This window comes from Coregonus clupeaformis, chromosome 4, assembly GCF_020615455.1.
Source record: "Coregonus clupeaformis isolate EN_2021a chromosome 4, ASM2061545v1, whole genome shotgun sequence".
NCBI lineage: Eukaryota > Metazoa > Chordata > Actinopteri > Salmoniformes > Salmonidae > Coregonus > Coregonus clupeaformis.
The window spans coordinates 20,582,730-20,726,908 of record NC_059195.1 but is presented as its reverse complement, the minus strand read 5'-3'; the positions used below and the strand labels follow the sequence as shown (position 1 = coordinate 20,726,908).

General features: G+C 46.8%; 2 protein-coding genes across 3 annotated transcripts; both read right to left on the bottom strand.

Moving 5' to 3' along the window:
* Window positions 1-40,929: 40,929 nt before the first annotated feature.
* cand1 (cullin-associated and neddylation-dissociated 1) lies at window positions 40,930-124,033 on the bottom strand. 2 transcript variants are annotated; one of them, XM_045210599.1, is made up of 23 exons: window positions 123,700-124,033; window positions 120,970-121,113; window positions 115,023-115,177; window positions 114,011-114,134; window positions 108,131-108,387; window positions 105,790-105,895; window positions 105,152-105,297; window positions 69,992-70,143; window positions 69,612-69,752; window positions 65,521-65,665; window positions 62,596-62,714; window positions 62,340-62,437; window positions 61,777-62,039; window positions 61,214-61,587; window positions 60,498-60,653; window positions 58,247-58,342; window positions 56,531-56,751; window positions 55,743-55,918; window positions 55,467-55,562; window positions 52,630-52,799; window positions 48,858-49,022; window positions 47,558-47,665; window positions 40,930-42,272 (listed from the first exon to the last, which is right to left on the bottom strand). In XM_045210599.1, exons 1-23 carry the CDS (start codon window positions 123,765-123,767, stop codon window positions 42,048-42,050), a joined length of 3,705 nt encoding a protein of 1,234 aa, XP_045066534.1. In that variant the 5' UTR covers window positions 123,768-124,033; the 3' UTR covers window positions 40,930-42,047. The 2 variants fall into 2 exon arrangements, with proteins under 2 accessions (XP_045066534.1, XP_045066535.1); XM_045210600.1 differs by having other exon boundaries at window positions 65,521-65,662.
* Window positions 58,349-60,438, bottom strand: LOC123482500. The gene is made up of 2 exons (XM_045210601.1): window positions 60,195-60,438; window positions 58,349-59,808 (listed from the first exon to the last, which is right to left on the bottom strand). The coding sequence occupies exons 1-2, from the start codon at window positions 60,412-60,414 to the stop codon at window positions 58,643-58,645; spliced, it is 1,386 nt and encodes a 461-aa protein (XP_045066536.1). The 5' UTR covers window positions 60,415-60,438; the 3' UTR covers window positions 58,349-58,642.
* Window positions 124,034-144,179: the final 20,146 nt, after the last annotated feature.

Here is a 144,179-nt window from a genome sequence, read left to right as displayed (position 1 = left end):
CTGTTATAGGGGTCCACCCTACACCTCCCACCCTAGCCCTGTTATAGGGGTCCACCCTACACCTCCCACCCCTAGCCCTGTTATAGGGGTCCACCCTACACCTCCCACCCTAGCCCTGTTATAGGGGTCCACCCTACACCTCCCACCCCTAGCCCTGTTATAGGGGTCCACCCTACACCTCCCACCCTAGCCCTGTTATAGGGGTCCACCCTGCACCTCCCACCCTAGCCCTGTTATAGGGGTCCACCCTACACCTCCCACCCCTAGCCCTGTTATAGGGGTCCACCCTACACCTCCCACCCTAGCCCTGTTATAGGGGTCCACCCACACCTCCCACCCTAGCCTGTTATGGGTCCACCCTACACCTCCCACCCTAGCCCTGTTATAGGGGTCCACCCCACCTACACCTCCCACTCCTAGCCCTGTTATAGGGGCTCCACCCTACACCTCCCACCCTAGCCCTGTTATAGGGGTCCACCCTCACCCTACACCTCCCACCCTAGCCCTGTTATAGGGGTCCACCCTGACCTACACCTCCCACCCTAGCCCTGTTATAGGGGTCCACCCTACACCTCCCACCCTAGCCCTGTTATAGGGGTCCACCCTACACCTCCCACCCCTAGCCCTGTTATAGGGGTCCACCCTGCACCCTACACCTCCCACCCCTAGCCCTGTTATAGGGGTCCACCCCTACACCTCCCACCCTAGCCCTGTTATAGGGGTCCACCCTACACCTCCCACCCTAGCCCTGTTATAGGGGTCCACCCACACCTCCCACCCTAGCCCTGTTATAGGGGTCCACCCTACACCTCCCACCCTAGCCCTGTTATAGGGGTCCACCCTACACCTCCCACCCTAGCCCTGTTATAGGGGTCCACCTCCACACCTCCCACCCTAGCCCTGTTATAGGGGTCCACCCTGCACCCTACACCTCCCACCCTAGCCCTGTTATAGGGGTCCACCCTACACCTCCCACCCTAGCCCTGTTATAGGGGTCCACCCTACACCTCCCACCCTAGCCCTGTTATAGGGGTCCACTGCACCTACACCTCCCACCCTAGCCCTGTTATAGGGGTCCACCCTACACCTCCCACCCTAGCCCTGTTATAGGGGTCCACCCTACACCTCCCACCCCTAGCCCTGTTATAGGGGTCCACCCTACACCTCCCACCCCTAGCCCTGTTATAGGGGTCCACCCTACACCTCCCACCCTAGCCCTGTTATAGGGGTCCACCCACACCTCCCACCCTAGCCCTGTTATAGGGGTCCACCCTACACCTCCCACCCTAGCCCTGTTATAGGGGTCCACCCTGCACCCACCTCCCACCCTAGCCCTGTTATAGGGGTCCTCCTGCACCCTACACCTCCCACCCTAGCCCTGTTATAGGGGTCCACCCTACACCTCCCACCCTAGCCCTGTTATAGGGGTCCACCCTACACCTCCCACCCTAGCCCTGTTATAGGACGTCCACCCTACACCTCCCACCCTAGCCCTGTTATAGGGGTCCACCCTACACCTCCCACCCTAGCCCTGTTATAGGGGTCCACCCTACACCTCCCACCCTAGCCCTGTTATAGGGGTCCACCCTACACCTCCCACCCCTAGCCCTGTTATAGGGTCCACCCTACACCTCCCACCCTAGCCCTGTTATAGGGGTCCACCCTACACCTCCCACCCTAGCCCTGTTATAGGGGTCCACCCTCCACCCTACACCTCCCACCCTAGCCCTGTTATAGGGGTCCACCCTACACCCCCCCCCCTAGCCCCTGTTATAGGGGTCCACCCTACACCTCCCACCCTAGCCCTGTTATAGGGGTCCACTCCACCCTACACCTCCCACCTAGCCCTGTTATAGGGGTCCACCCTACACCTCCCACCCTAGCCCTGTTATAGGGGTCCACCCTACACCTCCCACCCTAGCCCTGTTATAGGGGTCCACCCTACACCTCCCACCTAGCCCTGTTATAGGGGTCCACCCCACCCTACACCTCCCACCCTAGCCCTGTTATAGGGGTCCACCCTACACCTCCCACCCTAGCCCTGTTATAGGGGTCCACCCGCACCCTACACCTCCCACCCTAGCCCTGTTATAGGGGTCCACCCTACCACCTCCCACCCTAGCCCTGTTATAGGGGTCCACCCTACACCTCCCACCCTAGCCCTGTTATAGGGGTCCACCCTACACCTCCCACCCTAGCCCTGTTATAGGGGTCACCCTGCACCCTACACCTCCCACCCCTAGCCCTGTTATAGGGTCCACCCTACACCTCCCACCCTAGCCCTGTTATAGGGGTCCACCCTACACCTCCCACCTAGCCCTGTTATAGGGGTCCACCCTGCACCCTACACCTCCCACCCTAGCCCTGTTATAGGGGTCACCCTACACCTCCCACCCTAGCCCTGTTATAGGGGTCCACCCTACACCTCCCACCCTAGCCCTGTTATAGGGGTCCACCCTACACCTCCCACCCTAGCCCTGTTATAGGGGTCCACCTCACCCTACACCTCCCACCCTAGCCCTGTTATAGGGGTCCACCCTACACCTCCCACCCTAGCCCTGTTATAGGGTCCACCCTACACCTCCCACCTAGCCTGTTATGGGGTCACACCCTACACCTCCCACCCTAGCCCTGTTATAGGGGTCACCCACCCTACACCTCCCACCCCTAGCCCTGTTACAGGGGTCCACCCTACACCTCCCACCCTAGCCCTGTTATAGGGGTCCACCCTACACCTCCCACCCTAGCCCTGTTATAGGGGTCACACCCTACACCTCCCACCCTAGCCCTGTTATAGGGGTCCACCCTACACCTCCCACCCTAGCCCTGTTATAGGGTCCACCCTACACCTCCCACCCTAGCCCTGTTATAGGGGTCCACCCTACACCTCCCACCCTAGCCCTGTTATAGGGGTCCACCCTGCACCCTACACCTCCCACCCTAGCCCTGTTATAGGGTCCACCCTACACCTCCCACCCTAGCCCTGTTATAGGGGTCCACCCTACACCTCCCACCCTAGCCCTGTTATAGGGGTCCACCCTACACCTCCCACCCTAGCCCTGTTATAGGGGTCCACCCTACACCTCCCACCCTAGCCCTGTTATAGGGGTCCACCCTACACCTCCCACCCCTAGCCCTGTTATAGGGACGTCCACCCTACACCTCCCACCCTAGCCCTGTTATAGGGGTCCACCCTACACCTCCCACCCTAGCCCTGTTATAGGGGTCCACCCTAACCTCCCACCCTAGCCCTGTTATAGGGGTCCACCCTACACCTCCCACCCTAGCCCTGTTATAGGGGTCCACCTCACCCTACACCTCCCACCCTAGCCCTGTTATAGGGTCACCTGCACCCTACACCTCCCACCCTAGCCCTGTTATAGGGGTCCACCCTACACCCTCCCACCCTAGCCCTGTTATAGGGGTCCACCCTACACCTCCCACCCTAGCCCTGTTATAGGGGTCCACCCTACACCTCCCACCCTAGCCCTGTTATAGGGGTCCCCACCCTACACCTCCCACCCTAGCCCTGTTATAGGGGTCACCACCCACACCTCCCACCCTAGCCCTGTTATAGGGTCCTCACCCTACACCTCCCACCCTAGCCCTGTTATAGGGGTCCACCCTACACCTCCCACCCCTAGCCCTGTTATAGGGGTCCACCCTACACCTCCCACCCTAGCCCTGTTATAGGGTCCACCCACCCTACACCTCCCACCCTAGCCCTGTTATAGGGGTCCACCCTACACCTCCCACCCTAGCCCTGTTATAGGGGTCCACACCCTACCTCCCACCCTAGCCCTGTTATAGGGGTCCACCCTACACCTCCCACCCTAGCCCTGTTATAGGGGACCACCCTACACCTCCCACCCTAGCCCTGTTATAGGGGTCCACCCTACACCTCCCACCCTAGCCCTGTTATAGGGGTCCACCCTACACCTCCTCACCCTAGCCCTGTTATAGGGGTCCACCCTACACCTCCCACCCTAGCCCTGTTATAGGGGTCCACCCTACACCTCCCACCCTAGCCCTGTTATAGGGGTCCACCCTACACCTCCCACCCTAGCCCTGTTATAGGGGTCACCTCACCCTACACCTCCCACCCTAGCCCTGTTATAGGGGTCACGCACCCTACACCTCCCACCCTAGCCCTGTTATAGGGGTCCACCCTGCACCCTACACCTCCCACCCTAGCCCTGTTATAGGGGTCCACCCTACACCTCCCACCCTAGCCCTGTTATAGGGGTCCACCCTACACCTCCCACCTAGCCCTGTTATAGGGGTCCACCCTACACCTCCCACCCTAGCCCTGTTATAGGGGTCCACCCTACACCTCCCACCCTAGCCCTGTTATAGGGGTCACTCCGCACCCTACACCTCCCACCCTAGCCCTGTTATAGGGGTCCACCCTACACCCACCTCCCACCCTAGCCCTGTTATAGGGGTCGCACCCTACACCTCCCACCTAGCCCTGTTATAGGGGTCCACTCACCCTACACCTCCCACCCCTAGCCCTGTTATAGGGGTCCACCCTACACCTCCCACCCTAGCCCTGTTATAGGGGTCCACCCTGCACTAACCTCCCACCCTAGCCCTGTTATAGGGTCCACCCTGCACCCTACCTCCCACCCTAGCCCTGTTATAGGGGTCCACCCTACACCTCCCACCCTAGCCCTGTTATAGGGGTCCACCCTACACCTCCCACCCCTAGCCCTGTTATAGGGGTCCACCCTACACCTCCCACCCTAGCCCTGTTATAGGGGTCCACCCTGCACCCACCTCCCACCCTAGCCCTGTTATAGGGGTCCACCCTACACCTCCCACCCTAGCCCTGTTATAGGGGTCCACCCCCCTACACCTCCCACCCTAGCCCTGTTATAGGGGTCCACCCTACACCTCCCACCCTAGCCCTGTTATAGGGGTCACACCCTACACCTCCCACCCTAGCCCTGTTATAGGGGTCCACCCTACACCTCCCACCCTAGCCCTGTTATAGGGGTCCCCTCACCCTACACCTCCCACCCTAGCCCTGTTATAGGGGTCCACCCTACACCTCCCACCCTAGCCCTGTTATAGGGGTCCACCCTACACCTCCCACCCCTAGCCCTGTTATAGGGGTCCACCCTACACCTCCCACCCTAGCCCTGTTATAGGGTCCACCCTGCACCTCCCACCCTAGCCCTGTTATAGGGGTCCACCTACCTCCCACCCTAGCCTGTTATAGGGGTCCACCCTACACCTCCCACCCTAGCCCTGTTATAGGGGTCCACCCTCCACCCTACACCTCCCACCCTAGCCCTGTTATAGGGGTCCACCCTACACCTCCCACCCTAGCCCTGTTATAGGGGTCCACCCCTACACCTCCCACCCTAGCCCTGTTATAGGGGTCCACCCTACACCTCCCACCCTAGCCCTGTTATAGGGGTCCACCCTGGCCCACCCTACACCTCCCACCCTAGCCCTGTTATAGGGGTCCACCCTACACCTCCCACCCTAGCCCTGTTATAGGGGTCCACCCTACACCTCCCACCCTAGCCCTGTTATAGGGGTCCACCCTACACCTCCCACCCTAGCCCTGTTATAGGGGTCCACCCTACACCTCCCACCCTAGCCCTGTTATAGGGGTCCACCCTACACCTCCCACCCTAGCCCTGTTATAGGGGTCCACCCTACACCTCCCACCCTAGCCCTGTTATAGGGGTCCACCCCTACACCTCCCACCCTAGCCCTGTTATAGGGGTCCACCCTACACCTCCCACTCCTAGCCCTGTTATAGGGGTCCACCCTACACCTCCCACCCTAGCCCTGTTATAGGGGTCCACCCTACACCTCCCACCCTAGCCCTGTTATAGGGGTCCACCCTACACCTCCCACCCTAGCCCTGTTATAGGGTCATCACCCTACACCTCCCACCCTAGCCCTGTTATAGGGGTCCACCCTGCACCTCCCACCCTAGCCCTGTTATAGGGGTCCACCCTACACCTCCCACCCTAGCCCTGTTATAGGGGTCCACCCTACACCTCCCACCCCTAGCCCTGTTATAGGGGTCCACCCTACACCTCCCACCCTAGCCCTGTTATAGGGGTCCACCCTACACCTCCCACCCTAGCCCTGTTATAGGGGTCCACCCTACACCTCCCACCCTAGCCCTGTTATAGGGGTCCACCCTACACCTCCCACCCTAGCCCTGTTATAGGGGTCCACCCTACACCTCCCACCCTAGCCCTGTTATAGGGGTCACCCGCACCCTACACCTCCCACCCCTAGCCCTGTTATAGGGGTCCACCACCCTACACCTCCCACCCTAGCCCTGTTATAGGGGTCCACCCTACACCTCCCACCCTAGCCCTGTTATAGGGGTCCACCCTACACCTCCCACCCTAGCCCTGTTATAGGGGTCCACCCTACACCTCCCACCCCTAGCCCTGTTATAGGGGTCACCCTCACCCTACACCTCCCACCCTAGCCCTGTTATAGGGGTCCACCCTACACCTCCCACCCTAGCCCTGTTATAGGGGTCCACCCTACACCTCCCACCCTAGCCCTGTTATAGGGGTCCACCCTCCACCTCCCACCCTAGCCCTGTTATAGGGGTCCACCCTACACCTCCCACCCTAGCCCTGTTATAGGGGTCCACCCTACACCTCCCACCCTAGCCCTGTTATAGGGGTCCACCCTACACCTCCCACCCTAGCCCTGTTATAGGGGTCCACACCCTACACCTCCCACCCCTAGCCCTGTTATAGGGGTCCACCCTACACCTCCCACCCTAGCCCTGTTATAGGGGTCCACCCTACACCTCCCACCCTAGCCCTGTTATAGGGGTCCACCCACACCTCCCACCCTAGCCCTGTTATAGGGGTCCACCCTACACCTCCCACCCTAGCCCTGTTATAGGGTCCACCCTACACCTCCCACCCTAGCCCTGTTATAGGGGTCCACCCTACACCTCCCACCCTAGCCCTGTTATAGGGGTCCACCCTACACCTCCCACCCTAGCCCTGTTATAGGGGTCCACCCTGCACCCACACCTCCCACCCTAGCCCTGTTATAGGGGTCCACCTACACCTCCCACCCTAGCCCTGTTATAGGGGTCCACCCTACACCTCCCACCCCTAGCCCTGTTATGGGGTCCACCCTACACCTCCCACCCTAGCCCTGTTATAGGGGTCCACCCTACACCTCCCACCCTAGCCCCTGTTATAGGGGTCCACCCTACACCTCCCACCCTAGCCCTGTTATAGGGGTCCACCCTACACCTCCCACCCTAGCCCTGTTATGGGGTCCACCCTACACCTCCCACCCCTAGCCCTGTTATAGGGGTCCACCCTACACCTCCCACCCTAGCCCTGTTATAGGGGTCCACCCTACACCTCCCACCCTAGCCCTGTTATAGGGTCCACCCTACACCTCCCACCCTAGCCCTGTTATAGGGGTCCACCCTACACCTCCCACCCTAGCCCTGTTATAGGGGTCCACCCTACACCTCCCACCCTAGCCCTGTTATAGGGGTCCACCCTACACCTCCCACCCTAGCCCTGTTATGGGGTCCACCCTACACCTCCCACCCTAGCCCTGTTATAGGGGTCCACCCTACACCTCCCACCCTAGCCCTGTTATAGGGGTCCACCCTACACCTCCCACCCTAGCCCTGTTATAGGGGTCCACCCTACACCTCCCACCCTAGCCCTGTTATAGGGGTCATCACCCTACACCTCCCACCCCTAGCCCTGTTATAGGGGTCCACCCTACACCTCCCACCCTAGCCCTGTTATAGGGGTCCACCCTACCACCTCCCACCCCTAGCCCTGTTATAGGGGTCCACCCTACACCTCCCACCCTAGCCCTGTTATGGGGGTCCACCCTACACCTCCCACCCTAGCCCTGTTATAGGGGTCCACCCTACACCTCCCACCCTAGCCCTGTTATAGGGGTCCACCCTACACCTCCCACCCTAGCCCTGTTATAGGGGTCCACCCTACACCTCCCACCCCTAGCCCTGTTATAGGGGTCCACCCTGCACCCTACACCTCCCACCCTAGCCCTGTTATAGGGGTCCACCCTACACCTCCCACCCTAGCCCTGTTATAGGGGTCCACCCTACACCTCCCACCCTAGCCCTGTTATAGGGGTCCACCCTACACCTCCCACCCTAGCCCTGTTATAGGGGTCCACCCTACACCTCCCACCCTAGCCCTGTTATGGGGTCCACCCTACACCTCCCACCCTAGCCCTGTTATAGGGGTCCACCCTACACCTCCCACCCTAGCCCTGTTATAGGGGTCCACCCTACACCTCCCACCCTAGCCCTGTTATAGGGGTCCACCCTACACCTCCCACCCTAGCCCTGTTATAGGGGTCCACCCGCACCCTACACCTCCCACCCTAGCCCTGTTATAGGGGTCCACCCTGACACCTCCCACCCCTAGCCCTGTTATAGGGGTCACCCACCCTACACCTCCCACCCTAGCCCTGTTATAGGGGTCCACCCTACAACCTCCCACCCCTAGCCCTGTTATAGGGGTCCACCCTGCACCTCCCACCCTAGCCCTGTTATAGGGGTCCACCCTGCACCTCCCACCCCTAGCCCTGTTATAGGGGTCACTGCACCCTACACCTCCCACCCTAGCCCTGTTATAGGGGTCCACCCTGCACTCCCACCCTAGCCCTGTAGGGGTCCACCACCTCCCACCCTAGCCCTGTTATAGGGGTCCACCCTACACCTCCCACCCCTAGCCCTGTTATAGGGGTCCACCCTACACCTCCCACCCTAGCCCTGTTATAGGGGTCCACCCTGCACCTCCCACCCTAGCCCTGTTATAGGGGTCCACCCTACACCTCCCACCCTAGCCCTGTTATAGGGGTCCACCCTGCACCCTACACCTCCCACCCTAGCCCTGTTATAGGGGTCACACCCTACACCTCCCACCCTAGCCCTGTTATAGGGGTCCACCCTACACCTCCCACCCTAGCCCTGTTATAGGGGTCACACCCTACACCTCCCACCCTAGCCCTGTTATAGGGGTCCACCCTGCACCTCCCACCCTAGCCCTGTTATAGGGGTCCACCTCACCTACACCTCCCACCCCTAGCCCTGTTATAGGGGTCCACCCTACACCTCCCACCCTAGCCCTGTTATAGGGGTCCACCCTGCACCCTACACCTCCCACCCTAGCCCTGTTATAGGGGTCCACCTGCACCCTACACCCCCCCCCCCTAGCCCTGTTATAGGGGTCCACCCTACACCTCCCACCCTAGCCCTGTTATAGGGGGTCCACCCTACACCTCCCACCCTAGCCCTGTTATAGGGGTCCACCCTACACCTCCCACCCTAGCCCTGTTATAGGGGTCCACCCTGCACCTCCCACCCTAGCCCTGTTATAGGGTCCACCCTACACCTCCCACCCTAGCCCTGTTATAGGGGTCCACCCTACACCTCCCACCCTAGCCCTGTTATAGGGGTCCACCCTACACCTCCCACCCTAGCCCTGTTATAGGGGTCCACCCTGCACCTCCCACCCTAGCCCTGTTATAGGGGTCCACACCCTACACCTCCCACCCTAGCCCTGTTATAGGGGTCCACCCTACACCTCCCACCCTAGCCCTGTTATAGGGGTCCACCCTACACCTCCCACCCTAGCCCTGTTATAGGGGTCCCACCCTACACCTCCCACCCTAGCCCTGTTATAGGGGTCCACCCTACACCTCCCACCCTAGCCCTGTTATAGGGGTCCACCCTACACCTCCCACCCTAGCCCTGTTATAGGGGTCCACCCTACACCTCCCACCCTAGCCCTGTTATAGGGGTCCACCCTGCACCCTACACCTCCCACCCTAGCCCTGTTATAGGGGTCCACCCTACACCTCCCACCCTAGCCCTGTTATAGGGGTCCACCCTACACCTCCCACCCTAGCCCTGTTATAGGGGTCCACCCTACACCTCCCACCCTAGCCCTGTTATAGGGGTCCACCCTACACCTCCCACCCCTAGCCCTGTTATAGGGGTCCACCCTGCACCCTACACCTCCCACCCTAGCCCTGTTATAGGGGTCCACCCTACACCTCCCACCCCTAGCCCTGTTATAGGGGTCACACCCTACACCTCCCACCCTAGCCCTGTTATAGGGGTCCACCCTACACCTCCCACCCTAGCCCTGTTATAGGGGTCCACCCTACACCTCCCACCCTAGCCCTGTTATAGGGGTCCACCCTACACCTCCCACCCTAGCCCTGTTATAGGGGTCCACCCTGCACCCTACACCTCCCACCCTAGCCCTGTTATAGGGGTCCACCCTACACCTCCCACCCTAGCCCTGTTATAGGGGTCCACCCTACACCTCCCACCCTAGCCCTGTTATAGGGGTCCACCCTACACCTCCCACCCTAGCCCTGTTATAGGGGTCCACCCTACACCTCCCACCCCTAGCCCTGTTATAGGGGTCCACCACCCTACACCTCCCACCCTAGCCCTGTTATAGGGGTCCACCCTACACCCTACACCTCCCACCCTAGCCCTGTTATAGGGGTCCACCCTACACCTCCCACCCTAGCCCTGTTATAGGGGTCCACCCTACACCCTACACCTCCCACCCTAGCCCTGTTATAGGGGTCCACCCTACACCTCCCACCCTAGCCCTGTTATAGGGGTCACACCCTACACCTCCCACCCTAGCCCTGTTATAGGGGTCCACCCTGCACCCTACACCTCCCACCCTAGCCCTGTTATAGGGGTCCACCCTACACCTCCCACCCTAGCCCTGTTATAGGGGTCCACCCTACACCTCCCACCCTAGCCCTGTTATAGGGGTCCCCCACCCTACACCTCCCACCCTAGCCCTGTTATAGGGGTCCACCCTACACCTCCCACCCCTAGCCCTGTTATAGGGGTCCACCCTACACCTCCCACCCCTAGCCCTGTTATAGGGGTCCACCCTACACCCTACACCTCCCACCCTAGCCCTGTTATAGGGGTCCACCCACCCTACACCTCCCACCCTAGCCCTGTTATAGGGGTCCACCCCTACACCTCCCACCCTAGCCCTGTTATAGGGGTCCACCCTACACCTCCCACCCTAGCCCTGTTATAGGGGTCCACCCTACACCTCCCACCCTAGCCCTGTTATAGGGGTCCACCCTACACCTCCCACCCTAGCCCTGTTATAGGGGTCCACCCTACACCTCCCACCCTAGCCCTGTTATAGGGGTCCACCCTACACCTCCCACCCTAGCCCTGTTATAGGGGTCCACCCTACACCTCCCACCCTAGCCCTGTTATGGGGTCCACCCTGCACCCTACACCTCCCACCCCTAGCCCTGTTATAGGGGTCCACCCTCCACCCTACACCTCCCACCCTAGCCCTGTTATAGGGGTCCACCCTGCACCCTACACCTCCCACCCTAGCCCTGTTATAGGGGTCCACCCTACACCCTACACCTCCCACCCTAGCCCTGTTATAGGGGTCCACCCTGCACCTCCCACCCTAGCCCTGTTATAGGGGTCCACCCTACACCTCCCACCCTAGCCCTGTTATAGGGGTCCACCCTACACCTCCCACCCTAGCCCTGTTATAGGGGTCCACCCTACACCTCCCACCCTAGCTAGGGCTGGGCAATATGGCCTAAAAGTAATATCTCAATTTTTTCAAACTTATGGGCGATTCACAATCTATATCTCAATTTCTTTTATGTTTTCTCTAAATAAGCTTTGTTGTACAGTTAAAGGTCAAATACACTGCATTTCAAACAGTCATCAATAATCTAATGAATTCAGGGCATGTGAAGTTATACCTCGGCTAAATATATACCTTCCACAACCATAAGACCCACTCATAATTTAATTATTTTATCAAAATAAAACCATATTAACTTGCATACAGTGGGGGAAAAAAGTATTTAGTCAGCCACCAATTGTGCAAGTTCTCCCACTTAAAAAGATGAGAGAGGCCTGTAATTTTCATCATAGGTAGACGTCAACTATGACAGACAAATTGAGGAAAAAAAATCCTAGTGAATGACCTGCAGAGAGCTGGGACCAAAGTAACAAAGCCTACCATCAGTAACACACTACGCCGCCAGGGACTCAAATCCTGCAGTGCCAGACGTGTCCCCCTGCTTAAGCCAGTACGTGTCCAGGCCCGTCTGAAGTTTGCTAGAGTGCATTTGGATGATCCAGAAGAGGATTGGGAGAATGTCATATGGTCAGATGAAACCAAAATAGAACTTTTTGGTAAAAACTAAACTCGTCGTGTTTGGAGGACAAAGAATGCTGAGTTGCATCCAAAGAACACATTTACATTTTACATTTTAGTCATTTAGCAGACGCTCTTATCCAGAGCGACTTACAGTTAGTGAATACATATATATATATATTTTTTATACTGGCCCCCCGTGGGAACACCATACCTACTGTGAAGCATGGGGGTGGAAACATCATGCTTTGGGGCTGTTTTTCTGCAAAGGGACCAGGACGACTGATCTGTGTAAAGGAAAGAATGAATGGGGCCATGTATCGTGAGATTTTGAGTGAAAACCTCCTTCCATCAGCAAGGGCATTGAAGATGAAACGTGGCTGGGTCTTTCAGCATGACAATAATCCCAAACACACCGCCCGGGCAACGAAGGAGTGGCTTCGTAAGAAGCATTTCAAGGTCCTGGAGTGGCCTAGCCAGTCTCAAGATCTCAACCCCATAGAACATCTTTGGAGGGAGTTGAAAGTCTGTGTTGCCCAGCGACAGCCCCAAAACATCACTGCTCTAGAGGAGATCTGCATGGAGGAATGGGCCAAAATACCAGCAACAGTGTGTGAAAACCTTGTGAAGACTTACAGAAAACGTTTGACCTGTGTCATTGCCAACAAAGGGTATATAAGAAAGTATTGAGAAACTTTTGTTATTGACCAAATACTTATTTTCCACCATAATTTGCAAATAAATTCATTAAAAATCCTACAATGTGATTTTCTGGAATTTCTTTTCTCATTTTGTCTGTCATAGTTGACGTGTACCTATGATGAAAATGACAGGCCTCTCTCATCTTTTTAAGTGGGAGAACTTGCACAATTGGTGGCTGACTAAATACTTTTTTCCCCCACTGTATTTGCTTTCAATAATCACTGATCTGGCTTTCAAGTCTGTCTATGAAAATGCACTTTTTTGTTATAATTTAACCAGAACCATGCATAATGCACATTCACTAATAATGACTAACTTCTTGTAACAGGCATTAGGCTATAGGAAATTAACACAGATCTCATCAACAATCTCTCAAGCCCACGTGCTAGTGATTAGCGAGCTAATCTTTATTATTTCAAGTTTAGCCAACTTGGATCTATTTGGTAGCTAACAAGGTTGAACAGTTGAATTGTTATGAACACACCCTTCTGTCCGTCTCCAACTGTTTGAAAAGCGTGTTAGCCTGTCCACTTTGTTCAGATGTTGAAATCGAGTGGCCTACCTTATTTCTCAGAATGAGTTGCCAATTCCTTATATAATTGTGTTTTATGCATATGGCACATTTATAAAACATTTATAAAACAGCTAGTATAAGTCTTTGGCTAAAATGATGCTAGTGGTACGTGGCACTCCAATGCCGAGCGCGACAAACTGAGTTCATTGTCGAGAAAGAATATTCATTGATACTCTCGTTTTAGTAGTGTCTGTTCTGCGCGCAATTTGACTAGTTGAGACATTAAAAAGGGTATCGTTAGAAAAGTTACCTTCTCCGAATTACAGTCAAATAATGGTTCAATGTGTTTTGGTGTCCATATGACCTATTATGTTGGACCAAACCTCAAATGCAAATAGCGAGTTGAAACCGCTATTCAGAGATGAAGATGTGATCTGTCAACTTTGTTGGCGTGAGAGGCAGGGGAGAGGATTGGTGTGTGTGTTAACCATAGAGGAAGAGGCGAAGCAAGAGGTTTTACTCTCGCTAAAATCGGTCAAAAATAAGGCCAATGCATTTCTATGGGCTTATTTTTGGACCTAAGCTTGTCGCCTGCCTTTCCGCCTTTGGCACAACGACTCCCATTGTTAGGGCGGAGACGCGCATCTCGTCATTATATACAGATCTCTGGTGTAAATGGGGCGGTGCACGCAGCGCAGAGGAGGGAAAGAGACCAAAAAGACAATAGGAGAACAAGCAGACAAACGCTCATAAAAACCACAAATAACAAAACCTTGATTCTTGCGATACAGGCATTTGGAATATCGCGCAAAAAACACACATTCGAATTAATCGAATGAATTCTATATATCGGCCGGTCCGAACTCTAGCCCAGTTGTAGGGGCCCATCCTGCTCCCTACACCTCACACCCTAGCCCTGTTATAGGGGCCCATCCTGCACCCTGCTCCCTACACCTCCCACCCAGGACATGTTGCAGGGGCCCACACCCTGTCCCTGTTCCAGTCAGGAATGTGGAGAATGTTGTGTCCACAGTAGGGGCCCTTTCTCCCAGGCCCCGGGAGACCAGTCTGCTGGCTAATGACTAACCAGATGACTGACCAGACCACCAGAGTGTTAAACCAGGGAGGGAGCCATTATGTTACTGACCCAATCCGTTTCTCTCTCTCTCTCTCTCTCTCTCTCTCTCTCTCTCTCTCTCTCTCTCTCTCTCTCTCTCTCTCTCTCTCTCTCTCTCTCCTTCTCTCTCTCTCTCTTTCCCTCCCCCTCCCTCCCCCTCTCTCTCTCCCCCTCCCTCCCTCCCCTCTCTCTCTCCCTCCACCCCTCTCTCTCTCTCTCTCTCTCTCTCTCTCTCCCTTCTCTCTCTCTCTTTCCCTCCCCCTCCCTCCCCTCTCTCTCTCCCCTCCCTCCCTCCCCCTCTCTCTCTCCCTCCCCCCCTCTCTCTCTCTCTCTCTCTCTCTCTCTCTCTCTCTCTCTCTCTCTCTCTCTCTCTCTCTCTCTCTCTCTCTCTCTCTCTCTCTCTCTCTCCTCTTCCCTCCTTCCCTCTCTCTCTCCCTCCCCCCTCCCTCTCTCTCTCCCTCCACCCCCTCTCTCTCTCTCTCTCTCTCTCTCTCTCTCTCTCTCTCTCTCTCTCCCTCCACCCCCCTCTCCCTCTCTCTCTCTCTCTCTCTCTCTCTCTCTCTCTCTCTCCCTCCCCCCTCTCCCTCCCTCCTGAATTATTGTCCCATTGGTGTATAATGCTACATATGATGTCCATTATAGCCCATTGAAGTCAATGTTTATTTCTTCAATAGAGAAAAACACCATTTAAAGAAACATTTGAAGTGAATGCTGGTTAAGAAACCGTTGTCTCAATTCAACACATGTAAATGTAAGGGGGGGATACATATTACTTTGGTAATATAACAATCAGCATACAGAATAAAACGGTGCTCTCCAAAACAGAGGATTTGTCAGGATAACAACAACTACAAAAACGTCATGCATTGACAGAGTGATCTTCACAAGCCAACTTGTCACGGAGTACAGAATGTTCCAGCTAGCTACACAGGACGTAGATTTGACAGACTTTACAGTCTCGTCACAGCTAACAAACAACTCTCTCTCACACCACTACAACCCACAGCATCGTCAGTCCGGACACCACCAGAGACTAGGCAAGCGTCCCAAATGGTACCCTATCCATATACAGGGCCCACAGGGCTCTGGTCAAAAGTAGTGCACGCTATAGGAAATAGGGTACCGTTTGGGACGCACCCGAGGCCTGATCTATAGTCATTGATGTTGGGATTGTGCTTGTCTCAGCAGACCAGGCTGTATCGATCCTGTATGGCTAAAACAATGATCCTCCTTATTAGCAGTGCTGAAGGCGGAGTCCCCCAGGGCTGTGTCTCAGCGCCCCTAAAGATTGACGGTTCAGTGTAGAACAGGCCTGTATATAGATGGTTCCATGTTAGAACAGGCCTGTATATAGATGGTTCCATGTTAGAACAGGCCTGTATATAGATGGTTCCATGTTAGAACAGGCCTGTATATAGATGGTTCCATGTTAGAACAGGCCTGTATATAGATGGTTCCATGTTAGAACAGGCCTGTATATAGATGGTTCCATGTTAGAACAGGCCTGTATATAGATGGTTCCATGTTAGAACAGGCCTGTATATAGATGGTTCCATGTTAGAACAGGCCTGTATATAGATGGTTCCATGTTAGAACAGGCCTGTAAATAGATGGTTCCATGTTAGAACAGGCCTGTATATAGATGGTTCCATGTTAGAACAGGCCTGTATATAGATGGTTCCATGTTAGAACAGGCCTGTATATAGATGGTTCCATGTTAGAACAGGCCTGTATATAGAGACCATGGACCCCTGGGACTCAGGATATCCTTCAGACCTGCTGCCTGTGACGGGCTGGTGTTCAGTGGATTAGTTGTGTGAGCTAGCTAACTAGCTATCCTAGTGAGAATAGATTCACAGCTTGTGTAGTCCTTTGGTCAACGGGCATATATTGAGGGAATAGGGTTCACTACAGAATGTTAATGTTAAGAGAACGGTGGCACATAATACAGAATCTATGAAGCTTGCTTCCAATTATCTACCAGTAAATACAAGCTTGTGTTCCCTCTGTTCCCATAACTAGGAGCAGTAGGGGAATCTATCTATGATGTTGTTGTTAAGAGTATTGTTGTTATCTATCTATCTATCTATCTATCTATCTATCTATCTATCTATCTATCTATCTATCTATCTATCTATCTATCTATCTATCTATCTATCTATCTATCTATCTATCTACGCCTGTTCTGAAGGTGGTGGAGTTGGTCTGGTCATGGTGATTCTGGACCCTGAGATCCAGACAGCTGCACGGTACGGGCTAGCAGAGTACTGCAGGGGGTCTGGAGGGTATGCACCTGAGGAACCTGGGAGATCACCTGTCTGTCTGTCTGTCTGGAGGGTATGCACCTGAGGAACCTGGGAGATCACCTGTCTATCTACCTGTCTGTCTGCCTGTCTGTCTACCTGTCTGTCTACCTGTCTGTCTGGCTGTCTGTCTACCTGTCTGTCTGCCTGTCTGTCTACCTGCCTGTCTGGCTGTCTGTCTATACTCTCTGTCTACCTGTCTGTCTACCTGTCTGTCTACCTGCCTGTCTGGCTGTCTGTCTGCCTGTCTGTCTACCTGCCTGTCTGGCTGTCTGTCTACCTGTCTGTCTGCCTGCCTGTCTGGCTGTCTGTCTGCCTGTCTGTCTGCCTGTCTGTCTACCTGTCTGTCTACCTGTCTGTCTGCCTGTCTGTTTACCTGTCTATCTACCTGTCTGTCTACCTGTCTGTCTACCTGTCTGTCTGCCTGTCTGTCTACCTGTCTGTCTACCTGTCTGTCTACCTGTCTGTCTACCTGTCTGTCTACCTGTCTGTCTATACTCTCTGTCTACCTGTCTGTCTACCTGTCTGTCTGCCTGTCTGTCTACCTGTCTGTCTACCTGTCTGTCTACCTGTCTGTCTATACTCTCTGTCTGCCTGTCTGTCTGCCTGTCTGTCTGCCTTTCTGTCTGCCTGTCTGTCTACCTGTCTGTCTACCTGTCTGTCTACCTGTCTGTCTACCTGTCTGTCTATACTCTCTGTCTACCTGTCTGTCTACCTGTCTGTCTGCCTGTCTGTCTACCTGTCTGTCTGCCTGTCTGTCTACCTGTCTGTCTGCCTGTCTGTCTACCTGTCTGTCTACCTGTCTGTCTACCTGTCTGTCTACCTGTCTGTCTACCTGTCTGTCTATACTCTCTGTCTACCTGTCTGTCTACCTGTCTGTCTGCCTGTCTGTCTACCTGTCTGTCTACCTGTCTGTCTACCTGTCTGTCTACCTGTCTGTCTATACTCTCTGTCTGCCTGTCTGTCTGCCTGTCTGTCTGCCTTTCTGTCTGCCTATCTGTCTACCTGTCTGTCTACCTGTCTGTCTACCTGTCTGTCTACCTGTCTGTCTACCTGTCTGTCTATACTCTCTGTCTACCTGTCTGTCTACCTGTCTGTCTGCCTGTCTGTCTGCCTGTCTGTCTACCTGTCTGTCTACCTGTCTGTCTACCTGTCTGTCTGCCTGTCTGTCTGCCTGTCTGTCTACCTGTCTGTCTACCTGTCTGTCTACCTGTCTGTCTACCTGTCTGTCTGCCTGTCTGTCTGCCTGTCTGTCTGCCTGTCTGTCTACCTGTCTGTCTACCTGTCTGTCTATACTCTCTGTCTGCCTGTCTGTCTGCCTGTCTGTCTGCCTTTCTGTCTGCCTGTCTGTCTACCTGTCTGTCTACCTGTCTGTCTACCTGTCCTCTGTAGCTCAGCTGGTAGAGCACGGCGCTTGTAACGCCAAGGTAGTGGGTTCGATCCCCGGGACCACCCATACACAAAAAAATGTATGCACGCATGACTGTAAGTCGCTTTGGATAAAAGCGTCTGCTAAATGGCATATTATTATTTATTATTATTATTATTATATTACCTGTCTATCTACCTGTCTGTCTACCTGTCTGTCTACCTGTCTGTCTACCTGTCTGTCTATACTCTCTGTCTGCCTGTCTGTCTGCCTGTCTGTCTGCCTGTCTGTCTACCTGTCTGTCTACCTGTCTATCTACCTATCTGTCTACCTGTCTGTCTGCCTGTCTGTCTGCCTGTCTGTCTACCTGTCTGTCTACCTGTCTGTCTACCTGTCTGTCTGCCTGTCTGTCTACCTGTCTGTCTACCTGTCTGTCTACCTGTCTGTCTGCCTGTCTGTCTGCCTGTCTGTCTACCTCTCTGTCTACCTGTCTGTCTACCTGTCTGTCTACCTGTCTATCTACCTGTCTGTCTGCCTGTCTGTCTGCCTGTCTGTCTGCCTATCTCTCTATACTCTCTGTCTACCTGTCTGTCTGCCTGTCTGTCTGCCTGTCTGTCTACCTGTCTGTCTGCCTGTCTGTCTACCTGTCTGTCTGCCTGTCTGTCTACCTGTCTGTCTGCCTGTCTGTCTACCTGTCTGTCTACCTGTCTGTCTATACGGTCTCCCTCTGAGGCCTTCTCCAGAAGCTGAGCCAGGGGGGTAGGGGAGTGGAGGAGCTGGCGACAGAGGTGCTCTTCGCACCCCGTGAAGGGCTCCAGTAACACGGGGTGGACTGGGACCGGGGGTGGGAGACACCCCTCCTCCTCCCACAGACACCCCAACGTCGTCCCCTGTCTCCCCCAGTCCCTCAGCCTCCTTGTGTTGGGGATGGGTAGTCTTCTCAGAGCTGGTTTCAGGGGACGGATGGGGCAACGCTGGAGCTGGGACTGGGACTGTGGCTGTCTCAGGTTGCTGCTGCTCTCAGCCTTGGACCAAGTGATGCCCAGTCTGATCAACAGCACCTCTCTCCTCCCCTGGGTTGGAGCCCTTGGTTCAGTCCACTCAGTCCTTCCTTGGGTTAAAGCCTTTGGATCGGTCCACTCAGAGGAGTATGGAGGGGGGTTATCTCTCAGAAGGTGTGGCTCGAATATGTATACTTTCTGAGGACCGATGGTGTTAGATATAGCGCAGGTGGATGTAGAAGAGAGGACTCTGGGATACGGTGGTTTTCTATCTTCCTCTGGCTTCCTGGTTTGTGTGTCGTTGTCAGGGGTGATGGGGTACACGGCCTGCACGACGGGGCTGTGGAACGTGATGCGTTGGGTCTTGGGCGGAGGTGGATCAGAGATGATCTTGGACGTGGTCACAACAGGTACTTTGAGGAGGTCCTCCTTATTATTAAAACTCTTCTTCAGACCAACAGCCTCCTTCTCTGGAGGTCCAGGGGGAACATCTCCCTGCTTCTTCAGACCAACAGCCTCCTTCTCTGGAGGTCCAGGGGGAACATCTCCCTGCTTCTCAGGCCTACAGCAACAGGTGATAGACAAAATGTGAATGGAGACTGAGAATTCAGTCTTACCATTATGCAAAGCAGAGAGATGCAGAGACAACAGCTCCTCTCCCCCTGCCTCCCACTCTCCCCCTGCCTCCCTCTCCCCCTGCCTCCCTCCTGCCTCCCCTCTTTCCCCCCTGCCTCCCCTCTCCCGCCTCCCTCCTGCCTCCCTCTCCCCCCTGCCTCCCAACTGCCTCCCCCTCTCCCCCTGCCTCCCCCTCCTCCCAGCTGCCTCCTCCTCTCCCCCCTGCCTCCCCCTCTCCCCCTGCCTCCCCTCTCCCCCTGCCTCCCCCTCCTCCCAACTACCTCCCCCTCTCCCCCCTGCCTCCCCCTCCTCCCAACTGCCTCCCCCTCTCCCCCTGCCTCCCCCTCCTCCCAACTGCCTCCCCCTCTCCCCCTGCCTCCCCCTCCTCCCAACTGCCTCCCCCTCTCCCCCCTGCCTCCCCCTCCTCCACCCTGCCTCCCCCTCTCCCCCCTTCCTCCCCCTCCTCCCACATGCCTCCCCCTGCTTCCCCCTTCCCCCTCCTCCCCCCTGCCTCCCCTCTTTCCACCCTGCCTCCCCCTCCTCCCCCCTGCCTCCCCTTTCCACCTGCCTCCCCCTCCTCCCCCCTCTCCCCCTGCCTCCCCTCTTTCCACCCTGCCTCCCCCTCCTCCCCCCTGCCTCCCCTCTTTCCACCCTGCCTCCCCCTCCTCCCCCCTGCCTCCCCTCTTTCCACCCTGCTTCCCCCCTCTCCCCCCTCTCCCCCTGCCTCCCCTCTTTCCACCCTGCCTCCCCCTCCTCCCCCTGCCTCCCCTCTTTCCACCCTGCTTCCCCCTCTCCCCCTCTCCCCCCTGCCTCCCCTCTTTCCACCCTGCTTCCCCCTCTCCCCCTCTCCCCCTGCCTCCCCTCTTTCCACCCTGCCTCCCCCCTCCTCCCCCCTTCCTCCCCCTCCTCCCACATGCCTCCCCCTGCTTCCCCCCTCCTCCCCCTGCCTCCCCTCTTTCCACCCTGCCTCCCCCTCCTCCCCCCTTCCTCCCCCCTCCTCCCACATGCCTCCCCCTGCTTCCCCCTCCTCCCCCTGCCTCCCCTCTTTCCCCCCTTCCTCCCCCCTCTCCCCCCTGCCTCTCCTCTTTCCACCCTGCTTCCCCCTCCTCCCCCCTGCCTCTCATGCCTCCCCCTCCTCCCCCTTCCTCCCCCTCCTCCCACATGCCTCCCCCTGCTTCCCCCTCCTCCCCCTGCCTCCCCTCTTTCCCCCCTTCCTCCCCCCTCTCCCCCTGCCTCCCCTCTTTCCACCCCTGCTTCCCCCTCCTCCCCCCTGCCTCCCCTCTTTCCACCCTGCCTCCCCTCTTTCCACCCTGCCTCCCCCTCCTCCCCCCTTCCTCCCCCTCCTCCCACATGCCTCCCCCTGCTTCCCCCTCCTCCCCCCTGCCTCCCCTCTTTCCCCCCTTCCTCCCCCCTCTCCCCCCTGCCTCCCCTCTTTCCACCCTGCTTCCCCCTCCTCCCCCCTGCCTCCCCTCTTTCCACCCTGCCTCCCCCTCCTCCCCCCTTCCTCCCCCCTCCTCCCACATGCCTCCCCCTGCTTCCCCCTCCTCCCCTGCCTCCCCTCTTTCCCCCTTCCTCCCCCTCTCCCCCCTGCCTCCCCTCTTTCCACCCTGCTTCCCCCTCCTCCCCCCCTTCCTCCCCCTCCTCCCACATGCCTCCCCCTGCTTCCCCCCTCCTCCCCCTGCCTCCCTCTTTCCCCCCTTCCTCCCCCTCTCCCCCTGCCTCCCCTCTTTCCACCCTGCTTCCCCCTCCTCCCCCTGCCTCCCCTCTTTCCACCCCTGCCTCCCCCTCCTCCCCCCTTCCTCCCCCTCCTCCCACATGCCTCCCCCTGCTTCCCCCTCCTCCCCCTGCCTCCCCTCTTTCCCCCCTTCCTCCCCCCTCCTCCCCCCTGCCTCCCCTCTTTCCACCCTGCTTCCCCCTTCTCCTCCTGCCTCAGGCAGCAGACTAACCAGCCTTTAAATCATTAATAAGCAGGAAATGAGACCTCCTGTGTCTGCTGCCGGAGATATTGACTAGGCACTTCTTTCTCCTCTTCACCTCTCTTTTCATTTCTTCATGAATTTAATGAACAAGACACTCATATTTAGAGGAGCTAAAGCTGTGAAAAACCAATTGCTGTATGTAGACTATAGCTGGGGAGGGATGATTGCTGTATGTAGACTATACCTGGGGAGGGATGATTTCAGTATGTAGACTATACCTGGGGAGGGATGATTTCTGTATGTAGACTATACCTGGGGAGGGATGATTTCTGTATGTAGACTATACCTGGGGAGGGATGATTTCTGTATGTAGACTATACCTGGGGAGGGATGATTTCTGTATGTAGACTATACCTGGGGAGGGATGATTTCTGTATGTAGACTATACCTGGGGAGGGATGATTTCTGTATGTAGACTATACCTGGGGAGGGATGATTGCTGTATGTAGACTATACCAGGGGAGGGATGATTTCTGTATGTAGACTATACCTGGGGAGGGATGATTTCTGTATGTACACTATACCTGGGGAGGGATGATTGCTGTATGTAGACTATACCTGGGGAGGGATGATTTCTGTATGTAGACTATACCAGGGGAGGGATGATTTCTGTATGTAGACTATACCTGGGGAGGGATGATTTCTGTATGTAAACTATACCTGAGGAGGGATGATTTCTGTATGTAGACTATACCTGGGGAGGGATGATGTATGTATGTAGACTATACCAGGGGAGGGATGATTTCTGTATGTAGACTATACCTGGGGAGGGATGATTTCTGTATGTAGACTATACCTGGGGAGGGATGATTGCTGTATGTAGACTATACCTGGGGAGGGATGATTGCTGTATGTAGACTATACCAGGGGAGGGATGATTGCTGTATGTAGACTATACCTGGGGAGGGATGATTTCTGTATGTAGACTATACCAGGGAAGGGATGATTTCTGTATGTAGACTATACCTGGGGAGGGATGATTGCTGTATGTAGACTATACCTGAGGAGGGATGATTGCTGTATGTAGACTATACCTGAGGAGGGATGATTTCTGTATGTAGACTATACCTGAGGAGGGATGATTTCTGTATGTAAACTATACCTGGGGAGGGATGATTTCTGTATGTAGACTATACCAGGGGAGGGATGATTGCTGTATGTAGACTATACCTGAGGAGGGATGATTTCTGTATGTAGACTATACCTGAGGAGGGATGATTGCTGTATGTAGACTATACCTGGGGAGGGATGATTTATGTATGTAGACTATACCTGGGGAGGGATGATTTCTGTATGTAAACTCTACCTGGGGAGGGATGATTTCTGTACGTAGACTATACCAGGGGAGGGATGATTGCTGTATGTAGACTATACCTGGGGAGGGATGATTTCTGTATGTAGACTATACCTGGGGAGGGATGATTTCTGTATGTAGACTATACCTGGGGAGGGATGATTTCTGTATGTAGACTATACCTGGGGAGGGATGATTTCTGTATGTAGACTATACCAGGGGAGGGATGATTGCTGTATGTAGACTATACCTGAGGAGGGATGATTTCTGTATGTAGACTATACCTGGGGAGGGATGATTTCTGTATGTAGACTATACCTGGGGAGGGATGATTTCTGTATGTAGACTATACCTGAGGAGGGATGATTGCTGTATGTAGACTATACCTGGGGAGGGATGATTGCTGTATGTAGACTATACCTGGGGAGGGATGATTGCTGTATGTAGACTATACCAGGGGAGGGATGATTGCTGTATGTAGACTATACCTGGGGAGGGATGATTGCTGTATGTAGACTATACCAGGGGAGGGATGATTTCTGTATGTAGACTATACCTGGGGAGGGATGATTTCTGTATGTAGACTATACCAGGGAAGGGATGATTTCTGTATGTAGACTATACCTGGGGAGGGATGATTGCTGTATGTAGACTATACCTGAGGAGGGATGATTGCTGTATGTAGACTATACCTGAGGAGGGATGATTTCTGTATGTAGACTATACCTGGGGAGGGATGATTTCTGTATGTAGACTATACCAGGGAAGGGATGATTTCTGTATGTAGACTATACCTGGGGAGGGATGATTGCTGTATGTAGACTATACCTGAGGAGGGATGATTGCTGTATGTAGACTATACCTGAGGAGGGATGATTTCTGTATGTAGACTATACCTGAGGAGGGATGATTTCTGTATGTAAACTATACCTGGGGAGGGATGATTTCTGTATGTAGACTATACCAGGGGAGGGATGATTGCTGTATGTAGACTATACCTGAGGAGGGATGATTTCTGTATGTAGACTATACCTGAGGAGGGATGATTGCTGTATGTAGACTATACCTGGGGAGGGATGATTTATGTATGTAGACTATACCTGGGGAGGGATGATTTCTGTATGTAAACTCTACCTGGGGAGGGATGATTTCTGTACGTAGACTATACCAGGGGAGGGATGATTGCTGTATGTAGACTATACCTGGGGAGGGATGATTTCTGTATGTAGACTATACCTGGGGAGGGATGATTTCTGTATGTAGACTATACCTGGGGAGGGATGATTTCTGTATGTAGACTATACCTGGGGAGGGATGATTTCTGTATGTAGACTATACCAGGGAGGGATGATTGCTGTATGTAGACTATACCTGAGGAGGGATGATTTCTGTATGTAGACTATACCTGGGGAGGGATGATTTCTGTATGTAGACTATACCTGGGGAGGGATGATTTCTGTATGTAGACTATACCTGAGGAGGGATGATTGCTGTATGTAGACTATACCTGGGGAGGGATGATTTCTGTATGTAGACTATACCAGGGGAGGGATGATTGCTGTATGTAGACTATACCAGGGGAGGGATGATTTCTGTATGTAGACTATACCTGGGGAGGGATGATTGCTGTATGTAGACTATACCTGGGGAGGGATGATTTCAGTATGTAGACTATACCTGGGGAGGGATGATTTCTGTATGTAGACTATACCTGGGGAGGGATGATTTCTGTATGTAGACTATACCTGGGGAGGGATGATTTCTGTATGTAGACTATACCTGGGGAGGGATGATTTCTGTATGTAGACTATACCTGGGGAGTGATGATTTCTGTATGTAGACTATACCTGGGGAGGGATGATTGCTGTATGTAGACTATACCAGGGGAGGGATGATTTCTGTATGTAGACTATACCTGGGGAGGGATGATTTCTGTATGTAGACTATACCTGGGGAGGGATGATTTCTGTATGTAAACTATACCTGAGGAGGGATGATTTCTGTATGTAGACTATACCTGGGGAGGGATGATTTATGTATGTAGACTATACCAGGGGAGGGATGATTTCTGTATGTAGACTATACCTGGGGAGGGATGATTTCTGTATGTAGACTATACCTGGGGAGGGATGATTGCTGTATGTAGACTATACCTGGGGAGGGATGATTGCTGTATGTAGACTATACCAGGGGAGGGATGATTTCTGTATGTAGACTATACCTGGGGAGGGATGATTTCTGTATGTAGACTATACCAGGGAAGGGATGATTTCTGTATGTAGACTATACCTGGGGAGGGATGATTGCTGTATGTAGACTATACCTGAGGAGGGATGATTGCTGTATGTAGACTATACCTGAGGAGGGATGATTTCTGTATGTAGACTATACCTGAGGAGGGATGATTTCTGTATGTAAACTATACCTGGGGAGGGATGATTTCTGTATGTAGACTATACCAGGGGAGGGATGATTGCTGTATGTAGACTATACCTGAGGAGGGATGATTTCTGTATGTAGACTATCCCTGAGGAGGGATGATTGCTGTAAGTAGACTATACCTGGGGAGGGATGATTTCTGTATGTAGACTATACCTGGGGAGGGATGATTTCTGTATGTAAACTCTACCTGGGGAGGGATGATTTCTGTACGTAGACTATACCAGGGGAGGGATGATTGCTGTATGTAGACTATACCTGGGGAGGGATGATTTCTGTATGTAGACTATACCTGGGGAGGGATGATTTCTGTATGTAGACTATACCTGGGGAGGGATGATTTCTGTATGTAGACTATACCTGGGGAGGGATGATTTCTGTATGTAGACTATACCAGGGGAGGGATGATTGCTGTATGTAGACTATACCTGAGGAGGGATGATTTCTGTATGTAGACTATACCTTGGGAGGGATGATTTCTGTATGTAGACTATACCTGGGGAGGGATGATTTCTGTATGTAGACTATACCTGAGGAGGGATGATTGCTGTATGTAGACTATACCTGGGGAGGGATGATTTCTGTATGTAGACTATACCAGGGGAGGGATGATTGCTGTATGTAGACTATACCAGGGGAGGGATGATTTCTGTATGTAGACTATACCTGGGGAGGGATGATTTCTGTATGTAGACTATACCAGGGGAGGGATGATTTCTGTATGTAGACTATACCAGGGAAGGGATGATTGCTCTATGTAGACTATACCTGGGGAGGGATGATTTCTGTATGTAGACTATACCTGGGGAGGGATGATTTCTGTATGTAGACTATACCTGGGGAGGGATGATTGCTGTATGTAGACTATACCAGGGGAGGGATGATTTCTGTATGTAGACTATACCAGGGGAGGGATGATTTCTGTATGTAGACTATACCTGGGGAGGGATGATTTCTGTATGTAGACTATACCTGGGGAGGGATGATTTCTGTATGTAGACTATACCTGGGGAGGGATGATTTCTGTATGTAGACTATACCAGGGGAGGGATGATTTCTGTATGTAGACTATACCTGGGGAGGGATGATTTCTGTATGTAGACTATACCTGGGGAGGGATGATTTCTGTATGTAGACTATACCTGGGGAGGGATGATTTCTGTATGTAGACTATACCTGGGGAGGGAGAAGTATGAGACTCCATTATTAGCGCTGCTGAGGCAGGGTCCCCTAGGGGTGTGTCCTGACGCCCCTGTAGATTTACTCTGTGACTAGCTGCTCTTCTTCTCATTGGGTTTTATGAGTCATTAGTTAGAATCTACATTGAGAAAAGTATCTAACCTGTACCCAGTTCGACCTGGGGGTCTCTCCTGGCGCAGAGGCTCATGGGTTCTGGTAGATTTGATGATGGGTGGAAATGCGGAACATCTCAGGTAGCCAGTACCCCTCAATTCCAGATTGCCTCTGTGACAAACATAAAGACACATACACTGAGTACACAAAACATTAAGGACACCTGCTCTTACCATTACACACTGTAGACTGACCAGGTGAATCCAGGTGAAAGCTATGATCCCTTACTGATGTCACTTGTTAAATCCACCTCAATCAGTGTAGATGAAGGGGAGGAGACAGGTGGTTAAAGAAGGATTTTTAAGCCTTGAAACAATTGAGACATGGATTGTGTATGTGTGCCATTCAGAGGGTGAATGGGCAAGATAAAATATTTAAGTGCCTTTGAACGGGGTATGGTAGTAGGTGCCAGGCGCATCGGTTTGTGTCAAGAACTGCAAAGCTGCTGGGTTTTTCACACTCAACAGTTTCCCGTGTGTATCAAGAATGGGCCACCACCCAAAGGACATCCAGCCAACTTGACACAAGTGTGGGAAGCATTGGAGTCAACATGGGCCAGCATCCCTGTGGAACGCGTTCGACACCTTGTAGAGTCCACGCCCTGACGAATTGAGGCTGTTCTGAGGACAAAAGGGCGTGCAACCCAATATTAAGAAGGTGTTCCTAATGTTTGGTAAGCTCAGTGTATACACATGGTGTTATATTGACTCCATATGCTAATGTAAATTCAATCCAAAGCGTTTTTTCCTCAGGGACAGGAAGTGATGCGTGTCGAGGAGTGCTCTTGATAGAAACACGTCAATAAAAGGAGGAGTAGAAAACAAGCGAGGAAGTACCTGGGGTCAGGATGAATCTTAGTGACAGGGGGCAGTCTGAGCTCGGGGACGACGTGTCTCTTGGGGAACCCCCATGACCTTTTGACCTTCGAGGCGTGACTCAGGGAGCTTCTCATACCGGGCATGCTCCGTAGGCTCAGCGTCTCTTCCTCGTCTTCGTCATCCAGGCCTCGTCGTCTCATTCCACCAGGCAGCGGGGGCAGATCTCTGGTCACGTCCTGAACAAAATTAAAACACAGGGCTTTACATTCACGTGACCCTCTGCCTGAACCCCAAATCCACCTCTAGCCCGTATTGCTTACACCAATCCGATCTTTTCAGATCTACGGGATGGCATAGACGATATAACACAGGGGTCAATTTGGGATCTAACGATCAACCGCTGTGCATTGATCATTTCAAGAAGTCTGTGCTTTTCCCCAAACCCTTACTCCAGAGTGTTCTTGAAGAGAGAATATCAACCGTGTGAAGACGACGTGCTGGCTGCCGTTCCTGTACTTTACCTTGCGGTGCTGCAGGTAGACTGGCTCTGAGTAGTAGGAGGGGGCAGGGGAGACGGTCTCTCTGTGGGGTGACTGGGTTCTCTTCTTGATCCTGGGGAGGTGCATCTTAAGGAAGTGCTACTGATCAGAGGGCCTGTCCACAAGATAAATGGACAAGGAAGCAGGGTTATATATATATAGTTGGTACCTATGAAGCTAACTTTTTAAACCTATTGTACAATTTTTCTCACAGCTTGAAACTGTCTGCATCATCAACTTATATCCAATCCTGATATTGTACAGTATGTGTACAACTTCCCTAGAGACGTGTTTATCGTCAACGTTCAGTACCAGTCAAAAGTTGACACACCTGCTCATTCAAGGGTTTCTTTATTTTTACTATTTTCAAAGGCAAAGGGTGGCTACTTTGAAGAATGTAAAATCTATTTTGATTTGTTTAACACTTTTTTGGTTACTACATGATTCCATATGTGTTATTTCATAGTTTTGATGTCTTCACTATTATTCTACAATGTAGAAAATAGTAAAAATAAAGAAAAACCCTTGAATGAGTATGGTGTGTCCAAACTTTTGACTGGTACTGTACGTCCAAATCCTGATATTCTACAGTATGTGTACAACTTCCCTAGAGACGTGTATATTGTGAACGTCCTGATATTGGATAGCTTCTTTAGAGACATACAAACTCATAACTTTAGACTTTTTTTGCATCAATTTATATCAATATATTGTAAACACACTCACCAGCCTCTTGTTCCTTCCAATGAAGTGTTTCTTTGTCAGCTCAGGGTGCTGCTGTTGTCCTCATATCTACTGTCGAAGAGCCGGGAGACAGAAAATTGCTTATAACCTTTAAATTATGTTTCCAAACTGAGAATTAATCTAAACATTCTTATTCATCAGAATGAGTATTTTGTTGTTGTTGTTGTAATGATTCATTCTTTCAACCCAAGCCAGCAGGACCGGTTAGATTATATTAGTGCGGAAAGCTATTTACATATAAATAGCATTTTGTTGCATTAATTCCAGCTCTGGGTAGAGGAAAACACGTTTAATGATTGCTTGGGTGGTAATCTGACTAAAACTGGTTCAAGAGACGTCTTTTAAATTAACCCAGTTTGTGTTTTTAAGGTCAATTGTTGATTAAGTGTACATTTGCCATGAAATAGCTTGTTGCATCTGATCCACTCCTGTCTCTCTGCCCAAAACACAACCTCTTCAATTCTCAGTCAAGTAATTTCAAGTGGTCCTTTACCCTCACACGAACTGGGGAATGCTGCCTACAACCTCATGATAATTGTGAGTGTTCCGAGAAAATCAGATAGCTTTGTCACACGCCAGACCATTCTTGAGTTGAAGAACAAACTCACATTTGCTTAGCATTTCTGTAGAATAAAGCTACATCTACCATAAAGATACAGAGTTAAGTTACTGTGTAAAGTTCAGCAGTGAGTCTTACCCGAGTGCTGGTCATGTCAGCGTTGAGCATGGTGGTTAGTGGGAGGTGAAGCGTTGAGGGGGCTCCTGCTGTCTGCCTGTGTCCCCTCCTACCTCTGCAGAGAACACCGTGAACTAACACCGAGGGGGATATGTCAACTCTAAAGTCACGGTTAAGCCAGCCCACCGCTGATGATGGGTTCTTCTATGGGGACAGCCAAATAACCCTTTTGGAACCTATTTTTTCTAAGAGTGTAGCTGTCTAAGAAACTATAAGCTAAACATATCAGGGCTATGGGCTGGTCATACTCCTTCAATAAGACCCCACACAAAGCAGGGACTACTCAGTCTAAAGGAACGGGGACTACTCAGTCTAATGGAACAGGGACTACTCAGTCTAAAGGAACGGGGACTACTCAGTCTAAAGGAACAGGGACTACTCAGTCTAATGGAACAGGGACTACTCAGTCTAAAGGAACAGGGACTACTCAGTCTAAAAGAACAGGGACTACTCAGTCTAAAGGAACAAGGACTACTCAGTCTAATGGAACAGGGACTACTCAGTCTAAAGGAACGGGGACTACTCAGTCTAAAGGAACAGGGACTACTCAGTCTAATGGAACAGGGACTACTCAGTCTAATGGAACAGGGACTACTCAGTCTAAAGGAACAGGGACTACTCAGTCTAAAGGAACAGGGACTACTCAGTCTAAAGGAACGGGGACTACTCAGTCTAAAGGAACGGGGACTACTCAGTCTAAAGGAACGGGGACTACTCAGTCTAAAGGAACAGGGACTGCTCAGTCTAAAGGAACAGGGACTACTCAGTCTAAAGGAACAGGGACTACTCAGTCTAAAGGAACGGGGACTACTCAGTCTAAAGGAACGGGGACTACTCAGTCTAAAGGAACAGGGACTACTCAGTCTAATGGAACAGGGACTACTCAGTCTAAAGGAACAGGGACTACTCAGTCTAAAGGAACAGGGACTACTCAGTCTAAAGGAACAGGGACTACTCAGTCTAAAGGAACGGGGACTACTCCGTCTAAAGGAACGGGGACTACTCAGTCTAAAGGAACAGGGACTACTCAGTCTAAAGGAACGGGGACTACTCAGTCTAAAGGAACAGGGACTACTCAGTCTAATGGAACAGGGACTACTCAGTCTAAAGGAACAGGGACTATTCAGTCTAAAGGAACAGGGACTACTCAGTCTAAAGGAACAGGGACTACTCAGTCTAAAGGAACAGGGACTACTCAGTCTAATGGAACAGGGACTACTCAGTCTAAAGGAACAGGGACTACTCAGTCTAAAGGAACAGGGACTACTCAGTCTAAAGGAACAGGGACTACTCAGTCTAAAGGAACGGGGACTACTCAGTCTAAAGGAACAGGGACTACTCAGTCTAATGGAACAGGGACTACTCAGTCTAAAGGAACAGGGACTACTCAGTCTAAAGGAACAGGGACTACTCAGTCTAAAGGAACAGGGACTACTCAGTCTAAAGGAACAGGGACTACTCAGTCTAAAGGAACAGGGACTACTCAGTCTAAAGGAACAGGGACTACTCAGTCTAATGGAACAGGGACTACTCAGTCTAAAGGAACAGGGACTACTCAGTCTAAAGGAACAGGGACTACTCAGTCTAATGGAACAGGGACTACTCAGTCTAAAGGAACAGGGACTACTCAGTCTAAAGGAACAGGGACTACTCAGTCTAAAGGAACAGGGACTACTCAGTCTAAAGGAACAGGGACTACTCAGTCTAAAGGAACAGGGACTACTCAGTCTAAAGGAACAGGGACTACTCAGTCTAAAGGAACGGGGACTACTCAGTCTAAAGGAACAGGGACTGCTCAGTCTAAAGGAACAGGGACTACTCAGTCTAAAGGAACAGGGACTACTCAGTCTAAAGGAACAGGGACTACTCAGTCTAAAGGAACAGGGACTACTCAGTCTAAAGGAACAGGGACTACTCAGTCTAAAGGAACAGGGACTACTCAGTCTAAAGGAACAGGGACTACTCAGTCTAAAGGAACAGGGACTACTCAGTCTAAAGGAACAGGGACTACACAGTCTAAAGGAACAGGGACTACTCAGTCTAAAGGAACAGGGACTACTCAGTCTAAAGGAACAGGGACTACTCAGTCTAAAGGAACAGGGACTACTCAGTCTAAAGGAACAGGGACTACTCCGTCTAAAGGAACAGGGACTACTCAGTCTAAAGTCCATTCAAAAGGACTCTCTATTCTAATTATTAATGAGTGAGTTTCTGAGTCATACAGGGAGTAGTCAGTACTGTAACACTGTGAGGTGAAGCTGATATAACTGAGACGTAATGTGACCTATTAGACATGTTACTCTAAGACATTACCACAGTTGGTTGGAACTGCATCATAATAGATTTAGGATCATCTAGATTTATAAGATGTTAGCTTGAGGTTTGAAAATATTTTTCCCTTACAGTATGTGCTGCTTTTCAGGTACACCATTATCACTGATTAACAGACAAGGCATTACATTGATCTATGGACTTATTTTCCCTGACTGGTATCCAAAGCCAACCTGAGTTTACCCCCTGTGTTTGAGAGATCTGTGAGTTGAGCCCTGTGTTTGTGAGATCTGTGAGTTAAGCCCTGTGTTTGAGAGATCTGTGAGTTTAGCTCTGTGTTTGAGAGATATGTGATTTGAGCCATCTGTTTGTGAGATCTGTGAGTTAAGCCCTGTGTTTGAGAGATCTGTGAGTTGAGCCCTGTGTTTGAGAGATCTGTGAGTTGAGCCCTGTGTTTGAGAGATCTGTGAGTTGAGCCCTGTGTTTGAGATCTGTGAGTTGAGCCCTGTATTTGTGAGATCTGTATTTGAGCCCTGTGTTTCAGCGATATGTGAGTTGAGCCCTGTGTTTGAGCTAAATGTGAGATGAGCCCTGCGTTTGAGCGATATGTGAGTTGAGCCCAGTGTTTGAGAGATGTGTGAGTTGAGCCAAGTGTTTGAGCAATATGTGAGTTGAGCCCTGTCTTTGAGCGATGTGTGAGTTGAGCCCTGTGTTTGAGAGATATGTGAGTTGAGCCCTGTGTTTGAGAGATGTGTGAGTTGAGCCAAGTGTTTGAGCAATATGTGAGTTGAGCCCTGTCTTTGAGCGATGTGTGAGTTGAGCCCTGTGTTTGAGAGATATATGAGTTGAGCCCTGTGTTTGAGAGATCTGTGAGTTGAGCCCTGTGTTTGAGAGATATGTGATTTGAGCCCTGTGTTTGAGAGATCTGTGAGTTGAGCCCTGTGTTTGAGAGATCTGTGAGTTGAGCCCTGTGTTTGAGAGATCTGTGAGTTGAGCGCTGTGTTTGAGAGATCTGTGAGTTGAGCCCTGTGTTTGAGCAATATGTGAGTTGAGCCCTGTGTTTGAGAGATTTGTGAGTTGAGCCCTGTGTTTGAGCGATATGTGAGTTGAGCCCTGTGTTTGAGAGATCTGTGAGTTTAGCTCTGTGTTTGAGAGATATGTGATTTGAGCCCTGTGTTTGAGAGATCTGTGAGTTGAGCCCTGTGTTTGAGAGATCTGTGAGTTGAGTCCTGTGTTTGAGAGATCTGTGAGTTGAGCCCTGTGTTTGAGAGATCTGTGAGTTGAGCCCTGTGTTTGAAATCTGTGAGTTGAGCCCTGTATTTGTGAGATCTGTATTTGAGCCCTGTGTTTCAGCGATATGTGAGTTGAGCCCTGTGTTTGAGCGATATGTGAGTTGAGCCCTGTGTTTGAGAGATCTGTGAGTTGAGCCCTGTGTTTGAGAGATCTGTGAGTTGAGCCCTGTGTTTGAGAGATCTGTGAGTTGAGCGCTGTGTTTGAGAGATCTGTGAGTTGAGCCCTGTGTTTGAGCAATATGTGAGTTGAGCCCTGTGTTTGAGAGATTTGTGAGTTGAGCCCTGTGTTTGAGCGATATGTGAGTTGAGCCCTGTGTTTGAGAGATCTGTATTTGAGCCCTGTGTTTCAGCGATATGTGAGTTGAGCCCTGTGTTTGAGCGATATGTGAGTTGAGCCCTGTGTTTGAGAGATCTGTGAGTTGAGCCCTGTGTTTGAGAGATCTGTGAGTTGAGCCCTGTGTTTGAGAGATCTGTGAGTTGAGCGCTGTGTTTGAGAGATCTGTGAGTTGAGCCCTGTGTTTGAGCGATATGTGAGTTGAGCCCTGTGTTTGAGAGATTTGTGAGTTGAGCCCTGTGTTTGAGCGATATGTGAGTTGAGCCCTGTGTTTGAGAGATCTGTGAGTTTAGCTCTGTGTTTGAGAGATATGTGATTTGAGCCCTGTGTTTGAGAGATCTGTGAGTTGAGCCCTGTGTTTGAGAGATCTGTGAGTTGAGCCCTGTGTTTGAGAGATCTGTGAGTTGAGCCCTGTGTTTGAGAGATATGTGAGTTGAGCCCTGTGTTTGAGAGATCTGTGAGTTGAGCCCTGTGTTTGAGAGATCTGTGAGTTGAGCCCTGTGTTTCTGAGATCTGTGTTTGAGCCCTGTGTTTGAGAGATCTGTGAGTTGAGCCCTGTGTTTGAGATCTGTGAGTTGAGCCCTGTATTTGTGAGATCTGTATTTGAGCCCTGTGTTTCAGCGATATGTGAGTTGAGCCCTGTGTTTGAGCGATATGTGAGTTGAGCCCTGTGTTTGAGATCTGTGAGTTGAGCCCAGTGTTTGAGATCTGTGAGTTGAGCCCTGTATTTGTGAGATCTGTATTTGAGCCCTGTGTTTCAGCGATATGTGAGTTGAGCCCTGTGTTTGAGCTATATGTGAGATGAGCCCTGTGTTTGAGCGATATGTGAGTTGAGCCCAGTGTTTGAGAGATGTGTGAGTTGAGCCAAGTGTTTGAGCAATATGTGAGTTGAGCCCTGTCTTTGAGCGATGTGTGAGTTGAGCCCTGTGTTTGAGAGATATGTGAGTTGAGCCCTGTGTTTGAGAGATCTGTGAGTTGAGCCCTGTGTTTGAGAGATCTGTGAGTTGAGCCCTGTGTTTGAGTGATATGTGAGTTGAGCCCTGTGTTTGAGCGATCTGTGAGTTGAGCCCTGTGTTTGAGCGATCTGTGAGTTGAGCCCTGTGTTTGAGCGATCTGTGAGTTGAGCCCTGTGTTTGAGAGATCTGTGAGTTGAGCCCTGTGTTTGAGAGATCTGTTAGTTGAGCCCTGTGTTTGAGAGATCTGTGAGTTGAGCCCTGTGTTTGAGAGATCTGTGAGTTGAGCCCTGTGTTTGAGAGATCTGTGAGTTGAGCCCTGTGTTTGAGAGATCTGTGAGTTGAGCCCTGTGTTTGAGAGATCTGTGAGTTGAGCCCTGTGTTTGAGAGATCTGTGAGTTGAGCCCTGTGTTTGTGATGAGATATTAAGCTCTAGCTGTATCCCTTAGCGCATCGGGGGACACCCAGCTGTTCCGTGTATTTGATCTATTCCAGAACTAGCACACCTGATTGAACTTGTCAACTAATCACCAAGCCCTTGACTAGGGGAATCAGTTGAGCTAGTTCAGAGCTACAACATAATTGTGAAACGTCTGGGGGTTCCCGAGGAGAGGTTTGAGAACCACTGTCTTAACGGAGGCTCAGTGGAATGTGAACATTCCTGTCAACACAGCCACAGAGACACAGAGAGGGACTAACCATCTCCTAATGTGTTCTCCCTGAGGAGAGCTCTCCCAACAGGCCACACCAGAGAGACTAACCACCTCCTAATGTGTTCTCCCTGAGGAGAGCTCTCCCAACAGGCCACACCAGAGAGACTAACCACCTCCTAATGTGTTCTCCCTGAGGAGAGCTCTCCCAACAGGCCACACCAGAGAGACTAACCACCTCCTAATGTGTTCTCCCTGAGGAGAGCTCTCCCAACAGGCCACACCAGAGAGACTAACCACCTCCTAATGTGTTCTCCCTGAGGAGAGCTCTCCCAACAGGCCACACCAGAGAGACTAACCACCTCCTAATGTGTTCTCCCTGAGGAGAGCTCTCCCAACAGGCCACACCAGAGAGACTAACCACCTCCTAATGTGTTCTCCCTGAGGAGAGCTCTCCCAACAGGCCACACCAGAGAGACTAACCACCTCCTAATGTGTTCTCCCTGAGGAGAGCTCTCCCAACAGGCCACACCAGAGAGACTGACCACCTCCTAATGTGTTCTCCCTGAGGAGAGCTCTCCCAACAGGCCACACCAGCATTACACACATTCCAGACATTACAATCATTAGCTCACTCACATAATCCACACAGAACACACCCACTCACAAAGCATAGAGTTGTTGTTGCTAGTTCCAGCATATATAGACCATCTACAGGGGACTATCCAATAAAATGGGACCTAAATACCTGATAGTCTTTCTCTGTCATTGTTTGGTTTTATTTGCAGTTTCAGAGATAAGTTAACGTTGTTTGGAGAGAAAAAAACCCAGTTCAGTTAACGTTGTTTGGAGAGAAAAAAACCCAGTTCAGTTAATGTTGTTTGGAGAGAAATAAAACCAGTTCAGTTAATGTTGTTTGGAGAGAAATAAAACCAGTTCAGTTAATGTTGTTTGGAGAGAAATAAAACCAGTTCAGTTAATGTTGTTTGGAGAGAAATAAAACCAGTTCAGTTAATGTTGTTTGGAGAGAAATAAAACCAGTTCAGTTAATGTTGTTTGGAGAGAAATAAAACCTGTTCAGTTAATGTTGTTTGGAGAGAAATAAAACCAGTTCAGTTAATGTTGTTTGGAGAGAAATAAAACCTGTTCAGTTAATGTTGTTTGGAGAGAAATAAAACCAGTTCAGTTAATGTTGTTTGGAGAGAAATACCAGTTCAGTTCTATCATATTTACTGGTGACCACTGCTCCCTACTGGCAAATGGCAGAATGAAGTAACTCCAAGTCCAAGGACCTCAATGGAGTCAAAGGTCACGTCCCAATTGACCACCCTTCCCCTGACGTGTGTATACCAGTGTATACATGCATACGTCTGGAGAATGGGGACACAACCTGAGGTAAAGATGTCCACTCCAGTTCTTCTCCTTAATGAGCTAACCATCTCTCCTCGAAATTAACCTTCAACTTTCCAAAGCTAATTAGCAGCCCTCTAATTGACCCTTCACTTAATTAATTAGCTTAATTGCTAGTGTGGAAAATTAGACCTCCTTTCGTCTGATCAGAAACAAATGGGGACACGTGAGGCAAACGTTGAGTAACTTTACAGAACTACAAAGTGAATTTCTGATTCTGAAGTGGCAGGTCGCCTAGCGGTTAGAGCGTTGGGCCAGTAACCGAAAGGTCGCTGGTTTGAATACTTCAGCAGACTATGTAAAAATCTGTCGATGTGCCCTTGAGCAAGGCACTTAACCCTAATTTGCTCCAGGGGTGCTGTACTAGGGATGTAGCTCAGTTGGTAGAGCATAGCGTTTGCAATGCCAGGGTTGTGGGTTCGATTCCCACGGGGGGCCAGTATGAAAATGTATGCACTCACTTAACTGTAAGTCGCTCTGGATAAGAGCGTCTGCTAAATGACTAAAATGTAAAATGTACTTCTATGGCTGACCCTGTAGAACAACACATTACACTGCTGTGCTACTATGGATGACTTCACTGCACCTATCTGGTGTATGTGACAATAAAACATTTAAATGTATTTTTCCTCCTCTCTTTTGATGATGTGGGGTGTCCCTGCAATCTTTGGCACGTGTACATATAAAACCGAAAAGACACGGACCATTCGTTTAATGTTGAGTAGCTAGTGACCTTTGCGGAGATATATTTTCTATGTGATGAATGTGATCTTTAAAGGGCTGGCATCAACTGAACGTATTATCCATGTTGTGTCATGATGCTCACTGCAGTCATTTAATACTTGGAGGGTAGCATTATGGTACTGGTTGCTACTTGGAGGGTAGCATTATGGTACTGGTCTGCTGCTTGGAGGGTAGCATTATGGTACTGGTCTGCTGCTTGGAGGGTAGCATTATGGTACTGGTCTGCTGCTTGGAGGGTAGCATTATGGTACTGGTCTGCTACTTAGAGGGTAGCATTACGGTACTGGTCTGCTACTTAATATAATAATAATATGCCATTTAGCAGACGCTTTTATCCAAAGCGACTTACAGTCATGTGTGCATACATTTTTGTGTATGGGTGGTCCCAGGGATCGAACCCACTACCCTGGCGTTACAAGCGCCGTGCTCTACCAGCTGAGCTACAGAGGACCACAACTTGGAGGGTAGCATTATGGTACTGGTATGCTACTTGGAGGGTAGCATTATGGTACTGGGCTGCTACTTAGAGGGTAGCATTATGGTACTGGTCTGCTACTTGGAGGGTAGCATTATGGTACTGCTCTGCTACTTGGAGGGTAGCATTATGGTACTGGGTGCTACTTGGAGGGTAGCATTATGGTACTGGTCTGCTACTTGGAGGGTAGCATTATGGTACTGGTCTGCTACTTGGAGGGTAGCATTATGGTACTGGTCTGCTACTTGGAGGGTAGCATTATGGTACTGGTCTGCTACTTGGAGGGTAGCATTATGGTACTGGCCTGCTACTTGGAGGGTAGCATTATGGTACTGGCCTGCTACTTGGAGGGTAGCATTATGGTACTGGTCTGCTACTTGGAGGGTAGCATTATGGTACTGGTCTGCTACTTGGAGGGTAGCATTATGGTACTGGTCTGCTACTTGGAGGGTAGCATTATGGTACTGGTCTGCTACTTGGAGGGTAGCATTATGGTACTGGTCTGCTACTTGGAGGGTAGCATTATGGTACTGGTCTGCTACTTGGAGGGTAGCATTATGGTACTGGTCTGCTACTTGGAGGGTAGCATTATAGCATAACTGACATGTGTTTACACTGGCAGACCAATTATGATTAAATTTTTTTCACTCATTGGTCTTTTGACCAATTAGATCAGCTCTGAAAAAGATCTGTGATCTGGTCAAAAGACCAATCAGTTGTAAACACAGGCATGGTCACACGCTTGTAACTGCAACAAAATGTTGGGGCGGCAGATAGCTTAGTGGGTAAGAGCGTTGTGCCAGTAACTGAAAGGTCGCTGGTTCTAATCCCCGAGCCGACTAGGTGAAATATCTGTTGATGTGCCCTTGAGCAAGGCACTTAACCCTAATTGCTCCTGTAAGTCGCTCTGGATAAGAGCGTCTGCTAAATGACTAAAATGTAAATGTAATGTTGCTTAGGGCCCCCAAAAGGCTAGGGCCGGCTCCGACAGCATGTCTGGGTGTGGGTGCGCAGACCCGCGAGCCGCTGAGGCCCCTCGTGATGAGTTCAGATTTTTTGTGGCCCCCGTCAAAGTCGCCCGTCCCTGCACCAGAGGGATCATGAATGACAACATTAATTCAGGCAGAAATGGACCTCTTTATTTGGGCATTTTTCCCATAGATGGATTATTCACCGTACCTCATCACAGCTTAACGCAACAACTCCCAAGATCATGAAATACTGAGCTTTATATATCTATACACACAAACCTATAGCTTCATCCACCTCTACATATGAACCTATAGCTTCGTACACCTATACATATGAACCTATACAGTCAGTGTATAAGCTATCCTCATACACATTTCTCTGCCGTGCACATGAAGCTCACATCGACAGCAGCCTCCTCAGACTCCATACTGTTGGCTTCCATTTCTCAGTTCCTTCAGGAATGACTGCCTCTCAGTGTGGGGACATCAGACTGATGGTCATTTTGTTGGCACAGATAAGAGGAAGAGAGCGTCCTCAAAGAGAAGATAACCTTTTTTTTCTCCCCTCAAAAGTAGTGCACTATATAAACTCAGCAAAAAAAATAAATGTCCCCTTTTTCAGGACCCTGTCTTTCAAAGATAATTTGTAAAAATCCAAATAACTTCACGGATCTTCATTGTAAAGGGTTTAAACACTGTTCCCCATGCTTGTTCAATGAACCATAAATAATTAATGAACATGCACCTGTGGAACGGTCGTTAAGACACTAACAGCTTACAGACGGTAGGCAATTAAGGTCACAGTTATGAAAACTTAGGACACTAAAGAGGCCTTTCTACTGACTCTGAAAAACACCAAAAGAAAGATGCCCAGGGTCCCTGCTCATCTGCGTGAACGTGCCTTAGGCATGCTGCAAGGAGGCATGAGGACTGCAGATGTGGCCAGGGCAATAAATTGCAATGTCCGTACTGTGAGACGCCTAAGACAGCGCCACAGGGAGACAGGAAGGACAGCTGATCGTCCTCGCAGTGGCAGAACACGTGTGTAACAACACCTGCACAGGATCGGTACTTCCAAACATCACACCTGCGGGACAGGTACAGGATGGCAACAACAACTGCCTGAGTTACTCCAGGAACGCAAAAAGTGCTCTTCACCTGGTTTTGTCTCACCAGGGGTGATGGTCAGATTCGCGTTTATCGTCGAAGGAATGAGCGTTACACCGAGGCCTGCACTCTGGAGCGGGATCGATTTGGAGGTGGAGGGTCCGTCATGGTCTGGGGCGGTGTGTCACAGCATCATCGGACTGAGCTTGTTGTCATTGCAGGCAATCTCAACACTGTGCATTACAGGGAAGACATCCTCCTCCCTCATGTGGTACCCTTCCTGCAGGCTCATCCTGACATGACAATGCCACCAGCCATACTGCTCGTTCTGTGCGTGATTTCCTGCAAGACAGGAATGTCAGTGTTCTGCCATGGCCAGCGAAGAGCCCGGATCTCAATCCCATTGAGCACGTCTGGGACCTGTTGGATCGGAGGGTGAGGGCTAGGGCCATTCCCCCCAGAAATGTCCGGGAACTTGCAGGTGCCTTGGTGGAAGAGTGGGGTAACATCTCACAGCAAGAACTGGCAGATCTGGTGCAGTCCATGAGGAGATGCACTGCAGTACTTAATGCAGCTGGTGGCCACACCAGATACTGACTGTTACTTTTGACCCCCCTTTGTTCAGGGACACATTATTCAATTTCTGTTAGTCACATGTCTGTGGAACTTGTTCAGTTTATGTCTCAGTTGTTGAATCTTGTTATGTTCACACAACTATTTACACGTGTTAAGTTTGCTGAAAAATAAACGCAGTTGACAGTGAGAGGACGTTTTCTTTTTTTGTTTGCTGCGTTTGGGCATTAGGGTGTTATTTGTGACTCATGCTGACTGGAAGAGGAACACAGCAGCAACATCAGCTTCAGATACACTGGTCAATCCAAAGGGGGGTTTGAACCATTGGATTTTTTGCAGTTTTAACTTCTCGTATGAGTTTATGCACACTCTCTATGCCTTGGCTGAGGGTAGAGATTCTATACCAAGGAATACATGATCCTGGATCTGAGGCCATGAGAAAATCAGTTCACCGCTTTTATTCACAAATGTACTGAACTTCTGTCCATATACAGAGAGGCCTGTTCCTAATGCTGGCCATTCACCTTGTAGAAGACATGTCCATTCGGTGTGGCTGACACGCCCTTATTGGTTGTTTTTAAAACATGCTAATGGGAGTCAAAAGGTCAAAATACCTCGGCACAACGCCCGCTAGTCGATGCAGAGACATGTAAAAATGAAAACAGGGCGAAGATATTCAACATATTTATCCACTTACTCAACAGAACACCCTGTCCCAACCCATGTCTCACACACACACCTCTATAATAGAATATCTCTTAACAGTTTTAAACATCACCTCTTCTTCGGATTGTGTGAATCCCACCAACCAAGCTTTGTTCTAACCAACAGCCGACAAGGACACAAAGAAAAACACCAATAATAACAGAGAGATGGACATTCAATTCGTACAAAAACAAAACCACCCCATTCATTTCAACTAAATCGGGCCTGGTAAGAAACATGGTAACAAAAACTCCAAAAGAAAATGATGGTCCGGGAACCGTAAACTCAATATGCTATCATTTTATTGATTTACCCCCTGTAGATCCCATGTTAGTCAAGTGTCCTGTACGTTAGGAGCAGTGTATGAATATCTCCCATCGTTCGTAAGAGTTAAGCTGTAGGGCAGTCAGTCCGTTTCCATTTCAGTCAGTTCATGTCATCATGCCAGCAACAACAGCCACTCTGCAGCTGCATCTGAAATCTGCATGGAGGTACCTGTGTGGAATTCAGGAATTATTATCAAACCCCAACCAAAAAAAAAAAAAAAAGAACGAAGGAACAAATCAAAAACTGATTTATTTTGTTGTTTTTTTTTATAGAAAAAATTAAACGAGAAATGTGGTGATGAGCTTAAAAGCTTTAAAGAGAACATTTCTTTGACTATCTTATTTTACATTTTCCTTTTTTTAAATGTTTTAAATTATTAGTATTTTCTCCTATAACTGTTGCTGATTCAGTGCAATGCATCATGGAACGATTGATAAAAGGGTTCCCCCGGGTATTTTGTTGTTGTTGCGGCATCATGTTTTGGGAATGAACGGGAAGAAGAGGGGCATTGTGGGAGTCGTAGTTTAGCTGGTGTCCATGGACTCCATGTTAGCGGAGGACGAGTCCCTCTGGATGCTTTCAAAGATGGCGGCCAGCTCGGGGTTGGAGGAGATCTGGGACTGGAACTCGCTCATCAGGGGACTCTTCTCTGCCTCGGGGATGGTGAGGAGGGCGACAACCGCCCGCATGGCTGAACGCTTCAACTCATCCTGCTTCTCAAACTCCTGCTTCACTGAGTTGGCCTTCACCTGGTGGGGGGAGAGAGAGGGGTTGACATAGATGGACCAACTGTAGCTGGCTGTTGGAGAGAGATGGGACTCTTATCACGCCACTCAGTGAAAACACAAAGGAGGTCATTGACAGTCAGAGGTCAAATGTCAAATGTCAAATAAACTTGAGACAAAATTTAAAAGAAAGTCAGCATACCACTACTTTCTTTGATCATTAAATATAGCCGTTCTGCATGGGATGTCTGCAACCAGTATATTGACCTATTGGGTCTGTGAATGGTCCCATGTCAGGGACAGTGTGTCTGGGTCTCTGTGAATGGTACCATGTCAGGGACAGTGTTGTGTCTGGGTCTCTGTGAATGGTACCATGTCAGGGACAGTGTGTCTGGGTCTCTGTGAATGGTACCATGTCAGGGACAGTGTGTCTGGGTCTCTGTGAATGGTACCATGTCAGGGAAAGTGTGTCTGGGTCTCTGTGAATGGTCCCATGTCAGGGACAGTGTGTCTGGGTCTCTGTGAATGGTACCATGTCAGGGACAGTGTGTCTGGGTCTCTGTGAATGGTCCCATGTCAGGGACAGTGTGTCTGGGTCTCTGTGAATGGTACCATGTCAGGGACAGTGTGTCTGGGTCTCTGTGAATGGTCCCATGTCAGGGACAGTGTGTCTGGGTCTCTGTGAATGGTACCATGTCAGGGACAGTGTTGTGTCTGGGTCTCTGTGAATGGTACCATGTCAGGGACAGTGTGTCTGGGTCTCTGTGAATGGTACCATGTCAGGGACAGTGTCTCTGGGTCTCTGTGAATGGTACCATGTCATGGACAGTGTTGTGTCTGGGTCTCTGTGAATGGTACCATGTCAGGGACAGTGTGTCTGGGTCTCTGTGAATGGTACCATGTCAGGGACAGTGTGTCTGGGTCTCTGTGAATGGTACCATGTCAGGGAAAGTGTGTCTGGGTCTCTGTGAATGGTCCCATGTCAGGGACAGTGTGTCTGGGTCTCTGTGAATGGTCCCATGTCAGGGACAGTGTGTCTGGGTCTCTGTGAATGGTCCCATGTCAGGGACAGTGTGTCTGGGTCTCTGTGAATGGTACCATGTCAGGGACAGTGTGTCTGGGTCTCTGTGAATGGTACCATGTCAGGGACAGTGTTGTGTCTGGGTCTCTGTGAATGGTCCCATGTCAGGGACAGTGTGTCTGGGTCTCTGTGAATGGTACCATGTCAGGGACAGTGTGTCTGGGTCTCTGTGAATGGTACCATGTCAGGGACAGTGTGTCTGGGTCTCTGTGAATGGTTCCATGTCAGGGACAGTGTGTCTGGGTCTCTGTGAATGGTACCATGTCAGGGACAGTGTGTCAGGGACAGTGTGTCTGGGTCTCTGTGAATGGTACCATGTCAGGGACAGTGTATCTGGGTCTCTGTGAATGGTACCATGTCAGGGACAGTGTGTCTGGGTCTCTGTGAATGGTACCATGTCATGGACAGTGTTGTGTCTGGGTCTCTGTGAATGGTACCATGTCAGGGACAGTGTGTCTGGGTCTCTGTGAATGGTACCATGTCAGGGACAGTGTGTCTGGGTCTCTGTGAATGGTACCATGTCAGGGAAAGTGTGTCTGGGTCTCTGTGAATGGTCCCATGTCAGGGACAGTGTGTCTGGGTCTCTGTGAATGGTCCCATGTCAGGGACAGTGTGTCTGGGTCTCTGTGAATGGTACCATGTCAGGGACAGTGTGTCTGGGTCTCTGTGAATGGTACCATGTCAGGGACAGTGTGTCTGGGTCTCTGTGAATGGTCCCATGTCAGGGACAGTGTGTCTGGGTCTCTGTGAATGGTACCATGTCAGGGACAGTGTGTCTGGGTCTCTGTGAATGGTCCCATGTCAGGGACAGTGTGTCTGGGTCTCTGTGAATGGTACCATGTCAGGGACAGTGTTGTGTCTGGGTCTCTGTGAATGGTACCATGTCAGGGACAGTGTGTCTGGGTCTCTGTGAATGGTACCATGTCAGGGACAGTGTCTCTGGGTCTCTGTGAATGGTACCATGTCATGGACAGTGTTGTGTCTGGGTCTCTGTGAATGGTACCATGTCAGGGACAGTGTGTCTGGGTCTCTGTGAATGGTACCATGTCAGGGACAGTGTGTCTGGGTCTCTGTGAATGGTACCATGTCAGGGAAAGTGTGTCTGGGTCTCTGTGAATGGTCCCATGTCAGGGACAGTGTGTCTGGGTCTCTGTGAATGGTCCCATGTCAGGGACAGTGTGTCTGGGTCTCTGTGAATGGTCCCATGTCAGGGACAGTGTGTCTGGGTCTCTGTGAATGGTACCATGTCAGGGACAGTGTGTCTGGGTCTCTGTGAATGGTACCATGTCAGGGACAGTGTTGTGTCTGGGTCTCTGTGAATGGTCCCATGTCAGGGACAGTGTGTCTGGGTCTCTGTGAATGGTACCATGTCAGGGACAGTGTGTCTGGGTCTCTGTGAATGGTACCATGTCAGGGACAGTGTGTCTGGGTCTCTGTGAATGGTTCCATGTCAGGGACAGTGTGTCTGGGTCTCTGTGAATGGTACCATGTCAGGGACAGTGTGTCAGGGACAGTGTGTCTGGGTCTCTGTGAATGGTACCATGTCAGGGACAGTGTATCTGGGTCTCTGTGAATGGTACCATGTCAGGGACAGTGTGTCTGGGTCTCTGTGAATGGTACCATGTCATGGACAGTGTTGTGTCTGGGTCTCTGTGAATGGTACCATGTCAGGGACAGTGTGTCTGGGTCTCTGTGAATGGTACCATGTCAGGGACAGTGTGTCTGGGTCTCTGTGAATGGTACCATGTCAGGGAAAGTGTGTCTGGGTCTCTGTGAATGGTCCCATGTCAGGGACAGTGTGTCTGGGTCTCTGTGAATGGTCCCATGTCAGGGACAGTGTGTCTGGGTCTCTGTGAATGGTACCATGTCAGGGACAGTGTGTCTGGGTCTCTGTGAATGGTACCATGTCAGGGACAGTGTTGTGTCTGGGTCTCTGTGAATGGTACCATGTCAGGGACAGTGTGTCTGGGTCTCTGTGAATGGTACCATGTCAGGGACAGTGTGTCTGGGTCTCTGTGAATGGTACCATGTCAGGGACAGTGTGTCTGGGTCTCTGTGAATGGTTCCATGTCAGGGACAGTGTGTCTGGGTCTCTGTGAATGGTACCATGTCAGGGACAGTGTGTCAGGGACAGTGTGTCTGGGTCTCTGTGAATGGTACCATGTCAGGGAAAGTGTGTCTGGGTCTCTGTGAATGGTCCCATGTCAGGGACAGTGTGTCTGGGTCTCTGTGAATGGTCCCATGTCAGGGACAGTGTGTCTGGGTCTCTGTGAATGGTCCCATGTCAGGGACAGTGTGTCTGGGTCTCTGTGAATGGTACCATGTCAGGGACAGTGTGTCTGGGTCTCTGTGAATGGTACCATGTCAGGGACAGTGTTGTGTCTGGGTCTCTGTGAATGGTCCCATGTCAGGGACAGTGTGTCTGGGTCTCTGTGAATGGTACCATGTCAGGGACAGTGTGTCTGGGTCTCTGTGAATGGTACCATGTCAGGGACAGTGTGTCTGGGTCTCTGTGAATGGTTCCATGTCAGGGACAGTGTGTCTGGGTCTCTGTGAATGGTACCATGTCAGGGACAGTGTGTCAGGGACAGTGTGTCTGGGTCTCTGTGAATGGTACCATGTCAGGGACAGTGTATCTGGGTCTCTGTGAATGGTACCATGTCAGGGACAGTGTGTCTGGGTCTCTGTGAATGGTACCATGTCATGGACAGTGTTGTGTCTGGGTCTCTGTGAATGGTACCATGTCAGGGACAGTGTGTCTGGGTCTCTGTGAATGGTACCATGTCAGGGACAGTGTGTCTGGGTCTCTGTGAATGGTACCATGTCAGGGAAAGTGTGTCTGGGTCTCTGTGAATGGTCCCATGTCAGGGACAGTGTGTCTGGGTCTCTGTGAATGGTCCCATGTCAGGGACAGTGTGTCTGGGTCTCTGTGAATGGTACCATGTCAGGGACAGTGTGTCTGGGTCTCTGTGAATGGTACCATGTCAGGGACAGTGTTGTGTCTGGGTCTCTGTGAATGGTACCATGTCAGGGACAGTGTGTCTGGGTCTCTGTGAATGGTACCATGTCAGGGACAGTGTGTCTGGGTCTCTGTGAATGGTACCATGTCAGGGACAGTGTGTCTGGGTCTCTGTGAATGGTTCCATGTCAGGGACAGTGTGTCTGGGTCTCTGTGAATGGTACCATGTCAGGGACAGTGTGTCTGGGTCTCTGTGAATGGTACCATGTCAGGGACAGTGTGTCTGGGTCTCTGTGAATGGTCCCATGTCAGGGACAGTGTGTCTGGGTCTCTGTGAATGGTACCATGTCAGGGACAGTGTGTCTGGGTCTCTGTGAATGGTACCATGTCATGGACAGTGTTGTGTCTGGGTCTCTGTGAATGGTACCATGTCAGGGACAGTGTGTCTGGGTCTCTGTGAATGGTACCATGTCAGGGACAGTGTATCTGGGTCTCTGTGAATGGTACCATGTCAGGGACAGTGTGTCTGGGTCTCTGTGAATGGTCCCATGTCAGGGACAGTGTGTCTGGGTCTCTGTGAATGGTACCATGTCAGGGACAGTGTGTCTGGGTCTCTGTGAATGGTCCCATGTCAGGGACAGTGTGTCTGGGTATCTGTGAATGGTACCATGTCAGGGACAGTGTGTCTGGGTCTCTGTGAATGGTCCCATGTCAGGGACAGTGTGTCTGGGTCTCTGTGAATGGTACCATGTCAGGGACAGTGTCTCTGGGTCTCTGTGAATGGTACCATGTCAGGGACAGTGTTGTGTCTGGGTCTCTGTGAATGGTACCATGTCAGGGACAGTGTCTCTGGGTCTCTGTGAATGGTACCATGTCAGTGACAGTGTGTCTGGGTCTCTGTGAATGGTACCATGTCAGGGACAGTGTGTCTGGGTCTCTGTGAATGGTCCCATGTCAGGGACAGTGTGTCTGGGTCTCTGTGAATGGTACCATGTCAGGGACAGTGTGTCTGGGTCTCTGTGAATGGTACCATGTCAGGGACAGTGTTGTGTCTGGGTCTCTGTGAATGGTACCATGTCAGGGACAGTGTGTCTGGGTCTCTGTGAATGGTCCCATGTCAGGGACAGTGTGTCTGGGTCTCTGTGAATGGTACCATGTCAGGGACAGTGTGTCTGGGTCTCTGTGAATGGTCCCATGTCAGGGACAGTGTTGCGTCTGGGTCTCTGTGAATGGTACCATGTCAGGGACAGTGTCTCTGGTCAGTCTCACCTTGGTGGTGCAGGTGGCCCGTAGTGGCTCCACCAGCCTGTCCAGCCTTTGTAGCACAGCACTGGGACACAGAGTGGACAGTCTAGCCAGCATCAGGAACGTCAGCATCTGAGCAGATAACAACAACATCACCATCATACAACATCTCCATTCTCCTCCAGCCCCAGCTACATAAACCAACACACGCCTCATCAATACAGGCCCTATGATGCATTATGCAGTCTGGCCTTTAATCTTACAGACTACCTCTCTCTCTCTCCTGTTCTCTGATTTTCATACAGACTACCCCGCTCTCTCTCCTGTTCTCTGATCTTCATACAGACTACCCCTCTCTCTCTCCTGTTCTCTGATTTTCATACAGACTACCTCTCTCTCTCCTGTTCTCTGATTTTCATACAGACTACCTCTCTCTCTCTCCTGTTCTCTGATTTTCATACAGACTACCTCTCTCTCTCTCCTGTTCTCTGATCTTCATACAGACTACCCCTCTCTCTCTCCTGTTCTCTGATTTTCATACAGACTACCTCTCTCTCTCCTGTTCTCTGATTTTCATACAGACTACCTCTCTCTCTCTCCTGTTCTCTGATTTTCATACAGACTACCTCTCTCTCTCTCCTGTTCTCTGATTTTCATACAGACTACCTCTCTCTCTCTCCTGTTCTCTGATTTTCATACAGACTACCTCTCTCTCTCTCCTGTTCTCTGATTTTCATACAGACTACCTCTCTCTCTCCTGTTCTCTGATTTTCATACAGACTACCTCTCTCTCTCCTGTTCTCTGATTTTCATACAGACTACCCCGCTCTCTCTCCTGTTCTCTGATTTTCATACAGACTACCTCTCTCTCTCTCCTGTTCTCTGATTTTCATACAGACTACCTCTCTCTCTCTCCTGTTCTCTGATTTTCATACAGACTACCTCTCTCTGATTTTCATACAGACTACCTCTCTCTCTGATTTTCATACAGACTACCTCTCTCTCTGATTTTCATACAGACTCCCCCTCTCTCTCTCCTGTTCTCTGATTTTCATACAGACTACCTCTCTCTCTCTCCTGTTCTCTGATTTTCATACAGACTACCTCTCTCTCTCCTGTTCTCTGATTTTCATACAGACTACCTCTCTCTGATTTTCATACAGACTACCTCTCTCTCTGATTTTCATACAGACTACCTCTCTCTCTCTCCTGTTCTCTGATTTTCATACAGACTACCTCTCTCTGATTTTCATACAGACTACCTCTCGCTCTCTCCTGTTCTCTCTCTCTCCAGGCAGGCCTGTCAGGAAGCTGTATAGGATACCTTGATGTCGTAATGGTCTTTGAGTCCGTCTTCTACGTGGTTGAGGAACTCAAAGATGTCTAGTCTGTCTAGACAGCTGTCCAGGAGGGTGTACATGCACTCAAACGCTGCCTTCCTAATGTCCAGACCATCATCCACTGTGTGTTTAAAGGGACCCATCTCAACCTGGGGGGAGAAGACAGAACATTGAGGTCATTTAGAAGACCCTCTTATCCAAAGTAACTCAACGAAGGTAGGTCATTTAGAACACCCTCTTATCCAAAGTAACTCAACGAAGGTAGGTCATTTAGAACACCCTCTTATCCAAAGTAACTCAACGAAGGTAGGTCATTTAGAACACCCTCTTATCCAAAGTAACTCAACGAAGGTAGGTCATTTAGAACGCCCTCTTATCCAAAGTAACTCAACGAAGGTAGGTCATTTAGAACACTCTCTTATCCAAAGTAACTCAACGAAGGTAGGTCATTTAGAACACTCTCTTATCCAAAGTAACTCAACGAAGGTAGGTCATTTAGAACACTCTCTTATCCAAAGTAACTCAACGAAGGTAGGTCATTTAGGAGACCCTCTTATCCAAAGTAACTCAACGAAGGTAGGTCATTTAGGAGACCCTCTTATCCAAAGTAACTCAACGAAGGTAGGTCATTTAGAACACTCTCTTATCCAAAGTAACTCAACGAAGGTAGGTCATTTAGAACACTCTCTTATCCAAAGTAACTCAACGAAGGTAGGTCATTTAGGAGACCCTCTTATCCAAAGTAACTCAACGAAGGTAGGTCATTTAGAACACTCTCTTATCCAAAGTAACTCAACGAAGGTAGGTCATTTAGAACACCCTCTTATCCAAAGTAACTCAACGAAGGTAGGTCATTTAGAACACCCTCTTATCCAAAGTAACTCAACGAAGGTAGGTCATTTAGAACACCCTCTTATCCAAAGTAACTCAACGAAGGTAGGTCATTTAGAACACCCTCTTATCCAAAGTAACTCAACGAAGGTAGGTCATTTAGAACACCCTCTTATCCAAAGTAACTCAACGAAGGTAGGTCATTTAGAACACCCTCTTATCCAAAGTAACTAAACGAAGGTAGGTCATTTAGGAGACCCTCTTATCCAAAGTAACTCAACGAAGGTAGGTCATTTAGAACACCCTCTTATCCAAAGTAACTCAACAAAGGTAGGTCATTTAGGAGACCCTCTTATCCAAAGTAACTCAACGAAGGTAGGTCATTTAGAACACCCTCTTATCCAAAGTAACTCAACGAAGGTAGGTCATTTAGAACACCCTCTTATCCAAAGTAACTCAACGAAGGTAGGTCATTTAGAACACCCTCTTATCCAAAGTAACTCAACGAAGGTAGGTCATTTAGAACACCCTCTTATCCAAAGTAACTCAACGAAGGTAGGTCATTTAGAACACCCTCTTATCCAAAGTAACTCAACGAAGGTAGGTCATTTAGAACACCCTCTTATCCAAAGTAACTCAACGAAGGTAGGTCATTTAGAACACCCTCTTATCCAAAGTAACTCAACGAAGGTAGGTCATTTAGAACACCCTCTTATCCAAAGTAACTCAACGAAGGTAGGTCATTTAGAACACCCTCTTATCCAAAGTAACTCAACGAAGGTAGGTCATTTAGGAGACCCTCTTATCCAAAGTAACTCAACGAAGGTAGGTCATTTAGAACACCCTCTTATCCAAAGTAACTCAACGAAGGTAGGTCATTTAGAACACCCTCTTATCCAAAGTAACTCAACGAAGGTAGGTCATTTAGGAGACCCTCTTATCCAAAGTAACTCAACGAAGGTAGGTCATTTAGAACACCCTCTTATCCAAAGTAACTCAACGAAGGTAGGTCATTTAGAACACCCTCTTATCCAAAGTAACTCAACGAAGGTAGGTCATTTAGGAGACCCTCTTATCCAAAGTAACTCAACCAAGGTAGGTCATTTAGAACACCCTCTTATCCAAAGTAACTCAACGAAGGTAGGTCATTTAGAACACCCTCTTATCCAAAGTAACTCAACGAAGGTAGGTCATTTAGAACACCCTCTTATCCAAAGTAACTCAACGAAGGTAGGTCATTTAGAACACCCTCTTATCCAAAGTAACTCAACGAAGGTAGGTCATTTAGGAGACCCTCTTATCCAAAGTAACTCAACCAAGGTAGGTCATTTAGAACACCCTCTTATCCAAAGTAACTCAACGAAGGTAGGTCATTTAGAACACCCTCTTATCCAAAGTAACTCAACGAAGGTAGGTCATTTAGAACACCCTCTTATCCAAAGTAACTCAACGAAGGTAGGTCATTTAGAACACCCTCTTATCCAAAGTAACTCAACGAAGGTAGGTCATTTAGAACACCCTCTTATCCAAAGTAACTCAACGAAGGTAGGTCATTTAGAACACCCTCTTATCCGAAGTAACTCAACGAAGGTAGGTCATTTAGAACACCCTCTTATCCAAAGTAACTCAACGAAGGTAGGTCATTTAGAACACCCTCTTATCCAAAGTAACTCAACGAAGGTAGGTCATTTAGAACACCCTCTTATCCAAAGTAACTCAACGAAGGTAGGTCATTTAGAACACCCTCTTATCCAAAGTAACTCAACGAAGGTAGGTCATTTAGAACACCCTCTTATCCAAAGTAACTCAACGAAGGTAGGTCATTTAGAACACCCTCTTATCCAAAGTAACTCAACCAAGGTAGGTCATTTAGAACACCCTCTTATCCAAAGTAACTCAACGAAGGTAGGTCATTTAGGAGACCCTCTTATCCAAAGTAACTCAACGAAGGTAGGTCATTTAGAACACCCTCTTATCCAAAGTAACTCAACGAAGGTAGGTCATTTAGAACACCCTCTTATCCAAAGTAACTCAACGAAGGTAGGTCATTTAGAACACCCTCTTATCCAAAGTAACTCAACGAAGGTAGGTCATTTAGAACACCCTCTTATCCAAAGTAACTCAACGAAGGTAGGTCATTTAGAACACCCTCTTATCCAAAGTAACTCAACGAAGGTAGGTCATTTAGAACACCCTCTTATCCAAAGTAACTCAACGAAGGTAGGTCATTTAGAACACCCTCTTATCCAAAGTAACTCAACGAAGGTAGGTCATTTAGAACACCCTCTTATCCAAAGTAACTCAACGAAGGTAGGTCATTTAGAACACCCTCTTATCCAAAGTAACTCAACCAAGGTAGGTCATTTAGAACACCCTCTTATCCAAAGTAACTCAACGAAGGTAGGTCATTTAGAACACCCTCTTATCCAAAGTAACTCAACGAAGGTAGGTCATTTAGAACACTCTCTTATCCAAAGTAACTCAACGAAGGCAGGTCATTTAGAACACCCTCTTATCCAAAGTAACTCAACGAAGGTAGGTCATTTAGAACACCCTCTTATCCAAAGGAACTCAACGAAGGTAGGTCATTTAGGAGACCCTCTTATCCAAAGTAACTCAACGAAGGTAGGTCATTTAGAACACCCTCTTATCCAAAGTAACTCAACCAAGGTAGGTATAACAACTACATAGCACAAGAATTGCAAGTAAATCCTTCGTCAATCAAACTTAAAACCTTCAAAAACCAAGAAAGGAAGATGTGAGTGAATGAAAAATGAAAGAAGGATAAGAGACAGAGGGTAGGAAACAGGAAACAGGAAGTCAAGCACCAAATGAAACCCCATGTCAACCTAGGGGGTAACAGAAAACAAGGGAAGAGTGAAGGAAGAATGACAGAGATGAACAGAAGCTTGGTTCATCCTGTACCTCTCTGATGAGTTCCTTGCGGACTTTGGTCTCGTTGTAGAGGTGTGGCAGGACCGTATCCAGTAAGTCTCTGATGAGAGAGGGCTTATTATGGGCTGCCGAGTTAAAGGTTACCAGGGCAACCCGCCGCACGTTCAGGTCTGGGTCCTCCAACGTCTTCAAGAAGTCACCTGGAATACAGCCCACAGCACAGACATTATGATCCCTTCAGAAATACATGGATTTTAGCATCAACATATGACAAGTCAAATGAAGAGCTTCCTCTAGTCTAACATATGTATATCTAGTTTTAGCTTGGGAAAGTATTCAGACCCCTTGACTTTTTCCACATTTTGTTACGTTACAGCCTTATTCTAAAATGTATTAAATAATCCTCAGCAATCTAGACACAATACCCCATAATGACAAAGAGAAAAAAGGTTTAGACATTTTTGCTAATTTATTTAAAAAACTAAACAGAAATACCTTATTTACATAAGTATTCAGACCCTTTGCAATGAGACTCGAAATTGAGCTCAGTTGCATCCTGTTTCCATTGATCATCCTTGACATGTTTCTACAACTTGATTGGAGTCCATCTGTGGTAAATTCAATTGATTGGACATGATTGGGAAAGGCACACACCTGTCTATATAAGGTCCCACAGTTGACAGTCCATGTCAGAGCAAAAACCAAGCCATGAGGTCGAAGGAATTGTCCGTAGAGCTCCGAGACAGGATTGTGTCGAGGCACAGATCTGGGGAAGGGTACCAAAACATTTCTGCAGCATTGAAGGGCCACAAGAACACAGTGGCCTCCATCATTCTTAAATGGAAGAAGTTTGGAACCACCAACTCTTCCTAGAGCTGGCCGCCCGGCCAAACTGAACAATCGGGGGAGAAGGGCCTTGGTCAGGGAGGTGACCAAGAACCTGATGGTCACTCTGACAGAGTGCTAGAGTTCGTCTGTGGAGATGGGAGAACCTTCCAGAAGGACAACCATCTGTGCAGCACTCCACCAATCAGGCCTTTATGGTAGAGCGGCCAGACAGAAGCCACTCCTCAGTAAAAGGCACATGACAGCTCGCTTGTAGTTTGCCAAAAGGCATCTAAAGACTCTCAAACCATGAGAAACAAGATTCTCTGGTCTGATGAAACCAAGATTGAACTCTTTGGCCTGAATGTCAAGCGTCAAGTCTGGAGGAAAACTGGCACCATCCCTACGGTGAAGCATGGTGGTGGCAGCATCATGCTGTGGGGATGTTTTTCAGCGGCAGGGACTGGGAGACTAGTCAGGATCGAGGGAAAGATGAACAGAGCAAAGTACAGAGAGATCCTTGATGAAAACCTGCTCCAGAGCGCTCAGGACCTCAGACTGGGGCGAAGGTTCACATTCCAAGAGGACAACGACCCTAAGCACACAGCCAAGACAACGCAGGAGTGGCTTCTGCACAAGTCTCTGAATGTCCTTGAGTGGCCCAGCCAGAGCCCAGACTTTAACCCGATCGAACATCTCTGGAGAGACCTGACAATAGCTGTGCAGCAACGCTCCCCATCCAACGTAACAAAATGTGGAAAAAGTCAAGGGGTCTGAATACTTTCCGAAGGCACTGTACATCTAGTCTATATTTCCTCAATCTGTCTCAGTAAAAACACATCACAGTCTCCAGTACCTATGCTGCGATAGTCTATGTGCCGGGGGGCTAGGGTCAGTCTGTTATATCTGGTGTTATTCTCCTGTCTTATCTGGTGTCCTGTGTGAATATAAGTATGCTCCCTCTAATTCTCTCTCTCTCCCTCCCATCCCGGAGGACCTGAGCCCTAGGACCATGCCTCAGGACTACCTGGCCTGATGACTCCTTGCTGTCCCCAGTCCACCAGGGCGTGCTTGCTTTATGGAGGACCTGAGCCCCCAGGACCATGCCTCAGGACTACCTGGCCTGATGACTCCTGGCTGTCCCCAGTCCACCAGGGCGTGCTTGCTTTATGGAGGACCTGAGCCCCCAGGACCATGCCTCAGGACTACCTGGCCTGATGACTCCTGGCTGTCCCCAGTCCACCTGGTCGTGCTTGCTTTATGGAGGACCTGAGCCCCCAGGACCATGCCTCAGGACTACCTGGCCTGATGACTCCTGGCTGTCCCCAGTCCACCTGGTCGTGCTGCTGCTCCAGTTTCAACTCTTCTGCCTGCGGCTATGGAACCCTGACCTGTTCACCGGACGTGCTACCTTGTCCCAGACCTGCTGTTTTCGACTTTCTCTCTAACGCACCTGCTGTCTCGACCTCTAAATGCTCTGCTATTAAAAGCCAACTGACATTTACTCCTGAGGTGCTGACCTGTTGCACCCTCTACAACCACTGTGATTATTATTTGACCCTGCTGGTCATCTATGAATGTTTGAACATCTTGAAGAACAATCTGGCCTTAAATGGCCATGTACTCTTATAATCTCCACCCGGCACAGCCAGAAGAGGACTGGCCACCCCTCAGAGCCTGGTTCCTCTCTAGGTTTCTTCCTAGGTTTCTGCCTTTCTAGGGAGTTTTTCCTAGCCACCGTGCTTCTACATCTGCATTGCTTGCTGTTTGGGGTTTTAGGCTGGGTTTCTGTATATGCATGTTGTGCCATCTACTGATGTAAAAAGGCCTTTATAAATACATTTGATTGATTGATTTGATTGAGATACCATACCAGTCTGTTTGTCTCAGTAAAGACATTCAGATATAGATACCATACCAGTCTGTCTGTCTCAGTAAAAACATTCAGATATAGATAACTATAGGTCCCATATCAGCAGTCACAGAGAAGATAGGTTAGCAGTAGATAGCTATGCATAGATTAGATGGTGAAGGTAAGACACCTATGCAGTTTTTCAGGAGAGGGTCGATTGTCTGTGGGTGGTCGGAGATGGTGAACTTCACTGCTGTCACGACTGAGCTTCTGGCGTAAGATGATCCTGGAGAAGGAAACATGAATATTCACATGACGTACTTGCAATAGCACAGTAAATTAATACCCAGGTCATATTTCTTAACATGAAATGACTCATATCACGCGCAATGAACAAACTGTATTTTTGAATCAAGTCTTGCCAATCAAAAACAGCATAGTGAAACATTGTGTTACCGTTACCCACCTGAGAGCAGGTATCCTTTGAGCCTGGGCAGCAAGGTTTCAGGGTCTATGAGGGTGAGTTTCCCCAGACACTCCGCTACCACGTTCCTGGTGCCCTCCTCTGCACACTCACAGTGCTTCAACAGCAGGGTCCAGACACTCTCTACGTACGGCTTCAGACCCGCCACAGACGCTGAGCTGGAGCGAACAGAACAGATACTATTTGGTTAGAATGTCTTCTGCCTTTCCACCCCCACACCATTTCTGTTCACACATCGTTGTTATGTTCTGTAATGTTGTGGTGTGTTCTGTTTACACATCGTTGTTATGGTCTGTAATGATGTGGTGTGTTCTGTTTACACATCGTTGTTATGGTCTGTAATGATGTGGTGTGTTCTGTTTACACATCGTTGTTATGGTCTGTAATGATGTGGTGTGTTCTGTTTACACATCGTTGTTATGGTCTGTAATGATGTGGTGTGTTTACATGTCGTTGTTATGGTCTGTAATGATGTGGTGTGTTCTGTTTACACGTCGTTGTTATGGTCTGTAATGTGGTTGCCATGTGTTTGATCTGATGGTGTTTTCTTGACTTCTAATGTGCTGCTTTTGATTGGATTCATTTAGCCCTGCACTTGTGCCTCGCCACATGCCAGGCTGTCATTATGAATAACAATTCGTTCATAACCGACCTGTCTGGTAAAATATGGGTTAAAACAGCAACCCTCCATTGGCCAGTTCAGCCGCCCGACCTGGGACTTGAACCAGCGACCTTTCAGCTCCACCTCCCTAACCGCTGGACTATCCTACCTGATGATCTCTTTGAGTGAGTGTAACAGCAGGTACTGCCTCTTGGGCTGCCCCGAGATCTCCCCCAGGACGAAGGGCAGGTATTCAGGCAGGTTGCCCACGGCGATGGATCCTAGGGCGTACGATGCGGCAGACTTGACCTCTTCAGAAGCGGATGAGAAGGCATCCAGGATGACCGTCTTGAGCTCTGGTTGGCCGCTCAGGTCTACGTGGTGTCCCACCTACCACAGAGACAGATATTATTAATGATTCACTTCACTCTACTAATACTAGTCACTACAGCTACTGATACTAGCCTACTACAATTAAACACCACCATTAGTCCTACTACCAGCAGCAGTAAAACCACTATTAGTCCTACTACCAGCAGCAGTAAAACCACTATTAGTCCTACTACCAGCAGAAGCAAAACCACCATTAGTCCTACTACCAGCAGCAGTAAAACCACTATTAGTCCTACTACCAGCAGATGCAAAACCACTATTAGTCCTACTACCAGCAGCAGCAAAACTACTATAAATCTTACTACCAGCAGCAGCAAAACCACTATTAGTCCTACTACCAGCAGCAGTAAAACCACTATTAGTCCTACTACCAGCAGCAGTAAACCACTATTAGTCCTACTACCAGCAGCAGTAAACCACTATTAGTCCTACTAACAGCAGATACAAAACCACTATTAGTCCTACTACCAGCAGCAGTAAAACCACTATTAGTCCTACTACCAGCAGCAGTAAAACCACTATTAGTCCTACTACCAGCAGATGCAAAACCACTATTAGTCCTACTACCAGCAGCAGTAAAACCACTATTAGTCCTACTACCAGCAGCAGTAAAACCACTATTAGTCCTACTACCAGCAGATGCAAAACCACTATTAGTCCTACTACCAGCAGCAGTGAAACCACTATTAGTCCTACTACCAGCAGCAGTAAAACCACTATTAGTCCTACTACCAGCAGCAGTCAAAACCACTATTAGTCCTACTACCAGCAGCAGCAAAACCACTATTAGTCCTACTACCAGCAGCAGCAAAACCACTATTAGTCCTACTACCAGCAGCAGTAAAACTACTATTAGTCCTACTACCAGCAGAAGCAAAACCACCATTAGTCCTACTACCAGCAGCAGTAAAACCACTATTAGTCCTACTACCAGCAGCAGTAAAACCACTATTAGTCCTACTACCAGCAGCAGTAAAACCACTATTAGTCCTACTACCAGCAGCAGCAAAACCACTATTAGTCCTACTACCAGCAGCAGCAAAACCACTATTAGTCCTACTACCAGCAGCAGTAAAACCACTATTAGTCCTACTACCAGCAGAAGCAAAACCAAATTAGTCCTACTACCAGCAGAAGCAAAACCACCATTAGTCCTACTACCAGCAGCAGTAAAACCACTATTAGTCCTACTACCAGCAGCAGTAAAACCACTATTAGTCCTACTACCAGCAGCAGTAAAACCACTATTAGTCCTACTACCAGCAGAAGTAAAACCACTATTAGTCCTACTACCAGCAGCAGTAAAACCACTATTAGTCCTACTACCAGCAGCAGTAAAACCACTATTAGTCCCACTATCAGCAGCAGTAAAACCACTATTAGTCCTACTACCAGCAGCAGTAAAACTACTATTTCTCCCACAACCATAAAATCACTTAGACATGCACACACGTTCTTTTTTTGAATAGTTGTATTTAAAACTGTGGCCCACCTCTCCCAGTGACAGCAGTGCCAGCAGCCTGATGGAGTCTGTGGACCGAGAGTTCTTCACATCCTGGATGAACTGACCTACCACGGCAGGACCCTCCTACAAATACAATCAAACTTTATTTAAAGTGCATTAAAATATTGCAAAAGCCTTTAGGGCACCTCCTAGTGATCATACAACATTATAAAACACAGTGTTAAGATAATGAACAAACAAAGAAATAAACTGGGATATATTCAAACCGTACAAATCTGAGAAGAAAAAAATTTGGATTGAAAATACACAAAACTCCTCCAGGAGAACATAACACAGGAAGAATGTCTAAAAGTCCTCCAGGAGAACATAACACAGGAAGAATGTCTAAAAGCCCTCCAGGAGAACATAACACAGGAAGAATGTCTAAAAGTCCTCCAGGAGAACATAACAGGAAGGATGTCTAAAAGTCCTCCAGGAGAACATAACACAGGAAGAATGTCTAAAAGTCCTCCAGGAGAACATAACACAGGAAGAATGTCTAAAAGTCCTCCAGGAGAACATAACACAGGAAGGATGTCTAAAAGTCCTCCAGGAGAACATAACACAGGAAGGATGTCTAAAAGTCCTCCAGGAGAACATAACACAGGAAGGATGTCTAAAAGCCCTCCAGGAGAACATAACACAGGAAGGATGTCTAAAAGCCCTCCAGGAGAACATAACACAGGAAGGATGTCTAAAAGTCCTCCAGGAGAACATAACACAGGAAGGATGTCTAAAAGTCCTCCAGGAGAACATAACACAGGAAGGATGTCTAAAAGTCCTCCAGGAGAACATAACACAGGAAGGATGTCTAAAAGTCCTCCAGGAGAACATAACACAGGAAGGATGTCTAAAAGTCCTCCAGGAGAACATAACACAGGAAGGATGTCTAAAAGCCCTCCAGGAGAACATAACACAGGAAGGATGTCTAAAAGTCCTCCAGGAGAACATAACACAGGAAGGATGTCTAAAAGTCCTCCAGGAGAACATAACACAGGAAGGATGTCTAAAAGTCCTCCAGGAGAACATAACACAGGAAGGATGTCTAAAAGTCCTCCAGGAGAACATAACACAGGAAGGATGTCTAAAAGTCCTCCAGGAGAACATAACACAGGAAGGATGTCTAAAAGCCCTCCAGGAGAACATAACACAGGAAGAATGTCTAAAAGCCCTCCAGGAGAACATAACACAGGAAGGATGTCTAAAAGTCCTCCAGGAGAACATAACACAGGAAGGATGTCTAAAAGTCCTCCAGGAGAACATAACACAGGAAGGATGTCTAAAAGTCCTCCAGGAGAACATAACACAGGAAGGATGTCTAAAAGTCCTCCAGGAGAACATAACACAGGAAGGATGTCTAAAAGTCCTCCAGGAGAACATAACACAGGAAGGATGTCTAAAAGTCCTCCAGGAGAACATAACACAGGAAGGATGTCTAAAAGTCCTCCAGGAGAACATAACACAGGAAGGATGTCTAAAAGTCCTCCAGGAGAACATAACACAGGAAGGATGTCTAAAAGTCCTCCAGGAGAACATAACACAGGAAGGATGTCTAAAAGCCAGGAGAACATAACACAGGAAGGATGTCTAAAAGTCCTCCAGGAGAACATAACACAGGAAGGATGTCTAAAAGTCCTCCAGGAGAACATAACACAGGAAGGATGTCTAAAAGTCCTCCAGGAGAACATAACACAGGAAGGATGTCTAAAAGTCCTCCAGGAGAACATAACACAGGAAGGATGTCTAAAAGTCCTCCAGGAGAACATAACACAGGAAGGATGTCTAAAAGTCCTCCTGGAGAACATAACACAGGAAGAATGTCTAAAAGTCCTCCAGGAGAACATAACACAGGAAGGATGTCTAAAAGTCCTCCAGGAGAACATAACACAGGAAGGATGTCTAAAAGTCCTCCAGGAGAACATAACACAGGAAGGATGTCTAAAAGTCCTCCAGGAGAACATAACACAGGAAGGATGTCTAAAAGTCCTCCAGGAGAACATAACACAGGAAGGATGTCTAAAAGTCCTCCAGGAGAACATAACACAGGAAGGATGTCTAAAAGTCCTCCAGGAGAATATAACACAGGAAGGATGTCTAAAAGTCCTCCAGGAGAATATAACACAGGAAGGATGTCTAAAAGTCCTCCAGGAGAACATAACACAGGAAGGATGTCTAAAAGCCCTCCAGGAGAACATAACACAGGAAGGATGTCTAAAAGCCAAGAGAACAGTGAACCCACATTAGGACAGGCGCGGGTCAGAGCAGCCACACACTTGGCGATGGAGTAGTAGGACTGTTTGTGTGTCAGAGCAGCACTCTGGGCGTAGACTGGACCGGTCAGCATACGGAGCAGGTCCATGTAACCCAGAGAGGATGTCTCCGTACCCACCAGAGCCTGGGAGAGGAGACACAATAACACCGCTTTTAATATAACATAACCCTAACCCAGAGAGGGTGTCCCCGTACCCACCAGAGCCTGGGAGAGGAGACACAATAACACCGCTTTTAATATAACATAACCCTAACCCAGAGAGGATGTCCCCGTACCCACCAGAGCCTGGGAGAGGAGACACAATAACACCGTTTTTAATATAACATAACCCTAACCCAGAGAGGGTGTCCCCGTACCCACCAGAGCCTGAATATAGAAGAACAGAATATAGTATTTTCTGAGTGCAACAATCCTGCTTGATCAGGGTCAGTGTTTTTATAAATACACAAATTAACATTAAGCAGTGACACTTCTAGATTCGAAGTTGATAGTTTGGGAAACTACAGAGCATCTTCTATCGGGACAAAGTAGGACCTAAATACCTGATCGTTTCTTTTTGCTGATTTTCCAAGCAGTTCACAAACTTTTTTACAACACAGTACGTCAATTGAACTCACCCATCCGCTGTCCTAGACGTTAATAAAGCATTCCCTTATCAAACTGTAACTGGTAACCATCCGTACCTGGAAAAACTCTAACATGGCACCGAGGGCCCCTCCTTGCAGAAGAGGAGACCTGACCAGAGAGATGAGCTCTGAGAGGATGGTCGACCCCCCGATCTTAGCCAGGGAGAGAGGGTGGACACGGGCCAGGGTGGTCAGGAAGCTGATGGCCATCTGGGACACATGCATGTCGCTCTCGCTGATCAGTGGAGGCAGCTCGGCCAGCACCGCGTCGATCATGGCCGGAGTCACGCTGTCGCTGTAGTTCTTCACCAGGATGTCGAGGCCGGCCAGGGTGCTCAGTTTCAGCGCCCGCTGGTTCTTACGCAGGAACGACGCCAGGATGGGCACCGCCTCGTCAAGGATAGGTCGAAGGTCAATCTTCAGCGTGGAGCCTGTGATTAGGGAAGAGAGCAAGTATGAAAAGTAAGTATATACACACACACCTCTTATCGAGCGGGGAAACTGATTTATTAGTTTAAAAAAAACACACTTATCAAGCCATTAAATCAACCGTCATCAACAGACTCTGAAAAACCTACGTATGGATTCTGAAAGACTTCCCGATATCATCCACTCCCTACCTGCGATGAGCGTGAGGGCCTTGACCGTAGTCAGCCTGGTAATCTCATTCTTCAGGCGCTCTAGGAAGATGTGCAGCGTCCCAGGGAGGTCGGCCCCCAGGCTGTCTCCTAGGTTACAGATGATCTGACCCATACAGGAAATGGCCCTCTCTTTCACTTCCTGGTCGATGTCGGCAGCCTTGAGGCGTTTGATGGTGCAGGTGAAGAGGTCAGTGATGTAGGGAGAAGCATCGAAGGTGTCCCTCTCCGGCTGGTCCAGAGGTCTGAGAAGATTCAGATTCACATTGAGAAAGCTTCATTTCCCCCATACTGGGCCATGTGCTTCATTTCCCCCATACTGGGCCATGTGCTTCATTTCCCCCATACTGGGCCATGTGCTTCATTTCCCCCATACTGGGCCATGTGCTTGCATCAGATTAAAAATAAAAATAAAATACTGTACAGACAGAATGAAAAACAGCAACACACGACTCGAGTTACCTCTGGTGAAACATGTAGTTATCCTATTAAAAACAAGAGAACACACCAATACGCATGTATTAGAATAGACTAGATAACCTTACCTGATCACCTTGACCAACTGTTGGGTGACCAGCAGGGCCTCAGAGGTGATCTTATAGAAGGGGTCTCCCACACATGCCACCACGGGCGGCACCAGGGCCTTTGGAGGTTACAGGTTAGAAAAGTTTATTAAAAAGTTTATTCAAGTGTCACTTCACAAAATGACAAGACGTCTTTCAAATAAAGAAATACTTTTTTTTTGTGGATGGACCACTCAGTGAGAGTTCTGAGACTATTTTAAAAGTCCTAATATCCGACCTGAACATGGGGGTGGAAGACTTGGGGCTGGTGGTTACACAGGACCACATACAGACAGGACAGGGCATCGATCTTCAGGTTGGACGAACTGGACTTGTCGTTGAGAGAGAAGATGATTCCTGTTGGGAGGGAGGGAGAGTAGGTTAGTTTAGTCGATATGCACATTGAGAGAGGGTTTCCCGGACACAGATTAAGCCTAGTCCTAGACTAGAAACTCCATTGAAAGTGCTTTTTAGTCTAGGACTAGGTGTGATGTGTGTCTGGGGAAACCGGCCCAATGCATTAGAATATGAAAGGAAAGAAGGGAAACAGATTAGGAAAGTGGTGCCGGTGAGGTCAGAAACCTGACCCATGTTTCAGGGAACACAAAATACAATGAGGAAAACAGAGAGCTTCCTTACTAAACAGGAAGGTTTACAGTAAGACTCAATACAACAACAGGAAGGTTTACAGTAAGAATCAATACAACAACAGGAAGGTTTTACAGTAAGAATCAATACAACAACAGGAAGGTTTTACAGTAAGAATCAATACAACAGGAAGGTTTTACAGTAAGAATCAATACAAACAACAGGAAGGTTTTACAGTAAGAATCAATTCAACAACAGGAAGGTTTTACAATAAGAATCAATACAACAACAGGAAGGTTTTACAATAAGAATCAATACAACAACAGGAAGGTTTTCCAGTAAGAATCAATACAAACAGGAAGGTTTTACAGTAAGAATCAATACAACAACAGGAAGGTTTTACAGTAAGAATCAATACAACAACAGGAAGGTTTTACAGTAAGAATCAATACAACAACAGGAAGGTTTTACAGTAAGAATCAATACAAACAACAGGAAGGTTTTACAGTAAGAATCAATTCAACAACAGGAAGGTTTTACAATAAGAATCAATACAACAACAGGAAGGTTTTCCAGTAAGAATCAATACAAACAACAGGAAGATTTTACAGTAAGAATCAATACAACAACAGGAAGGTTTTACAGTAAGAATCAATACAACAACAGGCAGATAATAGTGATGATCAGCCCCTTTCAGATCCTCCACTCCCCTGGTCCATGCAGGGAAGGAGAAGCTAGCTTCATATTACATTGATCCTATATAATCCCATTGCGGTGGGTTACTGAAGCAGAGCAGTGGCACTGTAGAATAGAGTTCGGAGGAGCATGTTGGGGAAACTACAATGACTGGTTTCTCTCCCAAGGTCATTTAGAAAATGACAGAACATGATATAAAATCTACTCTTGTTGCCTTTGGTGTGTTGCATTTAACTGCGAACAAGTCGTAATAAATCACTTGTAGTGTTCTAAAGGGAAAGAAGACCCTATGGCTGCAAACAGCAATAAACAACACGCAGAACTATCAATCCATCGATTCCTCTAAGGTGACACGTTGACTAGGTAAAATAATACAATGTTCTCCTTCAACATATTTCCTGTCAACTCAACTACTCTCATTCCACTAAGACATGAAAAGGCATTTAATGTCATCATTTCATAAGAACCGAAAATCAGCCTGAGTGTGTCGGTCAGCCAGCCTCCGTCAGACGGAGTGACCTCCAGACCAGAGGGATGAGGCTGAAGAATGTGCCAAGGGCGGGAGCCTCGTTCCTGGGAGCAGCACTGAGATGTTGGGGGTGAGAGACCAGGATAGGCCCCGGGTAAAAGTCTGGCAAGAGTGAGATCAGAATCTCGGGGTGCCAACTACTACCATTGTGCCCTTGAGCAAAGGCTGCTCCAGGGGAAGTGTAGCTCTGCAGCTGATCCAATGCTGCTTTCAGCCTCTCCTTCGTGTGTGCGTGTGTGTGTGTGTGTGTGTGTGTGTGTGTGTGTGTGTGTGTGTGTGTGTGTGTGTGTGGTGTCCGGGGGACAAATTTCAGGTTCACATGAGGTACACCCATCTAGTACCGGGGGTCAGACCCCTCACCTTTGCCTCCAGAACAGCTGGAATTCTTCGGGGCACTGAAACGTTGCTCAAATTGGTATCAAGGGACCGAACGTGTGACAGGAAAACATTCCCCACACCAGTACACCACTGCCACCAGCCTGTAGCGTTGACACCAGGCAGGATGGGACCATGGACTCACGCCAAATCCTGACTCTGCCATCAGCATGACGCAAGAGGAATCGGGATTCGTCAGTCCAGGCAATGTTTTTCTACTACTGAATTGTCCAGTGTTGGTGATGGCGTGCCCACTGGAGCCGCTTCTTCTTGTTTTTAGCTGATAGGAGTGGAACCCGGTGTGGTCGTCTGCTGCAATAGCCCATCCGTGGCAAGGACCGACGAGTTGTGCGTTCCGAGATGCCGTTCTGCACACCACTGTTGTACTGCACCGTTGTTTTCCTGTTTGTGGCCCGCCTGTTAGCTTGCACCATTCTCGCCATTCTCCTTCGACCTTTCTCATCAACGAGCTGTTTTCACCCACAGGACTGTCGCTGACCGGATGTTTTTTGTTTGTCGCACCATTCTCGGTAAACCCTAGACACTGTTGTTTGTAAAAAGCCCAGGAGGCCGGCCGTTTCTCAGAGACTGGAACCGGTGCGTCTGACACAGAGGATCATACCACGCTCAGTCTCTCAGGTCACTCGTTTTGCCCATTCTAACGTTCAATCAAACAGTAACTGAATGCCTCGATGCCTGTCTGCCTGTTTTATATAGCAAGCCAAGGCCACGTGACTCACTGTCTGTAGAAGCTAACCATTTTTCTGAACGGGGTGGTGTACCTAATAAACTGCCCACTCAGTGCAAGTTATGTTGTGTGAGGACTCCAGGGTTAGGGTAGGGTAGTAACCTACCTGGTACGAGGACAGGGATGTGTTGTGTGAGGGCTCCAGGGTTAGGGCAGGGTAGTAACCTACCTGGTACGAGGACAGGGATGTGTTGGGTGAGGGCTCCAGGGTTAGGGTAGTAACCTACCTGGTACGAGGACAGGGATGTGTTGTGTGAGGGCTCCAGGCAGCACGTTGACCAGCTCTGTCAGCATGTTGAAGCAGCACTGGCGAGTCTTGACACTTTTCTCCTTCATCTGCTTATGCAGGGCCTTAACGATCATTGGCACCTGCAGCAGCACCCGGCGGGAGAGAGAAATATCAGACATACTACGCACTAATACACACTAGAACTACCACTAGGAGAAATATCAGACATACTACGGACTAATACACACTAGAACTACCACTAGGAGAAATATCAGAAATACTACTGACTAATACACACTAGAACTACCACTAGGAGAAATATCAGAAATACTACTGACTAATACACACTAGAACTACCACTAGGAGAAATATCAGACATACTACGGACTAATACATACTAGAACTACCACTAGGAGAAATATCAGACATACTACGGACTAATACACACTAGAACTACCACTAGGAGAAATATCAGAAATACTACGGACTAATACACACTAGAACTACCACTAGGATAAATATCAGACATACTACGGACTAATACACACTAGAACTACCACTAGGAGAAATATCAGACATACTACGCACTAATACACACTAGAACTACCACTAGGAGAAATATCAGACATACTACGGACTAATACATACTAGAACTACCACTAGGATAACTATCAGACATACTACGCACTAATACACACTAGAACTACCACTAGGATAAATATCAGACATACTACGGACTAATACACACTAGAACTACCACTAGGATAAATATCAGACATACTACTGACTAATACACACTAGAACTACCACTAGGATAAATATCAGACATACTACTGACTAATACACACTAGAACTACCACTAGGATAAATATCAGACATACTACGGACTACTACACACTAGAACTACCACTAGGATAAATATCAGACATACTACGGACTAATACATACTAGAACTACCACTAGGATAAATATCAGAAATACTACGGACTAATACACACTAGAACTACCACTAGGAGAAATATCAGACATACTACTGATTAATATACACTAGAACTACCACTAGGAGAAATATCAGACATACTACGGACTAATACACACTAGAACTACCACTAGGAGAAATATCAGAAATACTACGGACTAATACACACTAGAACTACCACTAGGAGAAATATCAGACATACTACGGACTAATACACACTAGAACTACCACTAGGAGAAATATCAGACATACTACGGACTAATACACACTAGAACTACCACTAGGAGAAATATCAGACATACTACGGACTAATACACACTAGAACTACCACTAGGAGAAATATCAGACATACTACGGACTAATACACACTAGAACTACCACTAGGAGAAATATCAGAAATACTACTGACTAATACATACTATAACTACCACTAGGATAAATATCAGAAATACTACTGACTAATACACACTAGAACTACCACTAGGATAAATATCAGAAATACTACTGACTAATACATACTAGAACTACCACTAGGATAAATATCAGAAATACTACTGACTAATACATACTAGAACTACCACTAGGATAAATATCAGAAATACTACTGACTAATACATACTAGAACTACCACTAGGATAAATATCAGAAATACTACCAACTAATACATACTAGAACTACCACTAGGATAAATATCAGAAATACTACTGACTAATACATACTAGAACTACCACTAGGATAAATATCAGAAATACTACTGACTACTACATACTAGAACTACCACTAGGATAAATATCAGAAATACTACTGACTAATACATACTAGAACTACCACTAGGATAAATATCAGAAATACTACCGACTAATACATACTAGAACTACCACTAGGATAAATATCAGAAATACTACTGACTAATACACACTAGAACTACCACTAGGATAAATATCAGAAATACTACTGACTAATACATACTAGAACTACCACTAGGATAAATATCAGAAATACTACTGACTAATACATACTAGAACTACCACTAGGATAAATATCAGAAATACTACCGACTAATACACACTAGAACTACCACTAGGAGAAATATCAGACATACTACGGACTAATACACACTAGAACTACCACTAGGAGAAATATCAGAAATACTACCAACTAATACATACTAGAACTACCACTAGGATAAATATCAGAAATACTACCGACTAATACACACTAGAACTACCACTAGGATAAATATCAGAAATACTTCTGACTAATACATACTAGAACTACCACTAGGATAAATATCAGAAATACTACTGACTAATACATACTAGAACTACCACTAGGATAAATATCAGAAATACTACTGACTAATACATACTAGAACTACCACTAGGATAAATATCAGAAATACTACCAACTAATACATACTAGAACTACCACTAGGATAAATATCAGAAATACTACTGACTAATACATACTAGAACTACCACTAGGATAAATATCAGAAATACTACTGACTACTACATACTAGAACTACCACTAGGATAAATATCAGAAATACTACTGACTAATACATACTAGAACTACCACTAGGATAAATATCAGAAATACTACTGACTAATACATACTAGAACTACCACTAGGATAAATATCAGAAATACTACTGACTAATACATACTAGAACTACCACTAGGATAAATATCAGAAATACTACCAACTAATACATACTAGAACTACCACTAGGATAAATATCAGAAATACTACTGACTAATACATACTAGAACTACCACTAGGATAAATATCAGAAATACTACTGACTACTACATACTAGAACTACCACTAGGATAAATATCAGAAATACTACTGACTAATACATACTAGAACTACCACTAGGATAAATATCAGAAATACTACCGACTAATACACACTAGAACTACCACTAGGATAAATATCAGACATACTACTGGACTAATACATACTAGAACTACCACTAGGATAAATATCAGAAATACTACTGCCTAATACACACTAGAACTACCACTAGGATAAATATCAGAAATACTACTCTCTCGACCCTCTGTGTGTGTGTGAGCATTAACATAGGAGCATTACATTGGTGTGATGCATTAATACAGGTAACCAGGTAGTACTGTTTAGACCAGGCTAGTAGGAAACGTGCCAAACTAGCCCGAAAAACGTGTCTTCTGAAATATCGCACAGCACAGATTTTTGGATCCTTGGCTAAAAGAACATCACCCACCATTGGCTAGTAGAACGTATGGTCTACCAGCCAGATTGGGCAGTGCCTCTCTCTGTTTTACCTGGTTCTGCAGCATGGTGAGTGGAGTCTCTCTCTCTGTGTTTTACCTGGTTCTGCAGCATGGTGAGTGGAGTCTCTCTCTGTGTTTTACCTGGTTCTGCAGCATGGTGAGTGGAGTCTCTCTCTGTGTTTTACCTGGTTCTGCAGCATGGTGAGTGGAGTCTCTCTCTGTGTTTTACCTGGTTCTGCAGCATGGTGAGTGGAGTCTCTCTCTCTGTGTTTTACCTGGTTCTGCAGCATGGTGAGTGGAGTCTCTCTCTGTGTTTTACCTGGTTCTGCAGCATGGTGAGTGGAGTCTCTCTCTGTGTTTTACCTGGTTCTGCAGCATGGTGAGTGGAGTCTCTCTCTGTGTTTTACCTGGTTCTGCAGCATGGTGAGTGGAGTCTCTCTCTGTGTTTTACCTGGTTCTGCAGCATGGTGAGTGGAGTCTCTCTCTGTGTTTTACCTGGTTCTGCAGCATGGTGAGTGGAGTCTCTCTCTGTGTTTTACCTGGTTCTGCAGCATGGTGAGTGGAGTCTCTCTCTGTGTTTTACCTGGTTCTGCAGCATGGTGAGTGGAGTCTCTCTCTGTGTTTTACCTGGTTCTGCAGCATGGTGAGTGGAGTCTCTCTGTGTTTTACCTGGTTCTGCAGCATGGTGAGTGGAGTCTCTCTCTCTGTGTTTTACCTGGTTCTGCAGCATGGTGAGTGGAGTCTCTCTCTCTGTGTTTTACCTGGTTCTGCAGCATGGTGAGTGGAGTCTCTCTCTGTGTTTTACCTGGTTCTGCAGCATGGTGAGTGGAGTCTCTCTCTGTGTTTTACCTGGTTCTGCAGCATGGTGAGTGGAGTCTCTCCTTGTTCCATGGCATCGGGGTCACACAGCCAGCTCTGAGCAGGACGTGTCTGTTTCAGCAGCGACAGGTAGGCATGGAACACATCAGCCTTCACGTTCTCCTCCCGCTCCTACAAATCCATCAGTCAATACATCAGCCAATACATTAGTCAATCAATCAATCAAAATGTTTTTATAAAGCCCAACTGTTGATGTCAAAGTGCTTTTACTTTTTAGTAACCCGGCCTAGACTCAGAGTGCAACCACAAACACAAACAGACGCCCAATGGCTAGGTAAAACTCCTTGGAAGATAGAAACCTAGAGGAACACGGGATAGTGGTGTGTGTGTGTGTGTGTGTGTGTGTGTGCCTTGAAGCGGGCGATGAGTGCGGGCGACACGGTGCGGTAGAACTCTGGCAGCATCTCGTGGCGTGTGCTGACCACGGCGTCCAGGCACTTGGCGGCCGCACGGCGAACCTTCCAGCTCATGTCGTCGTCGTCGCTGTACTCATCATCACTTCCTGTAAAAGGTCAGAGGTCAAAGGGTGGTGGGAGTGTGAGGTTAGAGACTTAACAGTCTAGTAGCAGTTATCATTATAGCATATTAAAAGGGTTAAACGCTTCTCTAGGCATCGTGACGACGTCAGATATGTACGTTAGCCACATTAACATCTCAAACAGGGTTACACAAGCAGCACAGAAATTAGCATGTGACATCTAGTAGTCTAGGGTCGACCACCTGACTACCACGAACAACACTGTAATCACATGGTTGTTGCAGGTCAAGAAACTATCGCTGCCTAACCTCAAATCCTTCCAATGAGATTTGACATATGAAGTTTGACAGAGATACACTCATCAATCATCAGAGAGAGACAGACTAGGAGGCTAGTCACAGCACTGTACTGCCCTGGTCCTGACAGACTAGGAGGCTAGTCACAGCACTGTACTGCCCTGGTCCTGACAGACTAGGAGGCTAGTCACAGCACTGTACTGCCCTGGTCCTGACAGACTAGGAGGCTAGTCACAGCACTGTACTGCCCTGGTCCTGACAGACTAGGAGGCTAGTCACAGCACTGTACTGCCCTGGTCCTGACAGACTAGGAGGCTAGTCACAGCACTGTACTGCCCTGGTCCTGACAGACTAGGAGGCTAGTCACAGCACTGTACTGCCCTGGTCCTGACAGACTAGGAGGCTAGTCACAGCACTGTACTGCCCTGGTCCTGACAGACTAGGAGGCTAGTCACAGCACTGTACTGCCCTGGTCCTGACAGACTAGGAGGCTAGTCACAGCACTGTACTGCCCTGGTCCTGACAGACTAGGAGGCTAGTCACAGCACTGTACTGCCCTGGTCCTGACAGACTAGGAGGCTAGTCACAGCACTGTACTGCCCTGGTCCTGTACAGACTAGGAGGCTAGTCACAGCACTGTACTGCCCTGGTCCTGACAGACTATGAGGCTAGTCACAGCACTGTACTGCCCTGGTCCTGACAGACTAGGAGGCTAGTCACAGCACTGTACTGCCCTGGTCCTGACAGACTAGGAGGCTAGTCACAGCACTGTACTGCCCTGGTCCTGACAGACTAGGAGGCTAGTCACAGCACTGTACTGCCCTGGTCCTGACAGACTAGGAGGCTAGTCACAGCACTGTACTGCCCTGGTCCTGACAGACTAGGAGGCTAGTCACAGCACTGTACTGCCCTGGTCCTGTTTACAAGCTAGCTACACACAGTCAGTCAGTCAGCACCATGAATTACTAAAGGAATATGATTTATGGATGACTGGCAAACTGTGCAAAGCATGCTGCTGTCGGGAGATACGAGGAGAGGAGCAACACTCCAGGCTGCAAAAAACACTCCTTGGTGTCAAGAGCCAGTTTATAAATGAAGTACTTTAGCATTCTGGGAGCACACATTTTGGTTGGTGGAGAGAAATGACAACCAGTGAGTGGGTGACTCAGTGGAGATAGTACAGAGAGGAGGGAGGGAACGGAGAGGGAGGGTGGGGAGGGAGGAACAGAGGGGATGGAGGAACAGAGGGGAGGGAGGAACAGAGGGGAGGGAGGGGAAGGAGGAACAGAGGGGAGGGAGGAACAGAGGGGAAGGAGGAACAGAGGGGAGGGAGGAACAGAGGAGAGGGAGGAACAGAGGGGAAGGAGGAACAGAGGGGAGGGAGGAACAGAGGAGAGGGAGGGTGGGATCGGAGGGAGGGAGGAACAGAGGGGAAGGAGGAACAGAGGGGGAGGGAGGAACAGAGGAGAGGGAGGAACAGAGGAGAGGGAGGAACAGAGGGGAGGGAACGGAGGGAGGGAGGAACAGAGGGGAGGGAACGGAGGGAGGGAGGAACAGAGGGGAGGGAGGAACAGAGGAGAGGGAGGAACAGAGGGGAGGGAGGAACAGAGGAGAGGGAGGAACAGAGGGGAGGGAACGGAGGGAGGGAGGAACAGAGGGGAGGGAACGGAGGGAGGGAGGAACAGAGGGGAGGGAGGAACAGAGGAGAGGGAGGAACAGAGGGGAGGGAGGAACAGAGGAGAGGGAGGAACAGAGGGGAGGGAACGGAGGGAGGGAGGAACAGAGGGGAGGGAACGGAGGGAGGGAGGAACAGAGGGGAGGGAACGGAGGGAGGGAGGAACAGAGGGGAGGGAGGAACAGAGGAGAGGGAGGAACAGAGGGGAGGGAGGAACAGAGGAGAGGGAGGAACAGAGGGGAGGGAACGGAGGGAGGGAGGAACAGAGGGGAGGGAACGGAGGGAGGGAGGAACAGAGGGGAGGGAGGAACAGAGGAGAGGGAGGAACAGAGGGGAGGGAGGAACAGAGGAGAGGGAGGAACAGAGGGGAGGGAACGGAGGGAGGGAGGAACAGAGGGGAGGGAACGGAGGGAGGGAGGAACAGAGGGGAGGGAGGAACAGAGGGGAGGGAGGAACAGAGGGGAGGGAGGAACAGAGGGGAGGGAGGAACAGAGGGGAGGGAGGAACAGAGGGGAGGGAGGAACAGAGGGGAGGGAGGAACAGAGGGGGAGGGAGGAACAGAGGAGAGGGAGGAACAGAGGGGAGGGAGGAACAGAGGGGAGGGAGGAACAGAGGGGAGGGAGGAACAGAGGAGAGGGAGGGGAAGGAGGGGGGGGAGGGGAAGGAGAGGGGGGGAGGAACAGAGGGAGGGAGGAACAGAGGGGAGGGAGGAACAGAGGGGAGGGAGGAACAGAGGGGAGGGAGGAACAGAGGGGAGGGAGGAACAGAGGAGAGGGAGGGGAAGGAGGGGAGGGAGGGGAAGGAGAGGGGGGAGGAACAGAGGGAGGGAGGAACAGAGGGGAGGGAGGAACAGAGGGGAGGGAGGAACAGAGGGGAGGGAGGAACAGAGGGGAGGGAGGAACAGAGGGGAGGGAGGAACAGAGGAAGGGAACGGAGGGAGGGAGGAACAGAGGGGAGGGAGGAACAGAGGGGAGGGAACGGAGGGAGGGAGGAACAGAGGGGAGGGAACGGAGGGAGGGAGGAACAGAGGGGAGGGAGGAACAGAGGGGAGGGAACGGAGGGAGGGAGGAACAGAGGGGAGGGAGGAACAGAGGGGAGGGAACGGAGGGGAGGGAGGGGAGGGAGGGAGGAACAGAGGGGAGGGAACGGAGGGAGGGAGGAACAGAGGGGAGGGAGGAACAGAGGGGAGGGAGGAACAGAGGGGAGGGAGGAACAGAGGGGAGGGAGGGAACTGAGGGGAGGGAGGGGAGGGAGGAACAAAGGGGAGGGAGGGGAGGGAGGAACAAAGGGGAGGGAGGAACAGAGGGGAGGGAGGAACAGAGGGGGAGGGAGGAACAGAGGGGAGAGAGGAACAGAGGGGAGGGAAAGAACTGAGGGGAGGGAGGGGAGGGAGGAACAAAGGGGAGGGAACGGAGGGGATGGAAGGAACTGAGGGGAGGGAGGAACAGAGGGGAGGGAACGGAGGGAGGGAGGAACAGAGGGGAGGGAGGAACAGAGGGGAGGGAGGAACGGAGGGGAGGGAGGAACAGAGGGGAGGGAGGGGAGGGAGGAACAGAGGGGAGGGAACGGAGGGAGGGAGGAACAGAGGGGAGGGAGGAACAGAGGGGAGGGAGGAACAGAGGGGAGGGAGGAACAGAGGGGAGGGAGGGAACTGAGGGGAGGGAGGGAGGGAGGAACAAAGGGGAGGGAGGGAGGGAGGAACAAAGGGGAGGGAGGAACAGAGGGGAGGGAGGAACAGAGGGGAGGGAGGAACAGAGGGGAGGGAGGGAACAGAGGGGAGGGAGGAACAGAGGGGAGAGAGGAACAGAGGGGAGGGAGGAACAGAGGGGAGGGAGGAACGGAGGGGAGGGAGGAACAGAGGGGAGGGAGGGGAGGGAGGAACAGAGGGGAGGGAACGGAGGGAGGGAGGAACAGAGGGGAGGGAGGAACAGAGGGGAGGGAGGAACAGAGGGGAGGGAGGAACAGAGGGGAGGGAGGGAACTGAGGGGAGGGAGGGGAGGGAGGGGAGGGAGGAACAAAGGGGAGGGAGGGGAGGGAGGAACAAAGGGGAGGGAGGAACAGAGGGGAGGGAGGAACAGAGGGGAGGGAGGGAACAGAGGGGAGGGAGGGAACGGGGGGGAGGGAGGAACAGAGGGGAGGGAGGAACAGAGGGGAGAGAGGAACAGAGGGGAGGGAGGAACAGAGGGAGGGAGGAACAGAGGGGAGGGAACGGAGGGGAGGGAGGGGATGGAAGGAACTGAGGGGAGGGAGGGGAGGGAGGAACAGAGGGGAGGGAACGGAGGGAGGAACAGAGGGGAGGGAACGGAGGGAGGGAGGAACAGAGGGGAGGGAGGAACAGAGGGGAGGGAGGAACAGAGGGGAGGGAGGAACAGAGGGGAGGGAGGAACAGAGGGGAGGGAGGGAACTGAGGGGAGGGAGGGGAGGGAGGAACAAAGGGGAGGGAGGAACAAAGGGGAGGGAACAGAGGGGAGGGAGGGGATGGAAGGAACGGAGGGGCGGGAGGGAACGGAGGGGAGGGAGGAACAGAGGGGAGGGAGGAACAGAGGGGAGGGAGGGACAGAGGGGAGGGAGGGACAGAGGGGAGGGAGGGACAGAGGGGAGGGAGGAACAGAGGGGAGGGAGGAACAGAGGGGAGGGAGGAACAGAGGGGAGGGAGGAACAGAGGGGAGGGAGGAACAGAGGGGAGGGAGGGAGGGAGGAACAAAGGGGAGGGAGAGAACGGAGGGGAGGGAGGGAACTGAGGGGAGGGAGGGAACGGAGGGGAGGGAGGAACAGAGGGGAGGGAGGAACAGAGGGGAGGGAGGAACAGAGGGGAGGGAGGAACAGAGGGAGGGAGGGGAGGGAGGGGAGGGAGGAACAAAGGGGAGGGAGAGAACGGAGGGGAGGGAGGGAACTGAGGGGAGGGAGGGAACGGGGGGAGGGAGGAACAGAGGGGAGGGAGGAACAGAGGGGAGGGAGGAACGGAGGGGAGGGAACGGAGGGGAGGGAGGGGATGGAAGGAACTGAGGGGAGGGAGGGGAGGGAGGAACAGAGGGGAGGGAACGGAGGGAGGAACAGAGGGGAGGGAACGGAGGGAGGGAGGAACAGAGGGGAGGGAGGAACAGAGGGGAGGGAGGAACAGAGGGGAGGGAGGAACAGAGGGGAGGGAGGAACAGAGGGGAGGGAGGGGAGGGAGGAACAGAGGGGAGGGAACGGAGGGAGGGAGGAACAGAGGGGAGGGAGGAACAGAGGGGAGGGAGGAACAGAGGGGAGGGAGGGAACTGAGGGGAGGGAGGAACAGAGGGGAGGGAGGAACAGAGGGGAGGGAGGGAACTGAGGGGAGGGAGGGGAGGGAGGAACAAAGGGGAGGGAGGGGAGGGAGGAACAAAGGGGAGGGAACGGAGGGGAGGGAGGGGATGGAAGGAACGGAGGGGAGGGAGGAACAGAGGGGAGGGAGAGAACAGAGGGGAGGGAGGGAACGGGGGGAGGGAGGAACAGAGGGGAGGGAGGAACAGAGGGGAGGGAGGGGATGGAAGGAACGGAGGGGAGGGAGGGAACGGGGGTGAGGGAGGGAAACGGAGGGAGGGAACGGAGGGGAGGGAGGAACAGAGGGGAGGGAGGAACAGAGGGGAGGGAGGAACAGAGGGGAGGGAGGAACAGAGGGGAGGGAACGGAGGGGAGGGAGGAACAGAGGGGAGGGAGGAACAGAGGAGAGGGAGGGAACTGAGGGGAGGGAGGAACAGAGGGGAGGGAACGGAGGGGAGGGAGAGAACGGAGGGGAGGGAGGGAACTGAGGGGAGGGAGGGAACTGAGGGGAGGGAGGAACAGAGGGGAGGGAGGAACAGAGGGGAGGGAGGAACAGAGGGGAGGGAGGAACAGAGGGGAGGGAGCGAACTGAGGGGAGGGAGGGGAGGGAGGGAGGGAACGGAGGGGAGGGAGGAACAGAGGGGAGGGAGGAACAGAGGGGAGGGAGGAACAGAGGAGAGGGAGGGAACTGAGGGGAGGGAGGGAGGGAACGGAGGGGATAGAGGAGAGGGAACGGAGGGGAGGGAGGAACAGAGGAGAGGGAGGGAACTGAGGGGAGGGAGGGGAGGGAGGAACAAAGGGGAGGGAGAGAACGGAGGGGAGGGAGGGAACGGAGGGGAGGGAGGAACAGAGGGGAGGGAGGAACAGAGGGGAGGGAGGAACAGAGGGGAGGGAGGGAACTGAGGGGAGGGAGGGGAGGGAGGAACAAAGGGGAGGGAGGAACAAAGGGGAGGGAACGGAGGGGAGGGAGGGGATGGAAGGAACGGAGGGGCGGGAGGGAACGGAGGGGAGGGAGGAACAGAGGGGAGGGAGGAACAGAGGGGAGGGAGGGACAGAGGGGAGGGAGGGACAGAGGGGAGGGAGGGACAGAGGGGAGGGAGGAACAGAGGGGAGGGAGGAACAGAGGGGAGGGAGGAACAGAGGGGAGGGAGGAACAGAGGGGAGGGAGGAACAGAGGGGAGGGAGGAACAGAGGGGAGGGAGGGAGGGAGGAACAAAGGGGAGGGAGAGAACGGAGGGGAGGGAGGGAACTGAGGGGAGGGAGGGAACAGAGGGGAGGGAGGAACAGAGGGGAGGGAGGAACAGAGGGGAGGGAGGAACAGAGGGAGGGAGGGGAGGGAGGAACAGAGGGGAGGGAGGGAACTGAGGGGAGGGAGGGAACTGAGGGGAGGGAGGGAACGGAGGGGAGGGAGGAACAGAGGGGAGGGAGGAACAGAGGGGAGGGAGGAACAGAGGGAGGGAGGGGAGGGAGGAACAGAGGGGAGGGAACGGAGGGGAGGGAGGAACAGAGGGAACGGAGGGGAGGGAGGAACAGAGGGGAGGGAGGAACAGAGGGGAGGGAGGAACAGAGGGGAGGGAGGAACAAAGGGGAGGGAACGGAGGGGAGGGAGGGGAGGGAGGAACAAAGGGGAGGGAGGGGAGGGAGGGAACGGAGGGGAGGGAGGGAACGGAGGGGAGGGAGGGAACGGAGGGAGGGCCTGTAGTGTGTAGCAGGTTCATTAGCTGACCAACTAGTCCAAGTCCTCATGTCTGGACTACATTTTATTTCCTTACCACTCAGAAATGTAACTAGCAACACAGTATCAAGTGCACCCTGCCTGGGAGAAACAGTGTTACACCAGGAGACGCAGGCCAAAGCTTCAACAAGCTGACAATACAAAAGCCTGTCTGGTCCTGCTTGTGATGACAAGGACAGAAAGCGATCTCTATCAGTTGTAGTAGAAGAAATGACTGGAGGTCTGCTGAAAGGGGCTAACGTTACTCTCTCCAATAGCAGTCCTCCATTCAGCCTGTAGATAATAACATTCAGCCTGGTAACAAGGCACGAGGGAGTCAGAGGGAGAGAGAGAGAGGCTGGCTGGTTGTCTTCAATATTTAGTAGTGTTATAGTTTCATTTCACAGTGCTCATGCGTTGGCCAAGCAACAGATTGTCTTTCTGGTTGAGCTCTTACACAATCATAGCAACGAAGGACAGACAGTCTCAGTCACATTGCAGTGGGGACTTACAACTGGGGGTTTATTCTGCACAGAAAAATTCCTGAAAATGGAAGACACATTTGGAAGACAATTTAATAGATAGAACTAGCCTAACTTATCTCACACTGGAGGCAGATATCTAAGCAGAAACCTAAGCCCTGAAGAGATGAGTCCTATATCTCTCATCTGAAGAGATGAGTCCTATACGTCTCTCTTCTTAAGAGGAGGTGGTTATTATTAGAGACGCGGCAATACCTATTGATTGTCCCTGACGGGATGTGAATAAAAGTTGTAAAACCTTGATAGTAGGCTTGGGCGGTATACAGATTTCCATACAGTCATACCGTTCTTCTGCCATCCCGGGATTTACGGTATTACCGGCATAGCACACAAGGGGGCGCTAAAATGAAAAACCCATTGGGTCTCTACAACCAGAATGCTAACAGAATTAGCACAAGTAATAGTGAAATCACATAGCTAAATGCTAACGAGCGAAAACGAGCATAAACTAATTGCAAAGACAGGCAAATCCAGCTCATACAGTTATACAAGCATAGCTAATAGCTACCGAAAGTTATTTTCAGTGTGTGTGGACATTTACAAGCGAAAGAGAAAAAATTTAGCAAATGAACTAAGTTGTGATGCATGCTTTTCTGAAGGAAGAGCAGCATGTGTACACGGGGCAGATGGGAGAAGAACGGAAGAGGGGGAAAAAAACGCTAGTAGGAAGCACAGGGACAATATGGCAGCTGTTCAGATACCTCATCCAGAGCTCTCTGACAGAAAGACATTATAAGATTTCTGACGGCAAACATTTAGTAGTGAAATGCATACAAGTGTAACTTCATCACCTCATGTGCACGACAGAGACTCACTGATAGATATAGAACACTATGGACTCACTGATAGATATAGAACACTATGGACTCACTGATAGATATAGAACACTATGGACTCACCAGCAGAGACTCACTGATAGATATAGAACACTATGGACTCACTGATAGATATAGAACACTATGGACTCTCCAGCAGAGACTCACTGATAGATATAGAACACTATGGACTCTCCAGCAGAGACTAGAAGATGGACTCACTGATAGATATAGAACACTATGGACTCTCCAGCAGAGACTCACTGATAGATATAGAACACTATGGACTCACTGATAGAATAGAAGAAAGCCAGCAGAGACTCACTGATAGATATAGAACACTATGGACTCTCCAGCAGACTCACTGATAGATATAGAACACTATGGACTCTCCAGCAGAGACTCACTGATAGATATAGAACACTATGGACTCACTGATAGATATAGAACACTATGGACTCTCCAGCAGAGACTCACTGATAGATATAGAACACTATGGACTCACTGATAGATATAGAACACTATGGACTCACCAGCAGAGACTCACTGATAGATATAGAAAACTCTATGGACTCACTGATAGATATAGAACACTATGGACTCACTGATAGATATAGAACACTATGGACTCACCAACAGAGACTCACTGATAGATATAGAACACTATGGACTCACCAGCAGAGACTCACTGATAGATATAGAACACTATGGACTCTCCAGCAGAGACTCACTGATAGATATAGAACACTATGGACTCTCCAGCAGAGACTCACTGATAGATATAGAACACTATGGACTCTCCAGCAGAGACTCACTGATAGATATAGAACACTATGGACTCACCAGCAGAGACTCACTGATAGATATAGAACACTATGGACTCACTGATAGATATAGAACACTATGGACTCACTGATAGATATAGAACGCTATGGACTCACTGATAGATATAGAACACTATGGACTCTCCAGCAGAGACTCACTGATAGATATAGAACACTATGGACTCACCAGCAGAGACTCACTGATAGATATAGAAAACTATGGACTCGCTGATAGATATAGAACACTATGGACTCTCCAGCAGAGACTCACTGATAGATATAGAACACTATGGACTCACTGATAGATATAGAACACTATGGACTCACTGATAGATATAGAACACTATGGACTCTCCAGCAGAGACTCACTGATAGATATAGAACACTACGGACTCTCCAGCAGAGACTCACTGATAGATATAGAACACTATGGACTCACCAGCAGAGACTCACTGATAGATATAGAACACTATGGACTCTCCAGCAGAGACTCACTGATAGATATAGAACACTATGGACTCACTGATAGATATAGAACACTATGGACTCTCCAGCAGAGACTCACTGATAGATATAGAACACTATGGACTCTCCAGCAGAGACTCACTGATAGATATAGAACACTATGGACTCTCCAGCAGAGACTCACTGATAGATATAGAACACTATGGACTCACTGATAGATATAGAACACTATGGACTCTCCAGCAGAGACTCACTGATAGATATAGAACACTATGGACTCACTGATAGATATAGAACACTATGGACTCACTGATAGATATAGAACACTATGGACTCTCCAGCAGAGACTCACTGATAGATATAGAACACTATGGGACTCACTGATAGATATAGAACACTATGGACTCTCCAGCAGAGACTCACTGATAGATATAGAACACTATGGACTCACTGATAGATATAGAACACTATGGACTCACTGATAGATATAGAACACTATGGACTCACTGATAGATATAGAACACTATGGACTCTCCAGCAGAGACTCACTGATAGATATAGAACACTACGGACTCTCCAGCAGAGACTCACTGATAGATATAGAACACTATGGACTCACCAGCAGAGACTCACTGATAGATATAGAACACTATGGACTCTCCAGCAGAGACTCACTGATAGATATAGAACACTATGGACTCACTGATAGATATAGAACACTATGGACTCTCCAGCAGAGACTCACTGATAGATATAGAACACTATGGACTCACTGATAGATATAGAACACTATGGACTCTCCAGCAGAGACTCACTGATAGATATAGAACACTATGGACTCTCCAGCAGAGACTCACTGATAGATATAGAACACTATGGACTCTCCAGCAGAGACTCACTGATAGATATAGAACGCTATGGACTCACTGATAGATATAGAACACTATGGACTCACCAGCAGAGACTCACTGATAGATATAGAACACTATGGACTCACTGATAGATATAGAACACTATGGACTCACTGATAGATATAGAACACTATGGACTCTCCAGCAGAGACTCACTGATAGATATAGAACACTATGGACTCTCCAGCAGAGACTCACTGATAGATATAGAACACTATGGACTCTCCAGCAGAGACTCACTGATAGATATAGAACACTATGGACTCACTGATAGATATAGAACACTATGGACTCTCCAGCAGAGACTCACTGATAGATATAGAACACTATGGACTCTCCAGCAGAGACTCACTGATAGATATAGAACACTATGGACTCTCCAGCAGAGACTCACTGATAGATATAGAACACTATGGACTCACCAGCAGAGACTCACTGATAGATATAGAACACTATGGACTCACTGATAGATATAGAACACTATGGACTCTCCAGCAGAGACTCACTGATAGATATAGAACACTATGGACTCTCCAGCAGAGACTCACTGATAGATATAGAACACTATGGACTCTCCAGCAGAGACTCACTGATAGATATAGAACACTATGGACTCACTGATAGATATAGAACACTATGGACTCTCCAGCAGAGACTCACTGATAGATATAGAACACTATGGACTCACTGATAGATATAGAACACTATGGACTCTCCAGCAGAGACTCACTGATAGATATAGAACACTACGGACTCTCCAGCAGAGACTCACTGATAGATATAGAACACTATGGACTCACCAGCAGAGACTCACTGATAGATATAGAACACTATGGACTCTCCAGCAGAGACTCACTGATAGATATAGAACACTATGGACTCACTGATAGATATAGAACACTATGGACTCTCCAGCAGAGACTCACTGATAGATATAGAACACTATGGACTCTCCAGCAGAGACTCACTGATAGATATAGAACACTATGAGACTCACTGATAGATATAGAACACTATGGACTCACCAGCAGAGACTCACTGATAGATATAGAACACTATGGACTCACTGATAGATATAGAACACTATGGACTCTCCAGCAGAGACTCACTGATAGATATAGAACACTATGGACTCTCCAGCAGAGACTCACTGATAGATATAGAACACTATGGACTCTCCAGCAGAGACTCACTGATAGATATAGAACACTATGGACTCTCCAGCAGAGACTCACTGATAGATATAGAACACTATGGGACTCACTGATAGATATAGAACACTATGGACTCTCCAGCAGAGACTCACTGATAGATATAGAACACTATGAGAGAGACTCACTGATAGATATAGAACACTATGGACTCTCCAGCAGAGACTCACTGATAGATATAGAACACTATGGACTCACTGATAGATATAGAACACTATGGACTCACCAGCAGAGACTCACTGATAGATATAGAAAACTCTATGGACTCACTGATAGATATAGAACACTATGGACTCACTGATAGATATAGAACACTATGGACTCACCAACAGAGACTCACTGATAGATATAGAACACTATGGACTCACCAGCAGAGACTCACTGATAGATATAGAACACTATGGACTCTCCAGCAGAGACTCACTGATAGATATAGAACACTATGGACTCTCCAGCAGAGACTCACTGATAGATATAGAACACTATGGACTCTCCAGCAGAGACTCACTGATAGATATAGAACACTATGGACTCACCAGCAGAGACTCACTGATAGATATAGAACACTATGGACTCACTGATAGATATAGAACACTATGGACTCACTGATAGATATAGAACGCTATGGACTCACTGATAGATATAGAACACTATGGACTCTCCAGCAGAGACTCACTGATAGATATAGAACACTATGGACTCACCAGCAGAGACTCACTGATAGATATAGAACACTATGGACTCGCTGATAGATATAGAACACTATGGACTCTCCAGCAGAGACTCACTGATAGATATAGAACACTATGGACTCACTGATAGATATAGAACACTATGGACTCACTGATAGATATAGAACACTATGGACTCTCCAGCAGAGACTCACTGATAGATATAGAACACTACGGACTCTCCAGCAGAGACTCACTGATAGATATAGAACACTATGGACTCACCAGCAGAGACTCACTGATAGATATAGAACACTATGGACTCTCCAGCAGAGACTCACTGATAGATATAGAACACTATGGACTCACTGATAGATATAGAACACTATGGACTCTCCAGCAGAGACTCACTGATAGATATAGAACACTATGGACTCTCCAGCAGAGACTCACTGATAGATATAGAACACTATGGACTCTCCAGCAGAGACTCACTGATAGATATAGAACACTATGGACTCACTGATAGATATAGAACACTATGGACTCTCCAGCAGAGACTCACTGATAGATATAGAACACTATGGACTCACTGATAGATATAGAACACTATGGACTCACTGATAGATATAGAACACTATGGACTCTCCAGCAGAGACTCACTGATAGATATAGAACACTATGGACTCACTGATAGATATAGAACACTATGGACTCTCCAGCAGAGACTCACTGATAGATATAGAACACTATGGACTCACTGATAGATATAGAACACTATGGACTCTCCAGCAGAGACTCACTGATAGATATAGAACACTATGGACTCTCCAGCAGAGACTCACTGATAGATATAGAACACTATGGACTCTCCAGCAGAGACTCACTGATAGATATAGAACACTATGGACTCACCAGCAGAGACTCACTGATAGATATAGAACACTATGGACTCACTGATAGATATAGAACACTATGGACTCTCCAGCAGAGACTCACTGATAGATATAGAACACTATGAGCGACTCACTGATAGATATAGAACACTATGGACTCTCCAGCAGAGACTCACTGATAGATATAGAACACTATGGACTCACTGATAGATATAGAACACTATGGACTCACCAGCAGAGACTCACTGATAGATATAGAAAACTCTATGGACTCACTGATAGATATAGAACACTATGGACTCACTGATAGATATAGAACACTATGGACTCACCAACAGAGACTCACTGATAGATATAGAACACTATGGACTCACCAGCAGAGACTCACTGATAGATATAGAACACTATGGACTCTCCAGCAGAGACTCACTGATAGATATAGAACACTATGGACTCTCCAGCAGAGACTCACTGATAGATATAGAACACTATGGACTCTCCAGCAGAGACTCACTGATAGATATAGAACACTATGGACTCACCAGCAGAGACTCACTGATAGATATAGAACACTATGGACTCACTGATAGATATAGAACACTATGGACTCAGGACTCACTGATAGATATAGAACGCTATGGACTCACTGATAGATATAGAACACTATGGACTCTCCAGCAGAGACTCACTGATAGATATAGAACACTATGGACTCACCAGCAGAGACTCACTGATAGATATAGAAAACTATGGACTCGCTGATAGATATAGAACACTATGGACTCTCCAGCAGAGACTCACTGATAGATATAGAACACTATGGACTCACTGATAGATATAGAACACTATGGACTCACTGATAGATATAGAACACTATGGACTCTCCAGCAGAGACTCACTGATAGATATAGAACACTACGGACTCTCCAGCAGAGACTCACTGATAGATATAGAACACTATGGACTCACCAGCAGAGACTCACTGATAGATATAGAACACTATGGACTCTCCAGCAGAGACTCACTGATAGATATAGAACACTATGGACTCACTGATAGATATAGAACACTATGGACTCTCCAGCAGAGACTCACTGATAGATATAGAACACTATGGACTCTCCAGCAGAGACTCACTGATAGATATAGAACACTATGGACTCTCCAGCAGAGACTCACTGATAGATATAGAACACTATGGACTCACTGATAGATATAGAACACTATGGACTCTCCAGCAGAGACTCACTGATAGATATAGAACACTATGGACTCACTGATAGATATAGAACACTATGGACTCACTGATAGATATAGAACACTATGGACTCTCCAGCAGAGACTCACTGATAGATATAGAACACTATGTGACTCACTGATAGATATAGAACACTATGGACTCTCCAGCAGAGACTCACTGATAGATATAGAACACTATGGACTCACTGATAGATATAGAACACTATGGACTCACTGATAGATATAGAACACTATGGACTCACTGATAGATATAGAACACTATGGACTCTCCAGCAGAGACTCACTGATAGATATAGAACACTACGGACTCTCCAGCAGAGACTCACTGATAGATATAGAACACTATGGACTCACCAGCAGAGACTCACTGATAGATATAGAACACTATGGACTCTCCAGCAGAGACTCACTGATAGATATAGAACACTATGGACTCACTGATAGATATAGAACACTATGGACTCTCCAGCAGAGACTCACTGATAGATATAGAACACTATGGACTCACTGATAGATATAGAACACTATGGACTCTCCAGCAGAGACTCACTGATAGATATAGAACACTATGGACTCTCCAGCAGAGACTCACTGATAGATATAGAACACTATGGACTCTCCAGCAGAGACTCACTGATAGATATAGAACGCTATGGACTCACTGATAGATATAGAACACTATGGACTCACCAGCAGAGACTCACTGATAGATATAGAACACTATGGACTCACTGATAGATATAGAACACTATGGACTCACTGATAGATATAGAACACTATGGACTCTCCAGCAGAGACTCACTGATAGATATAGAACACTATGGACTCTCCAGCAGAGACTCACTGATAGATATAGAACACTATGGACTCTCCAGCAGAGACTCACTGATAGATATAGAACACTATGGACTCACTGATAGATATAGAACACTATGGACTCTCCAGCAGAGACTCACTGATAGATATAGAACACTATGGACTCTCCAGCAGAGACTCACTGATAGATATAGAACACTATGGACTCTCCAGCAGAGACTCACTGATAGATATAGAACACTATGGACTCACCAGCAGAGACTCACTGATAGATATAGAACACTATGGACTCACTGATAGATATAGAACACTATGGACTCTCCAGCAGAGACTCACTGATAGATATAGAACACTATGGACTCTCCAGCAGAGACTCACTGATAGATATAGAACACTATGGACTCTCCAGCAGAGACTCACTGATAGATATAGAACACTATGGACTCACTGATAGATATAGAACACTATGGACTCTCCAGCAGAGACTCACTGATAGATATAGAACACTATGGACTCACTGATAGATATAGAACACTATGGACTCTCCAGCAGAGACTCACTGATAGATATAGAACACTATGGACTCTCCAGCAGAGACTCACTGATAGATATAGAACACTATGGACTCACCAGCAGAGACTCACTGATAGATATAGAACACTATGGACTCTCCAGCAGAGACTCACTGATAGATATAGAACACTATGGACTCACTGATAGATATAGAACACTATGGACTCTCCAGCAGAGACTCACTGATAGATATAGAACACTATGGACTCTCCAGCAGAGACTCACTGATAGATATAGAACACTATGGACTCACTGATAGATATAGAACACTATGGACTCACCAGCAGAGACTCACTGATAGATATAGAACACTATGGACTCACTGATAGATATAGAACACTATGGACTCTCCAGCAGAGACTCACTGATAGATATAGAACACTATGGACTCTCCAGCAGAGACTCACTGATAGATATAGAACACTATGGACTCTCCAGCAGAGACTCACTGATAGATATAGAACACTATGGACTCACCAGCAGAGACTCACTGATAGATATAGAACACTATGGACTCACTGATAGATATAGAACACTATGGACTCTCCAGCAGAGACTCACTGATAGATATAGAACACTATGGACTCACTGATAGATATAGAACACTATGGACTCTCCAGCAGAGACTCACTGATAGATATAGAACACTATGGACTCACTGATAGATATAGAACACTATGGACTCACCAGCAGAGACTCACTGATAGATATAGAAAACTCTATGGACTCACTGATAGATATAGAACACTATGGACTCACTGATAGATATAGAACACTATGGACTCACCAACAGAGACTCACTGATAGATATAGAACACTATGGACTCACCAGCAGAGACTCACTGATAGATATAGAACACTATGGACTCTCCAGCAGAGACTCACTGATAGATATAGAACACTATGGACTCTCCAGCAGAGACTCACTGATAGATATAGAACACTATGGACTCTCCAGCAGAGACTCACTGATAGATATAGAACACTATGGACTCACCAGCAGAGACTCACTGATAGATATAGAACACTATGGACTCACTGATAGATATAGAACACTATGGACTCACTGATAGATATAGAACGCTATGGACTCACTGATAGATATAGAACACTATGGACTCTCCAGCAGAGATTCACTGATAGATATAGAACACTATGGACTCACCAGCAGAGACTCACTGATAGATATAGAAAACTATGGACTCGCTGATAGATATAGAACACTATGGACTCTCCAGCAGAGACTCACTGATAGATATAGAACACTATGGACTCACTGATAGATATAGAACACTATGGACTCACTGATAGATATAGAACACTATGGACTCTCCAGCAGAGACTCACTGATAGATATAGAACACTACGGACTCTCCAGCAGAGACTCACTGATAGATATAGAACACTATGGACTCTCCAGCAGAGACTCACTGATAGATATAGAACACTATGGACTCTCCAGCAGAGACTCACTGATAGATATAGAACACTATGGACTCACTGATAGATATAGAACACTATGGACTCTCCAGCAGAGACTCACTGATAGATATAGAACACTATGGACTCTCCAGCAGAGACTCACTGATAGATATAGAACACTATGGACTCTCCAGCAGAGACTCACTGATAGATATAGAACACTATGGACTCACTGATAGATATAGAACACTATGGACTCTCCAGCAGAGACTCACTGATAGATATAGAACACTATGGACTCACTGATAGATATAGAACACTATGGACTCACTGATAGATATAGAACACTATGGACTCTCCAGCAGAGACTCACTGATAGATATAGAACACTATGGACTCACTGATAGATATAGAACACTATGGACTCTCCAGCAGAGACTCACTGATAGATATAGAACACTATGGACTCACTGATAGATATAGAACACTATGGACTCACTGATAGATATAGAACACTATGGACTCACTGATAGATATAGAACACTATGGACTCTCCAGCAGAGACTCACTGATAGATATAGAACACTACGGACTCTCCAGCAGAGACTCACTGATAGATATAGAACACTATGGACTCACCAGCAGAGACTCACTGATAGATATAGAACACTATGGACTCTCCAGCAGAGACTCACTGATAGATATAGAACACTATGGACTCACTGATAGATATAGAACACTATGGACTCTCCAGCAGAGACTCACTGATAGATATAGAACACTATGGACTCTCCAGCAGAGACTCACTGATAGATATAGAACACTATGGACTCTCCAGCAGAGACTCACTGATAGATATAGAACGCTATGGAAGACTCACTGATAGATATAGAACACTATGGACTCTCCAGCAGAGACTCACTGATAGATATAGAACACTATGGATAAGACTCACTGATAGATATAGAACACTATGGACTCACCAGCAGAGACTCACTGATAGATATAGAACACTATGGACTCACTGATAGATATAGAACACTATGGACTCACTGATAGATATAGAACACTATGGACTCTCCAGCAGAGACTCACTGATAGATATAGAACACTATGGACTCTCCAGCAGAGACTCACTGATAGATATAGAACACTATGGACTCTCCAGCAGAGACTCACTGATAGATATAGAACACTATGGACTCACTGATAGATATAGAACACTATGGACTCTCCAGCAGAGACTCACTGATAGATATAGAACACTATGGACTCTCCAGCAGAGACTCACTGATAGATATAGAACACTATGGACTCTCCAGCAGAGACTCACTGATAGATATAGAACACTATGGACTCACCAGCAGAGACTCACTGATAGATATAGAACACTATGGACTCACTGATAGATATAGAACACTATGGACTCTCCAGCAGAGACTCACTGATAGATATAGAACACTATGGACTCTCCAGCAGAGACTCACTGATAGATATAGAACACTATGGACTCTCCAGCAGAGACTCACTGATAGATATAGAACACTATGGACTCACTGATAGATATAGAACACTATGGACTCTCCAGCAGAGACTCACTGATAGATATAGAACACTATGGACTCACTGATAGATATAGAACACTATGGACTCTCCAGCAGAGACTCACTGATAGATATAGAACACTATGGACTCTCCAGCAGAGACTCACTGATAGATATAGAACACTATGGACTCTCCAGCAGAGACTCACTGATAGATATAGAACACTATGGACTCACTGATAGATATAGAACACTATGGACTCTCCAGCAGAGACTCACTGATAGATATAGAACACTATGGACTCTCCAGCAGAGACTCACTGATAGATATAGAACACTATGGACTCACTGATAGATATAGAACACTATGGACTCTCCAGCAGAGACTCACTGATAGATATAGAACACTATGGACTCTCCAGCAGAGACTCACTGATAGATATAGAACACTATGGACTCTCCAGCAGAGACTCACTTATATAGAACATTATGGACTCTCCAGCAGAGACTCACTGATAGATATAGAACGCTATGGACTCTCCAGCAGAGACTCACTGATAGATATAGAACACTATGGACTCACTGATAGATATAGAACACTATGGACTCTCCAGCAGAGACTCACTGATAGATATAGAACACTATGGACCTCCAGCAGAGACTCACTGATAGATATAGAACACTATGGACTCTCCAGCAGAGACTCACTGATAGATATAGAACACTATGGACTCTCCAGCAGAGACTCACTGATAGATATAGAACACTATGGACTCTCCAGCAGAGACTCACTGATAGATATAGAACACTATGGACTCACCAGCAGAGACTCACTGATAGATATAGAACACTATGGACTCACTGATAGATATAGAACGCTATGGACTCTCCAGCAGAGACTCACTGATAGATATAGAACACTATGGACTCTCCAGCAGAGACTCACTGATAGATATAGAACACTATGGACTCTCCAGCAGAGACTCACTGATAGATATAGAACACTATGGACTCTCCAGCAGAGACTCACTGATAGATATAGAACACTATGGAGACTCACTGATAGATATAGAACACTATGGACTCTCCAGCAGAGACTCACTGATAGATATAGAACACTATGGACTCACTGATAGATATAGAACACTATGGACTCACTGATAGATATAGAACACTATGGACTCACTGATAGATATAGAACACTATGGACTCTCCAGCAGAGACTCACTGATAGATATAGAACACTACGGACTCTCCAGCAGAGACTCACTGATAGATATAGAACACTATGGACTCACCAGCAGAGACTCACTGATAGATATAGAACACTATGGACTCTCCAGCAGAGACTCACTGATAGATATAGAACACTATGGACTCACTGATAGATATAGAACACTATGGACTCTCCAGCAGAGACTCACTGATAGATATAGAACACTATGGACTCTCCAGCAGAGACTCACTGATAGATATAGAACACTATGGACTCTCCAGCAGAGACTCACTGATAGATATAGAACGCTATGGACTCACTGATAGATATAGAACACTATGGACTCTCCAGCAGAGACTCACTGATAGATATAGAACACTATGGTCCCAGGACTCACTGATAGATATAGAACACTATGGACTCACCAGCAGAGACTCACTGATAGATATAGAACACTATGGACTCACTGATAGATATAGAACACTATGGACTCACTGATAGATATAGAACACTATGGACTCTCCAGCAGAGACTCACTGATAGATATAGAACACTATGGACTCTCCAGCAGAGACTCACTGATAGATATAGAACACTATGGACTCTCCAGCAGAGACTCACTGATAGATATAGAACACTATGGGACTCACTGATAGATATAGAACACTATGGACTCTCCAGCAGAGACTCACTGATAGATATAGAACACTATGGACTCTCCAGCAGAGACTCACTGATAGATATAGAACACTATGGACTCTCCAGCAGAGACTCACTGATAGATATAGAACACTATGGACTCACCAGCAGAGACTCACTGATAGATATAGAACACTATGGACTCACTGATAGATATAGAACACTATGGACTCTCCAGCAGAGACTCACTGATAGATATAGAACACTATGGACTCTCCAGCAGAGACTCACTGATAGATATAGAACACTATGGACTCTCCAGCAGAGACTCACTGATAGATATAGAACACTATAGACTCACTGATAGATATAGAACACTATGGACTCTCCAGCAGAGACTCACTGATAGATATAGAACACTATGGACTCACTGATAGATATAGAACACTATGGACTCTCCAGCAGAGACTCACTGATAGATATAGAACACTATGGACTCTCCAGCAGAGACTCACTGATAGATATAGAACACTATGGACTCTCCAGCAGAGACTCACTGATAGATATAGAACACTATGGACTCACCAGCAGAGACTCATTGATAGATATAGAACACTATGGACTCTCCAGCAGAGACTCACTGATAGATATAGAACACTATGGACTCACTGATAGATATAGAACACTATGATCTCCAGGGACTCACTGATAGATATAGAACACTATGGACTCTCCAGCAGAGACTCACTGATAGATATAGAACACTATGGACTCTCCAGCAGAGACTCACTGATAGATATAGAACACTATGGACTCACTGATAGATATAGAACACTATGGACTCTCCAGCAGAGACTCACTGATAGATATAGAACACTATGGACTCTCCAGCAGAGACTCACTGATAGATATAGAACACTATGGACTCTCCAGCAGAGACTCACTGATAGATATAGAACACTATGGACTCTCCAGCAGAGACTCACTGATAGATATAGAACGCTATGGACTCTCCAGCAGAGACTCACTGATAGATATAGAACACTATGGGACTCACTGATAGATATAGAACACTATGGACTCTCCAGCAGAGACTCACTGATAGATATAGAACACTATGGACTCTCCAGCAGAGACTCACTGATAGATATAGAACACTATGGACTCTCCAGCAGAGACTCACTGATAGATATAGAACACTATGGACTCTCCAGCAGAGACTCACTGATAGATATAGAACACTATGGACTCTCCAGCAGAGACTCACTGATAGATATAGAACACTATGGACTCTCCAGCAGAGACTCACTGATAGATATAGAACACTATGGACTCTCCAGCAGAGACTCACTGATAGATATAGAACACTATGGACTCACCAGCAGAGACTCACTGATAGATATAGAACACTATGGACTCACTGATAGATATAGAACGCTATGGACTCTCCAGCAGAGACTCGCTGATAGATATAGAACACTATGGACTCTCCAGCAGAGACTCACTGATAGATATAGAACACTATGGACTCTCCAGCAGAGACTCACTGATAGATATAGAACACTATGGACTCTCCAGCAGAGACTCACTGATAGATATAGAACACTATGGACTCACCAGCAGAGACTCACTGATAGATATAGAACACTATGGACTCTCCAGCAGAGACTCACTGATAGATATAGAACACTATGGACTCTCCAGCAGAGACTCACTGATAGATATAGAACACTATGGACTCTCCAGCAGAGACTCACTGATAGATATAGAACACTATGGACTCTCCAGCAGAGACTCACTGATAGATATAGAACACTATGGACTCACTGATAGATATAGAACACTATGGACTCTCCAGCAGAGACTCACTGATAGATATAGAACACTATGGACTCTCCAGCAGAGACTCACTGATAGATATAGAACACTATGGACTCTCCAGCAGAGACTCACTGATAGATATAGAACACTATGGACTCTCCAGCAGAGACTCACTGATAGATATAGAACACTATGGACTCACCAGCAGAGACTCACTGATAGATATAGAACACTATGGACTCACTGATAGATATAGAACACTATGGACTCACTGATAGATATACAACACTATGGACTCTCCAGCAGAGACTCACTGATAGATATAGAACACTATGGACTCTCCAGCAGAGACTCACTGATAGATATAGAACACTATGGACTCTCCAGCAGAGACTCACTGATAGATATAGAACACTATGGACTCTCCAGCAGAGACTCACTGATAGATATAGAACACTATGGACTCACTGATAGATATAGAACACTATGGACTCTCCAGCAGAGACTCACTGATAGATATAGAACACTATGGACTCACTGATAGATATAGAACACTATGGACTCTCCAGCAGAGACTCACTGATAGATATAGAACACTATGGACTCACTGATAGATATAGAACACTATGGACTCTCCAGCAGAGACTCACTGATAGATATAGAACACTATGGACTCACCAGCAGAGACTCACTGATAGATATAGAACGCTATGGACTCTCCAGCAGAGACTCACTGATAGATATAGAACACTATGGACTCACTGATAGATATAGAACACTATGGACTCTCCAGCAGAGACTCACTGATAGATATAGAACACTATGGACTCTCCAGCAGAGACTCACTGATAGATATAGAACACTATGGACTCTCCAGCAGAGACTCACTGATAGATATAGAACACTATGGAGACTCACTGATAGATATAGAACACTATGGACTCTCCAGCAGAGACTCACTGATAGATATAGAACACTATGGACTCACTGATAGATATAGAACACTATGGACTCTCCAGCAGAGACTCACTGATAGATATAGAACACTATGGACTCTCCAGCAGAGACTCACTGATAGATATAGAACACTATGGACTCTCCAGCAGAGACTCACTGATAGATATAGAACACTATGGACTCTCCAGCAGAGACTCACTGATAGATATAGAACACTATGGACTCTCCAGCAGAGACTCACTGATAGATATAGAACACTATGGACTCTCCAGCAGAGACTCACTGATAGATATAGAACACTATGGACTCTCCAGCAGAGACTCACTGATAGATATAGAACACTATGGACTCTCCAGCAGAGACTCACTGATAGATATAGAACACTATGGACTCACTGATAGATATAGAACACTATGGACTCACTGATAGATATAGAACACTATGGACTCACTGATAGATATAGAACACTATGGACTCACCAGCAGAGACTCACTGATAGATATAGAACACTATGGACTCTCCAGCAGAGACTCACTGATAGATATAGAACACTATGGACTCTCCAGCAGAGACTCACTGATAGATATAGAACACTATGGACTCACCAGCAGAGACTCACTGATAGATATAGAACACTATGGACTCACTGATAGATATAGAACACTATGGACTCACTGATAGATATAGAACACTATGGACTCACTGATAGATATAGAACACTATGGACTCACTGATAGATATAGAACACTATGGACTCACTGATAGATATAGAACACTATGGACTCTCCAGCAGAGACTCACTGATAGATATAGAACACTATGGACTCTCCAGCAGAGACTCACTGATAGATATAGAACACTATGGACTCACCAGCAGAGACTCACTGATAGATATAGAACACTATGGACTCTCCAGCAGAGACTCGCTGATAGATATAGAACACTATGGACTCACCAGCAGAGACTCACTGATAGATATAGAACACTATGGACTCACTGATAGATATAGAACACTATGGACTCACTGATAGATATAGAACGCTATGGACTCACCAGCAGAGACTCACTGATAGATATAGAACACTATGGACTCACTGATAGATATAGAACACTATGGACTCTCCAGCAGAGACTCACTGATAGATATAGAACACTATGGACTCTCCAGCAGAGACTCACTGATAGATATAGAACACTATGTGACTCACTGATAGATATAGAACACTATGGACTCTCCAGCAGAGACTCACTGATAGATATAGAACACTATGGACTCACTGATAGATATAGAACACTATGGACTCTCCAGCAGAGACTCACTGATAGATATAGAACACTATGGACTCTCCAGCAGAGACTCACTGATAGATATAGAACACTATGGACTCACTGATAGATATAGAACACTATGGACTCTCCAGCAGAGACTCACTGATAGATATAGAACACTATGGACTCTCCAGCAGAGACTCACTGATAGATATAGAACACTATGGACTCTCCAGCAGAGACTCACTGATAGATATAGAACACTATGGACTCTCCAGCAGAGACTCACTGATAGATATAGAACGCTATGGACTCACCAGCAGAGACTCACTGATAGATATAGAACACTATGGACTCACTGATAGATATAGAACACTATGGACTCACTGATAGATATAGAACACTATGGACTCTCCAGCAGAGACTCACTGATAGATATAGAACACTATGGACTCTCCAGCAGAGACTCACTGATAGATATAGAACACTATGGACTCACTGATAGATATAGAACACTATGGACTCACTGATAGATATAGAACACTATGGACTCACTGATAGATATAGAACACTATGGACTCACTGATAGATATAGAACACTATGGACTCTCCAGCAGAGACTCACTGATAGATATAGAACACTATGGACTCACCAGCAGAGACTCACTGATAGATATAGAACACTATGGACTCACTGATAGATATAGAACACTATGGACTCTCCAGCAGAGACTCACTGATAGATATAGAACACTATGAGAGAGACTCACTGATAGATATAGAACACTATGGACTCTCCAGCAGAGACTCACTGATAGATATAGAACACTATGGACTCACCAGCAGAGACTCACTGATAGATATAGAACACTATGGACTCACTGATAGATATAGAACACTATGGACTCTCCAGCAGAGACTCACTGATAGATATAGAACACTATGGACTCACCAGCAGAGACTCACTGATAGATATAGAAGACTATGGACTCACTGATAGATATAGAACACTATGGACTCACTGATAGATATAGAACACTATGGACTCTCCAGCAGAGACTCACTGATAGATATAGAACACTATGGACTCTCCAGCAGAGACTCACTGATAGATATAGAACACTATGGACTCACTGATAGATATAGAACACTATGGACTCACTGATAGATATAGAACACTATGGACTCTCCAGCAGAGACTCACTGATAGATATAGAACACTATGGACTCTCCAGCAGAGACTCACTGATAGATATAGAACACTATGGACTCACTGATAGATATAAAACACTAGGACTCACTGATAGATATAGAACACTATGGACTCTCCAGCAGAGACTCACTGATAGATATAGAACACTATGGACTCACCAGCAGAGACTCACTGATAGATATAGAACACTATGGACTCACTGATAGATATAGAACACTATGGACTCTCCAGCAGAGACTCACTGATAGATATAGAACACTATGGACTCACTGATAGATATAGAACACTATGGACTCTCCAGCAGAGACTCACTGATAGATATAGAACACTATGGACTCTCCAGCAGAGACTCACTGATAGATATAGAACACTATGGACTCACCAGCAGAGACTCACTGATAGATATAGAACACTATGGACTCACTGATAGATATAGAACACTATGGACTCTCCAGCAGAGACTCACTGATAGATATAGAACACTATGGACTCTCCAGCAGAGACTCACTGATAGATATAGAACACTATGGACTCTCCAGCAGAGACTCACTGATAGATATAGAACACTATGGACTCACCAGCAGAGACTCACTGATAGATATAGAACACTATGGACTCACTGATAGATATAGAACACTATGGACTCTCCAGCAGAGACTCACTGATAGATATAGAACACTATGGACTCTCCAGCAGAGACTCACTGATAGATATAGAACACTATGGACTCACTGATAGATATAGAACACTATGGACTCTCCAGCAGAGACTCACTGATAGATATAGAACACTATGGACTCACTGATAGATATAGAACACTATGGACTCTCCAGCAGAGACTCACTGATAGATATAGAACACTATGGACTCTCCAGCAGAGACTCACTGATAGATATAGAACACTATGGACTCACTGATAGATATAGAACACTATGGACTCTCCAGCAGAGACTCACTGATAGATATAGAACACTATGGACTCTCCAGCAGAGACTCACTGATAGATATAGAACACTATGGACTCTCCAGCAGAGACTCACTGATAGATATAGAACGCTATGGACTCACCAGCAGAGACTCACTGATAGATATAGAACACTATGGACTCACTGATAGATATAGAACACTATGGACTCACTGATAGATATAGAACACTATGGACTCTCCAGCAGAGACTCACTGATAGATATAGAACACTATGGACTCTCCAGCAGAGACTCACTGATAGATATAGAACACTATGGACTCACTGATAGATATAGAACACTATGGACTCACTGATAGATATAGAACACTATGGACTCACTGATAGATATAGAACACTATGGACTCTCCAGCAGAGACTCACTGATAGATATAGAACACTATGGACTCACCAGCAGAGACTCACTGATAGATATAGAACACTATGGACTCACTGATAGATATAGAACACTATGGACTCTCCAGCAGAGACTCACTGATAGATATAGAACACTATGGACTCACTGATAGATATAGAACACTATGGACTCTCCAGCAGAGACTCACTGATAGATATAGAACACTATGGACTCACCAGCAGAGACTCACTGATAGATATAGAACACTATGGAGAGACTCACTGATAGATATAGAACACTATGGACTCTCCAGCAGAGACTCACTGATAGATATAGAACACTATGGACTCACCAGCAGAGACTCACTGATAGATATAGAACACTATGGACTCACTGATAGATATAGAACACTATGGACTCTCCAGCAGAGACTCACTGATAGATATAGAACACTATGGACTCTCCAGCAGAGACTCACTGATAGATATAGAACACTATGGACTCACTGATAGATATAGAACACTATGGACTCTCCAGCAGAGACTCACTGATAGATATAGAACACTATGGACTCTCCAGCAGAGACTCACTGATAGATATAGAACACTATGGACTCACTGATAGATATAGAACACTATGACGACTCACTGATAGATATAGAACACTATGGACTCTCCAGCAGAGACTCACTGATAGATATAGAACACTATGGACTCACCAGCAGAGACTCACTGATAGATATAGAACACTATGGACTCACTGATAGATATAGAACACTATGGACTCTCCAGCAGAGACTCACTGATAGATATAGAACACTATGGACTCACTGATAGATATAGAACACTATGGACTCTCCAGCAGAGACTCACTGATAGATATAGAACACTATGGACTCTCCAGCAGAGACTCACTGATAGATATAGAACACTATGGACTCACCAGCAGAGACTCACTGATAGATATAGAACACTATGGACTCACTGATAGATATAGAACACTATGGACTCTCCAGCAGAGACTCACTGATAGATATAGAACACTATGGACTCTCCAGCAGAGACTCACTGATAGATATAGAACACTATGGACTCTCCAGCAGAGACTCACTGATAGATATAGAACACTATGGACTCACTGATAGATATAGAACACTATGGACTCTCCAGCAGAGACTCACTGATAGATATAGAACACTATGGACTCACTGATAGATATAGAACACTATGGACTCTCCAGCAGAGACTCACTGATAGATATAGAACACTATGGACTCTCCAGCAGAGACTCACTGATAGATATAGAACACTATGGACTCACCAGCAGAGACTCACTGATAGATATAGAACACTATGGACTCACTGATAGATATAGAACACTATGGACTCTCCAGCAGAGACTCACTGATAGATATAGAACACTATGGACTCACTGATAGATATAGAACACTATGGACTCTCCAGCAGAGACTCACTGATAGATATAGAACACTATGGACTCTCCAGCAGAGACTCACTGATAGATATAGAACACTATGGACTCTCCAGCAGAGACTCACTGATAGATATAGAACACTATGGACTCACTGATAGATATAGAACACTATGGACTCTCCAGCAGAGACTCACTGATAGATATAGAACACTATGGACTCTCCAGCAGAGACTCACTGATAGATATAGAACACTATGGACTCACTGATAGATATAGAACACTATGGACTCTCCAGCAGAGACTCACTGATAGATATAGAACACTATGGACTCACTGATAGATATAGAACACTATGGACTCTCCAGCAGAGACTCACTGATAGATATAGAACACTATGGACTCTCCAGCAGAGACTCACTGATAGATATAGAACACTATGGACTCTCCAGCAGAGACTCACTGATAGATATAGAACACTATGGACTCTCCAGCAGAGACTCACTGATAGATATAGAACACTATGGACTCTCCAGCAGAGACTCACTGATAGATATAGAACACTATGGACTCTCCAGCAGAGACTCACTGATAGATATAGAACACTATGGACTCACTGATAGATATAGAACACTATGGACTCTCCAGCAGAGACTCACTGATAGATATAGAACACTATGGACTCACCAGCAGAGACTCACTGATAGATATAGAACACTATGGACTCACTGATAGATATAGAACGCTATGGACTTCCAGCAGAGACTCACTGATAGATATAGAACACTATGGACTCACTGATAGATATAGAACACTATGGACTCTCCAGCAGAGACTCACTGATAGATATAGAACACTATGGACTCTCCAGCAGAGACTCACTGATAGATATAGAACACTATGGACTCTCCAGCAGAGACTCACTGATAGATATAGAACACTATGGACTCACCAGCAGAGACTCACTGATAGATATAGAACACTATGGACCTCAGCAGAGACTCACTGATAGATATAGAACACTATGGACTCACCAGCAGAGACTCACTGATAGATATAGAACACTATGGACCTCCAGCAGAGACTCACTGATAGATATAGAACACTATGGACTCACCAGCAGAGACTCACTGATAGATATAGAACACTATGGACTCACTGATAGATATAGAACACTATGGACTCACTGATAGATATAGAACACTATGGACTCTCCAGCAGAGACTCACTGATAGATATAGAACACTATGGACTCTCCAGCAGAGACTCACTGATAGATATAGAACGCTATGGACTCTCCAGCAGAGACTCACTGATAGATATAGAACACTATGGACTCTCCAGCAGAGACTCACTGATAGATATAGAACACTATGGACTCACTGATAGATATAGAACGCTATGGACTCTCCAGCAGAGACTCACTGATAGATATAGAACACTATGGACTCACTGATAGATATAGAACACTATGGACTCTCCAGCAGAGACTCACTGATAGATATAGAACGCTATGGACTCACTGATAGATATAGAACACTATGGACTCTCCAGCAGAGACTCACTGATAGATATAGAACACTATGGACTCACCAGCAGAGACTCACTGATAGATATAGAACGCTATGGACTCTCCAGCAGAGACTCACTGATAGATATAGAACACTATGGACTCACTGATGATATAGAAGCACTGGAAGACTCACATGACTAGAAATAATAGAACACTATGGACTCACTGATAGATATAGAACACTATGGACTCTCCAGCAGAGACTCACTGATAGATATAGAACACTATGAGCAGAGACTCACTGATAGATATAGAACACTATGGACTCTCCAGCAGAGACTCACTGATAGATATAGAACACTATGGACTCACTGATAGATATAGAACACTATGGACTCTCCAGCAGAGACTCACTGATAGATATAGAACACTATGGACTCTCCAGCAGAGACTCACTGATAGATATAGAACACTATGGACTCTCCAGCAGAGACTCACTGATAGATATAGAACACTATGGACTCTCCAGCAGAGACTCACTGATAGATATAGAACACTATGGACTCTCCAGCAGAGACTCACTGATAGATATAGAACACTATGGACTCTCCAGCAGAGACTCACTGATAGATATAGAACACTATGGACTCTCCAGCAGAGACTCACTGATAGATATAGAACACTATGGACTCTCCAGCAGAGACTCACTGATAGATATAGAACACTATGGACTCTCCAGCAGAGACTCACTGATAGATATAGAACACTATGGACTCACTGATAGATATAGAACACTATGGACTCACTGATAGATATAGAACACTATGGACTCACTGATAGATATAGAACACTATGGACTCACTGATAGATATAGAACACTATGGACTCACTGATAGATATAGAACACTATGGACTCTCTACCAGAGACACACTGATAGATATAGAACACTATGGACTCACCAGCAGAGACTCACTGATAGATATAGAACACTATGGACTCACTGATAGATATAGAACACTATGGACTCCCAGAGAGACTCACTGATAGATATAGAACACTATGGACTCTCCAGCAGAGACTCACTGATAGATATAGAACACTATGGACTCTCCAGCAGAGACTCACTGATAGATATAGAACACTATGGACTCACCAGCAGAGACTCACTGATAGATATAGAACACTATGGACTCTCCAGCAGAGACTCGCTGATAGATATAGAACACTATGGACTCACCAGCAGAGACTCACTGATAGATATAGAACACTATGGACTCACTGATAGATATAGAACACTATGGACTCACTGATAGATATAGAACGCTATGGACTCACCAGCAGAGACTCACTGATAGATATAGAACACTATGGACTCACTGATAGATATAGAACACTATGGACTCTCCAGCAGAGACTCACTGATAGATATAGAACACTATGGACTCACTGATAGATATAGAACACTATGGACTCTCCAGCAGAGACTCACTGATAGATATAGAACACTATGGACTCACCAGCAGAGACTCACTGATAGATATAGAACACTATGGACTCTCCAGCAGAGACTCACTGATAGATATAGAACACTATGGACTCACCAGCAGAGACTCACTGATAGATATAGAACACTATGGACTCACTGATAGATATAGAACACTATGGACTCTCCAGCAGAGACTCACTGATAGATATAGAACACTATGGACTCTCCAGCAGAGACTCACTGATAGATATAGAACACTATGGACTCTCCAGCAGAGACTCACTGATAGATATAGAACACTATGGACTAGGACTCACTGATAGATATAGAACACTATGGACTCACTGATAGATATAGAACACTATGGACTCACTGATAGATATAGAACACTATGGACTCTCCAGCAGAGACTCACTGATAGATATAGAACACTATGGACTCTCCAGCAGAGACTCACTGATAGATATAGAACACTATGGACTCACCAGCAGAGACTCACTGATAGATATAGAACACTATGGACTCACTGATAGATATAGAACACTATGGACTCTCCAGCAGAGACTCACTGATAGATATAGAACACTATGGACTCACCAGCAGAGACTCACTGATAGATATAGAACACTATGGACTCTCCAGCAGAGACTCACTGATAGATATAGAACACTATGGACTCACCAGCAGAGACTCACTGATAGATATAGAACACTATGGACTCACTGATAGATATAGAACACTATGGACTCTCCAGCAGAGACTCACTGATAGATATAGAACACTATGGACTCACTGATAGATATAGAACACTATGGACTCTCCAGCAGAGACTCACTGATAGATATAGAACACTATGGACTCTCCAGCAGAGACTCACTGATAGATATAGAACACTATGGACTCACCAGCAGAGACTCACTGATAGATATAGAACACTATGGACTCACTGATAGATATAGAACACTATGGACTCACCAGCAGAGACTCACTGATAGATATAGAACACTATGGACTCTCCAGCAGAGACTCACTGATAGATATAGAACACTATGGACTCTCCAGCAGAGACTCACTGATAGATATAGAACACTATGGACTCACTGATAGATATAGAACACTATGGACTCACTGATAGATATAGAACACTATGGACTCACTGATAGATATAGAACACTATGGACTCTCCAGCAGAGACTCACTGATAGATATAGAACACTATGGACTCTCCAGCAGAGACTCACTGATAGATATAGAACACTATGGACTCACTGATAGATATAGAACACTATGGACTCACTGATAGATATAGAACACTATGGACTCTCCAGCAGAGACTCACTGATAGATATAGAACACTATGGACTCTCCAGCAGAGACTCACTGATAGATATAGAACACTATGGACTCACTGATAGATATAGAACACTATGGGAGACTCACTGATAGATATAGAACACTATGGACTCTCCAGCAGAGACTCACTGATAGATATAGAACACTATGGACTCACCAGCAGAGACTCACTGATAGATATAGAACACTATGGACTCACTGATAGATATAGAACACTATGGACTCTCCAGCAGAGACTCACTGATAGATATAGAACACTATGGACTCACTGATAGATATAGAACACTATGGACTCTCCAGCAGAGACTCACTGATAGATATAGAACACTATGGACTCTCCAGCAGAGACTCACTGATAGATATAGAACACTATGGACTCACCAGCAGAGACTCACTGATAGATATAGAACACTATGGACTCACTGATAGATATAGAACACTATGGACTCTCCAGCAGAGACTCACTGATAGATATAGAACACTATGGACTCACCAGCAGAGACTCACTGATAGATATAGAACACTATGGACTCACTGATAGATATAGAACACTATGGACTCACTGATAGATATAGAACACTATGGACTCTCCAGCAGAGACTCACTGATAGATATAGAACACTATGGACTCACCAGCAGAGACTCACTGATAGATATAGAACACTATGGACTCACTGATAGATATAGAACACTATGGACTCACCAGCAGAGACTCACTGATAGATATAGAACACTATGGACTCACTGATAGATATAGAACACTATGGACTCTCCAGCAGAGACTCACTGATAGATATAGAACACTATGGACTCTCCAGCAGAGACTCACTGATAGATATAGAACACTATGGACTCACCAGCAGAGACTCACTGATAGATATAGAACACTATGGACTCACTGATAGATATAGAACACTATGGACTCTCCAGCAGAGACTCACTGATAGATATAGAACACTATGGACTCTCCAGCAGAGACTCACTGATAGATATAGAACACTATGGACTCTCCAGCAGAGACTCACTGATAGATATAGAACACTATGTCGACTCACTGATAGATATAGAACACTATGGACTCACCAGCAGAGACTCACTGATAGATATAGAACACTATGGACTCACTGATAGATATAGAACACTATGGACTCACCAGCAGATGGACTCACTGATAGATATAGAACACTATGGACTCACCAGCAGAGACTCACTGATAGATATAGAACACTATGGACTCACCAGCAGAGACTCACTGATAGATATAGAACACTATGGACTCACTGATAGATATAGAACACTATGGACTCACTGATAGATATAGAACACTATGGACTCGCTGATAGATATAGAACACTATGGACTCACCAGCAGAGACTCACTGATAGATATAGAACACTATGGACTCACCAGCAGAGACTCACTGATAGATATAGAACACTATGGACTCACCAGCAGAGACTCACTGATAGATATAGAACACTATGGACTCACCAGCTCACTTTCTCCTGTTGTGCTGTTTACAAACAAACACGTGACTGGCTCAACTGTTCTGGGGAACTACGGTAAAGTTCATAATGTCAAATGATATGACAGGTGAAATGAAGAACGCCAATCTGTTTTATCTCCTAACGTATTGCACAAGTTGACTGCAGGTATGAACTTAACAAGGAGCTACAGATATTCACATTTATTTTAAAAAAGTTATAGTTTTGACGGTATTGAAAAACCATCCTGTGACTCTTTCCAAACACCCCGGTATACGGTATACCACCAAAGTCTACTTGATAATCTTCAAGAGATTTAATCTGAATGAGACTAACCTGGATAAATAAATAAACATGGAGGTCGAATGACCATGAGCTCTCACAGTACCGTGAGTCTGTGTGTTTACCTTGATAGTCTTCGTCTGCTCCGTCAGCGTCCATGGCATTCTCATCTTCATCCTCGTCATCGTAGTTATAGTTAGGGTCGTAGGTCAAATACTTCAGACAGATGCTGATGACAGTACCCACATGGGGGTACACCTCCTTTGGACACCTGGAGAGAGAGAGAGAGAGATGGAACAGTCCTTCATGGCTGAGTTCCGTTTAGTTTCCACCAATAAAGACTCCCCATCTCCCCATGGTCATCTGGGAGGACAGACAGTAATAATATAATAATAATAATAATAATAATAATATAATATAATAATAATAATAATACAGCATCACACTAATCTTCCAACACTAGCTCCCTCTCCCGCCTTCCCTCCCAAACACTTGTTTGATTTCATCCATAAAAAAAGGCACAAATAAAAGATAAGAATAGATGAGAGGGTTTCTAATCACAGAAACAGCGGGAGGCCAAACGCAGAAGAGAAGAGAGATTGGCGTATCCAATCACAACACAGGTCAAAACAGGGTGAACGTGAATAAAATCCCCCAGTTCACTGAGAGTTCTGGGATTCATTTTCGGTGTTTCTCTGAACAGAAACAATAACCCCCCCCTGCTACCGCTGAAGCCGTTTAAATAGGATGTGGTTTGTCTTACCTCCTGACGAAGGACTCGAAGGCCTGGATGCAATACTCTCTCAGCTCGTCATCGTCTATGTTACAGAACTTCACCACAAGAGGAATGATCTTCTCCAAGTATTCACCTGAGGACACGCGGACACACATATTAAGAATTCCATTCAAACTGAATGTTAGCCGTCAATCCGTTAGTAAGAACTTCATATTCTTTCATCTAAAGTCACATGAAGGGAAGCAAGCTTCCAACTTCAAAACCCCCCCGAGAACTCACTGAGAATAGCAAATGACAAGTTACAGCTAGATAAAAGCTTATGTGTCTTTAGCGAAATCGTAGAGCGAGCTCTTTCAAAATGACAAGAAAACTTAATTAAAACAGGGGAAGGAGGGGGAGGGGGGATAAATAGTTTTGGAGTGCTGCACTCCACTGAAGTAATCTTGCACATCTTAATCACTGCTGTCTTTGGCTCATCAAACACAGCCTGTGATTGGTTGAGGGAAGAAAAAGAGGACCTAGGCTAACCTAAATATATATATTCTCCCAGAGAGAGGAGGAAGTGACAGATTGACAGGTAATAAGGACAGAAAGAGGAGACTCTCCCGTCTCGTCACGTCCCTCCACGTCCCGGACCACTCTCTGTCAGGAGTAATGGCTTCTCTCAAACGTCAAGGAGACAATTACTTCCTTAAGGGGTTCTTAAAAAAAAAAAAGGAAATTACCGTATTTCACACACAAAAAAAGATAAAATACTTAAAATGTTACCAATGCTCCCTGAGGAGCAATGGACTTGAGTAAGTAAACTAGCTCAAACAAACATCTAGCCTAATTGAAATCTAAAAGGTGTTCCCAGATGGACTTGGATGAAGTCCGGCTGTCAATAAAACCTAGGAGTGAGAGATGGGTGAGAGAGGGGAGAGAGGAGAGATGGGAGAGAGGAGAGAGAAGAGGGGGGAGAGAGAGAAGAGATGAGAGAGATGGGAGAGAAGAGATGAGAGAGATGGGAGAGAGAGGAGAGATGGGAGAGAGAAGAGGGGGGAGAGAGAGAAGAGAGAGATGGGAGAGAAGAGATGAGAGCGATGGGAGAGAGAGGGGAGAGAGAGGAGAGATGGGAGAGAGAAGAGGGGGGAGAGAGAGATGAGAGAGATGGGAGAGAGAGGGGAGATGGGAGAGAGAGGAGAGATGGGAGAGAGAGGGGAGAGAGATGGAAGAGACAGAGCAGCTCCAACTGATGCACATCAATTCAGCCCATCCCAAAATATAATCAAGATTCAATGTCTACCCAGGTGACCTCAATTTAATTGTCCTGCAAACGACTGCAATTAACGCAGGCCACAAGACGATGGCTGGCAAGTTATTTTATTCTCCTGGAGAAGTGACACCATCTCCAGAGCATTCGGAAAGTATTCAGACCCCTTGACTTTTTCCACATTTTGTTACGTTACAGCCTTATTCTAAAATTGATTAAATTGTTTTTTTCCCCTCAATCTACACACAATACCCCATAATGACAAAGCAAAAACAGGTTACTTTGAAATGTTTGCAAATGTATTAAAAATAAAAAACTGAAATATTGCATAAGTACATAAGTATTCAGACCCTTTACTCAGTACATTGTTGAAGCACCTTTGGCAGCGATTACAGCCTCGAGTCTTCTTGGGTATGACGCTACAAGCTTGGCACACCTGTATTTGGGGAGTTTCTCCCATTCTTCTCTGCAGATCCTCTCAAGCTCTGTCAGGTTGGATGGGGAGCGTCGCAGCACAGCTAAGGGTCTGAACACTTATGTAAATAAGGTATCTGTTTTTTTTTTTTAAATACATTTTTCAAAAATGTCTAAAAACCTGTTTTCGCTTTGTCATTATGGGGTGTTGTGTGTAGATTGCTGAGATTTTGTATTTATTTAATCCATTTTAGAATAAGGCTGTAACGTAACAAAATGTGGAAAAAGTCAAAAGGGTCTGAAAACCTTCCGAAGGCACTGTATACCCCGAAACATCTCTTATCTGCATTGCATAATTCAAATCAAAACACATTTTAATTGGTCGCATACACATATTTAGCAGACGATATTGTGGGCAGAGTGAAATGCTTGTGTTCCTAGCACCAACAGTAATATCACATCATGTGATCATGAGAATGGCAAAAAAAAGTATATTTCTTTGTTATATCTGTAAAAAGGGGCTCATGAACCGGAAAATGTTGGCCAAATTGTTTGACATTTCAAATATAAAAAAGGTCAAAATATTCTGAAATTGTGGCTCAGACGGCAGTTTTCTGCTTTTTATTTATTCGCCTAAACTACATTTCCCAATATTGTTACTACATCCCTACCCCCATGTCTATCTGTATCCATGAAACTCACCGATTCTGTGTCCAGCCTGTCTGCTGATGGCTGCGATACACTGTATGTAGGTGCGTGTGGTGGACATGGAGTCGTTGCGGGCCAGCTCTGACAGCAGGTGTTCGACGAGGTCCACAAAGACCAGGTTCCCACAGGACATGACCAGGTGACCCAGAGCGATGATGGTCCTCTTCCTGACCGCCAGGCGGGGGCTGGTCAGCTGAGGCAGCAGGCAGGACAGGATGGAGGGGTGGAAGTTCACCAGGAGGCCACCCTGTCTGTTAGAGGAGAGAGAGAGAGAGAGAGAGAGAGAGAGAGAGGTTAGCACTATGTTAAGTAGTGTTATGTAGTGTCATAAGGTGGTATGACAGGCGACATAGGAGCTGGTCAGCTGAAAGAGCAGGCAGGACAGGATAGAGGGGTGGAAGTTGACCAGCAGACTAGAGGTTGACACAGGAGTGAAAATTAATTCCTGTCTCGTCTCGTCCAGACAAATATTTTCCTCATATTGTCCTGATCCATCAACAGTTATATAAACCCCGGAACTTTCCTGTCCCGTTCCGATAAAAACCACTCCAGTCCCATGCTAATTTTTACGCGCAGAAATCAGAAATAATTTCCTCCGTTAGCTGCTCCTCTCTCCGTCTCCCGCTCTGAGTGCGAGTAGCCATAGCAACAGCTCAGCACCCCACAGACAGTTACCTACAATGCAACACAGCCGGTAACAACCACATTAGGAGATCTTGGCAATGATGGCAGCCCTTCTACTCACCCAGAGTCAGATGTGTAATTGTGTCCGTCTCCGCGGGCATCTGAGGTAAAGGAGTGACTGGCTACAACTGGAGTGAGCCGACGGTAGGGGGAGGGGGGGACATTACTATTCCCTTTTACAGGTTTGGATTAAGTCAACTATATTAGGCCTACAGTTTTTATTATGAAATACTCCACTGTGGTGTAGTGTACTGTGGTGTAGTGTATGGTGGTGTAGTGTGGTGTAGTGTACTGTGGTGTGGTGTACTGTGGTGTGGTGTACTGTGGTGTAGTGTACGGTGGTGTAGTGTGGTGTAGTGTACTGTGGTGTAGTGTACTGTGGTGTGGTGTACTGTGGTGTGGTGTAGTGTACTGTGGTGTAGTATACTGTGGTGTAGTGTACTGTGGTGTAGTGTAGTACACCACATCATAGTACACCACACCAGACCACAGTACACTACACTACACTACACTGCAGTGTATTCTGGTGTGGTGTACTATGGTGTGGTGTACTGTGTGTGGTGTACTGTGTGTGGTGTACATGTGAAATGTGCGCGGTGGTCGGGAGAGGTTGTGTTTTCTCTAGCAGGAGGTAAGCTTGGCTTCTTATATGATGTTGAGTAAAGCTTAAACCATGTATTTAGATTGTAGGTAGGTATTGTAGTCAGGTATTATAGGTAGTTTACTTAGGTAGTTATTGTAGGTTATTGTAGGTAATTATTGTAGGTAAGTATTGTATTCGGCGGACCCCGGCGAAGCACGAGTGCTAGCTAACCCACTACTTGGACCAACAAAGCTAGCTAGCTAGCGGGTAGCTACTGGTAACTTTTTAGCAACTGTGGTTAGTTGTTTCCAATGTTATTTCACGCTTAAGAGTACCTGTAATTGAGCCAGCTAGCTACCTACCATTCAGCTGTTTTTCTAACCTCATTATCCGAGGCATTAACGTTAGGTGGTTGGTAGCTGCTATACTTAATTACAGCTACTGATTGCAGTCTGCCACCCAGTTAGCTGGCGTTGGGTAAGTTTGGCTTTATACATAGCTTGGGCTTTGTCGAGTAAGGCTTAAACTATGTATTTAGATTGTAGTTAGGTATTATAGGTAGGCATCGTGGGCTGTATATTATTAGGTATTATAGGTAGGCATCGTGGGCTGTTGTGGGTAGTTGTTGTTTGTAGTTATTGTAGGTTACTTTTGTATTTGACGGTGCCGTGTGTAGCACGAGCTAGCTAGCTAACTCACCTCCTGGGCTAGCTGGCTAGTAGCTATTAGCAACGGTAGCAACTAAATATAATATCCTTTTAGCCAGCTACATTCGTTCGCAGCGACGCCGTTTTTCAAACAAAGTCAACACAGCAGCCATTGCTAGCTAGCCAACACTACCAGCTGGCTGTACTGTGGTAGCTAAATACAATATCTTTGTGCTAGCTAGCCAACGTTTAATCATTGCTGCGTTATGAAAGAACTAGACACGGACACAAATTATCTGTTTAGTGTGTTAACACACTATTAGTAGTTTGTTGTAACCAAGTATTGGTGCTAAACTGTGTGTTATTGGATGCTAGCATGCTAGTTAGCTATGGCGTCATAGTTAGCTAGCTGAATAAAGTAAGTTGAGTCTAGTCCTTGAAACATTGAACCGCTGTAGTTTACAACAATTCTAATTTCTAAAGTGGAAGTTGGGAGAGTTTTATTCGGGTGGTTCAGTGAAACAATTATAGTTTCTGAGGTGGAAGTAGGGAGAGTTATATTTTTTTGGTGAGGGAGGCCTTGCTCTCTCCTTTCCCAGATGTTTAGTTCATTACATTCCGATCTCCTCTGCATTATTGTAGCCATCTGCTACAGCCTGTCAACTATGCCTCTGCCTATCCCTGTTCTCTCCTCTCCGCACAGGCTACGCAAACGCCTCACACCGCGTGGCTGCTGCCTCTCTAACCTGGTGGTCCCTGCACGCACCACACACCTGGAGTTCCAGGTCTCAGGCAGCCTCTGGAACTGCCGTTCTGCTGCCAACAAGGCTGACTTCATCCCAGCCTATTCTACCCTCCAGTCCCTCGACTTCCTGGCGCTGACGGAAACATGGATTACCACTGAAAACACTGCTACTCCTACTGCTCTCTCCTCGTCTGACCATGTGTTCTCGCATACCCCGAGAGCATCTGGTCAGAGGGGTGGTGGCACAGGAATCCTCATCTCTCCCAAGTGGTCATTCTCAATTTTCCCCTAACCCATCTGTCTATCTCCTCATTTGAATTCCACGCTGTCACAGTCACTAGCCCATTTAAGCTTAATATCCTTGTCATCTATCGCCCTCCAGGTTCCCTTGGAGAGTTCATCAATGAGCTTGACGCCTTGATAAGTTCCTTTCCTGAGGATGGCTCACCCTTCACAGTTTTTGGGGGATTTCAACCTCCCTACGTCTACATTTGACTCATTTCTCTCTGCCTCCTTCTTTCCACTCCTCTCCTCTTTTGACCTCACCCTCTCACCGTCCCCCCCTACTCACAAGGCAGGCAATACGCTTGACTTCAACTTTACTAGATGTTGCTCTTCTACTAATCTCACTGCAACTCCCCTCCATGTCTCCGACCACTACTTTGTATCCTTTTCTCTCTCGCTCTCCTCCAACACTACTCACTCTGCCCCTACACAGATGGTAACGCGCCGCCGCAACCTTCACTCTCTCTCTCCCACTACTCTCTCCTCTTCCATCCTATCATCTCTTCCCTCTGCTCAATCCTTCTCCCTCCAATCTCCTGATTCTGCCTCCTCAACCCTCCTCTCCTCCCTTTCTGCATCCTTTGACTCCCTGTGTCCCCTATCCTCCCGGCCGGCTCGGTCCTCCCCTCCAGCTCCGTGGCTTGACGACTCATTGCGAGCTCACAGAACAGAGCTCCGGGCAGCTGAGCGGAAATGGAAGAAAACTAAACTCCCTGCCGACCTGGCATCTTTTCACTCCCTCCTCTCTACATTTTCTTCATCTGTTTCTGCTGCTAAGGCCACTTTCTACCACTCTAAATTCCAAGCATCTGCCTCTAACCCTAGGAAGCTCTTTGCCACATTATCCTCACTGCTGAATCCTCCTCCCCACCTCCCCCTCCCCTCCTCCCTCTCTGTGGATGACTTCGTCAACCACTTTGAAAAGAAGGTTGACGACATCCGATCCTCGTTTGTTAAGTCTAATGACACTGCTGGTCCTGCTCACACTGCCCTACCCTATGCTTTGACTTCTTTCTCCCCTCTCTCTCCAGATAAAATCTTGCGACTAGTGACTGCAGGCCGCCCAACAACCTGCCCGCTTGACCCCATCCCCTCCTCTCTTCTCCAGACCATCTCCGGTGACCTTCTCCCCTACCTCACCTCGCTGATCAACTCATCCTTGACCGCTGGCTATGTCCCTTCCGTCTTCAAGAGAGCGAGAGTTGCACCCCTTCTCAAAAAACCAACACTCGATCCCACTGATGTCAACAACTACAGACCAGTATCCCTTCTTTCTTTTCTTTCCAAAACTATTGAGCGTGCCGTCTTTAACCAACTCTCTTGCTATCTCTCTCAGAATGACCTTCTTGATCCAAACCAGTCAGGTTTCAGGACTGGTCATTCAACTGAGACTGCTCTTCTCTGTGTCACGGAGGCTCTCCGCACTGCTAAAGCTAACTCTCTCTCCTCTGCTCTTGTCCTTCTAGACCTGTCTGCTGCCTTTGATACTGTGAACCATCAGATCCTCCTCTCCACCCTCTCCGAGCTGGGCATCTCCGGCGCGGCTCACTCCTGGATTGCGTCCTACCTGACCGGGCGCTCCTACCAAGTGGCGTGGCGAGAAGCTGTCTCCGCACCACGTGCTCTCACCACTGGTGTCCCCCAGGGCTCAGTTCTAGGCCCTCTCCTTTTCTCCCTATACACCAAGTCACTTGGCTCTGTCATATCCTCACATGGCCTCTCCTATCATTGCTACGCTGACGATACACAACTAATCTTCTCCTTTCCCCCTTCTGATAACCAGGTGGCGAATCGCATCTCTGCATGTCTGGCAGACATATCAGTATGGATGACGGATCACCACCTCAAGCTGAACCCTGGCAAGACGGAGCTGCTCTTCCTCCCGGGGAAGGACTGCCCGTTCCATGATCTCGCCATCACGGTTGACAACTCCGTTGTGTCCTCCTCCCAGAGTGCGAAGAGCCTTGGCGTGACCCTGGACAACACCCTGTCGTTCTCCGCTAACATCAAGGCGGTGACCCGATCCTGCAGGTTCATGCTCTACAACATTCGGAGAGTACGACCCTGCCTTACACAGGAAGCGGCACAGGTCCTAATCCAGGCACTTGTCATCTCCCGTCTGGATTACTGCAACTCGCTGTTGGCTGGGCTCCCTGCCTGTGCCATTAAACCCCTACAACTCATCCAGAATGCCGCAGCCCGTCTGGTGTTCAACCTTCCCAAGTTCTCTCACGTCACCCCCCTCCTCCGCACACTCCACTGGCTTCCAGTTGAAGCTCGCATCCGTTACAAGACCATGGTGCTTGCCTATGGAGCAGTGAGGGGAACGGCACCTCCGTACCTTCAGGCTCTGATCAGTCCCTACACCCAAACGAGGGCATTGCGTTCATCCACCTCTGGCCTGCTGGCTCCCTTCCTCTGCGGAAGCATAGTTCCCGCTCAGCCCAGTCAAAACTGTTCGCTGCTCTGGCACCCCAATGGTGGAACAAGCTCCCTCACGACGCCAGGACAGCGGAGTCACTCACCACCTTCCGGAGACATTTGAAACCCCACCTCTTTAAGGAATACCTGGGATAGGATAAAGTAATCCTTCTACCCCCCAAAAAAAAGTAATAATTGGAAAGTGGTTATCCCACTGGCTATAGGGTGAATGCACCAATTTGTAAGTCGCTCTGGATAAGAGCGTCTGCTAAATGACGTAAATGTGCCCTTGAGCAAGGCACTTAACCCTAATTGCTCCTGTAAGTCGCTCTAGATAAGAGCGTCTGCTAAATGACTAAAATGTAAATGTAATGTGTGTTGAGTCCCTATCCCTGCCTTCAGAGATTCAACTCACTGTGATAAAGTATCCAATGACAAAGGCCCATCTGTCATCTATATGAGGTCCAGCCCAGTGCAGTGCTCAGACAGTTGTACACACACCCACCAACCTGCAGAGCATGTCAGCCATGATGTCCAGAGCCTCCAGCTGAACTGACACATCCTCCTGCTTGGCGATGGCACTGGTCAGACGGCCGGTGATCTTTTTACACACACTGGCAGCCAGGGCCGAGCCTAGAGAGAGAGAGAGGAGAGAGAGAGGCAGAGAGAGAGAGGCAGAGAGAGAGAGAGAGGAAAGAGAGAGAGAGAGAGAGAGAGAGAGAGGCAGAGAGAGAGAGGCAGAGAGAGAGAGAGAGAGAGAGAGAGAGAGAGAGAGAGAGAGAGAGAGAGAGAGAGAGAGAGAGAGAGAGAGAGAGAGAGAGAAGAGAGAGAGAGAGAGAGAGAGAGAGAGAGAGAGAGAGAGAGAGAGAGAGAGAGAGAGAGAGAGAGAGAGAGAGAGAGAGAGAGAGAGAGAGAGAGAGAGAGAGAGAGAGAGAGAGAGAGAGAGAGAGAGAGAGAGAGAGAGAGAGAGAGAGAGAGAGAGAGAGAGAGAGAGAGAGAGAGAGAGAGAGAGAGAGAGAGAGAGAGAGAGAGAGAGAGAGAGAGAGAGAGAGTGTTAGCTAAGTCGTACTGCTGTCAGCCAAAGATGGCTGATGCCTGAAGGTGATGGGGGAGCAAGGCTGTTAACAGATGCTCTATTCTCCCAGCCTCTCCCTCCACATGACTGGGAAAGGCCTGAATACAGCTGAAGATAAAACCAAGTTGTGAGGATGACGTCTAGCTGGAGTGAATAGCCCATCAGTTCATAGGGCATTACCTAGCTGGTTTAACCAGCACACCATCACTGGAAGGTGCATGTATCGACCTGGGCCCATTACACAGCATCCCCTTAAACTGATATCATGCTCTGATATGTCTTCAATAACGACAGCTTTCAGACTTCTCAGAGTAGAAGTCCTGACCTAGGATCAGGTCCTCCTGTCCACGTAATCTTACTCATTATGATCTAAGATCAGCTTTGTGAAGGCCCGTGTCTACTGAACGGTCATCGGGGTACAGGTCAGGGGTCAGGGTGGTACTTACCGCTGGATGCAGGGGGCAGTTCTCCTATGACAGTCTTCAGTCCGATGCTGGAGATGTCTCGGAGCTGTTCCTTGTCTGCCAGCATGTTGGTGCACAGCGTGTCAACTATAGTCTCTACCTGGTACTCCTTCACCTTACTGACCAACGGGCCCAGACTGGAACACAACACAATATACAGTACCAGTCAAAAGTCAGACAGAGAGAGACAGAGAGACAGAGAGAGACAGAGAGAGAGAGAGAGACAGAGAGACAGAGAGAGACAGAGAGAGAGAGAGAGAGAGAGAGAGAGAGAGCGAGAGAGAGAGAGCCAGAGAGAGAGCCAGAGAGAGAGACAGAGAGAGACAGAGAGAGAGAGACCTGCCCACAAAATGAGGTGGAAACTGAGCTGCACTTCCTAACTTCCTATTAGAGACACATACACTGCTCAAAAAAAATAAAGGGAACACTAAAATAACACATCCTAGATCTGAATGAATGAAATAATCTTATTAAATACTTTTTTTCTTTACATAGTTGAATGTGCTGACAACAAAATCACACAAAAATTATCAATGGAAATCAACTTTATCAACCCATGGAGGTCTGGATTTGGAGTCACCCTCAAAATTAAAGTGGAAAACCACACTACAGGCTGATCCAACTTTGATGTAATGTCCTTAAAACAAGTCAAAATGAGGCTCAGTAGTGTGTGTGGCCTCCACGTGCCTGTATGACCTCCCTACAACGCCTGGGCATGCTCCTGATGAGGTGGCGATGGTCTCCTGAGGGATCTCCTCCCAGACCTGGACTAAAGCATCCGCCAACTCCTGGACAGTCTGTGGTGCAACGTGGCGTTGGTGGATGGAGCGAGACATGATGTCCCAGATGTGCTCAATTGGATTCAGGTCTGGGGAACGGGCGGGCCAGTCCATAGCATCAATGCCTTCCTCTTGCAGGAACTGCTGACACACTCCAGCCACATGAGGTCTAGCATTGTCTTGCATTAGGAGGAACCCAGGGGCCAACCGCACCAGCATATGGTCTCACAAGGGGTCTGAGGATCTCATCTCGGTACCTAATGGCAGTCAGGCTACCTCTGGCGAGCACATGGAGGGCTGTGCAGCCCCCCAAAGAAATGCCACCCCACACCATGACTGACCCACCGCCAAACCGGTCATGCTGGAGGATGTTGCAGGCAGCAGAACGTTCTCCACGGCGTCTCCAGACTCTGTCACGTCTGTCACATGTGCTCAGTGTGAACCTGCTTTCATCTGTGAAGAGCACAGGGCGCCAGTGGCAAATTTGCCAATCTTGGTGTTCTCTGGCAAATGCCAAACGTCCTGCACGGTGTTGGGCTGTAAGCACACGTCGGGCCCTCATACCACCCTCATGGAGTCTGTTTCTGACCGTTTGAGCAGACACATGCACATTTGTGGCCTGCTGGAGGTCATTTTGCAGGGCTCTGGCAGTGCTCCTCCTGCTCCTCCTTGCACAAAGGTGGAGGCAGCAGTCCTGCTGCTGGGTTGTTGCCCTCCTACGGCCTCCTCCACGTCTCCTGATGTACTGGCCTGTCTCCTGGTAGCGCCTCCATGCTCTGGACACTACGCTGACAGACACAGCAAACCTTCTTCCCACAGCTCGCATTGATGTGCCATCCTGGATGAGCTGCACTACCTGAGCCACTTGTGTGGGTTGTAGACTCCGTCTCATGCTACCACTAGAGTGAGAGCACCGCCAGCATTCAAAAGTGACCAAAACATCAGCCAGGAAGCATAGGAACTGAGAAGTGGTCTGTGGTCACCAACTGCAAAACCAGTCCTTTATTGGGGGTGTCTTGCTAATTGCCTATAATTTCCACCTGTTGTCTATTCCATTTGCACAACAGCATGTGAAATGTATTGTCAATCAGTGTTGCTTCCTAAGTGGACAGTTTGATTTCACAGAAGTGTGATTGACTTGGAGTTACATTGTGTTGTTTAAGTGTTCCCTTTATTTTTTTGAGCAGTATTATATATATATATATATATATATATATATATATATATATATATATATATATATATATATATATATATATAAATACAATCTACCTGGTTTCACCTTACTGACCAACGGACACAGACTGGAACACAACACAATATACAGTACCAGTCAAAAGTTGATACACCTACTCATTCAAGGGTTTCTTTATTTTACTATTTTCTACATTGTAGAATAATAGTGGAGACATCAAAACTATGAAATAACACATATGGAATCATGTAGTAACCAAAAAAGTGTTAAACTAATCAAAATATACTTTATATTTGAGATTCTTCAAAGTAGCCACCCATTGCCTTGATGACAGCTTTGCACACTCTTGGCATTCTCTCAACCAGCTTCACCTGGAATGATTTTCCAACAGTCTTGAAGGAGTTCCCACATATGCTGAGCACTTGTTGGCTGCTTTTCCTTCACTCTGGGGTCCAACTCATCCTAAACCATCTCAATTGGGTTGAGGTCGGGGGATTGTGGAGGCCAGGTCATCTGATGCAGCACTCCATCACTCTCCTTCTTGGTAAAATAGCCTGTACACAGCCTGGAGGTGTGTTGGGTCATAGTCCCACTAAGCCCAAACCAGATGGGATGGCGTATCGCTGTAGATTGCTGTGGTAGCCATGCTGGTTAAGTGTGCCTTGAAATCTAAATAAATCACAGACAGTGTCACCAGCAAAGCACCCCCACACCATAACACCACCTCCATGGTTCACGGTGGGAACCACACACGCAGAGATCATCCGTTCACCCACACCGCGTCTCACGAAGACACAACGGTTGGAACCAAAAATCTCAAATTTGGACTCCAGATCAAAGGACACATTTCCACCGGTCTAATGTCCATTGCTTGTGTTTCTTGGCCCAAGCAGGTCTCTTCTTATTGGTGTCCTTTAGTAGTGGTTTCCTTGCAGCAATTTGACCATTAAGGCCTGATTCACACAGTCTCCTCTGAACAGTTGATGTTAAAAAAAAAAAAAAAAAAAAAAAAATGTTGAGATGTGTCTGTGACTTGAACTCTGTGAAGCATTTATTTGGGCTGCAATTTCTGAGGCTGGCAACTCTAATGAACTTATCCTCTGCAGCAGAGGTAACTCTGGGTCTTCCATTCCTGTGGCGGTCCTCATGAGAGCCAGTTTCATCATAGCGCTTGATGGTTTCTGCGACTACGCTTGAAGAAACTTTCACAGTTCTTGAAATGTTCCGTATTGACTGACCTTCATGTCTTAAAGTAATGATGGACTGTCGTTTCTCTTTGCTTATTTGAGCTGTTCCTGCCATAATATGGACTTGGTCTTTTACCAAATAGGGCTATCTTCTGTATACCCCCCCTACCTTGTCACAACACAACTGATTGGCTCAAAGGCATTAAGAAGGAAAGAAATTCCACATAATTAACTTTTAAGAAGGCACACCTGTTTAATGTATTCCAGGTGACTACCTCATGAAGCTGGTTGAGAGAATGCCAAGATTGTGCAAAGCTTTCATCAAGGCAAAGGGTGGCTATTTGAAGAATCTCAAATATAAAATATATTTTGATTTGTTTTACACTTCTTTGGTTACTACATGATTCCATGTGTTATTTCATAGTTTTGATGTCATCACTATTATTCTACAATGTTAAAAATAGTACAAATAAAGAAAAACCCTTGAATGAGTCGGTGTGTCCAAACTTTTGACTGGTACTGTATATCCATTTAATTCCCTATTGGACCCACCGCTATGCCATTTCTTTACTGTTCTATTGGTTTTCATATCAACCTTCTTTCATTGTCCAGAAGCCAAAGGCACAATCCTAGTCATATTATCAACCAATCCTAGTTGTTATCTTTACAGTCCCCCTCTTTCTAAGTTTCTAACAGAGATTTGAATCTCTGTCACATATGGAAGAGCTATCAGGTGCGCTGTTTAGAATGGTGTTTTCCCGCTAACTGCATTTTGACAAATGTGACTAGTTTCAGGAAACTACTTCACAGGAGAGCCATTTGAATGTAAACTTTTTTTTTGGCAGAAATGCCTTCTGGAACATGTGAACTTTCATGTGCCTAACTAACAAACTTGTATGCCATCTGTAAATACGAATAGAATTGTTAAATTACGAGCCTAGTTGGTTTAGCCACAGAAAAAGACAGCAACCTTCCCGCTAGCCATGATTGGCTGAGATAATGAGTGGGCTGGACATGCCGAGAGATGAGTTCGGATTGGTCTGCCATGTAGCACACTTCTGTCTATAACCTGAGCTGGTCAGTATGTGTAGGTAATCCTTTCTAAAGCAGCTTTTTGAAAGATATCACGTAGTAGAACTGCATTAGTGTTGCTCTCCACTTTCTGCAGGACCGAGTGTTGAAATCTGTTGAATTAGAGTATGATAGCTAAGGAGATGGAGAGAATTCTGGCGTTTGATTGCAAATATGCAGACGGAGTCGAAAAGAGAACACACAGAAGGCTGTTGTATAAAACACCCGTCTCCTGATTACATCTTCAAACTAAGGGCAACCATGGCATCCGTGACAGAGAGGGAGAAGCATCCATCCATGTATACGGGTAAGATAGTCTAGCTAGCTACATTTTCAGATATTACACGTTTCTAATTTTGTCAGATAGCCGTTTTCATCTCAAGTTAAAGTGTACTGTTAGTTAAAGTGTACTGTTAGTTAAAGTGTACTAACGTTGGCTGGCTGGTTCACTAGCTAACGTTACGTGTATTATCTGTGTAGCTATATATTATTCATATCTCAGAGCCATTTGCATTGCTAGTTATAGCCTAATGTTAGCTTGCTAACATTGAACCTGGTTGGTTAGTTACCTGCAGATTCATGCAGGGTAGTAACGTCACGAGTTGGGATTATGGTTCATTGTTTAGCTAGCTACATGTCTAAACAAAAGACTCCACTATGAAAAGTAACCATTTCAAAAGAATGTTCATGATGTCACTGCGACAATGGTCGATAGACGTAGCTGGTAAATTCGCTCTGGCTATCTACTCTGATTTCAGAGCACTCTCGTCTGAATTTGCGCCAGAGCGCAGAATAACTGACAAATTTACGAACGCTCAACAGCCGTTGAATATGGCCGGTGTCAGTAAACGTTGGGTTGGGTGCTTGACTGCTGTTGTTAGGTCAGAACGTTCAGATCAACCCTACTACTCGGCCAGAGCGTCCAGTGTGCGCTCTGAACGCTCCGAGAGCGAACCGCTCTGAATTTACGAACGGACAATCTGACAACGCTCTGAGTTTACGAACGCCCAGAGCGCACTCTGAGCACTCTCTGGCACTCCAGATTGAATTTACGAACACACCCGTATTATAAACCAGCCTTTAGTCTTGAAATCTTTGGTTGTTTAGCACATGGCCTCAGATGTGAATCCTTAAAGGGATAGGCGGGGCTAAAGCTTAAGAGGGTTTGATCTATGCTGAATGGGTGTACACAAAGAAGAGCTCTCCAGTAGGTGTACCAAAACATTCAAGGGCCATTTTCTCAAAACTGAGGTTACAAGTTTATCAACTTTCAAAGCAGAATTACTTTCCCATTGTTCCTCAACTGTAGTGTATGATACCATTTTCTAGCTCTGAGTCTCTACTTTTATCCCCAATGTAAAAAAAAAACACAATTTCAAATGTTGCTACATAAGACCGAATCGAGCCGGTCGGTCACAAATGTTTGAAAATTACGTTTTATTGACTGCTTTTTTACATGAGTTGCATGTTCTGTTAAGATGCATTACCATAATCTAAAATGTGATTTCTGTCATTCTGAGCACCGTGGGTGGATGCCCTAATGGGTTAATGCACCCAATGCATATGGGTCCGGTAACTTTCTCAAATAATAGCCTGTAAATTAAAATCTTCCCGGTCACGTTGTCTGGCACCACATTTTCCCTAACGGAAACCCTGACACACACACACACACAGAGCGAGAGGGAGAGATCGCTCACCATTTGACGGCCAGATTCTGGACCTCTCCGTTTTTGTCTTCCAGTAGCTTGAGGATCATCTTGACCACCTTGCGTTCGCTGTCATCGTCCAGCTTGATCGAGTCTTTCTGCAGCTCCGACATCAGGTCGTTGGTGGCCATGAATCTACAGGAACACACAGGGAGAGAGAACACCTTCTAGTTAGACTAACAGGGTTATGTTCATAAGACATCCAACTAAAAGAATCTTCTAGAGCAGGGGCTCCCACTTCCAGCATTAGGGAACGTTGCGTTCCGCCTTCCTGTGACCCCACATCTATTTCTCTGTTGTTTTATAGCTTACGGCACTTTTTTTTTTACCCCGTTTTACCCTGAATTAGGTCCATTGGCTCATCTCTGCAAATCAAGTGCTCTGGCATTAGAAGCCAAAGCAAATCAACACTAGTACAAAGATCAAGCTACTAGCTCAGAGGAGAGGAACGACTGAAGCGTAAAGCACTAGATGATACCAGACAGACCAGCTCTCATCCCCTAGAGTCGGGGTGACTTTCACCATCAAATCCAATGTAACACACAGAGTATAAACCACACAAGATCCGCTTTAAGACATCAAAGAACTCCTGGTGTGATTCAAGAAAGACCTTTTCCTAAATACTATGCTCCTCAACACTAGGTTTGTTTGATAATCTCCTACACGTTTCCCCACGAATCGGAAGGCAATAAGTATTTTAAACAAGAGAGGAGAGAAGGAAGAGAGGAGTGAAAAAGAATGAATAATGCATGAGGTCCATGGCACTCTCACTGAGAGGCAGCCCCACAGCATGAGGTAATGGGCTGGGGCGCACACTCCTTCTCTCTCTCTCTGAACTGGTGCGTGGGTAAACGCTTTCTACCAGGGGGTGATCTTCTACAGTGGAAATCAGACTTCACTACCACGGTACCACCACCGCACTAGCTAAACATTAGTAGGGCCTTGTAAAATCTGTTTTATTTCTCGTGCGGAAGCATGGAGCACCCCTTTACTCCCTCTATAATGTGGTGTTAGAACTCAAATAGGCCTACCTCTGACACAAATGTCAGATAGTCTACTCAACTCATAGATTCAGACTCAGAGGTTAGGCCAAAACTCAACAGCTATTTCTTGACTTACTCAATTCAGAGTTCTGAATCGAGAGGTGGATTTAAATGTCAGTCAACCATGATGGATAATCCAGTGCGCTGGTGTCAAATCGTGCTTTTGGCAGCTGTATAGGCAATCCCTCAAAACTACAAGGCAATGGGGGCACACAGTGGAACAAGGCTCCCTGTAAAATAGTCCTGTACCATTTCTCACCGTCCCACCCAGGTACCACAGAACACCATCAGTCATTGGTATGAACCAGAAATAGTCTGGGACCTGCAGAGTTATTGGTAAGATTGACAATCTGGGAAGTAGCCTAGTTGACAAGAAAGGAAAGTTCCCACACATGCATTGGAAATCTCATCCAACCAGCCGGCTCGCTCTAGCAATTGAGCCTTGGGACGAGGTTAACGCATGGTTATGGTAAACCGTTTCAGAGATGGGCAGGAGAGACATGACATATTATTGGGGCACACTCACTCCCTATGTCAGGGGACTGGTTACTTTCCATATGTTTCATTATCATAGTTTCAGAGCAAATGTCAGTGACAAATGACTTTGTGTCTACCTATCCATCACTACAGGCGTGGGTGCGGCTGCACTGGAAAACATCAAAACAAGACTACAGGAACACAGCTTTGGATTCCCACAGGTGCTCACATCTAAGATGATCTCTGTAGTGCAAAAACTGTGACATTTATCAGGTGGTAGATTATGACTATGTAGTTATACATGTATGCTGTGAAGATATACATGTCAATTCATGACTCATGGCAACTTTAACAAAATTCTATAGAGTAGAATGCTGGCTTACATCATATTGTCTGTAAAAACAACTGTTCCTCCATTGTCAAGTTGATACGGCTGCAAACTAATTCATGGTTTGGGTCGGAAGTCAATCAAGTTGTTTCTAGTTAGTATGTTATTATTGTGTGTTTGTTATGGTTTATATAAAACATTTGACAGTGAGGTAATGGTATGCTTCAAAGCTAGCTAAATCAGCTAACTACCTAGCTCAATTAACTACATTTTGACTCCCCGATCAGCCAACAACATAAACATGCAGGCAGGATTCTGTTTTGGAGGTCCTGTAGCTAGCTAACGTTAGCTAAGCAATCATTGATATGGCATATGTAGACTACTAATGATTGTAGGTTCAACCCTATGGTTATATTTAGGATAGGTCCAATGCCTTTCTACCTAGCTACTTAGTTAACAAACTAGTTAATTAGTGTAGTCCATCTGGTTGAGTTAGCGAGCTCAAAACAGCTAGTTTACTAGCTAGCATTGACAGTAATGACTGTCGGAGCGAGTCAACGTTAGCCAGCTAGCTAGCAACATGACAGTGTTAAATGTAACTAGTTAGCTATATACTTAGCAAAACTGACAAATTAGAAATATAATTTGTCAAAACGTTCATGTGGGTTCCTCACAAGAATGTGTTTATAGCGAGTGGCTAACATTGTTAACTAGCTAGCTAGCGAACGTTAGCAGACTAGCCAAATGGCAATTGATTTGAGGCCTAGCTAGCTAACTTGCAGGGTTTTCATTTGGGACGATAGCGGTTTGAGTAAAAGTTCAGAATCACAGCGTCATTTCTAAATGCATAGATTGTTAGAATATTGTATTTACCTGAAATCCTTGTCGCTTGATGTCATTTTTTCCAAGAGATTAGAGATATGGTATGAGGCACTCGCCATGTTTGCAGTCTGTTGGCGTAGCCTGCTAGCAACCACTTGTCAGTATCACGGGGCGGAATTCTTATCCACTTATTTTAGCTATTTATTTTCTCTGAGCGATTGAAATCTATTCAGTTTCCACTGTCACTTTCCTTTCGATGGAGCGAAGCGATGATCAGCGGCGGAATAGAGGAGAATTTCGTCTCATCCCGCGGAGTTTTGGATGTGTTTGAATGGAGATCTCACTTTGCTCTGCAGAGAGGAGGAGCTGCAAAACCAGACGATTTCGCTACTGGGGTCAAAGTTGAGAGTTTGTCCGGGTTGTCACTAAGGCTATGAAAACAAAACATTTACATTTTTGTCATTTAGCAGACGCTCTTATCCAGAGCGACTTACAGTTAGTGAGTGCATACATTATTTATTTTATTTTTCATACTGGCCCCCCGTGGGAATCGAACCCACAACCCAGGCGTTGCAAACGCCATGCTCTACCAACTGAGCTACATCCCTGCCGACCATTCCCTCCCCTACCCTGGACAACGCTGGGCCAATTGTGCGCCGCCCCATGGGTCTCCCGGTCGCAGCCGGCTACGACAGAGCCGACAGAGACTGGATGTGAAAAATGCTTTTTGGTCTTAATTTAAGGTTAAGGGTTAGGGTTAGGCATAAGATTAGCAGTGTGTGGTTAGGTTTTTAAAATCTGATTTTAAGAAGATACATTTTAGAAATAGGCGAGGTTTAGCCATAATGATGACTGTGTGGCTGTGGCAGTACAGTATGAAGATAGGCTAAAACTGCTCATCCAACAGAAATATTCGATCACACTCGTAGGCGACGTCATGGCGACGTTGGCTAGCTACGCGCATGCGTAGAAACACGTCATTGTGGTCTAACTGTCGTCTCGTGCCGAACTGCGCATGTGCAAGCCGTCAAATCAAAGGCACTCCTTCGATATAAAGTAGTTTTTTGACAAAAATTCAAACGTGTCAGTTTGTCATTTTCATTAGGTTGGAGTAATGACATGTGTAACTACTTAAGAACTTGGCTCGAATCTAGGTTCTGCTTTTAGATTTCGAGAAAATGTACAACTAATGAAGAATTTGTTACTTCTCTCATTGACTTATCAAACCCCAAACCCCGGCCTGGTCTGTTTCGCAAGAGTTTCCTGAAGTCTCGCGATGTATTTGTATTTATTAGGGATCCCCATTAGCTTCTGCACTCTTCCTGGGGTCCAAACACATTAAGGCACTTACATTACATATAAAACAAAAGATAAAACAGTACATCATATAACATTTTGTTTTTAAACGTTTTCTATTTGAACTTTTATGCGCTTATTCTTGTATAATGAAAAGCGCTTTACAAATGTAATACATTATTGTTATTATCAAGGGTTTTAGCGGAGCTGTGGGTCTCCTTGCCCCTCAGCAGTGAAATCGAAAGCTCTGCACTGTATTGTGACGTTTTATTGATAACGACCTATAGAAATCCCCGATCACCGTTGTAACCGATGTCATGGCGACGTTGACTAGCTAAACTTCATAGACTGTAAAAAAAAATGTAGCTAAACCAAAGATTATGGATTTACTGACAATATTTGTCTCTCCGCCCTAACAATGGGAGTTGTCCACATTAACGGCATGGCGGGCTCTCAAGCTCTCGCCTATTCCTCTCTTTGGATTGGTGGATACATGTCATTATTTTAATACATATTTGAATATTAGATGAGGGTTGTTGACGTCAACCGCCTGTATTCAATGGAGAGAAATGCTACGCTATTCAATGGAGAGAAATACGTAGCCATCTCGAGACAACACCGATATAAAGTGTTTTTAAACAAAGTTCGAAACGTCTATTTGATCAAATAAACCTCACATAGCAAATAAGCCATTACATATTTTTTTTAAAACCAAATTCGACACTCACTAACCAGATTTCCATCCAACCTGTTTATGTGAGTAAAGTACATGTCGGATAAAAATGTCACAACAGACCTGATGGAAACAGCAAATTTGTCTGTAAACTTTCCTAATGTCAACAAAACAAAATATGCTAGACAAGGTGGGTCCTTTTTGTGTTGGTAAAATTAATTATGCGAGAAACGCCTTTATGCGCAAATATTGATACACTAAGCATCATATCGAAGTTAATTTGGAGTCACGCCATGATTTGTTGTGTTGTCCTCCCACTACGACTCGGGAAACCATGCAGTTTATTAGGCTACAGATTAAATTAATTATGATGAACTTCAAAGGGTGGTGAAAATTAGTGCATGGTGATGAGCTTTGCTCATTTCCAATAAATATTGAGGGTCCTATTCTGGTGACATGACGATCGATGCTTGGCTGCCTTTTAACAAATATAAATAATCTCGCTCTTTTGTCCATAATAATATCATCATGTAGACTATACCTGCACTGTATCTGCCAGCTGTTGGCTAGAGCGCACGCGCCAAACCTACCAGAGTGGGCACACTCACTAAATAACGATATATACACTACCGGTCAAAAGTTTTAGAACACCATACTCATTCAAGGGTTTTTCTTTATTTTTTACTATTTTCTACATTGGAAAATAATAGTGAAGACATCAAAACTATGAAATAACACATATGGAATCATGTAGTAACCAAAAAAGGTATATACAAATAAAAATATATTTTATATTTGAGATTCTTCATATGACATGTTCAACTACTTAAGACATTGTCTTGAATCTAGGTTGTGCTTTTAAATTTCGAGAAAATGAACAACTAATTTTTCACTTCCGTTATTGACTTCTCAAACCCCAGTCTGGTCTGCTTCACAAGTATTCCCGGAAGTCTTACAATGTTGTGCCTCTTGGTTTAAAAACTTTGTGCCTCGACCACAGAGTTTGTAAAACTCTCCCTCTGGCCCAGAGCCCTACGGGGTGGCAAAGCCGGGCATGGTTATCCAGATAGAACTTGTTTCAGTGGGAGAAAGCAGGCTTTTTGTAGTGCCTGGTTCAAGGTCTGCATTTGGTTGTGGTGCACGCTATGTCATCTGAGGAGGTCGATAGTGGACTTTTTCAATGTGGGTAGCTCCCTGGATGCACAGTACACTGGGGGAAAACTTAAAAAACGTATTGATCAGAGATGGACTGGCCACATCGCCATGGCATCAGTCATTTTGAAATCAAGTGGCAATATCACAGAGATGCTCGGTGAAATCGAACCTACTCACGCATATGTGAGACTTGAGGGCACAGGCTTATTGAAAGCTTTACATTTACTGCTAACATGACTCACAAAATCCTAGTGCTCCTTGACTTTCCTAACAAGTTACTGCAGTCTGAAGCTACTGATCTGTACACTAGTGTCAAATGTATCCGCAGTATGTATGGGTGCGTTGGAAAAACCGCCATGTGATGCTGAATTCATAAAGGGATGGCACGAGCACACCAACTCCAAGAAAACGAAACGGAAACTCACGAGTAAAACTCTGCAAGAGCATGTAGTTGAAAGCGCAATTTGTTGTTGCTAACGTTAGCTTTAGGTGGCTAGGTGGCTAACAGGCTGGCTAACGTTAGTTAGGCTAGAGGTTAGGGTTAAAGTTAGGAGTTAGGAGTTAGGGTTGAGGTTAGGTTTAACTAAAAGGGTTAAGGTCAGGGAAAGGGTTAGTTGCAAAGTAGGGAAAAAGTAGTAAGTAGTTGCTAAAGTTGTCCATGATGAGATTCAAACATGCAACCTTTGGGTTGGTAGACGTTTACTCTGACCAACCACCCTCCTTTTGTTTTTGCCTTAAGTAACCTCCTGTCTTATGTAACCATACCATATGTAACATATCATACTCATTTCAGTGTCCCGGATTTACATTTACTATGTTACGTCTAGTCTATGAGACCAGGCTGATAGTTTCGGTGTGTGCTGTTTTAATGAGCCCGTCTTGGGTTACCAGTCTTCGTGGGGCTTCTCTTCAACATGGCATGTTTTCTTGTGGCAAAATGACAGTTGTTGTGTGCAGTTCAGATAGGCCTACACGTTGTTTGTATGTCGCAGTAGTTTAGGACCAATACCGTGTGTAGCCTACTAAAAAAAGTATGCAAACGTTCACTCTGTTATCGTATCGTTCATTTGCGTTACACACAGTCGTTGTGTGATAGGCTACTGTCAAAGTGTTGTCAATCCTATGAAAATGACAGCCTACTTTTTCGCCACCTCCCTGCTCTCTTGCTATAGCGCGCGTGTGTGTGTCGCGCTAATCTTATTCGCGGCAGATTCAAATTGTCAACTGTCATGTAGGACATTTCACATCAGCTATATAGAATATGCACTTAGTTTTGATTTAGTTTGCTTTTCTGAAACTCTCCCACAGATGAGAGTTATTGCGTACCTAGAGAAGTGGCGGCTTGGTTTACAGTATGTTATGCGCATCGCGTAGTGTCACAAATTCGACAGAAATATAGCCTATAGTTGTAATTATTGAAGTGTAAATTATGAAGCCCCTGCAATAATCTCTGATAGCCTAGTGGTGCTCATCCTGTCAGCTGATCTGTGCGTGTTGGTAGGTGGTGCTCATCCTGTCAGCTGATCTGTGCGTGTTGGTAGGTGGTGCTCATCCTGTCAGCTGATCTGTGCGTGTTGGTAGGTGGTGCTCATCCTGTCAGCTGATCTGTGCGTGTTGGTAGGTGGTGCTCATCCTGTCAGCTGATCTGTGCGTGTTGGTAGGTGGTGCTCATCCTGTCAGCTGATCTGTGCGTGTTGGTAGGTGGTGCTCATCCTGTCAGCTGATCTGTGCGTGTTGGTAGGTGGTGCTCATCCTGTCAGCTGATCTGTGCGTGTTGGTAGGTGGTGCAAATCCTGTCAGCTGATCTGTGTGTGATAGGCGCAAATGATGTGTAGCCCTATGGCAGGTCACTACATTTCGGATACACTTGTATGTTGTAGTGGGGCGCATCTCTTTCTTGTGTTATTATATGATGTGTACGGCTAAATGTCATATACATTTTTGTACATTTCAACAGCAGTAGGACCAATCTATCTTGCGTTATTAGGGCTCTAAAGAAATACTAGTTGTGCCCCCCCCCCTCCCCTCCTGTCCTCCTGGAGCCGGGCCTTTTTATTTAATTTTTAATTTAACCTTTATTTAACCAGGTAAGAAGCCAGTTGACAACAAGTTCTCATTTACAACTGCGACCTGGCCAAGATAAAGCAAAGCAGTGCGATTAAAAACAACAACAACACAGAGTTACATATGGAATAAACAAAAACAAAACGTACAGTCAAAATACAATAGAACATCTATATACAGTGTGTGCAAATGTAGTAAATTATGGAGGTAAGGCAATAAATAGGCCATAGTGCAAAATAATGACAATTTAGTATTAACACTGGAGTGATAGATGTGCAGAAGATGATGTGCAAATAGAGATACTGGGGTGCAAAAGAGCAAAATAAATAACAGTATGGGGATGAGGTAATTGGGTGGGCTAATTACAGAAGGGCTGTGTACAGGTGCAGTGATCGGTAAGCTGCTCTGACAACTGATGCTTAAAGTTAGTGAGGGAGATAAGTGTCTCCAGCTTCAGAGATTTTTGCAGTTCGTTCCAGTCATTTGCAGCAGAGAACTGGAAGGAATGGCGGCCAAAGGAGGTGTTGGCTTTGGGGATGACCAGTGAGATATACCTGCTGGAGCACAGACTACGGGTGGGTGTTGCTATGGTGACCAATGAGCTAAGATAAGACGGGGATTTGCCTAGCAGTGATTTATAGATGGCCTGGAGCCAGTGGGTTTGGCGACGAATATGTAGTGAGGACCAGCCAATGAGAGCGTACATGTCACAATGGTGGGTAGTATATGGGGCTTTGGTGACAAAACGGATGGCACTGTGATAGACTACATCCAATTTGCTGAGTAGAGTGTTGGAAGCTATTTTGTAAATGACATCGCTGAAGTCAAGGATCGGTAGGATAGTCAGTTTTACGAGGTCATGTTTAGCAGCATGAGTGAAGGAGGCTTTGTTTGCGAAATAGGAAGCCGATTCTAGATTTAACTTTGGATTGGACATGCTTAATGTGAGTCTGGAAGGAGAGTTTACGGTCTAACCAGACACCTAGGTATTTGTAGTTGTCCACATATTCTAAGTCAGACCCCGCCGAGAGTAGTGATTCTAGTCGGGCAGGCGGGTGCAAGCAGCGTTCGATTGAAGAGCATGCATTTAGTTTTACTTGTGTTTAAGAGCAGTTGGAGGCCACGGAAGGAGTGTTATATGGCATTGAAGCTCATTTGGAGGTTTGTTAACACAGTGTCCAAAGAAGGGCCAGATGTATACAAAATGGTGTCGTCTGCGTAGAGGTGGATCTGAGAGTCACCGGCCTGAGCCCTGCATGCTGTCCTCAGCTCCAAGAAAGCCTACGACAAAATCCTGCCATGGGAACGTGGACTCTCACTCAACAGCCGGGCCGGACAAGCTAGCACCAACTGAGACAAGGTCCTCGAATTCACTTCTGATAGCAGTGTAATGAAACTGGTAAATCACCAATCAATCATTACGTTTTACATTTTCGTCATTTAGCAGATCCTCTTATCCAGAGCGACTTACAGTTAGTGCATTCATTTTAAGGTAGCTAGGTGGGACAACCACATATCAAAGTGATAGTAAGTACATTTTCCTCAATAAAGTAGCTCTCAGCAAAATCAGAGCTGTTAACGGGGGGGAAAGTCAAGTGCGAGTGTTAATTCACGAAAGTTCACAAGGAGGGGGTGCTGTGGGATTATTTAAGATACTCTTTGAAGAGGTAGGGTTTCAGATGTTTTCGGAAGATGGGCAGGGACTCTGCTGTCCTCGCTTCAGGGGGAAGAAGGTTGTTCCACCATTGGGGTGCCAGGACAGAGAAGAGCTTGGACTGGGCTGAGGGGGAGCTGCCCTCCCATTGGGGTGCCAGGACAGAGAGAGAAGTTCATCTTGCTGCTCCAGAAAGCATGTTAAAACAATTACCAATTCTAAAATGCATATTCAACATTTGCCTCTTCTGTATTGACACAGTAGCCTGGTTCTCCTCCGCTGCTCGTCGGCATTTCCCCAAGCTGTGCTCCAATTGAAATTTAGCTCACAGGTTTCCAACATCTTAACTAATTTGAGTCTGAAATCAAATATGGCACGGTTTGATGCACCGCATTCTGTTTAATGACACTGTGGCAGACGGGAGGTCAAACATGATTAAAATGACTGTAAAAAAAAAAACTCAGTTAGACTCAGTTGGCGGTGCAGTTTGTAGCTTAATGCTATAAAAATGGTCCATGGCTCTTCAGAACATGAATATGAGAATCTGTGGTAGGTCTCCCTGAGGTAATGAAATCAATAAGAGAAGCAAAACAATGAGGATACTCTATCATTTCAGTTTCATTAAGGACAGATATGGAATACCAAATGGATTATTTAGAATGAATCAACACAGTACAGATATGGAATACCATATGAATTATTTAGAATGAATCAACACAGTACAGATATGGAATACCATATGGATTATTTAGAATGAATGAACAGAGTACTGATATGGAATACCATATGGATTATTTAGAATGAAAGAACAGAGTACTGATATGGAATAACATATGGATTATTTAGAATGAAAGAACACAGTACAGATATGGAATACCATATGGATTATTTAGAATGAATGAACAGAGTACTGATATGGAATACCATATGGATTATTTAGAATGAAAGAACAGAGTACTGATATAATATGCCATTTAGCAGACGCTTTTATCCAAAGCGACTTACAGTCATGCGTGCATACATTTTTTTTTTGTGTACGGATGGTCCCGGGGATCGAACCCACTACCTTGGCGTTACAAGCGCCGTGCTCTACCAGCTGAGCTACAGAGGACCACGGAATAACATATGGATTATTTAGAATGAATGAACAGAGTACTGATATGGAATACCATATGGATTATTTAGAATGAATGAACAGAGTACTGATATGGAATAACATATGTATTATTTAGAATGAAAGAACAGAGTACAGATATGGAATACCATATGGATTATTTAGAATGAAAGAACAGAGTACTGATATGGAATAACATATGGATGAGTTAGAATGAAAGAACACAGTACAGATATGGAATACCATATGGATTATTTAGAATGAATGAACAGAGTACTGATATGGAATAACATATGGATTATTTAGAATGAAAGAACAGAGTACAGATATGGAATACCATATGGATTATTTAGAATTAATGAACAGAGTACTGATATGGAATTACATATGGATTATTTAGAATGAAAGAACAGAGTACAGATATGGAATACCATATGGATTATTTAGAATGAATCAACACAGTACAGATATGGAATACCATATGGATTATTTAGAATGAATGAACACAGTACAGATATGGAATACCATATGGATTATTTAGAATGAATGAACAGAGTACAGAAATGTAGTAGGATAATCTCGACCATATTTGATATTGATATCAATAATGTACATAACATTGGTCAAGCACAGTTTTCTAAGAATGATTTGCACTAAAAGCTCACAAGCCTTAATAAAACACTCTCTCTCTCTCTCTCTCTCTCTCTCTCTCTCTCTCTCTCTCTCTCTCTCTCTCTCTCTCTCTCTCTCTCTCATTCAAAGGGGCTTTATATCTATCTACATTATACAGTGCCTTCGGAAAGTATTCAGACCCCTAGACGTTTTCCACATTTTGTTACGTAACAGCCTTATTCTATAATTGATTACATTGTTATTTCCCTCATCAATCTACACACAATACCCCATAATGACAAAACAAAAACAGTTTGATTTTTTTTGGTGCTAACTTATAAAAAATCAAATAGCTGAAATAACACATTTACATAAATATTCAGACCCTTTATTCAGTACTTTGTTGAAGCACCTTTGGTAGCGATTACAGCGTCGAGTCTTCTTGGGTATGACGCTACAAGCTTGACACACCTATATTTGAGGAGATTCTCCCATTCTTCTCTGCAGATACTCTCAAGCTCTGTCAGGTTTGATGGGGAGCGTTGCTGCACAGCTATTTTCAGGTTTCTCCAGAGATGTTCGCTCAGGTTCAAATCAAATCATTTTATTTGCCACATGCGCCGAATACAACAGGTGTGGACCTTACAGTGAAATGCTTACTTACAAGCCCTTAACCAACAATGCAGTTTTAAGAAAGAAAGTGTTACGTAAAATATAGATAAGTAAAAAATTACAAATAACACATAATCAAAGAGCAGCAGTAAAATAAAATAACAGTAGGGAGGCTATATACAGGGGGTACCGGTGCAGAGTCAATGTGTTAGTCTATGTAATAACAGTAGGGAGGCTATATACAGGGGGTACCGGTACAGAGTCAATGTGTTAGTCTATGTAATAACAGTAGGGAGGCTATATACAGGGGGTACCGGTACAGAGTCAATGTGTTAGTGGAGGTAATAACAGTAGGGAGGCTATATACAGGGGGTACCGGTACAGAGTCAATGTGTTAGTGGAGGTAATAACAGTAGGGAGGCTATATACAGGGGGTACCGGTACAGAGTCAATGTGTTAGTCTATGTAATAACAGTAGGGAGGCTATATACAGGGGGGTACCGGTACAGAGTCAATGTGTTAGTGGAGGTAATAACAGTAGGGAGGCTATATACAGGGGGTACCGGTACAGAGTCAATGTGTTAGTGGAGGTAATAACAGTAGGGAGGCTATATACAGGGGGTACCGGTACAGAGTCAATGTGTTAGTGGAGGTAATAACAGTAGGGAGGCTATATACAGGGGGTACCGGTACAGAGTCAATATGTTTGTTGTGTCAATTCCTGACTACAAGCTACAAGCCTAAATCCACCCAGGGTGCTCAAAGCACTCCCAACCTGCAGGGGCAACCATGCAACCGGAGCTGTTGAAACCAACCACCAGGAAGTGCTCTGGGGACCATATTAACGTGCGCACCCACAAGCAGTGCATGTGCATGGCATCGAAATGTTTGGTAAAAGCTTACTTGGCTCTCACTCATTCCTGAGAAGAGATACCAATGACCACAGCTCCTGATCATCCAAAGACGCAACTGGTAGGACAGAATGTGTTGTGAATTCATGCTTCTATATGCCCTTTTGTTTGGTTGTAACATACAATACAATTATTAATTAAATTAAATAGTGAAGACTTCATTATGTGAACGTAGAACTTGACAGTAACGTTACTATAATCATGTGTATTGTTAAATGTTTAATTAGGATATTGATATTTAATTATTAACTTGCAATGATCCTAGGTTAATCTAAATGATGAAATGATTGTTTGGTTAGGTTGAGGATTCAGTAACATTAGTTTATGCTTATTTTTGAGAAAGTGGAATTGAGAGTTATTTGTAACTAATCCATGGGTTTTGTTTGTGTGTTTGAAGGTTATCAACCTATTCTGTTCCATCTTTATGACAATAAAAAATCATAGAGTGAACAGTTTTGAGTTGTCCTTTGCGTTCATCAAGGATAAAGCCGTTTTCAAGTTTGGGCAGAGCTGTGGTCAGCCAGAAATCACGCAGAACTGGACAGTTGATAACCAGCGCGGCAGTGAGGACGAGGATCAAAGGGCTGAAGTCAAGCTGTCGACGCAAAGGAAGAATTGCCTGTGAAACTCTACACCATGGCCAAGGAAACTTTTGGGAAAACAGTCAAGCAACTGAAGCAAGAGCGGACCTTAGCCAAATCTGCTTTCACCAGACAAGCGAACTACCTGAGTAAAGCTGCAGCTGGTATGATTAAGCATGAACTACAAGAGGAGTTCAGCAAGCTCAGTTCCCTGGCTAGAAGTGTCGGTGATTCAAATGATGACTACGCGGCTGGCCTACTGGCTGAAGCGGGAACTAAGGGAGATGAAGAGGTCAAGCTCGACAAGGACCAGCATGCTGATCTTGAAAGGACGATTGAAGAGTGCGACATGAAATTGGAGGAAATCCGAGAGGCAGTCCAATTCAACCTCTGGCCAAGATACGGTAAAGAGGAGGTAGACTTTGCAATCCAAGAAGCGGAGAAAGCCTGTGACAGAGCCAAAGAAACCCCCCGTCACTGCTATTAACTAGGGACGGCTATGAACTACAGCTGGAAAGAGCGAGGAAGCTAATCCATGATGCAAGTGAAAGCCTGAAAGACTGGGAAAAATGGGTCCCACACGATGAGACTGCAGATCTGAAAGGCAGAGTAAAAGATCTGAGAATATTCGGCAGTAACCTCGAGGCCAAAAGAACAGAATTCCTCATCGCACAGAGAATTGCAGAAGAGGACAGAAGACCTACAGAGCTTCAACCAAGAGCAGTCCCACAACCAGTGGTGAGAATAAAACCAACCAGTCTACCTAAATTCACTGGGCTTAGGAGGAATTTCCACAGATGGAGGAAAGACTGGGAGAGCCTGCAAAAGCAGGGAGAGCCGACTGGTTCAGTGGAGGTGAAGAAGTTTCAACTTCTTGACAGTGTGGACGAGAGAATATGTAGAGACCTGCGCCTGTCATCATATAACAGTGCTGAAGACATGTTTAGAGTACTCCAAAACCGGTATGGAAACAAGCCAACAATCGCTTTGGAGATAATTGAGGACCTGGAGAGGGTCCCTCCTTTAAAGTCACACCAACCAAGGAAGGTTATTGACCTGATTCAAGCTGTGGAAAAGGCCCTGAATGACCTCACGGAGCTCGAAAGCAGTGGAGCCATAAAGAATCCCCTTGTCATCAGATCCATAGAGAGCAAGCTGCCGGATAACATGAAGAGGGACTGGCTGACATTCATGGTCAACCCAAGAAATGGGGTCACACCTGACAATCACTTCGACAGCCTTCTAAGATTTTTAAAGACACAAGAGGACATACTGGAGAAACTAGACCAGTTGGGTGTAAGTGAAAACCCTGAAAAGAAAGCTACGTACCCGGAGAAGCGGTATGCTTCCACAAGGTCCACGAGAAAGGGAGGATGCGTTGTGTGTGGAGATGAAAAGCACCGTGAGAAGATTTTCTTTTGTAAGCAGTTCAAAGAACTAAAGCCTAGTGAGAAGCTGAATGCTGTCGAAAGACTGGGAGCATGCAGAAGATGCCTCAGATGTCATGGAGAGGATGAGGAATGTACGGACACTTACCTTTGCAGAAACAGAGACTGCAAAAGAGGAAGCTCCTCGGATCACCATTTCTTTCTCTGCCTTAAAGGAGGGGCTAAGAGGAAAGAATACGTGAAGGTGGAAAAACCCAGCACCAGGAGGCAAACATTCACAGAGGAGCAAGAGAGATTAATACGTGAGCTCACCCCGGACGTGGCAGAAAAATTCAGGAATGCTTTCACCAACATGGCAAAATCACACTGCACTGGAGGAAGCCTTCCTGGGGTAATGGACTCAAGCACACGTGAATTACCAGTTATTCTTATGCTTCTCGAAGTAACTACTAACGCAGGGCAGAAAATTGGAACTCTCATTGACTTAGCATCAGACACCAACTACATCACTCACACAGCCGCCAGGAGACTGAAGCTTCGAAGTGAAAGGATCACACTAGTCGTCCATGGAGTTGGAGGCATGGCCATGAAGGTGAAGACCAAAAGATACTTACTCAAGGTGAGAGTCAAGACACCAAGAGGCACGGAGAAAGCTCATGAGCTGATCTGTTATGGGTTGGATGAGATTGCAAAAGTTCACAGAGCAATCAAAGCACAACACCTCAAGAAGTTCTTCCCGATACCAACCTGGAAGACCTTCACAGACCAGAACATGTTGAGCTTCTCATAAGCCACCGGGAAGGAAGACTTGCTCCACAGAGAGTAAAGGTAGTAGGAGATCTTGTCCTGTGGGAGAGCCCTTTAGGAAAGACCGTTGGAGGAGCACATCCAGACCTCTGTGAAGTAGTGGACATGGCCCTGCACAATTCTGAAACTCATTTTGCACGATCTATGAGAATCACAGCAGTAAAGTATCAAGAAATTGCTGAGATGCAAGAATCTAGAGCTGAAACTAAAACCACTGTTATTGGCAAAGAGTTCTTGGACTGGTGGAAGTGGGACAGCATTGGTGCGGCCTGTGAACCCATGTGTGGAGGATGTCGTTGTGGTAACTGTCAACCAGGAGGCAAAGACATGACTCTTAGTGAAGAAAGAGAGCTTGAGATAATCAGGCAAGGTCTCAGTTACGTGGAGTCAGATGTGCATAGTCAGGAGCCTCACTGGGACACAAAATACCCTTGGATTGAAGATCCAAGTTCCCTGCCCAACAACAGAAGCGCAGTGGAAGCCACGTTTCTGAGGACGGAGAAACAACTCAAGAGAGAACCAGATTGGCGTGCAGCATACACAACTCAAGTTCATGAGATGGTGGAAAGGAAGGCAGCAAAGAAACTCACTAGAAAGACCATTGCCGACTGGAAAGGTCCAGTATGGTACGTCAGTCACTTGATAGCACCAAACCCACACTCTATAACTACACCTGTCCGACTGGTATGGAACAGCAGCCAGAGGTTTAGAGGAAGCAGCATTAATGACCTTCTTCTGAAAGGGCCTGATGTACTTAATCCTATTCGAGCGGTACTGCTAAGGTTCAGGAGAGGAATCCATGCTGCTCTCGGCGACATCAAAAAGATGTACAATTCTGTGTGGCTCGAAGACCTGGAGATGCACCTCCATAGATTCCTCTGGAGAGACGGTGATGATGGGGACATTGAGGAATATGCCATCACCAGGGTCAACATGGGCGATCGACCAGCAGGGTGTATCGCACAACTAGCCATGAGAGAAACAGCGAAGTTGCCCATGTTCACACATCTGAAAGAGGAACGGAGGGTCCTTGAAGAGGATTCCTACGTAGATGACATCCTGACATCCCATAATGACCTGGAAAAGCTAGACGGAACCACCAAAAAAGTCGAAGAAATCCTAAAGGCAGGTGGATTCTTCCTCAAGCCGTGGGTCCGATCAGGCCAAAGTGGGAGGCAAAGATCTACATCAGAACATCCAACATCATCAGATGAAGTCTTCATCCTCCCCAACCAAGTGAGAGAAGGAGACAACAGAGCCCTTGGAGTTGGTTATTTAGTCGAATCAGACAAACTGTACCTCATGACCTCGATAAACTTCTCAAAGAGACAAAAGAAGATGAGGATCAGTCAAGATCTCGTTGGAGAGGAAGTGAGAATGAAAACTCCAAACCCACTGACCAGAAGGCAACTGCTTAGCCAAGTAGCTAGTTTGTATGACCCAATAGGCCTTGCAACACCTGCCAAACAGAAAGGAGCCATTTTAGTCAGAAAAGCATTCCAAGAAACTGGAGGCAAAGCTCTAACAAGAGACACATGGGACACACCTCTGTCTGAGAAACTTAGAGGAGAAGCAATCCACCTGTTTGAGGAATACAGACACCTCAACCAAATTACCTTCCATAGAAGCCTAACTCCAGTCAAAAGGATTGGAGAACCCTGGGGAATAACATTCTCAGATGGGAGCGACCAGAGTTATGGAGCAGTGGCATACTTCAGGTGGGAGACCGAGCAAGGCATCCTGGTCCGTCTTGTTGAGTCCAAAGCCAAGCTTACACCACTTGACCAAAAGGGAGAACCAGTGAAGGCTGAAGTCTGTGGTGCTGTGTTCGCTGCAAGACTCAGGAAATACATTGAAAAGCACAGTCGGATGCAAGTAGGACGTTGGATCCATCTGGTAGATAGTCAAACTGTGCTGGGTGCAATCCAAAGGGACAGTTATGGGTACCAGACCTTTTTGCAAACAGAGTGGGAGAGATCCAGAAGTCCACATCAGTTGAGGACTGGAGATGGATTCCAGGTGAGCAAAACATTGCTGACCTCATGACAAGAGGAGCAACCCCAGAGGACCTCAAAGAGAACTCTGTGTGGCAGAACGGCCCAGAGTTTCTGAAACGACCTGTAGAGGATTGGCCGACAAAGTCAGCCAAAGAAGTCGCTGCAGATGCCAAAGAAGGCATAAACAAGCTCCAAAGGAAATGTTTTACAGCAGCACTGACCCGAGCGCAGGTGGGGAAAAAGATCCAACATGCTCCACGTATACCAATATCTCCAACCTCTGACAAAGGTAAAGACCTTCAAAGCAGCCCTAATGGAAGAGGGCAACAAATCCAAGTCCAAAGACCACCTTCTGGTTATTCAGTGGGGAATATCCTTAACATCAGCAAGTTCAGCAGTTTAACCAGGTTGACAAGAGTCATTGCCTGGGTGTGGAGAGCTGCCACAAGGTGGAAAGAAATGCTAGCCAAGACCACCACCACAAGCAAGCCAAAGAAAAAGGAAATTCCTTCAGCTCTTGAGATCAAGTCCAGAATCAAGAAAGCTACACTTACCATCATGGAGTGTGAAGATGCACTCAGGGATCTCTTCCTTGCAGCCCAAAAGGATGTAACCTGGCCAGACACCACACTCAGCAGGCTTGCTGTGGTTAAAGAGGAAAACACTGGACTCTTGCTCTGTGGAGGAAGATTCCAAATCTTTAATGAAGAAAAAACTGCAGTACCAATCTTGCCCTGCACGTCATGGGTATCCTCCCTTCTAGCTCAAGAAGCCCACAAGACAAATCATGAAGACATCGGCACACTCCTCCGGATGAGAAGGAAAGCGTGGGTGGTAAGAGGCCGGAAACTAGCTCAAAAGATCGTGGATAACTGTGTGACATGCAGGAAACTTAAGGCCCGGAGATGCCAACAGATCATGAGTGACCTTCCATCGGAGAGAATAACACCAGCCAATCCCTTTGAGTACACCACAGTGGACTTATTTGGACCTTATGAAGTGAAGGATGAGGTGAGAAAGAAGGTGAAACTTAAGGTGTGGGAATTGTCTTTTGCTGCATGGTGTCAAGAGCTATGCACACAGACCTTGCCAGAGTTATTGACGTTAACACTGACAAGAAGGGAATTGTGAGGGATGTATATCTCCGATCCTTCCCCAGCTACCCAGTCACAACTGTGAAGCCCACTAAAAAGATGGAAAAACATTCAATCAAGATACCAGCAACAGTTCTTCACAGGGATGTCAGACGGATAGTTGTCTTGCTTCCAGTTGAAGAGCAGCAGCAACAGGATCAAAAATAGAGTAACTGAATCCAACACATCACAGTTCTGTGTGACCTCCTTGGGTTGAAGAACCAGGAGGTCAAGTGGGAGGTGTTGTGTCAATTCCTGACTACAAGCTACAAGCCTAAATCCACCCAGGGTGCTCAAAGCACTCCCAACCTGCAGGGGCAACCATGCAACCGGAGCTGTTGAAACCAACCACCAGGAAGTGCTCTGGGGACCATATTAACGTGCGCACCCACAAGCAGTGCATGTGCATGGCATCGAAATGTTTGGTAAAAGCTTACTTGGCTCTCACTCATTCCTGATAAGAGATACCAATGACCACAGCTCCTGATCATCCAAAGACGCAACTGGTAGGACAGAATGTGTTGTGAATTCATGCTTCTATATGCCCTTTTGTTTGGTTGTAACATACAATACAATTATTAATTAAATTAAATAGTGAAGACTTCATTATGTGAACGTAGAACTTGACAGTAACGTTACTATAATCATGTGTATTGTTAAATGTTTAATTAGGATATTGATATTTAATTATTAACTTGCAATGATCCTAGGTTAATCTAAATGATGAAATGATTGTTTGGTTAGGTTGAGGATTCAGTAACATTAGTTTATGCTTATTTTTGAGAAAGTGGAATTGAGAGTTATTTGTAACTAATCCATGGGTTTTGTTTGTGTGTTTGAAGGTTATCAACCTATTCTGTTCCATCTTTATGACAATAAAAAATCATAGAGTGAACAGTTTTGAGTTGTCCTTTGCGTTCATCAAGGATAAAGCCGTTTTCAAGTTTGGGCAGAGCTGTGGTCAGCCAGAAATCACGCAGAACTTGACAATGTTAGTGGAGGTAATAACAGTAGGGAGGCTATATACAGGGGGTACCGGTACAGAGTCAACGTGTTAGTGGAGGTAATAACAGTAGGGAGGCTATATACAGGGGGTACCGGTACAGAGTCAATGTGTTAGTGGAGGTAATAACAGTAGGGAGGCTATATACAGGGGGTACCGGTACAGAGTCAATGTGTTAGTGGAGGTAATAACAGTAGGGAGGCTATATACAGGGGGTACCGGTATAGAGTCAATGTGCGGGGGCATCGATTAGTCGAGGTAATTGAGGTAATATGTACATGTGGGTAGAGTTAAAGTGACTATGCATAGATAATAAACAGAGAGTAGCAGCAGAGTAAAAGAGGGGTTGGTGTGGGGTGCGATTGGGGGGGACAATGCAAATAGTCCCGGTAGCCATGATCAGCTGTTCAGGAGTCTTATGGCTTGGGGGTAGAAGCTGTTAAGAAGCCTTTTGGACCTAGACTTGGCGCTCCGGTAATAATAATAATAATAATAATATAATAATATGCCATTTAGCAGACGCTTTTATCCAAAGCGACTTACAGTCGTGCGTGCATACATTTTTTTGTGTATGGGTGGTCCCGGGGATCGAACCCACTACCTTGGCGTTACAAGCGCCGTGCTCTACCAGCTGAGCTACCGCTTGCCGTGCGGTAGCAGAGAGAACAGTCTATGACTGGGGTGGCTGGAGTCTCTGACAATTTTTAGGGCCTTCCTCTGACACCGCCTGGTATAGAGGTCCAGGATGGCAGGAAGCTTGGCCCCAGTGATGTACTGGGCCGTACACACTACCCTCTGTAGTGCTTTGCGGTCGGAGGCCAAGCAGTTGCCATACCAGGCGGTGATGCAACCAGTCAGGATGCTCTCGATGGTGCAGCTATATAACTTTTGTAGGATCTGAGGACCAATGCCAAATCTTTTCAGTCTCCTGAGGGGGAATAGGCTTTGTCATGCCCTCTTCACGACTGTCTTGGTGTGTTTGGACCATGATAGTTTGTTGGTGATGTGGACACCAAGGAACTTGAAGCTCTCAACCTGTTCCACTACAGCCCCGTTGATGAGAATGGGGGCGTGCTCAGTTCTCTTTTTTTTTTCCTGTAGTCCACAATCATCTCCTTTGTCTTGATCATGTTGAGGGAGAGGTTGTTATCCTGGCACCACACGGCCAGGTCTCTGACCTCCTCCCAATAGGCTGTCTCATCGTTGTCAGTGATCAGGCCTTCCACTGTTGTGTCATCTGCAAACTTAATGATGGTCGTGCCTGGCCATGCAGTCATGGGTGAACAGGGAGTACAGGAGGGGACTGAGCACGCACCCCTAAGGGGCCCCCGTGTTGAGGATCAGTGTGGCAGATGTGTTGTTACCTACCCTTACCACCTGGGGGCGGCCCGTCAGGAAGTCCAGGATCCAGTTGCAGAGGGAGGTGTTTAGTCCCAGGGTCCTTAGCTTAGTGATGAACTTTGAGGGCACTATGATGTTGAACGCTGAGCTGTAGTCAATGAATAGCATTACCACGTAGGTGTTCCTCTTGTCCAGGTGGGAAAGGGCAGTGGTGGAGTGCAATAGAGATTGCATCATCTGTGGATCTGTTGGGGCGGCATGCAAATTGGAGTGGGTCTAGGGTTTCTGGGATAATGGGCAGCAGCTTCTAAGGTGCATGGTTACGTAACCGGGTGGAAGCTGCCTAGTGATGGCTATTTTTATTTATTTAATTCATTTTAGAATGAGTCTGTAACGTAACAAAATGTGGGAAAAGTCAAGGGGTCTGAATACTTTCCAAAGGCACTGTATCTCTCTCTATCTCACACACAGTTTGTTATTCAAACACATCAAAGACGTTCCATAGCGGTTGGGGGGGTCACACGTATCTCTATGTACTACTAGCAGACATTTATCACATTAAATTAATATGCTAAATAACTGAACCTCTGTTGTGGTGTTTTCACAGGGCCAATTGTTTTACATGCTCATCATAAAACTGTCAATCCCTTTAGCCCTGTAATAAGAAAACAATTACTGTTCTGAATCAGACGGCTGTGAGGTAAATGATAAAATGGATCAGTTGGAGGTACACCAGATGGTAACGTTACAGAGGTTAATACGTCTGGGTGACAGGTGGATACACCAGATGGTAACGTTATAGAGGTTAATACGTCTGGGTGACAGGTGGATACACCAGATGGTAACGTTATAGAGGTTAATACGTCTTGGTGACAGGTGGATACACCAGATGGTAACGTTATAGAGGTTAATACGTCTGGGTGACAGGTGGATACACCAGACGGTAACGTTATAGAGGTTAATACGTCTGGGTGACAGGTGGATACACCAGACGGTAACGTTATAGAGGTTAATACGTCTGGGTGACAGGTGGATACACCAGACGGTAACGTTATAGAGGTTAATACGTCTGGGTGACAGGTGGATACACCAGATGGTAACGTTATAGAGGTTAATACGTCTGGGTGACAGGTGGATACACCAGATGGTAACGTTATAGAGGTTAATACGTCTGGGTGACAGGTGGATACACCAGATGGTAACGTTATAGAGGTTAATACGTCTGGGTGACAGGTTGATAGACCAGATGGTAACGTTATAGAGGTTAATACGTCTGGGTGACAGGTGGATACACCAGATGGTAACGTTATAGAGGTTAATACGTCTGGGTGACAGGTGGATAGACACGATGGTAACGTTACAGAGGTTAATACGTCTGGGTGACAGGTGGATACACCAGATGGTAACGTTATAGAGGTTAATACGTCTGGGTGACAGGTGGATACACCAGATGGTAACGTTATAGAGGTTAATACGTCTGGGTGACAGGTGGATAGACCAGATGGTAACGTTATAGAGGTTAATACGTCTGGGTGACAGGTGGATAGACCAGATGGTAACGTTATAGAGGTTAATACGTCTGGGTGACAGGTGGATACACCAGATGGTAACGTTATAGAGGTTAATACGTCTGGGTGACAGGTGGATACACCAGATGGTAACGTTATAGAGGTTAATACGTCTGGGTGACAGGTGGATACACCAGATGGTAACGTTATAGAGGTTAATACGTCTGGGTGACAGGTGGATACACCAGATGGTAACGTTATAGAGGTTAATACGTCTGGGTGACAGGTGGATACACCAGATGGTAACGTTATAGAGGTTAATACGTCTGGGTGACAGGTGGATACACCAGATGGTAACGTTATAGAGGTTAATACGTCTGGGTGACAGGTGGATACACCAGATGGTAACGTTATAGAGGTTAATACGTCTGGGTGACAGGTGGATACACCAGATGGTAACGTTATAGAGGTTAATACGTCTGGGTGACAGGTGGATACACCAGATGGTAACGTTATAGAGGTTAATACGTCTGGGTGACAGGTGGATACACCAGATGGTAACGTTATAGAGGTTAATACGTCTGGGTGACAGGTGGATACACCAGATGGTAACGTTATAGAGGTTAATACGTCTGGGTGACAGGTGGATACACCAGATGGTAACGTTATAGAGGTTAATACG

What these genes read in the sequence shown, in the direction of transcription:
- LOC123482500 (XM_045210601.1), bottom strand. Translation starts at nt 60,414, where the DNA reads ATGTTCTCCTGGAGGACTTTTAGACATCCTTCCTGTGTTATATTCTCC. An exon ending in CTCCTGGAGGACTTTTAGAC is followed by an intron (nt 59,809 to 60,194) that starts ATCCTTCCTGTG and finishes TGGCTTTTAGAC; the next exon opens with ATCCTTCCTGTGTTATGTTC.
- cand1 (XM_045210599.1), bottom strand. Translation starts at nt 123,767, where the DNA reads ATGGCGAGTGCCTCATACCATATCTCTAATCTCTTGGAAAAAATGACA. An exon ending in TTCGAGTCCTTCGTCAGGAG is followed by an intron (nt 105,298 to 105,789) that starts GTAAGACAAACC and finishes CTCTCTCTCCAG; the next exon opens with GTGTCCAAAGGAGGTGTACC. An exon ending in AAGACCATTACGACATCAAG is followed by an intron (nt 47,666 to 48,857) that starts GTATCCTATACA and finishes TTATCTGCTCAG; the next exon opens with ATGCTGACGTTCCTGATGCT.